The sequence below is a fragment of the Lampetra planeri genome, chromosome 27 (genome assembly GCF_965212315.1).
Source record: "Lampetra planeri chromosome 27, kcLamPlan1.2.h2, whole genome shotgun sequence".
Classification (NCBI taxonomy): domain Eukaryota; kingdom Metazoa; phylum Chordata; class Hyperoartia; order Petromyzontiformes; family Petromyzontidae; genus Lampetra; species Lampetra planeri.
This window is the reverse complement of record NC_136133.1, coordinates 3,517,626-3,638,990: the sequence shown is the minus strand read 5'-3', so window position 1 is coordinate 3,638,990 and position 121,365 is coordinate 3,517,626. Positions and strand designations below refer to the sequence as shown.

At 44.5% G+C, this 121,365-nt stretch overlaps 4 protein-coding genes across 9 annotated transcripts; 3 read left to right on the top strand and 1 right to left on the bottom strand.

The window, feature by feature from the left end:
- Positions 1-5,642: 5,642 nt before the first annotated feature.
- Positions 5,643-32,506, top strand: EIF4G2 (eukaryotic translation initiation factor 4 gamma 2). 2 transcript variants are annotated; one of them, XM_078607251.1, is made up of 22 exons: positions 5,678-5,968; positions 13,941-14,066; positions 15,205-15,303; positions 18,970-19,092; positions 19,577-19,679; positions 20,208-20,339; positions 20,629-20,695; positions 21,396-21,547; positions 22,518-22,628; positions 23,225-23,308; positions 23,782-23,880; positions 25,172-25,340; positions 26,176-26,339; positions 26,809-26,931; positions 27,187-27,315; positions 27,871-27,972; positions 28,752-28,970; positions 29,336-29,594; positions 30,091-30,295; positions 30,889-31,097; positions 31,504-31,625; positions 32,086-32,506. In XM_078607251.1, exons 3-22 carry the CDS (start codon positions 15,275-15,277, stop codon positions 32,152-32,154), a joined length of 2,670 nt encoding a protein of 889 aa, XP_078463377.1. In that variant the 5' UTR covers positions 5,678-5,968; positions 13,941-14,066; positions 15,205-15,274; the 3' UTR covers positions 32,155-32,506. The 2 variants fall into 2 exon arrangements, with proteins under 2 accessions (XP_078463378.1, XP_078463377.1); XM_078607252.1 differs by lacking the exon at positions 15,205-15,303 and having other exon boundaries at positions 5,643-5,968.
- A 2,535-nt stretch (positions 32,507-35,041) lies between these two features.
- Positions 35,042-40,650, bottom strand: LOC144728036 (uncharacterized). Its single transcript, XM_078607253.1, has 4 exons — positions 40,534-40,650; positions 40,158-40,223; positions 35,773-35,912; positions 35,042-35,365 (listed from the first exon to the last, which is right to left on the bottom strand). Exons 2-4 carry the CDS (start codon positions 40,201-40,203, stop codon positions 35,138-35,140), a joined length of 414 nt encoding a protein of 137 aa, XP_078463379.1. The 5' UTR covers positions 40,204-40,223; positions 40,534-40,650; the 3' UTR covers positions 35,042-35,137.
- A 3,215-nt stretch (positions 40,651-43,865) lies between these two features.
- LOC144728033 (nucleosome assembly protein 1-like 1-B) lies at positions 43,866-89,140 on the top strand. 5 transcript variants are annotated; one of them, XM_078607250.1, is made up of 16 exons: positions 43,922-43,943; positions 48,533-48,587; positions 50,103-50,176; positions 51,105-51,184; positions 53,474-53,579; positions 56,732-56,873; positions 58,054-58,140; positions 62,103-62,231; positions 63,476-63,547; positions 70,866-71,005; positions 78,849-78,994; positions 80,655-80,674; positions 86,132-86,251; positions 86,435-86,464; positions 87,892-87,948; positions 88,908-89,140. In XM_078607250.1, exons 4-15 carry the CDS (start codon positions 51,109-51,111, stop codon positions 87,943-87,945), a joined length of 1,122 nt encoding a protein of 373 aa, XP_078463376.1. In that variant the 5' UTR covers positions 43,922-43,943; positions 48,533-48,587; positions 50,103-50,176; positions 51,105-51,108; the 3' UTR covers positions 87,946-87,948; positions 88,908-89,140. The 5 variants fall into 5 exon arrangements, with proteins under 5 accessions (XP_078463374.1, XP_078463373.1, XP_078463376.1 ...); XM_078607246.1 differs by lacking the exon at positions 50,103-50,176 and adding an exon at positions 48,285-48,365 and having other exon boundaries at positions 43,926-43,943; XM_078607248.1 differs by lacking the exon at positions 50,103-50,176 and having other exon boundaries at positions 43,866-43,943.
- Positions 89,141-102,188: 13,048 nt separating this feature from the next.
- On the top strand, positions 102,189-110,799 carry LOC144728032 (pleckstrin homology-like domain family A member 2). Its single transcript, XM_078607245.1, has 4 exons — positions 102,189-103,604; positions 106,339-106,607; positions 108,182-108,392; positions 110,774-110,799. The coding sequence occupies exons 1-3, from the start codon at positions 103,435-103,437 to the stop codon at positions 108,376-108,378; spliced, it is 636 nt and encodes a 211-aa protein (XP_078463371.1). The 5' UTR covers positions 102,189-103,434; the 3' UTR covers positions 108,379-108,392; positions 110,774-110,799.
- Positions 110,800-121,365: the final 10,566 nt, after the last annotated feature.

Below are 121,365 nucleotides of genomic sequence, written 5' to 3'. Positions count from 1 at the left end.
AACAGGGCAAACGCTGAGGTCATCGCAAACAACACGCACTCGCATTGAACTGGCTTAACCGTCAAAACTTGCTTTTTGGTTCTTTCGGTAAAGTCACGTAGGTATAAAATAAAATGTATTAATCTTCTTGGTTCTTTCGGTAAAGTCACGTAGAAGGGAAATAATACAATGATAAAATGAAACATAATAAAATACAATTCTCACGACGTTTCGGCCACAACGCAAGCAGCCGTCATCAGGTGAAGAACAGGGCTGTTGGAAAGACAGCGTCTGAATCCTGTATTTCCGACAGACCTGTTCTTCACCTGAGGACGGCTGCTTGCGTTGTGGCCGAAACGTCGTGAGAATTGTATATTATTATGTTTATTTTTATTACTTTATTATTTCCCTTCTACGTGACTTTACCGAAAGAACCAAGAAGATGAATCCCTGCAGTCACGAAAGCTTTAAATCAAAATAAATTAAATCACGACGTTTCGATTGCAACACAAGCAATCGTCATCAGGTGGGAAAACCACAGCAAGAACATGTTTTGCTGAAGTGACTTTACCGAAAGAACCAAAGAGTATGGACCACCGCATGTCACGAAAACTTCACGTCAACACTTGGCGCCACGTGTTTGCTTGGGAAGCCCCAAAAGCCACTCACGGGTATATGTGGAAAAGCATATTTGTTTTCTGGGGAGGGTTGGAAACCAACTCTTTGTTCTTGTAATTTTCTGATATTAATAGTACTTTAATTTTGTTTTAACGGTAAATACTATCAGTGATACAAGAACTAGTTGAGTAATCAAATGAATTGGGAAAAAATATGTTTAGGACCCGCCCTCCCATAATTGAATTCGAGGAACGGTTCGCAAACAACTAATGTAATGGAAAGTCTGCATATTGCTTACAGCTTTAATTATGGTGATTATTAATGCACAAATGTTGTTATGAAAATTAAACATACTTAAATTAGCAACGATAATCAGCTTAATAACAATAATTAGCTAAATAATGGTAATGGTTATCGTATATTCTATCAGCCATGTTAAATACACCGCTGGTTGAAGGCCTCCACTAGACGCAAAACAAAATTACATTTTCACGCGTTAAAACTGCTGAACAAGCCAATTAACTTTTTCAGCTTGGAAAAATGCTCGCTTTGGAAAATAATCAGTGGCCCAAAAGTCAGGACACATCGGGTGATATTTACTTTAACGAATCACGTAGGTGTATTAAGTTTATTTTAACAATTTTTCAGAATTGCTCGCATTAACATGAATGCATTGTGCATGCATTTTCTTTTGAAATTAATTTAAAACTTTAAAGAAATTACATTTGTAATCTTTGAACATTCATACATTGATGGATGAAGGCCTCTCACCCAGCGCACGTTCTTGGTCGAATTTTGCAGACGACGGATTTGGGGTGATCCCACAGGAAGAAGAAGAATAATATATAATTAAATATAATATATCGACCAGGCTATGCGTTAATTGTGTGTTGACCGACTCTCTGTGTCGTATTACATAACATTTCGATATTTTGCTAGGTTATTTAATTTAGTGTGTTCTTTCTCCCTCTCTCCTAATGTTCAAGCCTGCGTACTTTACTACGCGTCTCTTCGTACTCATTGACATGTAAAGTTTTTCTCTAACCCCTCCCTCTCTCTGCCTCCGCCCCCCTCTGTCTATTTAAGGCCACCCCACAGAGACGATCCCCCCTCTCTGTACCTGTGTTGCTCTCTCTATGTATCTTGGTGATATCTGTCTGCTTATATGTCTGTCTATAGTTTTCTGGTTAGATTTTATGTTGCTATTTCATTATACCTGATGATGATTGCTTGTGTTGCAATCGAAACGTCGTATGCTATTATTTAATTTATTATTTTATATTTATACGTGACTTTACCGAAAGAACCATAGAATTGAATAATACGGTAAACCAACATTTAATTCCAGTGTTACAATAAATTAAATAACCATACGTGTCCTGAATTTTGGGCCGCCCTGTATTTTGGTAATGTTGTTGGCAGGGATACACAAGCACCACGGAGGCGGCAAGGGTTGGGTCATTGGCCGAAACGTCACCGATCATATACTGTTTTATTTTTAAAGCCACACTTATTGACGGATGTGTTATTTTAAGAATCATAGATTCTCGTGATGGAATGCAGCACGTGTGTGATCTCAATTATCCAAGTCTTTATCCAAAAAAGAAAGTTGTAGCAGCAATTCTTGTCTTATCTCACTCTATAATTAGAGAGCGCCTTAACCCAAAGGCGCTTAATATAATATAGAAACGGTGACAAAATAGAATGATTTAGACAGCAGGGGCGTGCTATACAAAGATTGAGGAATGAGTAAATGCGATAGAGGGGTACTTAGAGGTAGGGGAGTGACGGGAAGGAGTGAAGGGGCGAGGCAATGGAGAAGAGGTTGAGGCTTTAAGAGAGGAACGGAATGCGGTGCTTTCGCTAAGTTATCCCCACCTGAAGAAGGACGCTTGTGTTGCGCCCGAAACGTCGTGATTTAATTTATTTAAATTTTTTTACCTACGTGACTTTACCGAAAAGAACAAAGATTATAAAATGTACTTATCTCAAGTATAATAAATCACGACTTGTGGCCGAAACGTCGTGAGAATTATTTTATTATGTTTTATTTTTATTATTTTATTACTTCCCTTCTACGTGACTTTACCGAAAGAACCAAGAAGATAAATCACGACGTTTCGATCGCAACACAAGCGGTCGTCCTCAGGCGGAATAAATGTAATCCAGCAGTGGAACTCGTGATTTATTTTATTTTATACCTACGTGACTTTACCGAAAGAACCAAAGAGTATGGATTCTTGCGGTTACGAAAGCTTCAAATCAAGATTGCAGTTATATAAGTTTACATTATTATAATTATTAGTGCTTTGACGGAGTTTTTTGTTTCTCCCTAAAACGTCACCAATTGTACATCTTGCCATTTTTATGTGTATCATTGAGGAATGTAGCGATTTATTTAAATATTTTACTACAGTAAATGTTCGGCCTTTGAAGCATTTTACAGTGTTACTTTATAGCAATATTTCGCCTTTGTATTGATACAATTTACACCAAATCTGCTTTCGACTTCCGTGTCATGAGACCACGAATCCATTCAGATTCAGAATCCTTATTAATATTTGGAAAAATCCGATGAGCTATCAAGCTTTTATAACAGATGTCCAGTGGAGGAGTGTGTCTCGCGTGTCAGCTAACGGCGCGCTGAATATATATTTTTTAACAAAACTTCTCCCCCCCCCCATGCATATTTTTTAACACCACAACATTCAGATTGAGCACCATCTCCTGGCTTGCCAAGGTATGGCAAGTCCAGCAAAGTCACGTAGTTGACTTTACCGAAAGAAATCTTAATTTGGAGCTTTCGTGACTGTAGGAATTACTCTTTGGTTCTTTCGGTAAAGTCACGTATAAAGATAAAATAATAAATAAAATATTAGGATACGATGTTTCGATTGCAACACAAGCAATCATCATCAGGTATAAATGAAATAGAAACACAAATCTAGTATACTTAGAAATGGAATGTAATACAACAGAGAGTCGGATAACATAACAGCCAACACCCTACCTGGTTGATTACATTCTTCCTGAGAATGCTAAATTTGAGAGAGAGATAAAGCACAGAACCAGAAACATATAGACAGACATATAAGCAGACAGATATCACAGAGATACATAGAGAGAGAACAAACATAGGCACACCGAAAGAACCAAGAATATGAATCCCTGCAGTCACGAAAGCTTTAAATCGAAATTCAAGTCCAGCAAAGTGGAATTATTTTCATCTGAACGGGGATTCGAGTGTCGTTTATAACCCAACCCTCTCGTTCGGCCTGGAGTACCCAAATCTTCTCTCATCTACACAGTGCAGTAGAGCCGTGATGAAACGAGAATATGATGGAACCTTCCCGGCAATAACACAGGGAGGTTGTTAAGATGCTCAAACGACAGAGACACCCATTGGAGGCTTTCATTTCTGCGTTAACCTCACAGAATCGTGGTAAAAATGCAAGAAAACGTCGATAATAGCGCATGCATTGCATACCTTGTCAACCCATAAAGGTTTACCCGTATTCTTGTACATGGGAATTCAGTGGTTCAGGTCCCTACGGCATTGAAACTGCGATTTGTTTGTGTTTCTTCCTTGTGATGGGACTTTGTTGGGTAAACGTTGAGATTTATGAGGGCACGGGGTGACCATTAAGGTCTGAAGTGGTCTATAATAAGGGAACTGATAAGGAGTTGACAGGTATGGGGCCGTCCATAAATGACGTCACGCGATTTTGGGCGATTTTTGCCCCCCCCCCCTCTTCGTCACACGGCGTCACAAAAAGTCAGACCCCCCCTCTCAAATATGACGTCACAAAGCTCTGCCCCCCCCCACACAAAAATAAAACATGCTTCAAATGGCTTTAATCTATTGTCATTGTAGTGCGTATTTAATGTGGCGCTGCACTCTGATGTTGTAGGAGAAAACATTTATTAAAAGTCAATTTAATTAAGTAGAACGTGTTGTCTATATTTATTTAAAGTTGCGCATTTTGATGTGACGTCACATTTCTCACCCCCCCCCCCCCCTTGTCACACACCGTCACAAATGTCTGACCGCCCCCCCCCCTAGGTGCGTGACGTCATTTATGGACGGCCCCTATGGCATTGTCTTTGAAACCGATTGGCCTACACCAGAGAGACAGCCGCCTGTGTATGGCCTCGTCTCACCACCGGTGCCAGTCGACCGGAGAACAACGCCAAAAGGCGAACAGCACAAAGGTGGCGGTGATGCGAAACATCAAAGCGGTTCAATCTTAATTTTAGAACTTTCGTGACTGCAGGAATTATTATTTGGTTCTTTCGGTTAAGTCACGTCTAAAGATAAAATAATAAATTAAATTAAATAATAGAATACGACGTTTCGATTGCAACACAAGCAATCATCTCTGCCTGTCTATAGTGTCGCTATTTCATTATACCTGATGATGATTGCTTGTGTTGCAATCGAAACGTCGTATTCTATTATTTAATTTAATTTATTATTTTATCTTTAGACGTGACTTAACCGAAAGAACCAAATAATAAACATCAAAGCGTGAGCAAGGCCATCGATGGAGTCAGCACTCTGGCGCCGATCGATGGGCGTGACGTCACGCGTTAACGACACAGCGGTGACATCCAGTGACGTCATCGCGCCGCTCGATGCAAGGCGGGTCGTGACGTCATCCTATCGTCTCCGACGTCAACGCGCCAGTGGGGACGTCATCGCGCCTTTCTCGACGTTGTTGCGCCCGTCCCTACGTTAACGCGCCGGTGGTGACGTCAACGCGTCGATCTTGACGTCATCGCGTTAGTTGAAACGTTAACGCATCGGTCCTGATGTCATCGCACCGGTCGTGATGTCATCGCGTCGGCCTCGACCTTCGCCCCGGTCCCGACGTCATCGCGCCGATCACGGACGTCGCGGCGCAAGTGCAGACGTCATCGCGTCGATGCGATCGTCATCGCGCAGGTCCCAACGTCATCGCGTCGGTGCCGACGTCATCGCGCAGGTCCCGACGTCATCGCGTCGGTACCGACGTCATCGCGCAGGTCCTCGACGTCATCGCGTCGGTTCTGAAATGTGACGTGCCGGCCGTCGTTCAGCATTCGTAGCGAGCGAGCCGTGGTGGTGGTTTGGCGGCGGCGTTGGTGGTGCTACGCTTGCTGTGGCTTCTCTGCGCGAGGAAGTTTCGACTCCGGAGAACGCGAATCCAACACGAACTCAACAACAGTTGGGGGAGGGGGGGGGTAGAAGTGGGGGATTTTTTTCCCCCGCCCCTGTTTGTAGTTAAATCGCCAAAACCACAAAACGTTTTAATTTGTCGTCTTCGTGTTTAATAAACGTCGGGTCCGCGGATCCCGCGAGTCTCGCGAAGCTGACGGGGCTGTGAGGAAGGTGAGAGACACCCAACCCACCCACACATCTCCACCCCGACGAGCGACGCACAAAAGACGAAGCCGCAATGGCGACGTTCTCCCCGCCGCCGCTACCACCACCGCCACTTCGTTTCGTTTCTCGGCTTAAGCAGCAACAACAAAAATAAATATGAGAGAATTTCTCTGAGGCGTTGTGTTGTGAGGGAGCGTTTGCTGTCGCGGAGGGAGGGAGGAGGAGGAGAGAGACGGCCGCTCGACGTCGCCTCCTTTGTCTCCGCCGCGTCTTTGTGCGCTGCAGGCAACATGGCGGCGCGGCTTCTCTGTTGCCTTCGCCACGACGTCGCCTTTGTGCGAATTGTACCCTCGTATCGGCCCCATTTGAGCTGTTCTCCTCGGCGTTTGTCGTTTTTTTTCAACGTCTGTTTATTTGTTCAGAGGCCCCGCCGCCACGTTGTGGTTGGCGGGAAAATTGGATTCGCGTGCGCCGGCCGGAGGCCCAGCGCAGGCTCACGGTTGGGGATTTTAGGAAATTGGCTTAGACCCACGCCGGACATAAATAACCTAAATTATTAAATACCTCGTTTTGCAATTTACAGCGTGACTCAATACTACATTTAAAAGGGGGAAATATACCCAACCGTAATCGTATTTCTTTACTAACCTCCGCTGGCCATTGTGGTAAAGTAAGGTCACTTTTAAGACCCTTTGAAGGAAGTCGCATGGCTTTAAATGTTCCTTATTATCCAGCCGTGCGTTTACAAAATACGTTCATCAAAATCCATATCAATTGTATTGTTTGTCGAGCACAATCGGACACGGTTTTTTAATGTTACACCACTTTTATTGTACTATGCACGTTTAAAAAAAACTGATTTAACTTCTATCGAACGACCACAAATAAGCAACCATTTTTTTCGCCTTTTACAACCCCACCCACACTTTAGAACATTCTCGACGCTTTCACAAAATGTGGTTAAATGTAAAAAGCGCAGCTCTGAAAATGCACGCTCGCCTTTATTGCTGGCGGAAGGGCCTTGAGGAAACGCGTGGTGTTACGGTCCGATTGCAATGGTGTGTAGCTTGAAAGCACGCTGCTGTGGGCAGGATCCATCGAACAAATTCGTCGTTTTAAATACGATTCGTGGCACAGGTCCCTCCAGTAGTAACACGGTCGTGCTTTGTCGCGATACAAGTCGGATAGGACAAAGGGAATAGTCCCGAAACGCTGCGTTTTCGACACCATGTTTTAATAACACAATCGGATGAACGCGCTTCGCATGCCGCTCACCCCTCTAGAAACATAAATACAAAAAATGTGGGCACATTGGCCCATCTGACAAATGTGCACCACTAGCCAATTCGGTACAGTCTTAACAAATATCGCCTCGTTTAGGCCAAACCACCCTTTCGGGGAGATTAGCCTTCGGATAATTTATTTAAATTGTGATCGATTCAAATTGGCGGAAACGTTTTCGTAACTTTTTACGTCGTATAATTTTTTGACGCGAGTTTTAGCGAATTAAACAAAGCGGTAACACGTATAAAATCGTAGTTCTTATACAAGGCCCGTATTGCGCCTCTGACCGCGTGACCAAATGTATCATTTTTTTTTGTCCGCGTGCATAATTTGTAAGGGAACGGAAACGTGGTTTTACTTAAATATTTGTCACTTTATCGGAAACGGCTGTCACACCACTGTGAATGAATGGCGAACAACACGACTTGCAATCCCCCAAATCGATAGTCCGACGCGATCTCCCGCCGCGGCAGTTATGAACGAGAGTGCCAATGGGGGGATGCGTAAAGCAGTCGTCGTTCTTAACCTGGGGGTGCGAGACGGGGCCAGATGTTTTTTAGAAGATACATAATCGAAGCACAAATTAAGCACGGCAAGACTGCTTAAATGTTTTTTTTATTCACATTCAATTTTTATTCGCTTCAAATGAGCCTCTAGTTTGCCGAAATCATTTGCAAGCCGCAAAACCTTTGGGGATAATTGATGCCTAAGATATCCTCCATTGCACCTCCGATTAGCACGTTTGGCTACGTACGGCGAGAAAAAAGTTCAACATTTTTAAATTGGTTTTCACTGCCGCAATTTTTTTTGCGTGTTTATTATAGACGAGGCACGGGCACAAAATAACCCTAACCCCCCCTCCTAACGTGACGATACGCATCTGCCCTGTGGTCTGCCCTGCGATAATCCCTTTGTCAATTCGCTTGACGTCACCGACAAACGCGAGCCGGGAAATCGCTGGCGCAGTTTCCTGTTTGTTAAATGTTTGCATATTAATATAAATTATTAATTTGCCTTTTCACCTAATTACATTAAATATCTAGTTTGCTATGGCCGTTCTCCACACGTCTTTATTGGATTATAAAACATGAACTGCTGAAGGCACACACGAAACATTCCCCCCCCCCCCCCCAAGTGGTTATTAAAAATTTCTCTCGTCTCGCGTTTGCATTGTTTTTCTACGTACGGGCCACGTCATCACCTCGTTTGTGCTGTGGGTTTTGAAACGGTGCTCTACTCTGCTCCCTCTGCTGCACATCTAATTTGTGCCCCATCCTTTGCACTGGCCGTCTTTTTGTTTCCCTCGTCCTAATGAGGGTGGGGGGAGTTTACATAATTTTTATAAAAAATATTTGTTATATGGGACCATTTTAAACATCTTGACACGTGTATTAGTTAATAAATTCACACTATTTCAGTACCAAGCTCGGTACAATAGTGCAACCAGGCCACTTCCCCCCCCCGCCCTGTGCCTATGAATTTGCATGTCGGGGTGGGAGGGGAACATTGGGGCAGGCAGCAACAGTGGCCAAAGAAACCCCACCCAGTCATTCCCTCCCATCAGACAAATATTCCAGTATAGCCTTAACAGACTTAGGGCAAGTTCTTCTAGAAAGCACCTATCAAAGCTGGCACGGCACACACGTGGTTGGGTGGCCAACACCTCGCGTGGCCGTCTGTCTCCCTAATGTCGATGTTTACATATCCCCTATAGGCGGAGTCAAATCTTAGGGGAGGCCCATGACCTGTTCAGATGATTGTCACTGGTGCTGGCCGTGAGTGGGAATCGAACCCGGCTTGTTGGGTTCGTAGCGCAGCGCGCTAACCGCTACACTTACGCTCCCCACTCCCATCGTCCCACACAGTGACGCAAACCCATTCTTTGTCTTCTCGCATCCTGCCACAGTAACACAAAGCCACACTTGGGCCCACGACATTGTTCAGCTTTGATAGTGGCAGTTGTAAATGGTTTCCCATGTTTATGCTTGGTCGGTTGGTATGGAAGTCCATGTGCTACATTATCTGGTCGGCGTTTCAAATATTTTGGACCACTAGATCTTTGAAATTTACATGGAAAGTCTTTTTAATACACCAAGTTGTGTCGCTTAACTGCCTCGCCTGGTATACAGGAGGTCGTGGGTTCGATCCCAACCTTGACGCCTGTATATTTGGAGTTTGCATGTCTCCGTGGTCGTGTGGATTTTTCTCCCGAATTCTCCAGTTTTTCCTCTACATTTAGAAACACGTTTTAGACTATTTGGCTGCTATAAATTTCCACATGATAAGCCACTAAGTTGCACTATCACTTTTGGCAGCCCAGGTCGCTTACGAAAAAAAGCTGTATAGCCCATTGGCCCTTACCTAATGAAATAACAAAACGGTTTCATTTAAAAACAGCTTTGCTCGGGCATGATTTGTAATAGTCATGGAAAACCAGCACATAAGGCCACATTCCTTTTGCGCCCAAAGCAGTGGTTAAGGTCTCTGGTGAGCAGCCAGGCTTGGAGGCCCCACTAATCGTGGCAACACGATATTTTATCGTGTTTTTGGTAAATAGAGATGGTGGTTGAGTCGGTAGCGAGTGTTGCTGTTTTTTTAATGCCTTGTGGGCTTAGTCATGCCATGCTGCACTCTGTTGGAAGCACCTGTGAGACGAGCACCTTTTAATTGTAATCCGCCTTAACATTTACAAAATAGTTACCTTTTTGGCGTGGCATGTATATTGTTTTCATGACGTGCTATTTTTGTTAGCTCACGGTAATGATTTTTTATGAGTGCCAAAGCATCACTTGTGAATGTTAGGTTTGTTTTAACACGACAGCGTTCACAGTTCAGACTAATATTAAAATGGTGGCTCAAGATGTTTTGTCATGAATCTATTTACTTGATGCTAATATTTTATATATAGCAATGGTTAAAAAAAAATCCAGCATAGCCAATGATCATGTGATAGTCGTGCTTTATAAGCTTTAAAAATAATGCTCATCGATTGGTGGCTACCTGATCACTGAAGGGGGACATATTGTTATGAAAGGCATCCTTCTACCAAGATCACGCGTGTGAACGCCGTGTGCGACCTGATCACAGCGAGAGGACTGAGGACGACTTCAGGTCGGTGATTTCCGGCTCAAATGAGCATTTTGAGGTGGTGCAGTGTCAACACCCAGCCAGATTTTAACTCTCAACCTTCCAATTTGAAACGCTTACTCTACCCCTGATCCACTTGGCCAGTTTAGGAGGAGGGGGTGTCCAGCATTCAAATGTTTGATCTTTGACTTGGTGGATTAAAGCGAAAGTGGTTCAGCAAATGATAACTAGTTATTATTAATTGACTGACATAAATACCTTCTGACAGTTGGAGGGGAGGCATGACTCAGCTGTGCCTGTGGATCCCCATTACTTTAATCGGTGGTGGTGCTGCCAAAATTTTAAAAAGATTCAGCCGAGGGAAGGGATTAAAGTGTTTATTTAATGTAATTTAGGTGACTTTGTCCTGTAAACTGGCACCATTACAATAATCCGATTTCATTCACCTTTGGAGAATGCATTTGATCACTAAACCATTACCGAAGAGTCTCTTAACCTCTACAGCAAGCAACTCTGACAAGATGGAGTGCCCAAATCGACTCTGCCAATCGAATCTGTACCCGGCGCGTTTTTTGCTGCGCAAGTGAACAGGAAAAACAACATGTCCGTCTCTCGAGCATTGCCCTGCGTGCTAATAAAGAGACTAGGACGGCAAGGGGAGGGGGGAGATCCGAAAAGATTTCGGCCTTTGCCGTCTGCCCTGCCTAATGGGGGGGGGGTGCGTTTGAGAATTCCCCTGGCGCATTGGTTTGCGTGGGTGTGTGGCGTAGCCGCACTTGTAATGCTGTAATAGCTGCGCCTTGAAAAATTGCCCCCAGGGCCAGGCTAAAATCTCTGAAGGAGGACACTATATTCTTAGGTTTTTTCCGGTAAAGTCACGTAGGTAGAAAATTAAAATTAATAAAATCAAAATAGATATAAAACAAAAATCACGACATTTCGGAGGCAACACAAGCTTCCGTCGGAAGACGGAAGCTTGTGTTGCCTCCGAAACGTGATTTTTTATTTTCGACGGAAGCTTGTGTTGCCTCCGAAACGTCGTGATTTTTATTTAACTTTTATTAATTTTAATTTTTTACTTACGTGACTTTACCGAAAAAACCTAAGAATATGAATCCTTGCAGTCACGAAAGCTTTAAATCTAGAAAGGAGGACACTGTTCCGGAAGCAAAAATTGGCAGCGCTTTGCGTCTTGCCATATTTTGACAGTCGTAAGATGGTACTTTGCCACTGACAAAAGGCGATGCGAAAAGCTTAATGGACCTTGAAACGTTGGAGGTGGTGAACCGGGGGGGGGAGGATTATAGTAATGTTGGCCTGGCACTGCTAAGAATCGTGGGTTTTAAATCCGGAGCAATTTTCAGTTGGAGAATTTGGTTGACTGCTCAATAGCCAATTACTCGTAACAAGCACTCAAAAAATGTGCTTTAATCACCGTGTTTATCAGTACTCATTAACGTGTATCAACCAGTGAAACCACCACCATCTGTCTTAAGATTCACCGAGTTCATGGCCCCCTAGGTATTGCATGCATTAAGATGTTCTACAGTATTGATTGAGGCTGCTCTTTCTCGAGTTGTGGTAGACAGTGTAGTTTCTCAGCACATAAAGCGCTATTGATAAAGAATTCAATACCGTGTACGGTTTTCTACATTTACGACCTGTAAGAGCACGTCTCCCTAATCTGGATAAAATCTATTCTAGTCGGGACTAATTCCATCAGCCTTGCTTTTTTGTTTCCCCTTGGCGATTTGAGCTATATAAACACTACGTTGGACAAAAATATTTATAAATAAACAAAACAATGCGTGTACGTTATATGCACTTATTTTTTGGCAAGCATACTGGTTATAGTTTTGTGTGGCTATTGCCACTACTACACCCATTGATTTATCTCATGCAGAAGGTGGTACTCCTTTTCTATACTTTTTCAGGGAAGGCTCTTGTGTTGTGACTGTTAAAGTAAAGAATAGATGGAAAATAAATCTTCTTGAAAAATAATATGACCAGGCTATCTCGAGTTATCTGATACGAGCTTTCAGACTTCCTTTACGGCACCGGTTATTTTCAAGTTCCGTAAGAGCGGGAATTTGAAACTCTTAATGGCAGCTCTCGCACTCCTGTAATCAGGTTGAACTCTTCGTTTCAAGACCGTAAGAGTTCGATTAGGCCAAATAAAGGGGGGGAATATTTTATACCGAGACCATCGACCCCCCCTTGAGAACGTGGTTTCATTTAAAACGATTGCCCCTTGTAGCTTTCAAATCCGCCAACCCAGGAGGTACTTCCTGCTCCTCTACCGAGTTAGCTCTTGAGTCATCCAGTCATTTTGTAATTTGACTTAACTGTTTATTCCTTATTCATACTGCGTTCAACTATCACCATACTGTGGTTCAAAACGTTGTCTGCGTCTTCATTTCTGCTCCGCTTTTGAATCCCCCCCCCCCCCCTCTTCATTTCTACTAACTTTGAAATCAAGAAACATTTTCACTTTTATTACAACTTTAATGCCGTTTCATGCTGGCTACTCGGCATCGTGATACAGAAAATAAATGCATATCTCTAATCTGAATCATTATGATCAGTGACGACAACTGTTAGGTGTTAAGATAGGTCTGACAAAGGTGTTGATAAAATCTACGAAACAATGAAAATAATATCCTTAATGCATTTGACTGGTAAAATTAAAAGATGAGAATATTGTGTGAAACGTATTTTATATTCGTCTTGTACTGCTGGCAAGATGGATCTTCTCGGAAATGCATTCCATTCAGCCTCTGTGATTAAAGCCCTAATTACTCCGCCTGAGCTGGGAGATTTTCCACCCGCGATTATGGCTCCACCGATTATAGCTCCCGATGCACGCAATGTTACCCTAAGGCAGCGGTGCAAAGCCACCAACTGGCAAATAGCGACCGTGCCGTTTTATACTCTTTTATGGACAGAGCTTTTGTCACTGGTCCTGTCCACACTCCCTTTGCTGAAATTGCTCGTACTAAATGCGATGCGGACAAAAGGATTAATGGAGGCGATTGTCATGACATTGCCGGAGAGCAGCATGGCCTTTATGGTTATTCAGAGCTAGAATTGAATACCCCGGTTTGCCACATCCATACAGGTCCACTCAATGTAATATAAGCCCTGAGGTACATGGATGTAAGAGGGAATGGCTTCTGGTTTGCCTCGTACTGCCACCTTCCCCTTATCCTCTAGCCTAAAAAAGGTTGTTATTCTCAAAGACATCTGGCTAGTGTGGAGGAGTAGGCCGAACACCTTCTAGAGTGACTTTAAAGCTCCTTCAATTGGGAGGAGGACCTGCCAGTAGTACGTAAGCAAGTAACTGCAGGGCTGCACTGTTACCATTATTATTATCAGCTAATGTATAATTCCGGTGATCAAGGCCGAAAATGAAAAGGCAACATCGTTTTTGCCTTTAAATGGTGCCTTTTGAGTGCTGTGTCGCCGAGTGCAAGTCTTTGCATAACTCGCGGCCTCTTTGGCATGCTTGATTGGCGATGTTGAGATGAATACACAAACTGTGGTATGTGGTTTAAATATATATTTTAAAATTTATCTCCCTGCTTTCTACCCCACCCTTCTTTTGCAGACCGTGTTCCTCCCCCCCGCCACCCACTCTTTGGAGAAGTTTATTAACATTTTTTTCTTTTTAATATTTGTCGCAAGCCGCCAAAGTGGAGAGTGCCATAAGAGAAGGGGGTTCTTCTCGTTTCAGGTGAGTGTCTTTCCATTTCCTGCCTGGAATGAACTTTAAATGAATACGTTTGACAAAACAATAAGCAGCTCCTGCAGTCAGTCGTGTGAGTAGTCGCCTAGGTTGTGTGTCCTGGGCTAACAGCAAATTTAAGTTTTGTTTGTAATTAAGCGCACACTAAAGATATACGTTCAGTGCATTGTAATGACGCAACATTAACGTCACGTGGAAGCCCCACTGCAATACGTTTCAAAGCAATGGAAATTCGGTTATCCTGTTAAAATGCCACGAGAACATGCTTGGGCCTTACTTTGAGGTCTTAATGTTTTTATAATGAGTTTGAAAGCCTTGTTAAACATCTCGTAACATCCTAGGCATAAATTCTGAAAATTAAGCTCTTTATCGATATCTTTAAACTTGGTGAAAGTTAAATGACTGGCCTTTTTTTATTCCTTTATTAGGCGACTGATGCTTTTAGAATTGGTCATTTTTACATGAGGCTGACGAGAAATGTAATTATTCATTTGCTCCACAATTTAACAAATGGTTGCGATTTGTGGTCATGATTTGACTCGTGAATCAATTTTTTTTTTCCCTTTTGCATTTAGAATCTATGGTCTATTAAATTGACAGTAGTACATAGATTTGTATATAATTGTTATTGCATGCATGGTTGGACAAGCACTGTTACAATGCAATTATTAAGCAATTTTGATTTTTTTTTCCTGTGTACATTGTATTGTTTGTGTTTTTTTTGTCTATAACCAATTATCACCACGTAATCGTACCACCACACCAGTACTTAGTTTAAACTACCCCTGAGGTATGAAGTCATGCCGAGTCTACCCTGGCCAGGATTTTAACTCATGACCTTGCGGGCTGACCAGAGCCATTTTAATAATAACAATAATTTAACACGCACTATTATTTTGCGCCATTCTTATAGCGAAAAGCTATCGTGAAGGCACTCTGGGTTGACGATGAATAGAATCTGGCAGTACGGGGGAAATGTTGCTCTCTGATTTTATTGGGTTAAGCAATTATTCGAAACTTGAACCATGACACCGGTACATCGTGTAGCCAACTTCTTTAGAGCGAACGTCACGGGAACTTTTTAACATCCACTGTGAAGCAGACGGCATGTATTTTTGGTTAATAGACCCGCAGTATTAACCGGGGCGGCCGCTGGGCTCGAACCGCGAACCTCTGCAACAAGCGGCAAACGAGCGATGGCACCACCGTTTCCTGTAGCTGCACGGTAATTTAAAAGGCGTTGGCCGACCTTATCTGCTGCAAACTGTGATGTCATTTGTATAAGAATACCCTTTTGTGCCTGTATCCATCGCCCAATTTCAAGTTATTTCCCAATTGCAAGATGATTTGTCCTATTACAAATGACATGTCCTTTTAAAAAGGCTATGGATCTTCATTCCATCAATTAATACAACTTGAGGTAGTTGAACGCCAATTGAGACAAAACAGTCTTGCTCAGAAGAGGCAGGTGGGGTAGGAAAATACAATCTGGCAAAAATGTATTTAGTGATAGTCTAGTACACAAAACTTAACACTCGACATTCCAAACAATAGTTAGATACTGTATGAAATAACTAAATAATATATAATGATCCAACACAACCACTGCAAAATTAAACGGCGAAGCATTTAAAGAATATTCACGAATAGGATGTAACGATTAAAAAGTTAAGCCATGCTCATGCATTGTAAAAATATTGGAGGAATACCATGTACTTGTAATAGACTCACTCGACCTGCTTAAACAATGAGTGTTTATACCATTGCATCGCATACGTTGACCGTTTTAAAGCCTTGGGTAGCTGTTACTTGCATGCATTGTTAATTGACGGTGTGAGATTTAGTGCACTCATAATGGCAGGGCGATCGAAATGAAAGGAAATTTAAGTTTACGAGTTCGTGCTGTCAATATGCTTGAGTAACTGCTGCTATATAGGGTGTCAGGACGACACCGCTGTGTTTAGTGTTGCTGTGGTGACGTTCACTACGTACACGGCTTGGAAATTTGTGTCCAGTGGCTGCACAATGGGAGCCAGCTGGCTCTATAGCAGCATGGCGGTGTCTCCCTCGGGCTCAGTCAGGGCTGTGTTCCTCGTGGGATCAGTAAGTGGGTTCTGTGTATCCTCCTGCTTGAGTCGATTAGATGGGTTTTACTGGGTTTTGTGAAATGCTGGAGAGTCACCATTGAGGAGAGATCACTGAGAGAGTTATCCGAGTAGCACTTAAATTTATGTTTTCTAAGACAAACGCTTGGTATAAAAGTAGTCTACATTTGAGCTGGGAGGGGGGGAAACCCCATATCTGGGTCAAGTAGAGACATTCTTCCCCTGTGGGGTCTGTCGAGACTCCTGGGTTTAGTACAAACTCTTCTCCTTGAGGAGGTATTCTCTCCTCGTGAACCCAGAAAAACTCCTCCCATCTGGGTTCAGGAGACACCTTTAGGTTTATTTCAGAGACATTTTTTTCAAACTAAAATGCTGTCTAGGTTACGTCTGAGGCGCTCTCCTCTGGGCTCAATAGGAGACGCTACTTTCGGCTTTCAGAGAAACGGTTAAAAACCTAAACTTTAAAAACACTGGCAGCATTGCCGCAGTCCGACCGCAGCTCTATGAAAACTTTGGGCCGTCCAATTTGGTGGGGGCAGGTGACCACGCGTGGGGGCCGTGCGTGTGCAGTGCTTCAGCGGGTGGGGGAGGAGGTAGGGGTGCGTCCACCCAATGTCTCGCAACTGCCGGCAATAGATGAGCACTTTAGCTCTAAACACCACCACCTACTTCATCTTTAGAAGATGCAATACAACCTCAAAATATTCGTACTCATTTGTAGGTGAAGGGTGGTGGGGGTAGCCCTTTGCAAGTAGCAGGCAGAGTAACCGCTAGTGGTAGATTTCTTTTCGTTTGCTTGACTCGGTGAGTTTCTTCTGTTCGCCACTGGATTGTTTGAGTGTGCTTTGTAGTATATTAATTAAACGTATTCAATAGTCTTGGGTCCTGCATTTAGATATTTGGCTAATTTTTTGCAATGAGTTTTGTGCGTGGGTTCAAACCAGAGTACCCAGAGAATCCACCACGCATACAAAGGGGGTTTACATGCGAGGGTTTTTTTAGGTTATATCGCGTAAATATAAATGTGTCATTCAACCCGACACGGCCAATTAGTAAGGTTTGTCACGAAAACAAAACCGCACACCGGTGTGTTTTGAAGAGGAAACCCACATTTACAAAGGGGTTTATACACTGCATAGGTGGATTCACCAACCAAATTTGCTGTCCTGCCATCTCCTGGCCAACTTCACTGCGCCGTTGGTTTTGATGTTTAATAATTCACTTAATCTGGCTTAGTATTATTGTGTACACGAGTGTTTTTGTAAAGAGCCACCTCGCAGCTATTGACATAATTTATTGAAATAATACACTAGGAAACAACGCAGAAAAAAAAAGTTATTGGATTGAGAACAAGTTCATAATTTTCTCTTTGGTGCACTCTAGCCATAATTATACGTTTTGGAGAGGGGGAAAAAAAAAACTAAAATGCATTGTGTAATATTCAATGTTTTAATTAGTATAAAGTAGCAGCCGCTATTGGCTGCGATGATGTGAAGCCACTCTATAAAACATACATCAAAAGGCGTATTCTTACGCAGGTGATTCGGTGCATTTGTCATAAATTTAGGAATCTACATTGATGGGTTGATTAAACCCTGATTTGGCAACTGTATTAAGTTTATTGGCAGGCCTTATGAATATTAATAACATGAAAAATGCCTCTGCTCTGGAAAATAGTTCAGAAGCCAAATTAGCATTGGGTCGGTGATCGGCAGGGCATGGTATACGAGCGTGTTGATCGGTATGATACAGTTTATAGTTTACACCACATTTTCATTTCTTGGAACTGACTTATTGCCACATTCTGATGCATTTGGGAAAATTAGCTCTTTGGCACCTTGGGTCTACTCCATACATGAGCGTGGTTGCCAACCCCCCCTCCCCCCACCGGTGCGCACCACAAAAACTGAACCGGTTGGCGCCAATAGGCTGACATTTCTGACGATGCCCATGATGGAATTGTGAAGTCAGTTTTTTCAAAATCGTTCGTTTGGGATGTGTTCATGTGAACTGTATGTATTGTGAATGTCTTTCACACCATATGTAGCCCGCTGCAAATCAGAGGTGCAGTCTCAGCTTGACGATTCATATATTTTTTAAAGTTTCAGTTTTTGCCATACAACCTCTTCTGGCTAATAGTATAACGCTTACATGTTGTACCTAACACTGCTTATTTGCTCGGTGAGTAGTACATAACGGGAAACTGCCAGTCACACCATTATGTAAACCCATACCGCATGAGTCTGTCCTCTGACATCCTGCCAGCAAGCTTTCACTACTCCACAGGGCCTCCTGAGTAAACCCTGCCTAGCACATGGAGCTGTTGGGTGTAAGTAAGTGTAATTGTTTCCGAGGTACTACCTCTTGCTGTGTATAAACATCACCACTGGAGAGACGAAGGCAGCCATGTGTGGTGCTGGCCACACCATCTCGGTTTGCCATTTCGGCCTTAATAAGTGCTCCCTAACGCAACACTGTCCAGCAGTCTGTGTAGGCACCGGGGAGGGGGAGAGCATCTTGCCCTAGCTATTTGTGTTTATTTACACATGCCATTTTAGAACAGGCACGCTTATTGTGGCCGTTGATTTTTCGCCACTCGTGCTCGCTCTTAAAGTTCACCTTATCCCCCGGCACAATGTGGCTCAAATTCCACGGCGATGTCACCAACGCAGAGCGGTGGCTCTTGAGTGCGAAGATTTTTTTTTCCAAGAGCCCCCCCAGCACCTTACCCCCCCCCCTCCGCGCCACTGTTAACACGACCGCACCTGTTTTTTTGTATTTTGCAGCGAGTTCCTGGGGAGCCCAGGGACCAGCATCCAGCGATGGGTCCCTTCCAGAAGCACTAAACGAGAAGTCAACACCTCTGCAACCCCCGACAGAAATGAGGCCATTTTCCGCAAAGTCCGAGGGTAAATATTGGCGGTTGCCCAACTTGAAAATCTGTGACGAGTTGCATAAATCACCATGAGTGAAAATCTCCAATTTAATTAGCAGATTTTACTGGGATCTGTTGGAATGTTTGCATTAAAGTTGTATGCAACTGTGACCCCTGGAGCCTGATGCAATGCAGAGAGCAACTCAAGCTTTAAGAAGGATATATTAATGGGGTTTAATGTAACTGTTGTGAAATCACAAGAGGGCATAATTTTTCTGGTATACTTAAGTATGTTTTGTTCCTTAACTCAAGTTGATGGTCTGGAGTCTTTTGTATATGTTGATTTTAAATGTACATGATGATCACATTTATTTTGAACAAAAATACAACGTGCGTTTTTTTATATGCATACTCCGGTGATAATTGTGTCCACGTGGTTATTTTACACTCCTTAATAGACCTGCTTATCTTTTGATGTTCTGTTTTGTGACTTTGGTTTTCTCGTTTGCCATCCACAGAATTTTGAACAAGCTAACTCCAGAAAAGTTTGACAAGCTATGTCTTGAGCTCCTCAATGTGGGCATAGACTCCAAGCTAATTCTCAAAGGTATCATCCTCCTGGTGAGTAGATTTTTTTTTCTCATTTTACATGTGTGCTGAGCACAGACCCAGAATGCCAAACGGCTAACATAATAGCCCTGTTTGTATAATATATTTTTATTGAGGCAATGTGCCGGCCTGATGCATCACGTTGTGGCACACAAAATAATAGCCCTGTTAAAGAGATGATGGGAAGACATTACAAAGTGGAGCAGTGCGAGGGAATAAGCAGAAAGAAAAGTGAGGCGATTGCATGATGTTTGAACACGGTAATGATGAGATTTTATGGGTGGAGAAATTGACGAGTGATGTTCACAGGGACTAGCCATGGTCGTAGCTGTAGTCCAGTGATAATGAGGTGTGACGGGCGTGTGGTGAGCGCGTGGTTAGAGTGAAATCGGTGAGTGCTGGATTATCGATCAAGCCCACTGCTTTAATGGTGAATTCTATCAAGTGCGGTGGGCAAACGCTTAAATGGCAAAAGAGACTGAGGAATGTTTCTCGGGTAACGGTTCAGTGTGTGGTCCATCCCTGGCTTTGCGTGTGCAGATCTTTGAGAAGGCGCTTGAGGAGCCCAAGTACAGCTCGCTGTACTCCCAGCTATGTCAGAGACTTGCCGAGGACGCCCCCAACTTTGACGGCCCTCCTCTGGAGGGGCCCGGACGGCATAAACACAATTCAGTACGTCGCCCCACAACCTCTGTTCAATACACGCCACTGTGGAATATTTGAAATATGCTGATATTGCATGATAATGATGGGGGGGGGGGGGGTGTACATGATGTTCATGGGGGCTGTATGAAATACGTGAAACTGATGGGTATGTATCAATAACGAATTATTCTGATGTACCAAATAGATGCAAGCAACTGGGTTTACTAAATCTATGCTTATTGATGGGCTATACTAAACGCACTCTACTGATTGAGTTGGAGTGCTGATACCTGCTTTACTGTGTTTTTCTTTGCAGTCTTTCCGCCGACTACTAATAGCTAAACTTCAGGATGAGTTCGAAAACCGCACCAAGAAACTCGAAGGCGAGTACTGCTGCTCCCTTTTTGGCCGGTTCCTTAGGGCATGCCATGAAAACATGCATCATGTGTGTTCTCATTATAGTCCAGCTTTTTTAATGAAGGTGTGCCCCTCTTTGACAAGTGGTGTGCTGTGTGCAGAGATGGGTGCCTTGCAAGTGCATGTTGTATGTATAGAAAGTCTGATTTTCAGATTTCGTTTCAGTGGTTTATGTAGTAATGGACTTCTTACTAGCCTCTATGCATGTGGTGTGTGTAGTGATGTACTTATTGATAGCCTATGAGTAACAGAATTGATAAAAAAAAAACCCATAGGCTTGACAGCCTTCTGCAAGTGGATCATTTCGGAAGCATTTGTTTGTACACGCAAACTCTGGACTAGTTTTCACATAGTATATCATCACCGGAACACAGCTTTAATTGATGCTTGAGATATTATACTCCCAGTAGGCCAAAGGGTTAAAATAACAGATATATTGTCTGCTTATAAATATTGTGTGTGTACGTGTGAGTGGTGCATGTAGTAATAGAGTTCTCGCTTGCTTAGTGTGTGCCTAAGGTTCTTTACGAGCCTATGTATGAGTGAGTCAGTATTTGTAGGATTCAGCTTCTTGCTCTCCTATGTAGTGGGTGTGTTACATAGAGATGGAACCTGTGGCCAGTACTCAATATGGCTGTAACTCCCCCCCCCTCCTCACTGCTGCAGGCTTTGACAATCGTGACTCGCCACTGTCCCCGGAGGAAGATGAGCAGCGAACCATTGCTAAGCTCAAGATGCTGGGCAACATCAAATTCATCGGGGAACTTGGAAAGCTGGACCTCCTTCACGAGTCCATTCTGCACCGCTGCATTAAGACCGTGAGTGCCACTACCTGGGCAGAGGATTATATGGGTGTCGTCCGATGCCCTTCGAATCGCGTGCGGCTTTTGCACTGGCACAACTGAGCAATGCCGGGACTTTGCCGAGCCAGCCCTGTATGGCTCAAGGGTTGTCTTTCCTCTGCAAAAATCTTAGCTGTGTTGCTGATGTCACGGGTAATGAACAAGTCTTTAGACGCGTGTAGGAGAGTCCACAACCGTCATCTGTACCGTGAGGGTTCTCCCCCCCCCCCCCCACTCTTGGCTCTGCTTGGATTTGCCAGTGGAAAAAGGGGCAAATAGGGACCACCATAGTCCTCAAACTAAACTACGACGGTTTTCTCACAGGTGGTTTTCTAAAACTATATTACGTAGTGCAGCTGCTAGGCTGAAAGTGTCGCACCTGTTTTACTATCTCAAGTTTAAACAAATGAACCTTATGGCGGGACGCCGGGTTCCCGAATTAGCGGAAGTCAAAATCGTAATCAATTTATTTTTGGCGACTCCGTCCTACCGTGCACAGGTGGGTCCCGGCGCGGATCATTCTGTTATGTCGTCCAAGCGCAGCGAGGATGAATGCCGTAGTCAAGAGGAATATATTGCCATATCGTTCGCCTTCAGCAGACATAAAATTTTTGCAACGCAGTTTATGCGAGAGCCGGGGTCCCACCATAAGGTTCAAACATACAAATGGTGCATAGTCATACGATTAACAAAATGGAGGCTTTGTTCATAGATTGGCATCCATCTTGTTTCATTTTTTTACACTTTAATATTTCTGCACTTTCACATCATTGTTTTTTCTCCATTCCATCACAAGTCTTTCTTGCATAAAGATGAGTCGTGATTCATTCGAATTTGGTTGCAAACAATGATTTAGTGGATTTACCAAATCGTAACATGGAGCTTGGAACGTTCTCGCATGTCTGTATTCAAACCTGCCCATGAATGGTCCCTTGGTGTTGTGCAGTTGCTGGAAAAGAAAAAAAGAGTGGCCCTCAAGGACATGGCGGAGGACCTGGAGTGCCTCTGTCAGATAATGCGGACGGTGGGACCCCGCCTGGACCATGACAAGGCCAGGGTGAGTGTTTGCTGCCTTCTTCTACAGCCTTGATTTAAGCCTTTGTTGGCTGAGGTGTCATGGGAGAGTGGCACTGTTATCCTTGCTTGGGATACTGAGCTAAAACATCTGAGCCTCCTGAGTTTGAGCCCTGGGACTGGGTATTTTTGAAGCCTGTGTGTTTCACTGGGATGCTGAACCAGAACATCTGAAAATCTTTTGTTTAAGTACTGGTTGTCTAGAAGTATAATGGTCATGTCAAGTTAATGAGCAAAAACGGGCAAAAGACAGAAGGCAAAAATAAATCAATGAGCCATAAAACAACGATTGAAGGTCGTCACAAGCAGGGATAAGCAACCTGTGCACATGAAAGGGGCATGACAGCTGCCAGTAAATCCCAGCATCAACAGGAAAAAAGTGCAAGCCCGTACCACCAAGAGACATTGGATTATACTTTTATTCTTGCTGAAGATACACAAATAATTGGTGTAAAAATAGTTTAACGGTATGTGAGCTGCTGTGAATTCAGTGTAGGGGAAATCTATCTCAAAAACTTTATGGCAAAATGTTATTGCAGTCATTTAACCCCCGTGTGTGTGTTACCGTCCCTCCTACAGTCCTTGATGGATCAGTACTTTTTACGCATGCAGTCCTTAATGGCCAATAAGGATCTGCCTGCACGGATTCGATTCCTGCTACAGGTGAGACATCTTACGTTTACTGAGGGCAGTTATACTAAATTATATTATCCACCAAGATGCATCATCTAGTCTGTTGTTTAAATATTTGTGTTTCAGCCAAGTAAATATTTAAACGGATATTACTTTTTATGAGACTGCAAAACTGTCTTTCATAAAATATGCAGTGTTGCCTGCTTAGGACTACTGAGGCAGTGCTGGTGAGGTTTGTTCAAATCCATGCAGTCCACATGGTTGCACCTGAAACTCAAGTTTTCACATGTACATGATTACTGTATTCTCCAGATTATAAGATGCACTTTTTTTCCCCAATTGTCCACTGTTTTTTGTATGACTTTAACACCCTTGTTTTGTTGGAACGTCAAATTTTTTGAGAATTTTAATTTATTTTTGGAGAGTTTTTTATAACCTTGTGGTTTGGCTGCTCTGTTAGGTGCTTGTATTGAAAAGTATCTCGGTGGTTTCTGATGTGGCAGGACACGGTGGAGTTGCGACTCAACAAGTGGGTGCCCAGGAAGGCGTTTTCGGACAACGGACCAAAACCCATCTCACAGATCAGACAAGACGCCATCAAGGTACATGCCGTTGTCCGCTGCTGCTGCTGCTAATAAAGATTTGAGTCTGATTTTTATCATTGACTGCACAAATAACGGTATAAATAGTAAAAATCAAATCTCAATTTGTCATTCAGTCTGTGTTAATTTATTTTAGGTAAAGGCCCTTTGAGCTAAGCCGCTTTTTTTCAATGGCGAGTCTGCCAAAGCGGCAGGCACGTTATATGGGGAAGTAGGGTTTACATGGGTTGCATGGAAGAAAAGCAGAGAAGTAAAAAAAACCATGAATAAATTAAAATATCAACGACTATCTAATAAAAATCAAGTGAGTGATTGACATTCCAACGTAGGGCAATATCCAAGGGGTGTACTTCTACCCAAGTGTGCCCAAGTCCATTGAAATGGTTTTCGGAAGTAGTTGCACGACATCAACTTCCAGAGCCGTTCCTTAGCACAGGGGGTGGTGCACTGCTTGTCGCAGGAGTTCCTGGTGGATATTGTGTCCGTCGTACCATTGTAAAAAGAAAATGTATTTGTGGTGAGCGCGGGCTGGGCTGTGAACCCGGGTTTGATTCCATTCTACGATGAACATAACTTATATTATAACTGGTCCTGCAACCCCCCCCCACCTGCCCTTACACTGAGCAACATACTGTAGAGTATAAATGATCCTTATGGCGTTACCCCGGGGTAACAAATAATAAAAAATGGCCGAGGCAATTGAATGTTTTATTTTTGGGACACTATTTTTTCCAGGGGTGTACTTAACTCTGCGACTGGGGTACGTTCCAATCAATCCGAAATCAGTACGACTCCGTGATGTCAAAACGCAGCGAGGACGATTGTGCTGAAACCCTGAACGCTCGTATGTACCATTGTGCATCGTGTACAGCTCATCGAGATGAGTCGATTGCCGCATCGCCGACCATTGTGAGAGCCGGGGTACTATGGTACCCCGGGGTACCGCCATAAGGTTCAAATATCAAAAACCTCAACACATTTATCAATAGCACTGTGGCCTTAAAAGGAAACCTTCATAAAAGGTGATGTTTTGGAATCGGCTTTTCATAGAACTTCAGTGAAAACATTGCCCAAAATATTGCCTTGTGTTTTTAATCGCCAAATTGTATTTTTTATTGGTCATACATGGTCTGTATAGCATTGGTTAATTGAGAGTGGCTGGACTTTTGATGTCTGTCCTGGTTCCTGATGGTGCAGTTGGGGTAGAAAAGTGCAATAAAGAGGTGTTGGTGGTGTTTGCGCTGGAGCTTACGTTTCGTGGCTCTTCACGTGCGTGTGCATTTGCTCGCAGGACCTGGGAGTTTTCATTCCGTCCCAGCTACATGGGATTGGCCGTTCCGAGTTCTTCCAGGACGATCCATTTGCACCATGGGGGGCGGCGGCCATGGGCCGGAAGGGGCTTGAGAGGGACCCCCGGGACCCACTCGGTGGGCTGTCCGAGATGTTTGGACAGATGCCTGGTGAGAGGCGTGACGGTCTGATGTGCAACATGGCACGCATACACTCGCAGTGTAGCTCATTGAGAAATCCGAATATTTATACTGGAGGAATCCGATGCGCTATAAAGTTATTTTTCACGTATGTTCAGTAGGGGCGAGTAAGAACGTAACGACAACAAAAAACAAAAACACAGGAGTGCAAATGATAGAAAAGGTAAACAAATCATGAAACTAGGTTTTCCCCTTTTTTCTGGCAACAAAACAGGTGTTAAGATGTTAAAACACCAAACTGAAACCTTTTACAAGGAATAATGTCTGCATTAACCACAATGCTTGTGGTCAGAATGCAAACAAAAAACGTACTCTGATAATGTATGCATTGTCTTTGAAACTGACTGGTCCACACCAGAGACAGCTTTCTTTTGTGCCATGTCTCAAAACGGTGTTAGACCAGAGGATGCCAAAAGATGTAAACAAATCACCTTAAAGACATACAACATTTACCAAATTATTTATCTTACCAGGTAAAACCCACCGAGGTATTAACTTACATTTCAGAAACAACCTTGGCCACAAATTATAGCTCCGTGGCTTATGACGTGGAAATTTATAGTAGCAAACTATTCTAAATATCAGCACTTCCATAAACACCCTTCTGAAACTTGTACACAACAAAAGAAGTTGGGCATTGGTTCTGTTGCCACACCACACTCTTGTGTGCCATGCCGGCCTTCCTAGTTTCTCACTTAACAGGAATTGCTGCCCCATCAACATCGCTTTGTACACGTGTTTATGTATGAGGTATCTTTTTGTTTTGTTTATGTGTGCTGACGAGATGTGCATTTGTGTTCCCCAGGCCGTGAGCTGGGCACGGGTCCCGGTGTGATCCAAAGCCGCTTCTCGCCCCCGTCTGCTCGCCACCGGCCAGGCCCAATGTACAACGGTTTCACGGGTCCCGGAGGAGTGCTGCCCGCGTACGGGCTGGACCCGGGCAAGCTTGCATACTCACGGGCACACCAGGTGAGCTTGCTAGCAGCATAAACACATGCGCCTGACAACATGTTCTCTCCATTGTCTATCTCTTATCTGTAGAATACTGCTGTGAGGAAAATTGCAAACGTTCAGCAGTGAAATTTCTCTGATCCGTCACATTCAAGTTAATGGAGTTGGACAAACATCCCGAATATAGGACCACAAATCTTGGGCAATTGTTGGAACCAGTTCTGCCTGCCTTCCTGCTTGTGGTTTCCCACACCTACTTGTGAAAACTGGGCATTATACAAATGTAGAGTTACGTGATGTAACTTGAATGACTCCTTAAAAAATGTAACATCCACAAATCCTCATTAAATTAGATGGCCAAGTGTTCTAATTTCATTAATATTTGCTTCTTAAAAAACATTTTTTTACATTTAATATTTTGCAACCAAACCATAAAGCACAATACTGATCGCGTGTCTGATAACGCCTCTTACTGTGCATTTCACAGGGTGCTCTGCAGCAGCAGCAGGGCTTCCTGGCAGGTCCAATGGGAGCTGGCTTTTTCGGGCCCCCTGGAGGAGTGGGGCCTGGAGGGCAAGGATTCAAGAAGGGCCCTGTCAATGCAGATGAGGTGGGTTGGTCCCTCTGACAAGTGCTTGCAATCACTCTCAATTTTTAGACTTGGCAGTTGCTTGTAAAATTACTTTACTCCCCCAGACTTCTCACCTGTAGAAATGCGCAATTTGCAATATAAATATTGTCCCGCTGAAGTGTTGTGATTCTAGATTTTAAGCTTTCGTGTTGTGGCTTGAGCGCCAACGTGAGGAAGCGTTGGTTCTAGCGGAGTGAGTTGTTGAGTGTCTTGGTGATTGCTTGGCTCTCGCAGATCAGCCTAAGACCGGCGCAGTCCTTCTCACTGCTACGCGGCCAGGGATCCAAGCTGCAAGCGCAGATTCCAACCATGATGCCACCCAGCACACAGCCACCGCGCACACTTACTCCCCCGCTTGGCCCGGTATGTGTGCACTCATGCGCACACACACACATGCACCCTCGCCTTGCACAGAGACAAAAGATTCCCTCCCTCCCACTGGTGTAGCCATACGGGCTGCTTGGGCAAGTTCTGCTCACGGCACCTGTTTTAAGGCTGGCATGATACGCAAGAGTATGTGGCCAGCACCATACGCAACCACCATTGTCTCCTAGTGTTGATGGTTTGTACCAGATAATCTTTAGAGACTGGGTAGACCTTTTGGGGGAGGCCCAGGACCGTTCTAGCCGTGGTCGGGAATCGCGTTAATCGCCGGGCTTCTCTGCACAAACCGAAAGACACACTCGTGGGTTTTGAACTCCAAAGCTTCATGTGTACCTGGCCCCACTTTCTTTACTACTAGCATCTGTGGTTACCTCAGCCCCATTGTGTTTGGGGGGTTTCACAAATCTGCATGATCTACAAACTCTTGCCTTGATATAGAAGTGCCGGTTTACAGGTGGCGTGTAACCATGCCCCCCCCCCCCCAGCAATAAGATGGATAGTGTGTCAATGTAATATGTTTGTGCTTGTGTGCAGCCACCTACCCTCGGCCTCAAATCTGCCCCTCCCCCCATCCAAGAGAAACCTGCCAAAAAAGAGAAGAAAGTACCAACGAAGGAGGAGCTGCTGAAACAAACGGTAAGTGCGCTGGTTTTTCTCAAACGCTTTGAATTCCCGCGCATCTAGTGGTTGGTATTCTCCCGCTGGAATTCTGCGTCTTCTGGAATCTGTGGGTAGGGATATTAAGTGGTCGAGTGCAAGGCTTGGTTCTCGCGAAGTCGGTGTGTTTTAGTCTGCAGTAGTTTCAGCGTCGGTGCGATGTTGCTTGTGTGCTCCGAAAGTCACTTGCACGTAATATTTTAATTGGGCATGTACGACTTGGTATTTTGCAAGTGACGTTATGGGATCTTGAACATCCGCTGTGAAGCAATCTGCGGCGAGTAGCATTCATGGTTAATACACCTGCAATATTAACTGGGACCACAGTGGGCATGAATCTCCCCAACAAATGCCACCGCTCTGCTGTATCACACCATTCAGAGTAATTATGGAAACGTCACGATAAAATAAGCTGCCTATGCCTTGGGTCTTTCGGTAAAGTCACGTAGATAGGTTCAAAGAAAAAAAAAACTTGACGTTTCGATCACAACACAAGCAATCGTCATCAGGAGAAAAAAAGAGCAGGAAAGCTGCTGAGGCAGGCTGTTTTTAAAGGTTTGAAATGGGTGTAGCCCCAAGGGTCATAGTTTTTAGTTATTTTCTTTGAACCTATCTACGTGACATTACCGAAAGACCCAAGAATATGAATTTCTGCAGTCACGAAAGCTTTAAGTCAAAATAAGCTGCCGTTCGAACACGTAACCGATTTCTGTGACCTTGTCATGGATTTTGCTTTGTCTGTGCTGGGGCTGTGGTAGGAGACGATCGTGCTGGAGGTGCTGGGCACGGGCAGCCTGGAGACGGGGGCCACGGCAATGCAGGAGCTGCGGGCACCACGCCCGATGCTGCCCGACCTGGTGTCGCACGTGATGGCACTGACGCTGGAGCGCTCGGATGAAGACCGTGAGAAGGCGGCCGCCCTGCTCTCCGCCATGAAGCAGCAACACGACCTCGTCACACCCGACATCTTTGTCAAGGTGAGGCCACGGCGGTCAGGGCAATGTTGGCAGCAGTGAGGGGGGGGGGGCACCTTTGTGGTGGCGGTTTTATTTTAAGGAGTTAGCTTTTTCGACAGGCTACAACATAATCATTCAAACGCTACAGTAATTTTGCTGGAGCAGTCACACCTGATGACGGATGCCTGTGTTGCTTCCGAAACGTCGTGATTTAATTTATTTTAATTTTATTTAGTATTCACCTACGTGACTTGACCGAAAAAAACAAAGTATGGATCCTTGCAGTCACGAAAACTTCAAATCTATAAATAATCATTCAAGTAAATTAGATGGATGCAGAGTAGATTTGACGAAATATTTATTGCTTTGTTTTATTGCCCTTGCAGGCCTGGTGCATTCTCCTGGAACGCTGCGCTGAGCTGGAGACGGACGTGCCACTGGTGAAGTCATCAGCGGCGGGGCTAGTGGCACGTGCTGTGGCGGGCGGGCTGGTGGGCCTGGCGGAGTTGGCGCAACCCCTGGAGAATGGGGCGCACTTCCCGCTCTTCCTGCTGTGCCTGCAGCAGCTGTCGCGGCTAGTTTCGCGTGATGAGCTCGCAGAGCTCTTCCAGAGCAGCCGCATCAACATGCAAAAGATGCTGCCCGGTGCGTGGGGTGGTGGGAGGGGATCCGGTGCAGTGGTAGTGGGGGGGATCAATGGGACAAGGCATTGGGGTATTGCCGAGGGCAGGGCAGTGAGTGGATGGGGTCAGGAGTGTGTTTTACGTTGTGGGGAATGTCGTGACTTCAGAGATCATCCCATTTTATGTACAGCTCTTTTGTCAAAAGACCTTTGGTTTATCCAGCCAAGTGGCTCTGTAAGATTCGGGGGTTTCCAAATTAAAATTGTTTGCGAGTTAAATTCTTGGTTGGGAGGTAGACTGCACATCCTGCCTCAGGAGGTTGATAAAATGGGTACCACTCCATTGGTGTATTCAACAGTGGTTGTCTGGTTGACCTAAAGATTAACGTGAAATTTCCACCACTGTCTCGGGGCTGTAAGTAAACGGGCGATTAGAACCGTCTCAATGCTTCCTCGCGTGGGCGGGAAATTTACTAACCCTTTTTGGGGGCGCTGTGTCCCATCGTGCCGGCTCTGCAGAATGTGACCAAAGCAAGGAGCGCATGTTGGAGATCCTGGAAGGCAAGGGCCTCTCTTACTTGTTCCCCCTGCTGCACCTGGAGAAGGAGCTCAGCAAACAGATCGAGCAAGACCCATCCCCCCAGGCGATCTACAAGTGGATCAAGGAGAACGTCCCCGCGCGCTTACACACCGACTCCAGCTTTGTTAACATCCTCACCGTCAGGTAGAGGACCTCGCCCTCCACATTTAGAAACACGCACTTAAGAGTGTTTATTTGGCTACTATAAATTTTCATGTGATAATCCACGTTGTTGAGCTATCATTTGTGGCTGGGTCGCTTCTGAAAAGGAGCTATATTCCTCAGTGGGCCTTCCCTGGTAAAATAAAGTTTGCTTTTGGTGTCCACGGCTGATATTTCCCCGAGATAGTCCCTTGAAATGGAACTCGCTTGTATCGAATGATACATCTTAAATACGTGCATGTCGGTGTAGTTTTCAGTATGGAAACGATTGCTTCGTTGCATGTCTGGTTATTACAAGCTCGCAAGTTTGTATGACAAAGATGGGAGCAGTGATAAGTTGTTAGTGTGCTACTTTAAGAACCCAGTCACCTGAGTTTGATACCCACTCACGGCTAACATGGAGCGAATATCTGAACCGGTCATGGGGAGGCCTAGGTTTTATCGGACTTAATTAATACCTGCCGTTGTGTGTAAACATCAGCACTGGGGAGACGATGGCAACTGGGCATGGTGCTGGCTCGCATCACATTCTCCAACATTCTGTTAAAGCTATACGGGGGGGTCTGTGTGCGCAGCTTCCTGCAGTACGTTACACGGGCAACGACACTGGCGCCAGGCTTGGACCCAAGTGTGGCGCCAGTGCGGGACGTGATGGAAGCAGAGAAACAGCTGCTGGCCTCCTTCAAGCCCGTACTTCAGAAGTTCCTGCACAGCCAGACGAGCCTGCAGGTGGCGGCGCTGTATGCCCTGCAGGTGCACTGCCACACGCAAAGCTTCCCCAAAGGTAAGCTCCATATACAAGCCCAGTAACGCCAACCACCAACACACTACCTCTTACATAGCCCCATTAGAATGTACCATGATGAGACGTTCGCAAGCACCAGTACCACAAACGGCACAACCGATAAGACTAATCACAATGACCCTCACAACACTAGTTACCACACCCCCGTACTATCCCAAACAAACACCTTGTCTTTTCGCAAGCAGCAGTACCACACACTACTGATGGCAAAGTCCCCAGTTAACCTTAAATGCCTGTGACCCATTGACCCGTCAGGCTTACATGCTAAACTGAACCTCGCCACCCTCGAGTGGTGTTCGCTTCATGGCGCTTGTCCTAACAAGTCGGTCTGTAATGGAGGCTTACGGTGATGGTGGGAAAATTGTTGTGTGTGTGTATGCTGCAGGCATGCTTCTGCGCTTCTTCATGAACTTGTATGACCTGGAGATCATTGAGGAGGAAGCCTTCATGGCCTGGAAGGAAGATGTCACGGAGGAGTTCCCGGGCAAGGGCAAGGCTCTCTTCCAGGTACGATAACGCCATTAGTTCTCTAGAAGACCTGTGTCAAGGTGGCCAAGTAGAATAGAGGTCCGAGTGCTGAGCTGGCATTGCTGAGAAACTGGGGTTTGAATCCAGGCAGTTACATGTGATTCAAACCCGGGTTCTCAATTGTAACAAGTTGATGGTCTCAGCCTGGTCATAAATGACAACACAAAAAAAATCTGCGTTAAATTTGGTTGCGTGCACAATTTTGCTCAATTCCAGCTCTGAATTCCAAATATTTGTTGTACTGTAATGTGACACTACTCAAGTGTTGAAGTGGCTTGAAAATGCAAAAAAACACTTTGTGTGATCTAGAGGTCACTTTATGGTACCTGTGGTATCTGCTTCCCTCAGTTATTCAACGGATTTATTTGCCTTATTACACATGTTGTGGTGAAAGAATGTGTTTTGCAGCCGGCGTAACATCCCATGCGCGTGCGTGCAGGTCAACCAGTGGCTGACTTGGCTGGAGACGGCTGAAGAAGACGAGTCTGAAGATGATGATGCAGATTAAAAAGGAAAATGAAAGAAAGAAATTAGAAATTTTTAAAATATAAAAATAAGAAAAAAGACTTAGAAATAAACTTAAAAGACTAGTGAATAATCAAAGGGTAACTGTATTTGATATGTTTGATCAGGCATTGCATCGCACACGCACACACGACACACAAGGATGAGTGTGCCAGGGAAGGTTGTTTTTTTGCTGCATCAAAATTTAATTACCAATAACTTGAAAAAGCTGCAGCATAAAAAATATATGGAATGAAATTTTAGATGTGTTGGTGTTCGGAACAAATGATACTAGCAGGAATGGCAATGAACTGTAAAAATGGCCACATGAGAAATAAACATAAGCTTGAACCATGCCTAAGGGTCTGTTGTTCTTTTGTATGTTCATGGGTGTTATTGACAATTTCCCAATTGTACTCCAAGAGCGTTTGCATTTGTTTAGTATTTACTTAAACACGAGTGTCCATTGCATTCCGGTGCAATGGTTAGCACACTGGACTTAATACAGAGGTTACTGATTCGATTCCATCTCCCTGCATGGCGAGTGAAAAGGTAGGATGTTTTCTTAAGCCCCCCTTCTCCCCCACCACTGCCTACCCAGTGGTATAAGTTGTGTAAACAACCAGGCTTGACATGTGTGTGATGGGGTAAAGTGTTGGTACTCTACCCTTTTCAAAACATCTCGAGCTTTGTACCATTACATTAAAACAATTCACAATCATGGATGGTTCCAGTGATCCTGATCGCATATTAAATTGGGCAGGACGATTTCTAAAACGTCCCGCTTTTTTATTTGCAACAAGAAGCCACGTGAATACAAAAGGAGAGGCTGTGTGCTCCCATTTGTCAATTAAAACGTTTTGCATCTGTTAATTTTTAAATCCTTTATATTAAGTTCGCTTGCTTGCTTAGGACCGTGCAAATCTTTCGGTCGTTTTTTAACCCACTTCCCGTGATCCAAGCGAGCTGACATTTTGCACACAGACTCGTTGTGCGTGACAATTAATGTTTGTGAAAAGTTTTTTCCAAAATTTTACACTTTTAGGACAAAAATATATTTACTTACCAATTGCTTAATGGTGCAATGCAATCATCTGACCCATAGGTGGCAGCCATCTCAAGCCAGAGAACGAGAGGACTCTAGCCGCCACGCATATAAAGGATTTATAGTGAAAAACTTTGTTTTTACGGGTTATACTTTTTCAAATATACACCACCCTGCAGCCAACCACTTTTGAAACAAACTTGGGCAGTTTCTCTCATTTCATATCTTGATACTGGCAAAAGGGTCCTCGAGTTTTACTTTGGGTAAAACAAATGAGGCATGACTGCTTGTTACGCTTTTACAGATTTTGCCACTAGGTGGCAGCAGACGTACGTGTCCTTAAAAACCATGAAACTTAGGTGAAATATTGCAACCGGTTACAGGAGGACATTCCCTGGTCCCGAGAATAATACCGGCCGTTCAAGTGGTGTTGTCCATTCTTAGCCATTTTAACGGTATGACTTGCTTTGTAAAGCCTGGCTTTTTTTAGTGTCGTTGAGAAGTTGAAGCCATTGACAGCTGTTTTTGTATATTTACAATGCGTTCCTCAGACCTTGTTTTATTCTTCCCCTGCACCTCCGATTAGCACGGATGGCTACGTACGGTGTGAAAAATTAAATATACATAAATGTTCAATTCACATTAAAAGCAAGGCTGTGAATAAAACGTTGGAAAATAATGTTTTACTAAATTATATTTTTATTCCAAAAGTCATGGTATCACTAATGGAATTAAGATAAAAAATGTAATAACAATCGAACCAGTTAAGAGTAAATAACTAAGCCTTTTTGGCACTCAAAAGTTTGTAAGAAGGCCTCGCCACACTGTCGATCATGGGGCTTAACCACGTTGGTCGGTGTGGGTTGCTGAAGGTTGGTAAAATAATCATTTTTTTTTCATGGCGTCAGGGTCCAAATTTGCCACGTTTTAAAGATTGCCTGCGAATTAATCAAATGAACTATAAATATCAATCATTGCCGCCTCCTGGCAGAATAATGTACCAGGTCACTCTTGTAAATAAGACCATCTTAGTCTTTTGAGCTCTCGCTTGATTAAACAATATAAACTTTAAAGTTAGCAATACTCCGTGGAACGAGATCTTAAGCAAAGCACTACGTTGGCAGTTAAGTAGGGTGTCTGGCATGTCGTGTTTCTGTATACCAGGATGTGGCAGTTTAAACTAGTACAAGGTTTAAATGGGATTGAAATTGTCTACATTTATGTAACAATAATTCGCGTCGATTCTGACGAATATAACGAAATAAATTAGCAGATACGCCTCTAAGGACAGGAAGGAGGCATATTTGGGTTTTATTTTACGTTGATAACTGCGAATTTCTATATAAATGGAAACTTCAGCAAGAGTGCAGGTGAATAAAATAGACTTAAAGAATTAACCAATTTGTCCTTACACGAATCTGAGCTGCCTTGGTGTAATGGTTAGCGCATTGGACTTGCAATCCAGAGCTTGCTATTTCATATCCATCTCTCGGCACGATATTTGAAATGGCTCTGTCCACACAGCAGTATAAATGGGTCCACGGTCAATCGGCAGGTTGTGGGGTGATGTGTGGGTACGCCTCCCTCTTCTCAAAATATCGGGTCGGCATGGAAGAGTAGACCAAATACTCCCTCTTGTGGAAGCAAGCCCCTTCCAGCAGCAGCGGTGTGAGTTTGCCGGATTCCACCTTTTACCTTGCGTGTTTAAGAATGGCCCAGCAGATGCACCACAGTGCAGTTTTAACGGTGCCGAGATTCAGACACCTAGGAATGGCAAGGAAGCTGATTTTACAATTTAGAAAATACTCCACACAAGAGCCCAACGAGACGAGGGGTATATGGTAAAACAAGCTGTGTAGGCTGTGCATATAATTATTGCAGGGCATTTCTCAAATATGACTACCTTTGTCATCCTCACGACCACAGCTGTGCGACAGAGGCGTCACTCCTCCAGCCTGAGGTACACGCGCGTCTCCTCCAGTGCCACCGTGAAGCAGAAGTGCAGCAAACGGCCGGAACCCAGGCACCGCTCCACACTCACACACGTGGCGCATAGCGAATCGTAGTGCTGCAGCAGCAGTCGCTTGGCCCGCCCAGACCCTGGGCAGCCCAGCTGCAAGCGCAGTCCCTCGCCTGCCACGGGGGCCACAGCCGTGAGCATGGGCACTATCTGGGGAGGCCAAGCGAGCGGTTGGACATTAAGGAATTATGGTGTACATTTATTTGGCACTTAAATTCCCCAGGATCTCGAAGCCCCTTGCATCACTTCTCACCTCAATCTTTCTAGTTATTTGAGCACCGCAGGCAAGCTGCCATTACACCCTAGCCCCATCCCCCTTCCCTGCTAGGGCGTCGGCCTCGTCCTAGAAAAACATTGAGCCACCACTGCTTGCTTCCTTTTGAACAATTTATGTGAACATTTTACCAGCCCTCCCTCCCCACCCGTATATGGCACTGCTCATGACACCCACAGTGGCTGTGCACCTTTGTTTGAGGATATGTGAGCAACACGTGGAATACAGGCTTCTTTGTTTAAGCTGTGGGAGAGTTTATAGTTGAGGGCTCGTCGGATGGTACCTTGTCGCCTTGCTTGTCGATGGAGATTTCGAAGACACTGAAGGTAGCCTGGAGCATCCTCTGCAGTTCCATCTCACTCTTGCACTCGTGCGTGTGCGACATCACGAACTTGAAGTCACATGGCTCCGACGACTCCACTCCTGTTTGTTGCCATTCACGCACAAATCAGAGTTTGGTGGTTAAATCATCTTTACCTTCTTGGGATGCGCATCGGGAGATATCACGTGTGAATTCAAGTAAGATAATGTAAAGGATGTGCAAATCCCAAAAAGATATTTAAAATTGTCTTAAAAAATCCCAAAATTATAAATATGAAATGGTTAAATCAAAATCCCATACATATTACCTGTGGTATATTGGCTTAAACGAATAGACACCTGACTATAACCAAAATTCTGGTACAATTTGGATTTTGTATCACATCAACATGCAAAGCCTCGTTAGTCGAAAGCAAGGCTGTACTCTTGTTTCCAGCGTGAACGCACATTTCTTCTCTGACGGGTTTCTCATCACAGAAAGTGTTAAGAATTGGGTTAAAGCCATCTCTACGCACTGGACAGCCGTCCCACACCAGTGCATATTAATAGGGAGGTGAAGAATAAAAAAAAATTGAGCCATCCTGTATTTGGTCCTGAAGATGAGGTAACATTTAACATTTCTGTGACCATTGCAAATTTAGGACGGAACTCTGGTTCTTCTGCATACGGCTGTACATAACTGAAGATCATCGATACAAAAATCCATTGGCCAAAATGATTGCATTAGTTATGTATACAATGCCATACTTTAACAAAACCACTCGAAGGTTACCATCTCCTTCACTGGTGTTGCCTCCAAATTTGAGGTTATCAATTATATCTGCATCAGTCCATTCCTGCCCACCCCTCTGCTCATTCACAAACCCACAGTGGCCATCGTGGTGGAGTAAATCCAAAATGACCGTCATGGCATGGAGAGGCCTAGTAACCAGCAGTGAAATGATAAAGGGCTGACATAGCATTGTTTAAATATATAATTTGTAGGGCAATTGCAACCACTTCATAGCATTTAGTCAGTCATTAAACAAGGGTAGGGAATTTGTAGCTGTATGGTCACATTTAAAACAATTTTACGACACTAGTCTATAGTTTTAACCCACTAGGAACACAGAACTGTTGAAGCTGCCCCCTGTTCAAGTCTAAACATAGTACTCCCCTGTTCGTCCCCCACCCACCTCCCTTATGGTTGAATATTCTATCTACCCTGACACTTGATTCTGTTTGTATTGAATAGCTGCCCCCTTCCTGCCAGCTACATTCCCCCTTTCACGTAATTATCCTTTTGTGTATCGTAACCACACTGGGTATAATTTCCTATGCTCTAAATCTTGGCCTTACAACCCTGCTATTTATTGCCTTCACAACAATCACCTTCCTTCATCTCTCCCGATTGTTCAGGATCTCGCTGCAATTGTTTGAAAATAATTTAAAGGTCCACATTGTGCGGAATTTCAAGCATTTTAGAAGACGTGGATAAACATTATTTTTTATATTAGCCAAGTGTGCCAGGAATGAGACCCATAGCACAGATCATACAAATGACTAAATCAGAAATAAGCCAAATTTCGTAAGATACAGGGAGGCTTTCCTAGTTAAAGAAACGACATAATACTGTATTTCACAATTTGGGCATCCTAGATTTGAAGTTTTCGTGACTGCAAGGATCCATACTCTTTGGTTCTTTCGGCAAAGTCACGTAGATGAAAAAAATAACATGAAAATAAATAAATTTAATCACGACGTTTCGGAGGCAACACAAGCTTCCATCATCAGGTGGAACAGCCACAGTAAAATTACTGCAAAATTACAGCAAAATTACTGCTGTGGCTGTTCCACCTGATGACGGAAGCTTGTGTTGCCTCCGAAACGTCGTGATTTAATTTGTTATTTTCATTTTATTATTATTTTTTCATCTACGTGACTTTACCGAAAGAACCAAAGAGTAATTTGGGCATCATATCGTTATTGGCAAATTAATGTAAACTAGGCCAACCGAGGCTGGTGCTGTGATTTAAAAAGTAACGTGTGTAACTAATCAAACTGTCAAGAATGACATTTACAATTCTTACCTCATGTATTTTTTTAGGTGATAATTTAGCATTAATATACTGTACTTAAAAATAGCACCATGCTATTGATAACTCGTCTTTCATTGTGGCTTAGTCACGCTAATTGCAGCATATCGGGCCGTCAACCCAGGCATAAGAAAATAATGTAGCTTCATACAATAAAACATGACATCTTACTCGAGCATGCAATAATGTTGCTAAGCATTAAAAAAAAAACCTGGAAAGTAATTGGGCATATCTGTTTGCGGTGTGCGTGGGCTGAAATTACAATCAGTTAGGAGTGGCTGGGTGGCACGTGCTCATAGAATACCGAGTCAGCTCATCCTGTGTTTCTCAGTTCAGGCGGTGACTTTCAATACAGCTTGGAGTTAGACAGTGTCTAAGTGCAACTCCACCGTCAACGATTGCATGTAAGTATGGTATGAAATATTAAACTGAACTGTAATTTGACACGTATCAATTTGGGAAATGGAAAAAAAATGTGCTCATCGCCACAGTGAAACACCAATCAATGGATCAATAACATGAACAAATGAATTATACAAATGTTTTCAGGTAAGATACACTGAGCTATATAGCTCTTTTTCAGAAGCGACCTGGCCACAAATTATATCTCAACGATGTGGCTTATCATGTGGACATTTGTAGCAGTAGCCAAATATTCTAAACGCACGTTGATTCTAAAAGTGGAGGGAAAAATCAGAAAACCCGGAAAAAAATCCACGCGACCACGGGGAGAGAGAGAGACACGCAAACTCCAAATATACAGCAGCAGGCGTCAGGGGTCAGTATCGAACCCACACTCTCCTGCACACCAGGCGAGGTAGTTAACATCTCCTAGCCACCGTGATGATGAAATACACGCAAATTCCAAATATACAGCAGCAGCAGACATCAGGGGTTCGACATCGAACCCACGATCTCCTGCACACCAGGCGAGGTAGTTAACATCTCCTAGCCACCGTGATGATGATGAGAGACACGCAAATTCCAAATCTACAACAGGTGTCAGGGTCAGGATCGAACCCACGCTCTCTTGCACACCAGGCGAGGTAGTTACCATCTCCTAGCCACCGTGATGAGGATGAGAGAGAGCCACACAAACTCCAAATATACAGCAGCAGGCATCAGGGTTCGACATCGAACCCACGCTCTCCTGCACACCAGGCGAGGTAGTTAACATCTCCTAGCCACCGTGATGATGATGAGAGACACGCAAATTCCAAATCTACAGCAGCAGCAGACATCAGGGGTTCGACATCGAACCCACGATCTCCTGCACACCAGGCGAGGTAGTTAACATCTAGCCACCGTGATGATGATGATGAGAGACACGCAAATTACAAATCTACAGCAACAGCAGACATCAGGGGTTCGACATCGAACCCACGATCTCCTGCACACCAGGCGAGGTAGTTAACATCTCCTAGCCACCGTGGCATGCCTGCACTTTGGAGATCCCAGTTAAATCTCAGTCCATGATCGTTATCCGCTGCACGATGTGTCTGTCGTCTGTTGTGTTTGACTTCTTGCCATCTTTTGTGTTTGCAAGGCGATTTGGACGAAACCACGGCGGTGACTTGCCAAAATTTGGCAACAGCGTGCATCTACGCGCTAAGCGAATTCATAACTTCGACCCCTAAAATTCGGCGTAAGTAGCGAAATAGTTCAATGGAACTTTATGAAAAGAAATGAGTAATATTTAAACATAGGTTTTTTTTTAACACACTTTAATTAAATGTACCGTACTGGTAATGAAATAACTCCACGACCCCAGGAAGTGGCCCCGAAACTTGCCATAAAGTCGGGGGCCTTGGTCAATTACAGCCAACAATTAGACCCAAGGAGAAACATAACATATAGAAACGATTGTTTAAAATATATTTTGTTCATTTTTAATAGTAGAATATGGTGTTGTCACCAGTATACCAAGTTTGCAGTCGATACCATATTGGGAAGTGGGTAAAATTTGAGTTACAAGATTTGAGGATACAACAGAGTGAGTGAGTTAATAAAAAGCGTGTAAAATAATGTTTTAAATATATTGTTTATTTTTAATGATAGAATATGTTATTGTCATCAGTATGACATACGTATACCAAGTTTGCAGTCGATACCACATTGAGAAGTGGGTTAAAATTGAGTTACAAGATTTTAGGATACAACAACAGACAGAGTGAGTTAAATAAAAGCGTGTAATAATAATAATAAAAACATTTGAAGGAAGTTTAAGAATATAAAAAAGTTATAATTAACACAAAATGTCCATATACAGTACCTCCTCCGCTACTGAAATCCAGCTTCCTTCGCACTCCTTTAAACATTTTCTCTTTTCTTCAAACGTCTGAAAAAAGTCACATTTTTAAGAGATGTAAATGTCAAGATTCGTCCGTGGTTTCATTTATGTGGAACAGTTGGCGATGCCTTCATAAAACGAAGCCAACTTGTTAAATGGCAAATTTAAACACCCCCCGTGTCTTCATATTAATTATAATTGAAAGGACTTACTTTGCAAACTAAAAACCGTACAATAAGTCCACATAATTTAACACGAGTACACTTATAACCGCCGATAATTACTCAATAACTTAAACAATGACGTTATAACTTCAACGATGAAACAATAAACTTATAAATCGGTTTAATTCACGCACCAGCGATGCAGCGCCACAAAACAACAGTAGCAAGTCTGTGCCTGAGGTGATTTTTCCGTATTTTGTTTCTCTCATTAAAATTTTTTTTTATTTAGAAGTGTCAACGCTGTATGTTTGTATTTTACTACTAAAATTAGTTTAATCGGAAAACGACGAATGCCATGGGTAGTTTTAACGCGCTACAAAGTTGACTTCGACGCCATTCCAACCGTCGGGCGGCGCTCGCGCGCTCTCAACTTTCCCGCCAAATTCGCCCCGCCCCCCCCCCCCCCATTGGCCCCTCCCCCCTGTCCCTCCCCCCCCATCCCCTCCCCTCCCCAATTTATCAATGAATCGAACAAAGTTTTATTGTAATTCTAGATTTGAAGCTTTCGTGACTGCAAGGATTCATACTCTTATGTTATTTCGATAAAGTCACGTAGGTAAAAATAATAAAAGAATAGTTATTTTTATTTTATTTTATTAAAATTATTATTTTACCTACGTGACTTTACCGAAAGAACTTAAGAGTATAAAGTTTAATTTGTCTTATGCACAGTATATACAGCGAAGTTGTACACAGTACAATGCATATATAATACGAGTATTTTTGGGTTAGATCGCGTAAAATATTTGTTGGACAGTGTAAGTCCATGCGGCACTGTTGCTATTTAATTGAGTGGTACATTCCCAACAGCCCAAGAACCACGATGAGCAATGTGGATCAAAGCAGACGGCGGTACCGAGATTTTTTATTGTTGCAGATTCTAGATTTGAAGCTTTCGTGACTGCAAGGATTCATACTCTTAGGTTTTTTCGATAAAGTCACGTAGGTAAAAATAATAAAATAATAGTTTTTTTTATTTTATTTCTTTTATTATTTCTATTTTTTTACCTACGTGACTTTACCAAAATAACCTAATAGTATTGTTGCAGATGTTCATTTGGCATAATTGGACCGACTTAAGTCAGAATATGTAATAATAGGTTTTTTTACCCTTTTTTCTGGCAACAAAACTGACACCTTTTTTCAAGGAATCATGGATCAGAATCTGTATTTATACTGCAGGAGGAATCCGATGAGCTATGAAGCAATTCTTCACTGATGTCCAGCAGGGTGCCGATAAGAACGTCACACAAACAAACAGTACAAAAACATGATAGGAGTGCAAGTACAAGGGGCCGTCCATAAATGACGTCACGCGATTTTGGACGATTTTTTGACCCCCCCCCCCCTAGTCACACGGCGTCACAAAATGTCAGACCCCCCCCCCCCCCTCAAATATGACGTCACAAAGCTCTAAATAAAACATGCTTCAAATCGCTTTAAACTATTGTCATTGTAGTAAGTATTTAATGTACCGCTGCACTCTGATGTTGTAGGAGAAAAAAATTATTAAAAAGTATATTTAATTAAGTAGAACGTGTTGTCTATATTTATTTAAAGTTGCGCATTTTGATGTGACGTCACATTTCTCAAACCCCCCACCCCTCGTCACACATCGTCACAAATGTCTGCCCCCCCCCCCAGGTACGTGACGTCAATTATGGACGGCCCCCAAGGAATTAAAACAAATCACCCAAACACACATATATATACAATAATGATGATTCTAAATATTAATGGAGAACAATGTAGAGACCTACATTGGAACAAGACTTACAATCTGCCAATTGTCTGCCTCTCAACACCCTGGCTTGCCCGTGCTGTCACCGCATCTCTTCTCCTACCTATCTGGTGCAACCCTCCGGGAAAGCCCTGCGAATGGGGCTGGGTGGGGAGGGTGGGGAGGGGCTGGGTGGTGCTGGGTGGAGAGGGGAGGGTGGGGAGGGGAGGTTGGGGTGTGGGGCTGGGTGGGGAGGGGCTGGGTGGAGGGTGGGGCTGGGTGGGGAGGGGGCCGAGGGGCTGGTCACCCCGTGGTGCCCTTATAAAACTCAACGTTTAACCTACTCACGCCGGCTTGTGCCCGCCCTCACAGTCGGGCACATTTGCGGAATACACCACGCCGCCGTTGACCCTGGCCATTGACCGAGCAACCCAACGTTCCTACCAGCTCCCTCCGCAGGAATGTGTTTAACACAAGCCACACAATTTAATGGGTGAGGTAGAGTCGCAGCCCTGCAACTGCTCGCTCAAGCCCCTGCTGGCAGGAAGGGCCCCCCAATAGAGGGAGGTCTGGGGGAGCGTATTTTGGTCTACTCTTCCACGGTGGCCAGACGTGTGGGAAAAAGAGGTGGGATTACCCAAACTTCACCCATCCTGTCAATAAACTGTGTTACTGTGGTGTGTGGTGTACTCATTTATTCTGCTGGGTGGACAGAGGTGGGAGACGTTTAATCAATTTGCCTCATTGGGTAAATTAACTAATATTCCATCAGATCTGTCAACTCCTTATCAGTGCCTAGCTTATTATAGACCAATTCAGACCTTATTGGTCACCCCGTGCCATCATAAATCTCAACGTTCACCCTAAACGTCTCATGACAAGTGTGAGAAACACAAAACATATACAAACCATTTGTTTTACTAAATTTCCCTGTACAAGAATACGGGTAAACCGTATAGGTTAATAGCTGTGTTATTGTACAGGACTGCACCGTACACTTACATGCATGTGCAGTATACCCGTGCATTGATGGTTTTGTGTAATCGGTGAATGTGATTTTGCATTGATTTGTACATCATGCAGCACCTGTAAAGTTAACACCAAACTAAATTTGAAGCTTTCGTGACTGCAAGGATTAATACTCTTAGTTTTTTTCGGTTCAAGTTCAAGTTAATTTATTAGGTATAGCCCTGTGAACCATTCGGCTCTTGAATCGGGTGCAACCGCAACAAACAAAAAACAAAAACAAAAAACATCTTAAAGTGACTATGTGACTAAGTGCAAACAGAAAATCCAAGAAAAGACAGCAAAATATTGCAAGTCACGTAGGGGAAAAATAAGTAAATAATTAAATATTAGGAACAATCGTATTATTTTATTTCTATTATTTATATTATCTTATTATTTACTTATTTTTCACCTACGTGACTTTACCGAAAAAACCTAAGAGTTCAACACCAAACGTCGCGTGTTGTAAAAAAAAAATCACTTTTAATTAGTCGCGAATTCGACGCTTGTACGCGCGAGTCTATGTACGAGTCCGGCTGCACAACCCCTGCTGACACCCCGTGGTCTGGCGAGGTGTTCAACTTGAAGGGGAATTATTAAATGTAAAAAAAAAGTTAATTAAAACAACGAAAAAAATATTCCCACTCAAGTCCCTTTAAACGCGGCGCTTGAGAAATTGAGGTTGAACGGAGTCTCACGCGGGGCCAATTACCGTGCGCGTCTAAACCCCGCCCCCTCCGCCTACGTCACGCGACCTCTGGGCCAATGGGAGGTGGCGTTGCTGCTTTGCCGCCATTTCTTGTCGCCCGCGGCCTGGTAAGGAGTAGGTGGAGGCGGCGTCGCGTTAATTTGTTGAGTGCCTCCCCACACCACCCCACACCACCCCCTTCTAAATTAACGCGAGTTTGTTTTGAATTCATCGTAAGCGTCGCAAAGTTGACTAACGTGCCTGCAGCAACCTGTGCCGGTTGTGTGACTTGTTACGACGCCCCCACGCCAACCTACCACCACCACCCCCCCTCACGCCGCCGCGAGGTTTGAGAATTTGTGGAGTTGGTCGGGTTCAGTGTCAAAAGTTTGACATTTATATGTTGCTAAACGTAAAGTGTATTTATTTGAATTAGTTAAAAACGAAATAGTGTCACGTGCCAGGAGTGCGGATGGATTTTGGGGGGGTGTGGTGGCTACTGCGTTGGGGATTAGGCCTTCATCCAACAGTGTGTAGAAGATGTGTAACTTTTTACTGTGCACCTAGCCTGGCACAAGCGGTGTGGTGGTTGTTTGAATGTGTACCGTGTGTGTGTGTGAGATGGGGAGTGACGAGGTCAGTTACTTCACTTGACGTGAGGTCGATCGTGGAATCGCAGCTTAGTGAATAAATGGTGACATCGTGTTGAGGCCTACAAGCAGTGGATAGAGCATTCCGATGGGTTAACTTTGAAAGAGTACATTTATTATAATTGGGACCTAGAGACTTTTTTTCCCCAGCAGAATTTGTTCAAGCAGGCAAACTGACAGGTTTCGATTAGTCTCAGAGACTCGGGCTGTTACATTCTGTTAGGTTACAGTTCTAAATGCACGCGATTGACCAACGGAGTTATGGTCGAGTGAACGTTGTACATGTCCGTTTGTCCAAATGTGTCAATTATACACAAGGCATATGTATATATAAAAAAATGTGTATTGTATTATATATACCCGTCATCGCTACACCGACATCAAAATACAGAAGCCTCCGCATTAGGAAACACTCATTACGGCTACAAACAAAATTAAAGATATCCGGTCCACAGACTTCCATTTGCTCCAACAACAGCCGCCATTCGCCACTAAATGACGGGGAGCGGTGGCAGAGTGGTTAGCGCACTACTATGAACCAGACCACAACCGAGTTCGATTCCCACTCACAGCCAACATTGGTGGCGAATATCTCAACCGGTGCTGGGCCCTCCCAAGGCCTGTAATGGGTTCTTGGTGTGTTGTGTAGAGGCCAGCACTGAGAAGACATGCGGTGTTGGTGATGACTAATACCTCGTGTGCCGTTCCGGCCTTAATAGCTGCTCCAGATCAGCACTTGCCCCAAGTCTGTTAAGGCTATAGAAGGATCGTACTGTACAGTACATCTGTACGTGTGTGGGGGGGGTCTCAAAGTGTACCTAGCCTGGAACAAGCGTCAGTGGGTGATTTCACCGTCATTTAGTGGCGAATCGCGGCTGATGTCTGCGTTGGAGAAAATGGCATTCTGCGTGGGTAGATTAGAGAACTTTAATTGTATTTGTGGCTGTGTATACGGTGACTTTCCTGATGCCGAGGAGGCTGCCGTGTTCTTTGGGTCGAGTGATGTAAGTCTAGTTAGCCAGGTTCGGAGTTGGGGCTGATTTTGCTAGTCGTAGTCCTCACCAAAGTGGTGCAACAAGGTTAAACGTGGCTGTCTTTCAGGGTAATGTCCAATTTATGACACAATTCTTACAGCGATTCGCCAACATCAGTCGGGTGGACTGTGTCTCTTCATAGGAATGTGGAATTTCCGCACAGTGCACCGTTCGTTTGAGCATGAGGTCACATTGAATTAACTTTATTTACATTAAATCATTGCAGGTCGTCTACTTGTATAAAACGTGCTTTGTACAATTGCGTGTAAATTCCATGCAATAGTGTATGTGTATGTATGTGCTGTATGTGTATTGTGCATATGTTTATTGATGTGCACTATACATGTATGTCTAATTAAATTCAGTACTACTTATGTAATATTTAATAGGTTGATTTGATGGTGTCATTAAAATCTTGTGTTGATTAGAACAGTAATGTTATAGGTGTATTTGAATGACATCCATCTTGTTCATTTGCTGCCTGTATATTACATGTTAAACTAATAATTAATTGATTTGTTATATTGATTAATTATCGATCCGTTATGTTTGATGTATTGATTGGCTATTTGTGAAATCGTATCATAATACACATTCTTTTGTAAAAAATAAAACGCGGGCACATTTTTCCCAGTGACTTCAGACCTTTCGCACATGCACCCACTGCAACTTTTGAGAGCTCGTGTGACATAACTGACCGTTGGCAGTTTTTAACTGGAACCCACTGTGCATGCGAACAGCTTACATGAGCGATTTCAACATCTGCATAGTATTACAGCAACTATGAATAACTGCATTTTAACTGTTTTCTGGATCACCAACAGGGTATATAATGCCGTTGTGAAATATATAAGTGACTTGCATTTTTCAAAGTACGTATCATTTTTAACGAATTTTGCTACCAACCAGAATGGAAACATGGTACGGTTAAAAAGATGAAGGGTGCCAAACATCTGATAATATAATTTTTGTATGGTTTTAGTTCTTCCCGTTTTTCTCTGGATAATCTGGTTTCCTTCCCCATGAATACAATACTCGTAAGAGGAACTTCCATTCATATCCGAGGCAGAAGCCTCCATTAAATCCTTATTACTGTTTGAAAGACGTGCACTCCAATTGCGTAACCTTTTCTGCAATGTATAGACTCAAAGTCAAGTCAAATGGAGTTCTTGCTCAAATTGGCAGAGGCAGTGCTCATCTGTATTTTATTATGGTTCGCAGTTCTGAGCTATTGGTGGAAAGTCTACATTGCTAATGGTGGGGTTGAATCGCCATCAGACAACCACTGTTGATTTCTCCACACAGTATTACTGTATCAATCCTGGAAAGATGATGGTTTCAGCTCCTAAACTCCCAACCTCCCTGTATGGGTGGCACACATCTGCCAACAGTCATTTTGGAGGTGCCTAGATCGGTCCTTTAGGTTGTGCGTCCATCAGCAGGCGCAGCAAGGTGCCTGTACGAGTCAATAAAAAGCAAGTAGTTTACAGATATAAATAATCCACTGCTAAATTAAAGTCTTCCCAAGCTGTCACCATCTCTCATGGTCCTGTCATGTAGCCATCCACTCAGGTTCTGTATGGATGGCTATATGGCAGGACCAGGATTTCGCCACTACATTTGTGCGGCAGATATCCTTTCAGACGCGTTCTCTCTCTTGGCTGCTTCTTGGTTGTTCTTATCAACCACCAGACATTATAGTTCCTCATTATTCGAAGGTTTTCTCCAGCCACCTAACTGTACTCCCCACGTGCAAAGATGAACAAAAAAAGTGAATTGACCTTACATCCCAAGTATAACCCTCCTAAGAAAGTCTTGAGACTCCATAAAGCTGTTCTGGGTAAACCTTCGTAGTATTCACAATGCAAGTACATTAGCTCGTGTTGCAGCAGTTATGCGAATTGCCTTTGTTGATGAGAACACATTTGAATATAGGCTATTGAAAGTAGACACCGATTTTTATTATTATTATGGTACAGCATGACTGCAGTGGATTGACAAATCGCTGTGCATTACATATCGATGTGGAAACTTTTAACGCCAATGCATTTATTCTTTTAAAATATGTATATTCATTACTTAGAGGTAAGAATTGTACATTGCCCAAAGGTTATGTTGATGTAACCTTTTTTTCCCATATCTTACAGAGCCTCATGGTGTATGCACAAATTGTGGTTTATTTTCTGTCGGCCCCACAATAGATTTGTATCTAAGCAGCGTATGTTAATGTATCACAGTTCTGTTCCTGGTGACGTGTGTATTAATGTAGATGTTCCATCCGCCATCAGTTTTTCAGATGTTTTAATTTCATATGCAACATCTTTAACTGCATTCCAAAGGGGAGCCTTCCTTCATGTCTCTATGACTCCTTGTTTAGACAAAAGGTGCATGCAAGCAAGGTGTTCTGTTTAAAGCCCTACAGCAAGTAGGTTACATATGTAGCAGTGCCAAATTTGAGTGCTTTTTGTATGGATTCTGGTTTAAAATGCTAAACTTGTAACCATCTCAAGAAGGAATCTCCTGAAATACTTTTGAGATTCAGCGTGCCCTTCCTGGGTAAATAAAGGACTTTTATTAAATATGGGATCTGATCGTACTTCCAATCATGTGGTATTGTGTGCGGTATGAAAATATCCGTTCAGCTGCTCCAAGCTGATAAGGTTCAATATTTGAAGTTTGTTACTGTTTGTTTTCTGTTACATCTCTTAAATTTCACGCAATCCAAATTGTTCTACGAAGAAGGACCATTGCCCAATACATTGCCTTTTTTATTTTTCCTTTTTAGGCAGTGGAGAAATGGGCCAAGCCGTCCTGATTGGTTGCTTTCTATTGTTACAAGTGGCCCTGGTTGCAATCCAAGCCTTTGGTTTGTCCTCTTTGCATCATGTCCATGTTAATGGCCACAACTCCAGTTACACGAGTAAACACCTTTATCTGCAAGCGAAGGGGCACACAGTGCTACTGTTGCCAGGGTTACTGCTGACAGCTTCGACTGAGGTCACTTTAACGGCTTTATTTTATCTTTGCCCACAGGTTTTGTGAAAGAGAACCACACGGCGCGTACACCTGTAATGGCCAATCAAGACAGGTGCGGTCCATTGCAACGCATGCCACCGATGACTTTGGACATTACCACACTGTGCGACTACTCGGCACGAATGAAGGGCAATGTCCACTGTTCCAAGGGAATACGTGTAATTTTGCCTTCGATAAGATCACGCTGAATTTGCCCGATGTCGTCAGAATCTCGGATGCTCAGCAGGGCTAAGCCTGGTTAGTACTTGGATGGGGGGGAAAGCTGCCTGGAAATATCAGGTGTAATACAAGGAAAAATATGTCACCATTGCCTTATTGACTGCTTAAGGTGATAAAATTAATGGTGTCTATGGGCAGAATTATGTCCGTGCATTTAGTTATGGTTTCTCATGATTTGTTTAAAATATAAATTAAAGACTTACCAGAAAATAATTTCCTTTTCTATTTAATAATTATTTTTAACATGCTCTGGTTTTGTAAACGGTAGGTGGATAATTTCATTTCCTAGTGATCTTGTGAATTGCTATTCTTTGAGAGCGTGGTATGATGCAAGAGTAAGTTTCTGTCTTGTTAGTACTGTTTAATTTGTATGATGTGTTTTGTCTTGTTTATGTTGCATGCCTTGTATCTCCTGTTTCGTTTTGCCTCATTCGTTCCGTTTCCCTGAAGCTGCATTAGCACATGATTTGCATGAATCGTAAACTAATGATTTTTTAGAGGCTTGATTTGATGCATGTATTGGGAGCATTAATTGATTCACCATTGCGTCTAGTACACAGCTACCTTAAAATCTCCCCGTCTGAAGTTCATGAAAGGCAATTAACGCAATCCACACTTAATTTCTTATTCCTATTTTAAAAGGCACTAATTATTGTGTGTTACGAGCGGCAGGCACGCGGTTGTTTGTAATGACACCAGTGTTCTGCAATTTCCACACTGTACACGACGCTCTTTGATGCAAATGTGTGGGGCTCGAGTATTTGACAATGCAAACGTCGGCCGATTTGTAACGATGCTCACGCACTGAATGTCCGGCGGGAGAACAGAGAGCCATTGATTGTGTGGAAGTGGTCCTAAGCACATTCAGTCCAGCATTTTCCAGCATACGCGCTTGGAGTTTAACGTTACAGTTGCATGCGTACCCATTCCAAACCCCTGAATATGCTTACTGCCTGTATAAGTCTCGGTGCACGTGGTCGTGATTCAGTGACTTTGAGGCAGGGGCAATTGGTTGTTCAAGGATGTTGGTAAAAACGGAGGGCGTATTTATCTGGTGGCGAGCTGCTACCAAAGTGTTAAATACGTTGGGTCTCCATGCAACTGTGCAGCGATGGAGCTGTACATATTTAAAAGTGCTTGTTGTTTAGAGAGCACACTCCAAAATATGTTTATTAATTTACCTTTAACAGATTTCTGTCTCTGGATTGCTTTGCTTGCAGTTTGATATTCTCTTGATGGCTTGCTTCGTGATTCTTGTAAAGGATATTTCTAAGTTTCACGTTATGGTGGACATGTTCGAAAAGCAGTTTTATAATGATTAAAATTTATAATGCGCATTCCATCCCAGGATCATCCCAATGCGCAATGCATGAAAAGCAGGAAACAAAAACAGAACCAGGACAACTGACCAAACTAAAGAGGGTAGGCCAGTTTAATGAAATGGCTTTCAAAGCACACTTAAATTTATCTACCTACTCTGATTGGCTATTTTCAAGTGGCAAGGCTTTTCATAGCAAATGGGTGCCACGCAAACAAAAGAGAGCAATCTAGACCTGGGCGTGCTGAACAGTTGGAGATCAGAATATCTTAAGGACCTTGATGAAATATATAAATACATTTTATGGTTTTTTTTTCACAACAAAGGTGAACTGTCAGTCTCCCTTCTGGTCACCTGTTGATTTATCACAAGTAAATGTTTAATGAATGTCTTTATATGTTTCACGGTGTGTTTGCTGTGCATCAGTCAATACCCTGGACATCCTTGCAAACCAAATGGGTCCATCTTGAAGGATTTTCGTCATGAAATATTTAATAATAACAAATTGTGCCCATATGAGCATTGGGTGGCATTGTCCCCATAGCATTGAACTCCTCTTCACCAGCCGTCTGTGCTGTTGACTTCCTGAGTCTTCCGTCTTCGGTTAGGCTAAATGTCACATTTTATTTACATTCGCATGCATCCAAAGTATTGGTTCTTTGACAATTCCATGTGTGTGGCGAGAACTTAAGAATGTGTTTTTAAAATCAAAAGCTGTCCCGTTACTTTATAATTTATTTATTTTTACTTCTACTTGCCTCTCTTATACTATTTGTTGCGCACGGTTGCGCTTTGTTTTGCGCAGGGTTGCACTTTATTTTGCTCGGTCGGTGTCAGCTGTCGAACTCGTCACAGGGTTTATTTTCTCATTCCTATTACATGCCCCTCTGTACCGTTCTTGTCCCGTTGTAAATAGTGCATCGGTGCACATTTATTGAGGGCGATATTGGAACGTAAAATACTTATTGATTTATTGATTTTAACCACTCGTCACCTTTTGTTCATCCCACCGACCCCCCCCCGTCCCAATAGATCAATGGAGTCGACCGAATCGACGGAAGAGGTGGATGAAGTTTACGTGGACTTCGTTCACGGTGACGCAAACGCCACAGGTTGGTGTGCGGTGGCTGCCTGCGGTAGTGCTGTGGTTACACGTGTGTAATAAAGGACTCGATCCTGGGTCTGTCTCCGTTGTCCTTTATTCGGGTTCTTACACTTGTCCCACACGGCCCTCGCTCAGAGCTCTCCCCTTGGCAGCTCCATAGCTGCCCTCGCTCCCGTAGCCTCCACTCCACTGCAGCTCTGCTGCAGATCCCCTGTGCAGTCCTCCGGCTGCCCTCACTGCAGCTCCACCGCTGCCCTCACTGCAGCTCCACCGCTGCCCGTCGTTCCTCCGCGCTTGGTCACCGCTGGCCGACGGTGCCAAGTCTTACTCTGCGTGTGTGTGGCGATCTCGCCACTCCCCGACCTCCGCCCTGCGTGGCCTCACTCTAACTCTATCTCCCACACTCCCCTGTCTCTTCCGGTATCACTCCCTTAAGACCTCACCCCTCTCTCACACGTGACCTAACTCCTCCCCCCCATGACGTCATATCCGCGAAGCCGTTTACGCCCGCATTACACGTGCATTGGGCAATGCGTTAATGCTTTGTCAGAGTTATGAAGGGCAGAGGTTGCAATCCATTGCTGTGACTTGAGTCATGGCCTGTAATTGGATTGGTATCAACATTTGTTGTTATTTTCAAGACAGTTGCTCGGCATAGGCCCAAAACATCACATGGCCAGCAACAAACGGCACGATCAAAGTTACACGAATAAAGAGTTTTTGAATTGAGCAAACATTTAAAATGAGCAATTTATGGCCGGTTTCGCTTTACCGGTTGTCCGGAATTCCCTACGTCAAAATTCTGTTGGGGAGGAAATAAAACCACAGACTGGCCAATAACATTTATGGTTTGATTGCGCGAATATTCAATATTACTTTTAATTTAACATGTACCGTATAATTCACTCCGTAGTGCGGTGCAGGCCATTTACTCGCGAGTTTGTGTTTAATCACGATACCTCATCATGGCAACATATTTTTACCAGCTTCAAGTTTTCCTCAACTTGTTGTCCAAAAATGTCACGTGCTGGGAGAAATCAGGCCAACTCGGGCCAATGCAAATCAACTCAAGTTGGCGGTCCCATGGCAATCAAGTTTTCTATCGGTCAATCTTAATTTTATATCGTGACTTTTTTTAAAGGGATCGCTTCAACGCACATTCACTAAAATGTAATAATAAATATATGAAACGATTGGAAATTGTTTCCATGACAAGGAGAAACACTTTAAAAAGGTAGTAAGAAGTGGAAATACATGGGGAATAAAACAAAATAAAAAGCAATACAATTATTTAATACAATTGCATTGTAAACCCTATATCATAGAAACATTTTAATTATTGCTTTGAAAACAGCAACAGAGGCAGCTCATTCCATGGTTTATGTATTATATTGAACTTCTTTCGCACCGAATGTAGCCAAGCATGTTTATCGGAACTGCGGGGGAAGAACATCAAACTGAATTCCATGTGGGCAAATGCTGTACTACCTGCATTCTCTCTCTGCACCATCGGGATACTGAGCAAGGCTGCAATCATGTGACTCTAGTGGCCAACGAGGGGCGTATGGTGTAACCAGTTTTTTTAGGTTAGGGGGGACCACGGTCATGCAGAGCTGTATAGGTGAGAAGCAGGACCTTAAAATCAATCCTGAACTGAACAGGAAGCCAGTGCAAGTCAGCCAATGCAGCCTGGGTTGCACACTCATTTGTGGTTTTGGTTATAACTGGCAGCAGAATGTTGTACAAATTGTATTCGAGAAAGGGCACGACTAGAAAATGCAGAAGAAAGGTTGATTGCAATGATCTATCATAGATATTGTGAAGGAGTGCATTAGTCTCGCAGTAGCAGACAGAAACACATATATAAAAATTCAGCAATATTTTGTAGAAGGGAAATAATAAAAGAATAAAAATATACTAACAATTATCACAACGTTTCGACTGCAACGCAAGCAATCATTAGGTGTGAAATCCACAGCAAGAAAATTTTCTAGAGAAAATAAAAGATCCACACCTGATGATGATTGCTTGTGTTGCAGTCAAAACGTTGTGAGAATTTTTATTGTTTTATATTTTTATTATTTTATTATTTCCCTTCTACGTGACTTTACCGAAAGAACCAAGAATATGAATCCCTGCAGTCACGAAAGCTTTAAATCAAAAATATTTTGTAGATTTAAAAAAGATACCTCAGTGACATGCCTGACAGGTTGCTCAAAGGAAACATCTTGATTGAGAGTAATACCCAAGTGTGTATATTCACTTATTTACGTATTGAATGTTTTGTGTGTTGCAGATGCGATCGCGCTATCCGCGAAGATGATGCAGGATCCTCAGGCTCTCGTGGCCATGCAGGAACGAGGGGACACACGTACCACGTCGCCCTCTGTCTACATGGAGAGGTACACGGAGGGGATTGTCTCACCCGGTTGGTCGCCTCCTCTCCCAAGTGTATACATACATTTCTAGACAGTTTTCGGCACTGCACGGGAGACATTCATTATTCTTTGCTACTGTGATAGTACGTTCTACGTTATGCCCCTTCGATAGAGCCGCATGTGGTGGAGTAAAGAGCTGCATGTGGCTCGGGAGATGCCATGTGGCCACCGCTGGTCTCCATGGAGAGGTACACGGCCGGGATTTGTTCAGCTGGGAGGTCTGCGCACCTCCTTTGCTTGCCCTTGAGGCCTTGAACTCCCTCCCTGCCCCATAGCCACTACTGCCTATGCATGAAATAAAGTCATAAGTCAAAGTGATTTCTCACTCAAACCATCGTTTGAGGCATTGCTAAACTCTTTCCAGCCCTGAGCTAGTTGTGGAAAATACACTTTCCTCGAACGGGAGTGAGGCTAGGCGTATGACAACCGCTGGTGACTTACCCACAAAGCGGTCCTCATTTTATCGACCGCCAAAGAAATGATGGGGTTGAGTCACCCCCCCAACCAGGAATATGAACTCGAAACCTTCCCATTGGGAGCTGCTTGCTGTACTGCTGAGCCCACCTGTTTTAAAATGGACCCCAATAATTGACAGCGCTTGTAATAACACATGATCCATTGGGGTGTAAAGTATCATCAATTTTTTTACCTCCGCCCATGCCTGCTCTCAAGCCTCCAGCCCAAACATCGAATTCCATGACATGTTGGTGCAAGTTTTAGCACGGCTACATACAGCAATGCCCGGCAGCCTGTTCTATGCACAGCCAAGCAACTCTTTCATGTATGTGGAGGTTGAGTACAACATTGGTGTTTGTGTTCGTGTGTACTCTGGTGTGACCTGCAACTCTCGGCTTTTGAAATGATCAATTAATCGATTGATTATTGCATTGATTAATTAAATAAAAAGATAGCGTGTCATTTGTAAAAGTGAATCATTTCCAATCTCCAAGGCTTAAAACCAACACTGAAGTATAACAACCTAGATTTGAAGTTTTCGTGACGGCAGGGATCCGCACTCACGCTTTCCTTTGTGGCACTTGACACGGTGTGCCGGCTTCTTGAATTGCCCCCAGCAGTATAAATGGGTACACCGCTGTCGATTTACAGGTCACGTGTAGTGAGGTAAAGTGTGGGTACTCCTACCTTTTCTGAGATGTCTGGCGAGCATGTAAGGGTAGTCGAAAATACCGTCGAGAGCTGTCTTAGAGCTACCAGTAGTGGAGGCCCATCCGCCAGTAGTGGCACGAGCAAGTAATTGCAGGGCTGGACCTTGACCTTTCACCTATGAGGGCATACGTAGGTGTCTTATTTAGACACGGTGTCTTAGTTGTTGATGAGTTCTTATTTCAGGGAATGACTTAGGAAGGCGACACTAGCTCTGCTGGTGTTATGGATTGTTGACTTGTCATTTCCATGTATGTGGTGGACACGCTGGTTTAAACTACTCACAAAACGTGTTCATCAACAAATTGACAAAACATCCCAAAGCTGGACCAACCTGAAAATATCTTGAAAATGTGCGTGGATTTCCTGGGTGATTAATTAACAATTTTTTTTTTACAAACTTAACGCATTTGTCAATAACACTACCTGAAAAGGAATATATAATGGCCCTTAATAGCTATGCCAATACAGTATCACAGTAAAGCGTTACCTAGTGGATAAGACAGACAGAGTAATTTGTGTGGAGATAGTGCTTGGCAAATGATGCCCCCATCATCATGTTGATGGAGAAGGGGTTACCCAGCAGTGCCATCTATATTCGCCGTGATTGTGGATTCAAGTTAATTGTTTAACCAGGTGGAGGGACAGCTTTAAGTTGTCGACGTTAGTGAGTGGGCTGGCAAGAGTTCCTGCCAGAGACGAGCAAGTTTTGCAGGCACGTGCAGCGTCAACATTTTTAGGTTGCCTTTAAAGTAATCTGTCCTTTTAATTAGAAATAGTTTTGACATCGCAGAACTCAGCAACGCTACCCCTCACAGGTGTTGGCTTGCTGCCGCTGGATGGGCGGCAGACAAAGTTACAAACTTGCCTTGGTATGGATGCCTCGTTCCAGTTGCAGTGTTGTATTTGTATTGTTATCCGAAGCCCTTCTTGGGTTCACCAACTTTTCACACAATTCTTCTTTGTAACACAAGAGATCTTAGAAGTATCAGTTCAGTATTGATTGCTTTTTAACTGGGCTTGGAACCAGGATCTTAGGCGTGCCACCCCGGTGTACTGGCACGAGCGTCAACCCGCTGGGACACCCAGGCCCAGTGCTTCAACTCGATGTTTAATGCCCGTTTTTCACTTGCACACACGTGTTGCGCCGGCATGGAGCCTGCTTGGGTCCAGTACACCGGTGGTTTTCCGCTTGCATCTTCCGGAGTCGAGCAGGAACAGAGCTGCCCTATGCTGGCTTCATTTGACATCTGAATCTGGCTTGGGTCCAAGCCATGCTAGGGATGAGGCTAATGATCCATGCGATGTATGTGATGTCAGTCGGAACACGACTCAAACCCGTTCACAAATCTCAGTGTGGTCTACCAATCAAACTTAATTTGGAGCTTTCGTGACTGCAGGAATTACTCTTTGGTTCTTTCGGTAAAGTTATTTAATTGATTATTTTCTTTTTATACGTGACTTTACCAAAAGAACCAAAGAGTGGTCTACCAATCCTTGCCTTAAAAGCAATGGACAACAGTGCATGCATGCGCCACCACTCAAATTAATCGTTGGTACATTTGCTATTAGCATCATTCTTGTAGCAAGAAGGCTATCATCAAGGCGCTGTGTTTCACAGACAATTTGCAATAGTTTCGCAGTAGGGGGCAATGCTGCTATGTGTAATCTCAATTGAGTATTTTTTTCCGGGTAAAATTTCATAACAGTTATATCGTGGAGTAATTAAAGTCCACTTTGAAGCAGATTGGATGCAATTTATGGCTAATACACACCGCAATAACCAGGGTGACCTGCTGGATTCGAACTGGGAACCCTCCCAAACATCAGCGAATGTGTTCCCCGCTGTATCATGTGCGGATGGATGGGCGGGCGAGCCTTGGGGTGGACGAGCGAGCGATCGGGCAAGCTGACGTCGGAGAGGGGTGGCGTTCTTCCCGTGCGCGTCCCAGTTTGCCCAAGGTTGTGAAGAGGCGCGTGAACGCGCTGAGGAACCTGCAGGTGAAGTGCGCGCACATCGAGGCCAAGTTCTACGAGGAGGTGCACGAATTGGAGAGGAAGTATGCCGCCCTCTACCAGCCGCACTTCAACAGGGTGAGGGACGCGTGCGCGTGGCTGCCCCACGCACATTCGCTCACTCGCCTGCTCGTATAAGAACTCGTACACACATTACCAATGCTTGCGCTGGGGGTGAAAAGATGAGTTAACCCCTGAGCAGGATTTGAACTTGTGATATTGTTATGTAAAAAGTCATGAGAGTCGGTCATGGTTAAAGCTGCAGAAATAGATATTGTAATTGCAGTGAATGTTAGGTGGAATGCATATAATTGAATTATGTCTCAAGCACAAGACCATGAGTAAATTACCCAGAAGGCTTTAGTTCTTGTCAGATCTTGCTTTCTAAGCAGGATAGTGCTTGAATGGGCATCCACCATCCATGCCGGGTTGTCATTCACAGCTTGAGGTGCTGTACTACGTGGTGATGACCAGAGGGGCGTGCAGCAAAATATATTGTTGTACTGTGCTCCTATGCTCCCAAGTCTATGCTTTCAATTTTCACCAGCCTGCACTGAACAGCTTGATGAAGTCTGTTCAAACAACCCCTGCCCACCCCCCCTTATAAAAAAATGAAACTTTCGACGTTGACATTTGGGTTGTCTGATGAGTGCTGAGCGCTTTGTCAATATTGGCAGGGCAGCTATCGGCAACCAGTAGATCAACTGAGGCGTAATGGGTTGTTGTTGGCGGTGTTATACAAGCATGTGAAATGGCCGCTCCATTCGCCCCACATAAATTGTCCTAATATTGCTAAAAATAAATTAATTGTACAAGCGTGTAACACGATAATTGTTATGGTTTCAGCCCACCAGTAAATTGAACAAATTCCAAAACCAAAGTTAGCAATTGGACATGGCAGTTCACTGAAAACTGCATCAAGCATCTTCTTGACCTCATGGGTTTCTGTACTGACACCTACCCTGAATTGTAACAGTGTCGACTTGTTGGAGGGGTGAATTGTTGCATCCCTAATCTTGATGTTAAGTGTACTGTACTTATACGCTTAAAATTTCTACATTTATTTTAGTGCCTTGCTCACCACTCCTTTTGCTTGTTGTATTTGTTGTTGTAACTTGGTGACCTCGCCCCCGGCTGGGCATCTCTGAAAAAGAGCTTCACAACTCATCGGATTCCTCCGGGATAAATGAATATTCTGATAAAGTATCACACCAGACCATTCTTCACGCGAGTGTTGATGTTTTATATTTACCTACAGAGGCGAGAGATCGTGAGCGGTGAGATTGAGCCCACAGACCAGGAGTGCGAGTGGGTGGAGGAGAAAGATGAAGATGCAGAACTTGCTGTGAGTATCTTTAGGGTCGAAGGATGGTGCAGCGGGTAACTCTTCGCCTCACAACAATGTGGGCCTAGTTTCAATTCCCATCTCGGGATACCTCCTGTTCTGCATGGATTTCGTCCAGGTTCATCTTCTTGGTTCTTTCGGTAAAGTCACGTAGAAGGGGTGTAATAAAATAATAAAAATAAAAGACAATAAAATAATTCTCACGACGTTTCGGCCACAACGCAAGCAGCTCTGTCGCCTCGACGGACCTGGTTTTCACCTGAGGACGGCTGCTTGCGTTGTGGCCGAAACGTCGTGAGAATTATTTTATTGTGTTTTATTTTTATTATTTTATTACTTCCCTTCTACGTGACTTTACCGAAAGAACCAAGAAGATGAATCCCTGCAGTCACGAAAGCTTTAAATCGAAATTCGTCCAGGTTGTTTGGCTTCCTCTCATGGTTAAAAGAAAACACATTGTAACTGCTATTGACAAAACAACTGGGATCACACACAGCAACATCACCCCCTGCTTAGATCACACATCGTAACTAAAACTAAACTAAAAACTATTTTTAATTTTACCAGGTAAGGCCCACTGAGCTATGTAGCTCTTTTTCAGAAGCGACCTGGCCATAAATGATAGCTCAACGAAGTGGCTTATCGTGTGGAAATTTATAGCAGCCAAATAATCTAAATACATGTCTCTAAATCTGGAGGGAAAAACTGCTGCACCCGGAGAAAAAGCCACGCAACCACGGGGAGAACATACAAACTCCAAATATACAGGCGTCAGGGTCGGGATCGAATCCACGACCTGCATACCGGGTGAGGTAGTTAACATCTCGCCACCGCAGCGCCCCCAATAACAACGATACTAACAGTTATCATCAAGCTATCGCTACCACCATTATTAGCTGGACAGATAAGATAAACATTGATAAGCAGGTAAGGAGCTCATTAACATCAGACGTCTCTAAGGGATATCTGAGTTTCAATAAGTACAGCAAAACAGCAAATCAAACAATACAATAAAGCAACACAACTTAATACATTTACAACAAAATTAAGAACACATTCACATTTTATGAATATCGAGCCTGCAGGTGCTCGGTAGATTATTACAGAGCATAATCGTGAGTTGGCAGTGCCTTCAGTAGGGCTTCAACAAGGTATTAACAATGGCTAATGATATATTAGGCAATATACATGTATTAATTCTGGCATCAATTTCATCACCATGTCTCCTGTGCTTGTTTAAAACACAGCCACCTTAATAAATTCTTGTCATTTATTTAAATAATTGTAACCAGAAGTCACACATTGACATTTTTAAAAGTTACGTTGACTTATTAGTTTTAACCCTTGCCGGGTAGGGAACTGGCTGAACTTTTCGGTAACAATTTCAGCCAAACTGCCCCAAGGCAATGCTCGACACAAATACAACTTCAATTGCAAGCTACGTCAGCACTGCATTAATTCCCCCCCCTCCCCGCCGGACCCTCCCAACGCGAAGTTACTATGACATTTCATGATCACTAGGTGGCAGCACCGGTCCCTTTAATGCAGAAACAGACTAGATAAGCCGACATTGTGTCCTTCATACATCTGTCTCTCCACGTAAAAAAAGTATGTTATTTTGTCACTTATATGCCTCAGCTGATGAGACACTGCATGCCGAAAGCAGTCCAGAATTTGCTTGCACTTGAATCAATTACGTGGCCTCACCCAAACATTAAACTATGACTCTTAAACACACCATGACGTGATTTACAAGAGAAGGACATAGTGTGCTGCGTTCATGGGCCCTATCCCAAATCACAGTAGAATATGTTAGGTTCTTACCTGCTGAAATCAACTACATGAATTCATTTAATCGCCATTCCCTACAAAATTGTGACATGCATTGTTTCATTTACATCCCTTTGTTAATGAGCTGCTGGTTGAAGGCCTCTCTCATGCTGTTTGTCTTGGGCTAGTTGTTTCACCATCCTTTACAACTCTAGCCAGTTCATGTTGGCGAGGCAACATTGCCAGGGCTGGTTCAGCTATCACTCGTCACTGACGTTAGCCGTGGCTGGGTGTCAGAGCTCAAAAAGCCAAAGTGCACTGTGAACACGGCACACATGAGTTTGATTCCCTGCCACAGCTAATGTCATTGACGAGCGATATCTGAACCACCTCCATGTAATTCGGAATGTTGGTGACTTCGTGGCGTAGGGGCGGCTAATTCTCTGTTACAGCACTGAGCCTGCAATGCTGGTATTCTGGGTTCTATTCTGAGCAGCCACTTAGCAATAAATGGGGTTCTCAGATGTAGTGAGTGATGGTCTCAGCCCAGTTTTCAATTACTGCACAAAAACCCGGAATTTGAAGTGTATTTTTCATGGTATTTGGCTTCTTGCATCTGAGTACTGAATATGTCTGGTGAATTAACACGTAACGGACACTTTTTTGTGGGACATATAAAATGTGCGCCCCCGGTGTGCCGACAGTGGCCTATTGAAGTGACTTGAGGAAGTAGTTATCTTATATTACCTTCTACAGCTCAATACAATGCCGATAGCACAGCGGGATGTCAAATGGGACATCAAACAATTAACCTTATCATGGTTCTCAACAGTGACAATCGTGTAAATGCACCCGATCGCAATCTACCTATTTCTGTGTTATACAGCAGTGGTAAAAAAAAAAAGTCTACACCTTATTTATTATTCATTATCACAGCATCACCGCCTCCGGAAAATATTCTTTCCGAGTCTGAAAGCTTGCCCATGCTTACGTGCGGTTTGCCCAGGCAGCTGCCCAAAGCGTGGTTTCATTTGAGGTAACGCTGCATGGCCATCTGTGTGCAACACAAACACACATTCTCGTGTCAAAAAGACCGGCAGACGCTCTTTAGCGTTACAACACTACCTTTGTTTAAATAAACACGATAGGTTTTTTCCGTTCCGGTGGTTCTGTTGTTGATAGTTATCGCTGACAGGTGATTGCAATGTGGCGGGGAGCCGTGTGTTGTTTTTTCCAGTGTTGCCTGCATTGGGCGGGACCAAATGTTACCTAAGCAGCAGCTCCAAGGTTAGAGCCGTTGGAGTGCTCGGCCCCTAATTGAAAGGTCATGTGAGGTCAAATAGCAGTCAAGGTCAAATCACACTGATGTCCCTGTGGGGGTGGACAATACTCGTCCTGCCATTATTTCCATTAGGGATGCGAACGACAACTGGTCAACCAGTAACCAGGTTTCATCGTGGATTATTACTGGTTCTGAAAGTCAGAAACTGGTGTCACCAATTTAAGTTTAATTCTAGTAATGAATGCACTGATTGGTACGTGCTGATGTGCAAGCATGCATGGTGGCCTAAACCATCGTGGCCTAAGCCCCCCACCGTGCTTTACCTTTTTCTCCTTGTTTCTCAGTCGAGGTAAAGATGCAAACCCCTGCAGTTAGTTTATTGGTTGCTCACGTCACTACTGGCGTTTCCACGGGAGGGAGCTGCAGAGGATATTTGGTCTAATTTTCCATGCTGACCAGACGTTATGGAAAGAGATCGGCATGCCCACATTTCACCCCACCATACCATGATCTGCTCACCATTACACTGCGGCAACTGCCTTTGTTTCCCAGTTAATAGTACATTTTTTTGTTAGAGCTGAAGCCAGAGTACCCAAATTAATCCATGCATACGATGGAGTTAAAACTGGAAGCTCCACCTTTGATAGCTTTAGGAATTCATTTCTGTACCACTTATCTGACTATCTTGAACACCTGGTGTTCCCATCCAGCTATGAACTGGGCTTGACCCTCCGATTAACGCGATTTGCTACATGCGGTGCGAAAGAAGTTCAACATGCATCTTGACGAGATTAGGTGCATCCAGATGATTGGGTGACATGCTTGGGAGACCTCGGGTCTGCTTGGCTCACAGGGCTGACGTGTGCCTTGTGTTCCACGTGCTTGTTTTTGCGTGCGTATGGGGCGACAGGACGACGTGAAGGAGAAGGTGAAACTGAGCGAGGAGCAGAATGACGCCGAGAGTGCCAACCCCAACGGTATTCCCGAGTTCTGGCTCACCGTCTTCAGGAACGTCGATCTGCTCAGTGACATGGTGCAGGTATGTGCCGCACAAGGTGAAGGGGTCAGCGTCTCGCGGTGGCGAGAGATGTAAACTACATCGCCTGGTGTACAGGAGGTCGTGGGTTCGTTCGCGGCCCTGTTGCATATTTGGAGTTTGCATGTTTCTCCCCATGGTAGCATGGATTTTTTATCCTTGTCCTATTTTTCCCTCCACATTTTAAATCAACATACGTTTAGAGTATTTGGCTCATACATTTCCAAGTTAAAATCCTCTTCGTTGGCCTATCATTTGTGGCCAGGTTGCATCTGAAAAAGAGCTGTATAGCTCAGTGGCCCTTACCTGGTCAAATAAAAATAGTTTTTGGTTTAAGTTCCAAATGATATTTGAGAATTTGTAGCGCGAACAGTTTTCATTCCCTCTCTGAGAGAGAGATTCAGAGGCGTGGAAAGCCACCGACAAGGAGGAAGGCAGCCAGAACCGGTGCCAACAATCGCCCGAGATGTGTGGTCCTATTTTGGGATGTTTAGCCAACTCGGTGAGTTTTTACACATGAGGCAGGTAACTGGAGCACCTGGATAAAACTCATGCTTGCGGGGGGGGGGGTACAGAGTGTATACATGTTGAAATTAACCCACTTGCTGCCGTACTCGCCGTACCATGGCAAGCCAGGAGATGAGAACCTTGATGCCCACGGGTAGGGAAGGAGTTTGACGAGTTTGTATGATCCATTTTAGTTTGTTTCCCTTTCCCACACCTTTGATTAGCAATGTTGGATACGTAGTACGGTGCGAAAGAAGTTCTACGTACATACATACAACCCTTGCCTCCTCAGTGTTGGATTACAGGCATGTGGCATAGTCACCAGTGTGCGCTGCCACTTTCCAGCAGTTGTTGACTTTGCCACATGCTTCACATAAAGCACAACGTTCTGTGTTTAATACTTTTTGGCTTTGTATGCTTCTGCGTTACGACACAGCTGCAGTTATTGAGGCACTGCATGGAATATTTGCCCATGTTTTTGATCATTAATGCAGCAGAGGCATTCACAGACGTCTACACCCGAGCAGATGAGCCGTGCAGCTTGATCGCATGTGTTCACCTTTGTTCTGCACAGAGACAGCTGTCATCAGGGGGGTCCCCTCTGCTAAAACAGAAAAAAAACTAGGTGGACGTTTGAATGATTCTAAGATTAGATGTATGATATAAGGTGCTTTAAATGCTGGTATATTTGAGGTGCCGAATAAATGCAAATCCTTCTTCCTAATTCGCTTGCTTTTCAGGAACACGACGAGCCTATTTTGAGGCATCTGCATGACATCAAAGTGAAGTTCTCAGAGCAAGGGATACCGATGGTAAGAAAACAAAATGCGCGGTGCTCGGACGCTGCATAGCATGCTTGGCAGTCTCCCTTATAGCTACCAGTAACCACGTATGGAATGTAACTAAGACATTCGGTGTGGTCAGGTGGCTAATTGTTTTATTTCTATTAATTCCACCACTGGCTCAGGGCTGGTAAGCAGGAAGATTGAGGACCGCCTCAAAGCTATGCACTTTTAAATCTAGATGCGGAACTAATTTCTTCAGAACTGCTTATTGTGTATCGTTGTCCTTCCCCGCACCTCCAATTTGCACAGTTGACTACGTACAGTGAGAAAGAAGTTCAACATACACACGTACAATTGAGCAGGAAAGCACTTAACTTTTGTTACTTTGTTAAGCACATATGCAGCGTTGGTTGTTGCATGTATTTCGTGCAGCAACGTTTCGCGTTCTTCATAACTGAATTGAAATTGATGACATCCGAAAAGGAAATCAATTGGCTCTCCGTCAACGGTTGATGCACGTTGCGTGCGCTCGGGAGTTTTGCCTCTGCGCGGCCGCTCTCGCTGCCGTGCCGTGTGCGTGCGCAGCCTTAATCGCCGCGTGTCATTGTCACGTCTGCGCGGCGGATAAGGCGGCTTTATTTGGCGAATGCTTGTCTTTGGCGTGTGTGGAATTTGCGTTGCGGCCGCTCAACGTCGGTCCAATCTCGCCTTCCCCGGCCCGCGGGCGTTCGCTTGCTCATTCCGCGCGTTCCTCCCTGCCCAGAGACGCGTTGGCTCCTCCGTTTGTCGTCCCGTCGCCCCCCCCCCCTGCATCGTCTAACCCAAACCCCCTACCCCATCACATGCACCTCCGTTTTCGTGGCATTTTATTGCCTATAATTTTTTTATGCTTTTGTTTCTTATTTTAACTTTTATCTCGACAACATAAAAACACACAGAACCTGGGCACACATGTTCCAAGCATCTGTAGGAACATGATTATTATCATTGTCCTCAGCTGTGATCTACTCATGACTGAAAGAGAAGTAAGAGGAAGAGAAAAGGATGAAAGAGATTGATAGAAAGGAAAAATAATCGGGAAAGAACGAGGGGCAAAAAGAACATGAAAGTTAAATCCTGAATGAATCAACAAACGATGACAATCTCGCTTTGTAATTTATTTTAGAGTTGGGCCTCATAATGATCTGGCCAAATGTCAAAGCCCTCCACCTCCCGAGGTGGCCAAACAAATAAAATTGTTACGGGTACAAGATGTACATGTCGTTTGTATTCCCTGGGTTTCGGGCACTGGCTGAGCTCTTGGCTCTGATTTAGAACGTTGGAAGTTCAAATCCTGTTGGGGTTTCATTCAGTCAACCAACTATGACATTGTTAGAAAGAGTACCTCTGCGTGGAGACAGTAGTTCTATGCATTAACCCGGCCTTGTCAAAGGAATGTGGAATTTACAAAATTGACTCAGAGCCATCAATGCGGGTGAGCACACCCTTAACCTTTTTGGAGGCACTTGGCTTGGCAACATAAGCAAAACTCAATGTCCAAGCCTGCTTTACTCTTCTAGTATAACTTACAGTATAGAGCGGAAGTAAAGTTGAGGGCTGGAGTGGTGGCGCAGTGGTTGGCGCGCTGCGAATATGAACCTGCCAACCTTATTTTAATTCCTGGTCATGGCGACGGATATCTGAATTGGTCCCTCACCAACCGGCACTATTGACAAAGTCTGGTTAAGTATGATGAAACAAACCACCACAACCACCATGGCACGGGCAAGCCTCGATCCAGAAATCAATTGACAAAGGCTACAGTTATTATTATTTGGAAAGAAAAGCCGATCATTAAATGGTATCCATGTACATCGACGACAAATATGTATTGATGACGTTAAAGTGTGCAGATGGTGGAATGGTTGAAGTACTAGCTGCAGCAATTCCGCATCAAAAAGGTCGACTTAATTTTATGTTTACGCAAGCCCTCACAATTTGAAGACCGCGCGTGAAGCTCGCATGCACGCACGCGACGCCACATTTGACTGCAAATTAGAGGTTGCATTCAGGTGCCTGCATGAGCAAAAATCTGACAATCCTTCCCACAAGCACGCGATGCTATCTGCCCACAAAACTCGGGCATAAACCCCAGCTCTTAAGTCGGGGCGCATACCTTTGGTTTAGATGGTATGTGGCCTTTAAGTCGGTACATCCCTTTTTATCAGTCCGAGCCCATTGGGGCATATCTGCTGTGGACAGATAGTATTATTATTGATTTTGGGTTAGGCCAAAATATACATACATAAAAGACTTCATTTCGAACAGCTTTTTGTTTTAATTTGTCCTTCCACCGCACCTCCGATTACCACGGTTGGCTACGTACGGTGCAAAAGAAGTGCAACATACATGCAGGCCATGTACTGCTGTGTCTTTTAAAAAGTGTACAAATATTTATAACAGATCTTCGAAATACCAACACACTAGATTAACGTTTGACAAAAAAAACTCCATTAAGATATTTTATTTTTTAAACACTGCACTTGAGCAGTATGCCTAGAGGTTCTTGTTAGCTTGTGTTTAGATTTCACACTGGAGACTACACCATTCCTGAATGCATGCACTCAGTTTCATAACATTCCCAATTGGTGTCGTGAGACACCTTGTAAAACAACTAATGTTGGGTATTTTGAAAGACAAAGTATTTTTATTATATCGACATAAACAGTCAATACTCTACGCATTTTGGCAACTGCAACAATATATATAAACCATGCAATTGGAACCAGATAATAAAACCTCAATTACTCATTGCCAAATCTGGGTAGACGGTGGCAACATCTGAATCGTAAAAATGTGGAGGCTCATGTAACACATTCCTGCGGAGGGAACTGGTAAAGAACGTTGGGTTGCTCGGTCAATGGCCAGGGTCAACGGCGGCGTGGTGTATTCCGCAAATATGCCCGACTGAGTTTTATAAGGGCACCACGGGGTGACCAGCCCCTCCCCACCCAGCCCCTCCCCACCCCACCCAGCTTCTCCTCACCCTCCCCACCCAACCCCTTCCCACCCAGCCCCTCCATCCCCACCCAGCCCCTCCCTGCACGACGCCAGACGGACACAATAATCCCCTGTGGGCTGGTGTAACCAGGAGGTTCCTACCAGTATGAACCACTGATTAGGACGCCGCAGATGTGGTAGCCTTCATGGGCAGCTGAATGCAGAAAAACATGAATCACTTCACTCTATTGTCCTTCTGTAACTTTCTAATGGAACACAACATTTAAATAGTGAGCTTGTTAATGATAATTTATTTTTTATCGAGGCAAGTTTCTCATTGAGTCTGAAGACACTTTCTCAAGATAGTCCTGTACAGTAAACCCTTGTTCATTCGGCACATGGGGCTCTGGCCTTGCTGAATTATCCAATATTTCGAATTGTATACAATGGTACTCCCCAGTGCTTCCTGCCCCAATAATATTTTTTTCCGAATTTGTTTTCCAAACTCTTCACACCATTCGTATTGTGACACACACCCTGCATCAATTCTATCCAAAACTTTGGATTTGTCTCGGACTAAGGGATTTATGCTTCAGTCCCTTTCTATTACTTCTTGATGTAGGTGTATATTTCTGAGAGGGTTGCCTTGCACAGAGTGCATAAACAAGATGAAGTCCAAAGAAACAGGTCTGCACTAACGCTCACCATCCGCGCCACTACTAGACTGAGTGGTTGTTTTCGTTGGCGGCGCGTGGCGGTGCTCCACGTGTATGCTGAAATTGGACCATTCGGTACGGCAATTCGGCTCGTTGGGAATGACTAGTACTGTATATATGCCGAAAGCGCAGCCGTGCCGAATTGTCCCAAATTAAGAATGATCAAATCCTGAATTAAACAAGGGTTTACAGTATTGGGATTTTTTTCCTTCCAATTTCATTCATACAAGGAGGGCAACACTGGAAGCGCCATGCAGATACATTTAGGGATGAATTGCTGTACTGCCATTTCTTGACCGTCTCACAGCCTCAGTCTACAACACCTGGTTATTCCCAGGCAGTTACCATCCAAGAATTAACCAGGCATAACTCTGCTTAGCTTGTGAGACCTAGCTTTAATGAGTTAATTCATGGTTTTTGGGCCTTGCTCAAAAGCCTGCACTTATGGGTCAGCAACCAATTTTTTTTTGCTGCTACATCCACGTACAAATCTGTTTGAACCCCCACCAACATCTGCCTCCAAGATAGCAGATGTGCGTCACTGCACCCAACTCATAAGTTTGATATCTTGTTAAGATGTACATATCTTGGTGGGGTAAACTCATTTCATTAACTCTAATCGCGATAAAATTATATAACTCGTGGTGTGTCAACACGAGTAATCCTATGGATGCACTGGTCCCCCACCATAGCAATATGGAATTTCCACTTCTGAACCATCAAGTATTGACGTGCACACAGAAGTGAAATGCCATATTTGCACAGCCGCAAGCCTGTTCAGTTTTTGAGAGCACTTTTTTACCGTTAAAGCAGACCTGGAAATTAATTGCTCGTCAATATTAATTGTCGACAGCGTCGGAGTGATGTGACTGAGATTTGCCAGTCGCTCGAGGTTACCGTGGACATTTGTCGGTTTACACGCCGTGGCAGCCTGCGTCACTTGCAATGCCTCCCTGGGGCTGTGTCACAAATCACGTGGTCGCTAGCCATGTAACAATTCATCCCCGCACTACTATTCGTTGATCTATTTTATTTTACCAGGTAAGGCCCACTGAGTTGTTATAGCTCTTTTCGGAAGCGACCTAGCCACAAATGATAGCTCAACGAAGTGGCTTATCATGTGGAACTTTATAGCAGCCAAATACTCTAAACGCACGTTTCTAAATGTGGAGGGACATATCGGAGGATCTGGGAAGAATATGCAAACTCCAAATATACAACAGGCTTCAGGGTCGGGATCAAACCCACAAACTCCTGTATACCAGGCGAGGGAGTTAACATCTCCCCACCTCAGCGCCTATTTTTTGTTATGATTCGGAGTCATCGCTATTCAGTTTTAAACTCGATTAATTTATTTTTCCTTCTGTGCTACCTGTCCTGTCCGTCTTTACTGTCTTGTTTGTGTTGTCCTTTGTTTATTATCCGTCTCATTAGTGCAGTCTGTGTCATCTGTACTGGGGGGCAGTAGATTGAGATGAGTGCGTGGAGGGGAATGGAGTGACATGAAAGTGGAGAGGTAGGAGAGTGCGTAGAGTCGAATGAGATGAGCGTGTGGAGGTAGGTCGGGGAGAAATTCCATGTGGGAGTGCGATCTTGAAATTGATCCGGGATCGCATTGGGAGCCCATGGAGAGATGGGAGTATTGTGCCGATACTGTCGTTTAATCGATTCAGCCATCCCCCCCAAAAATACTACAGCACTCTCTTCATAGGGCACCGCGTTGGCAAGATGTTAACTCCCTCCACTGGTATGAAGGAGGTTGTGGGTTCTATTTCTACCCCGACGCCTGTATTTTTGGAGTTTTCATATTCATCCCCGTAGCCGCGTGGATTTTTTTTACAGGTCCTCAGGTTTTTCCCTCCACATTTAGAATCAACATGCGTTTTTGAGTATTTGGCTGCTATAAATTTCTGCTTAAGCCACTTTGTTGAGCTATCATTTGTGGCCAGGTCACTTCTGAAAAAGAGCCATATACCTCAGTGGGCCTTACCTGGTAAAATAAAAAAAATAGTTTAGTAAATAGTAGTCGCAGTGCGATTCACGTCACGGTGTGCCCGATTGGTCAAGGGACGTGCATGTGATGTGCAATGGCGATGCATTCGATTGGGCGGCCACGCATCTGCCCCGGGTGGTGCGCGCGGTCTAGCGTCGCGTGACGGGCGGCGGGGTCCCCGTGGCACTGATCGCGTGCGTAATGTGGAGTTCCGCGGCTGATGGATGGCTCTGGGTGTGTGTCGGATTTACAACCGGGGCGCAACCAACATCCACTGGAGTGAAACTCGATCCTGCGTCAAAATGAACATAAAAAACTGCCAACGGCACAAAAACCAGTTTCTGTGAAATGTTAAGACAAATAATAATAATGGACACGTAACCCCACCCAGTGCAGTGAGATCCCTTGATGTCAGGAGAGATTGCACGTGAGTGGGTTTCATGGATTTTGAAATCCTGTGTGTTTTGAGACCGAGTTATTGAACCATAGAGAGTTTACAATTGTTACAGGTAATTATTTGGCCAGTGTTTTATTCAGTTTTATACAGAACCAGAATCTGAATATGTATTCATACCAGAGGTGTGGACTCGAGTCATGTGACTTGGACTCGAGTCAGACTCGAGTCATGAATTTGATGACTTGCGACTCGACTTGGACTTGCATAACAATGACTTTGTCCCACCTATGAGATGTGGACTCGAGTCATGTGACTTGGACTCGAGTCATGAATTTGATGACTTGCGACTCGACTTGGACTTGCATAACAATGACTTTGTCCCACCTCTGATTCATACTGAAGTAATCCGATGAGCTACGAAGCTATTTTTCATAGATGTCCAGTCGGGGCTAGTAATACTGTTACAACAATACAAAAAACATGGTAGTTGTGCAAGTACAAGAAAGTTAAACAAAGAATACGTAAACAAATCATCCAAAAACATACAAATAAAACTAAACCATCCCCATCCTACCAGGGAAAGCCCACTGAGGATATTAACTTATTTTTCAGAAGCTACCTGTCCACGAGGAACGCTACAACGCATGTTACAATAGCTTTTAGAGTTTTTAGAATTATATTATGAATGTTTGTAACGCCCCCACCCCACAATTTGTGCTTGTGTTTATGTGATAGTGGTAGCAGGGTGTGGTGCTGACCAAGCCGAGCCTTATTCATGTGGCTGCTTGTCGGAACAGGCGAGTGCCAGCGGCATTTGCCCCCTTCACTCCATGAGTCTTTGTGGCAGCTTTTTGTGTTTCCATCCCTTGTTTTGGACCTGACCATCATCTGTGTTTCATTCCTGCCTATGATGTGTTTCACGAATAGCAATCGGCGCCTCGGTTGAAAAAATGCATACCCATGACATCTGGTGCAGTGGTTAGTGCACTATGCTACAGACCTGGCAAACTGAGTTTAATTCCCAGCCACCGCTAAGATTCGCGGACAAATATCTGAACCGGTCATTTGGGCCTCACCTAGATCTAGATCAACTCCGCCTTAAGTGAGCAGGAGCCATGCGTGGTGCTGGTCACACCTTCCCCTAGTACGCTATGGTGGCCTCGATAGGAGCTTGCTAACATCACTTGCCCTGACATCCTGTTAAAGGCTGTGCGTGTTGTCTTTGTGTGCGTGCGTGCCCATGTGTTTGACCACGAACAGAGCTTCACGCTGGACTTTTGCTTCAGCCCCAATGAGTACTTCACGAACGCTGTGCTCACAAAAACATACGTCATGAAGTCTGAGCCCGACGCCAGCGACCCCTTCTCCTTCGAAGGGCCCGAGATCGTCTCTTGCACAGGGTGAGTTGCGGGAGTTCAGTCCAAGTCTTTGAGTATATTCTACCCTTACCTTTCCGTACAATCAACCCTTACGTGTCAGTACATGCACCCTTACCTGCCTGTAAATACACCATTACCTGTCTGTCTATACACCATTATCTCTATGTACACGCACCCTCTCCTCTCTTTTAATGCACCCTTACCTGTCATTTTAGAGTGATGCATGTGCACATGTTGTAAATGCGTACGTGCGATTGGGGGAGTTTAATGTTAACCAGGAACCGTTTTCAAGATTGATCACTGGTTTTGAAGGTTAGGAAGCAGACGGGTTATCATTTTTCCCCAGTGTATTTTTTTAGTAATGAATGCCGTCGTTTGGCGTGTCCTCGAACGTACAAATGGGATGGCAATCTAAGTTACGGTGTGGTACTTGTTTGAAAGTCGAGCATGCTAACCATTCCACTGCAGCAGCAGCACCCTTTTGTTTTTTTAATCTAAAGCGGTTTATGACAAGACACGTCTGGCAAACTTGGTCACCAGTGTTTTCCATGCAGTTACTGGTAATACCAATTTTTTTTATCTTAACAACCTTACTACACATATACACTGGCATAATAAGTAATTTTTATGTAAGGGCGGCCTGGTGACGCAGTAGTAACACTTGTATCTCACAGCAAGGAAAACCTCGGGGCTCTTTTTTCTGTGGCCTTTGTATGGTTCCTGCAAGATATGCAGTGTGTGTGTCTGTGTGAGTGTGTGGAGTTTGTATATTCTCTTCTGCATGGGTTTTCTCCAGATTCTCCGATTTCCTCCCCTTGCTAACCCCGCCACCCCACAGGCAATGTAATGGGTACTGGGCAAACATCCCAATGCTGAAAAATGGATTAAACATAGCTGCAGTGCCCACAAATGCAAAAACTTGGCAAGACCCTCCTGAAAAAGTCTTCAGACTCAGTGAGACTTTTCTGGGTAAAGTAGTGTAGTAACAAATAATACAACTATTTAGTGATGTAATTATAATGATCCAACTACCACTGCCACTACGGTCATTATTATACCGTGGGTTGGCGCTTGCCAAACTATGCAGTAAATTGCAGCTCCTTTAATTGCTGCTACCTCTACTGAGGCTTGTGCCAGTGTGCAAGGTTGATGACCCAGCAGTTAATACGCGAGCGGTGATGATGACACTAAGGTAGCGAGAGGTGGAGGTGTGCGCATGTGTGGTATTTGGTTAAAAGAATTGAAAGAGGAATTGAATGGAACCCTGAGTAAAGCTGATCACTGTATTATCGTCAGTCGTGACAAACGGGGGGAGCTCCGTGAAGCCTGGAGTGCAGTTGTGGTGTTCCTTTTTTTGACACAATCTCAAAGCAAAGGCCCAAAACATCAAGCGGCCAGGAACAGACAGCACGATCAAAGTTGTAATGGATAAGAGTTAAGACGTTTGTTGAATTGAGTTACAGGAGTTTGAGAGAGAAAAAAGCCTCCCAACGCTTTCACGAACGAGCTCTGGCGCAGCTCTCCGCACCTCCTATTAGCACGCTTGGCTACGTACGCTGCGAAAGAAGTTCAACATGAATTCGTGCAGCTCAACGGCGCAGCCCTTTGTGATGCGTGTCCTGTCATTAGGGCAATTTTCTCTCTTGTTGTGAAGTGTTAATTCTTCACCGCAGTGTGCATCCGACCAGCACCGGCGCGTTCTCGGGCCCGCCGCCGCCGCCGAACATAAACTGGCTTTGACGTCACAACCCCTCCCCCCACCCCCCAACCCTGAACGTCGCCACCGCTCAGGCGATCCCTGCACGCAACCGCAGTTGTTTTGAAGGAGTGGAGCGTTTCCGATCGCACGCGACGCCAAATCCTCGCCCGGGGGTGGGGGGGGGGTGCCATGTCGTTCAGTCCCATTGTCCGCACACGAAGTCCAAGCCCTGCTCCCCCCCCACTACCCTCTCCGCGGTGTGGTTACGTAACCTGCAGCCAGACGAGCGCGAGCGTGCACTGGTCCAGGTTGGCCGCCGCTGTTGTGTGCTGGAGACACGAGACGGGCGTTCCGGTCGACAGCGTTGAGACTAAGTGAATTGCCGCCTTTGGTGTGAGTGATGTTATTACAGATATCACATGTAATTGCAGTCCCCCTTCCTTCCCCTTTTCTTCACCGATGAGTTGAAGATTGTTGTCTCCATAGAGCAAGCCCATTCCCGCTCTTTCACAATGTCTAATTAAAATCATAACCGCTGTTCCTTTTCCATTTATTTATTTCTACTATTGTATTCTGAGGATTACAAGACGCACCAATTTCTCTGCTGTATTTTAGAAGCAAAATTTTGGGGGGGGGTGTATTTTTAAATCCTTTAGTTGTGTGTGTGTGCGTAACAGGATGTGTATTACTTTATTGACACTAGGCACAAGTTTGAGGGCTGAGTCTTATTCAGAAGATACGGCAACTTGCTCTACCGCTGAGCCACTTTGCGGCCGGTATAAAAACGAAATAAGCCAAAAAAAACACATTTTTGTCTTACGAAGGAGAGACTTCTTTTTTGTCTCGGACCTTTTTTCGAGCAAATTTTTTCTTTTTATGATCTCCGCAAAAGAGAAATTCCTAAGTTTTAAGCGGGGTCATTAAGTAAACTGCGTTGACGTACATCTTTAAAAAAAAAAATGCCCAGGGCATTGGAGTCTTATTACAGGCAGTCGCACGGTAGTTTTGTCTGCAAATGTCAACCCCTGGTGTATTTTTATAATTGACAGAAATGGGTGTAATGGCAGTCTTTCTCAAAAGCAAAATAAAAAAAATATATTTTTCAGCTTTTTCAAGTTCTTTTTGGCCCTTAATTACATCCAATAGGTGCTGCAGTGGCGAGGTGTTATTTCTTCTTCCTCGCCTGGTTTGCAGGACGTCGTGGATCCGATCCCGACCGTGACGCCTGGATATTTGGAGTTAGCTTGTTCTCATGTGGTGCCCGGTCACCTTTAAAAGAACGAAAAGCTCCGTGGGCTTTTAACTCGTAAAATACACTAGTTTATTTTTTAGTTTATAAATATGTTCTATCTGAGCCCTTTAAAAGACAAACATCCTTTTGGAACGCGATAAAACGCAAGTTACTACTTTTTGATGACTCCATTAATGAACATTTTACGGTGCACTTGGGGTACTTTTAATTTTGAAAAATATTTTATTGCCGCATGGTGGGTCCGCGAAAACAGTGTGAGGGGTTGACTGGTTCACGGGGTCCCTCTGAGGTTGGAAACCACTGGTTTAATGAATAGCAACTCAAAGATTGATATCCAAGTTTGAAAGCCACACGACAGCCATAGGTGAGCCTGAATGAATCGCTGCTGTGTGTGTTCGTTGAATTGACGAAGTTGGCGGCGGTTTACGATGTGGTTTTCACATTGGTCCGGGTCAGTCAACGCCGTTGCATTTCAGCCCTTCTTTGTGTTGCGGCCACCAAAGAAGGTGGTGACCGCATCTCGCTTGGGCCCGTGCAGGTTTGGATTGAGTGTGCTCCATTGTTTTAGGGGGTGGTTGGCACCAGATGGTTTTTGTGAACTTCGCCTTACATCGTATAAAAGCTATCGCGTGTAGCGTGATCTGAACCCCCCCACACCTCCCCCAACCAGGTCAAGGGTACCATGCGGTTTGTCCACAGCACTATACCACATGACTGCCTCCCCAATTGGACTACTTTGACAGTGGTGTACTTACTCGCTACCATTATGAAGAATGCTGCCATGTAACCTAAACCCATAATGCATGCTGGCGGTTTATACAAATGAAACATATGTTGTGATTTTAAAATACCCCAACTTTGGGGAAGGGCTTTTCTTTCATGAATTAAACAAGAGCAATATGAATGATCCAATCCATATATTAGATGTTATCTTACGCTTGCAATACTTAAGCTTAAAGGTGTGGGCATGCCAAAAATGTCCTGATAATAATAAAAAAATAACTTTGTGGGGGTGGCAATGGATTTTTTATTATTATTCAAGAATTGTTTTCCTATAATTATCTGGGTGGTACTGTGGTTAGACCACTTGTCTTTCAGTTTAAAAGTCGAGTTAAAATCTTGGTCAGAAGTTAATTGCTGCACTGCCAATGCAATGGGTTTCTCCTTGCATGCGATATGAGCAATGATTGTCCTGTAATAGTCACTGGTCCCTTCCCCATAAGAATGTGGATTTTCTACTCTTTTAAAGGCAAAACATCCTGACTCCTCCCTTTTCCTTACGTCTAGCTACCATAGCCGAACACATTAGCCTACCAAGTGTTTTCCTCTCGTACACCGCTAGTTAATGAAAGTCGTCTGTGTAGGTTTTTGCAGTTTTGCTGTACAGCTTGGCTACATGTTTTCAATTTATACCTGTTTTATTTGGCATGATGTTTTGCTCCATGTGCGTGGGAGCTTCTTCAGGAACTTAATAGATGGAATTTAAATTATTTTTGAGAAGAAGCTCGCCAGAACGTGGGGCGGCACGTTGCGCGTTGTGCCAAAGAACTTGCGGTAGGACCTGGAAACGTTTCGGATGACGGTCATGTGGCATTTCTGGTGCCAAAGCTTTGATGACATTATTAGCAAGAGTTGGCCAAAAAGTAATCCCACCTGGGTTGACTTTTACCAACTGAATCTGCAATTTTTTTTGTGCGGGAGACTTCATCGCGGTGAAAACACATTTTGCAACCCCGACGTTTTAACGCAAGCGTGACATCGACACAATTTTTGGAGGGGACACACGCTTTTAAGCCTCTCGGCCGAAAGCACATAGGAAAGAAAAGACCAAAAAAAAGCAAGCATGCGAGCGAGCCAGCGAAGAATTGAAATAAATAAGGGGAATCGGAATTGTTGTGCCCAGTTAAATTCGGCCCACGGTGAGCGCATTGTGTTGCACGCTAGGGTCCTGGTGGGTGTGTGCCGCATCTATTGTTCCCGGGTGCTAACAATAGTTTTGGTCGCCGTGTGCATTGCACTGCGATTTAAGCGACGTTGAATGGATCGCGTGCGCCAGAGCGAAAACTTTAGGGAGGGGGTGGGCAGGGGTTGGGGGGTGCTTTTGCGTGAGCATTAAATTACCTCGGGGGTAGTTGTACAATTTCAGACGTAGATTTCATACACGTGTACTCACGAAACAGGTTAAGCACACTTGTTGCATGCATTTTAAATCGGTCGTGCTTCTAAATGTAATTTTTGTCCTTCCCCCGCGCCTCCGATTAGCACGGTTGGCTATGTACGGTGCGAAATACATTCTACATACATTCTTCAACCGTGGTTACTTATTACAGAAGCCGGAGCGAAACGCTTGAGCTGACCGAGCTCTCAGAAAATTCGGGATGGTGGAAATGGGCTCCTTCCGTTCGTACGTTCTGAAGTCCGTCTTCTTGAGTGGCAGTCAAACGGGACGGTGCAGAAACAGTCGGGGAAGTTTTTGTGACAGGACGATTCATATTCGGCATTCACTTCTTTTTTGAGCGCAGGTGGTGTGAGGAACGCTCAAGGGCTGAGAGCATTGGGAAGCCAGCTGTCAGCGGACGATCAGTAGACACATCCTAGAAGTGGAGATTTGTGTTTTGGCAGCAGACTGTCGGCACAGATCGATTGCTTCTGCAGGAATCCAGTAGTGCAAATAGAGATGTGCATGAGCAGCCTTTGCAGGCTTAAACTTGTATCATTATTATTAATCATCAGCCTTTCATAAAGGTTTGTAATGGGTCTATTTGTTAAAACAAGGTGCATGCCACAAAACAAATAGCGTGTGCTATGGATTATAATATAAATCAGAGGTTTAGGGGGTGGGGGGGGAATTGGTGTGTCTTATAATCTGGAAGTCGTTTGCGTGTGGTCAAATGTGTATAACTTTATTGATGCTGGACACACGTTTGTGGTGTAATCTTACTCTTCGGAATGTCTTATAACCCAGATAACATGTTTGCTCTTGTAAATGCGTATCTATCTGCATTGTGGGTTTTCCGTTAGGAGTTTAAATCTTCATGAGGCATGTTATCACTCTTATGAAGTCACTTTTACATTGCTCCTCTAGGTTTTAATATGTAATTATACCAATGGCACTATACAAAAATGATGGGTCATCTGATGGTGATTTAAAAGTATTTTTTTCTCTTGCGAAACTGCCAACTTTGGCTTGACAGCTCAGGAAGCATATAATTTGTGCATTTCCACAAGGTAATCGATGTTTGGTGGGGTTTTTTTGGCCTGCATCTACTATTGAGGCCTGTGACCGAATTGCCTGTGAATGCGCTCCTGAGGTCTCGGTAGCAAAGCAGGGTTGAGCCTTGTGGATATGGCTTGGATGGCGACCTATCATGCACGGCTCGTTGTTATAGTTCCTATGATCACTGTTTCATTGCTTTCATGGCTTTATTTTGGTGATTTCGAAAAGTGTATTGGTTTAGCCATGTTTATTTGTTGTAGTACAGAGATGGCCTTAATCTAAGTTGTCTTGTGGTTGTTGTTGGTTGTTTGAGGGTTGGACATGTTGTTATTAATTATTGTTATGCAGTAGAGGCTCACCGAATCTCAAGGCTCATTTTCAGGAGGGTCCGGCCAAGTTTTCACAGTCGGGGATGACGCTGCTGCGTGTGATCCCAATTGAGCAATTTGCAGGAACAGTTTCAGCAATGGGATGTTGGGCCAATACCAGCTGCAACGTGTGTGCACGCGTGGGTGTGTTTTTTTTAGCATGCACCATCCAGAGGTCAGCTATGCGCTTATAGTACACGAGGTGAAAGTAGTGGTGGGGTAGTCGGATGATGGCGCAGAGGGATAGATCTAAGCAGTCGTGGCATATAATCATCCGCATTGCTCCGCTGAATAGCAACGCGCACCACCCTCGGCTGCCTGGGTCTCCGAGCCCTCCAGAGATGTCCCCGCGTTGCTTACCTCAATTGGAATCCGGTGATAACAAGAGGTGATAAGAGCTTTGCAAAACAAATGGTCCTTATCTGCAAAGCGTGGCTGTAAAGTGACATAGATAGATGTGTGGGTGGTATTTTTTTAGCGAAGGTGTCAACGTACGCTTAGACTGCATTAGGATACGGCTGCCTATCCGTGTCTAGACACGCCTTTTCACCAGATGCCCAAAGAGTGAAGCGTTGGCTACACGATCCATCAAAATTTTCATCGTTAGCCAAGATCTATCCACTGCTGGATGAAGGGCCATCCAGTGACCACTCATTGAGCAAAGGACATGCGAGTCCAAATTACGTACGGGCTGCTTGTATTTAAAATGAAATCCCAAGCAAAGGTGGATTACAATTCTTGCATTTTGGTGTGTGTGTGTTAATGCATGTGATTGGCACACTGTTTCAAATCCCTGAAGCTGTTGATGACACCAGAGGCAAGTGGTTTCTTCACCTGTTTTGGGTTATTCCCGAAGTCAACTCGGGCTTAAATGCTGGGGAGGAAGGGCATGGTGTTAGTCGCACCATTGTGACTTTGTTTTTACATAAATCGGAGATGTAGGGGTTTGCATATTATTTTTCAAACCAGGCAGCTGCATGAGATTCTTCGCCTGCACATCATCGGCAATTGTGATCTGAAACTGGTTGGGACCGCCCGTAGGTCGACTCGGCCAAAAACATTGCAGTACTAGGTCCACCAATGATCGATGCAACTGCTGTATATGATTACGGCGCTGCATTTCGTTATACAAATGCATCGATCGTCTGTGAAAATATGCCGTCACCGTCCAGTGCATGTGCCATTCATACTTCCTTTTGGTGAGGTTCGACATGCTGCCATCTGCGCATGGTATTTGATAATGGTGTCAAATAACAACTGTTGCGCACTTGAGCCCCGCAGACCGCTCGCGCTCACGTTGTGCCACCTTTGCGCGGGTCTGTCGCCAGGTCCCAGATCGACTGGAAGAAGGGCAAGGACGTGACGGTGAAGGTGATCAAGAAGAAGCAGAAGCACAAGGGCCGTGGCACGGTGCGCACGCTCACCAAGACTGTGCCCAACGACTCCTTCTTCAACTTCTTTAACCCCCCGCAAGGTATGGGCACACAAAGACAAAGATCCCCTGTATAGCCTTAACAGACTGTAGGGGCAAGTGTTGTTAGCGAGCACCTATGAAGGCCGGAACGGTAAACGAACGAGGGGGTAGGTGGCCAGCACCACGCCCGACCGCCTTTGTCTCCCCAGTGGCGATGTTTACACACCACACCTAGGGGAGGCCCAGGACCGTTTCAGATAATCGTCACTGGTGTTAGCCGTGAGTGGGAATCGAACCCTGGTCGCCAGGTTCATAGCGCAGCGTGCTAACCGCTACACTACCGCTCCCCATTGGCAATTGGGCACACATACACAGCCACACACACACCGCCACGCACACGGGCAAATAAAATGAGCTTTATAGCTTGTTATCAGAAATGACCTGGCCACAAAAATGATAGTTCAACGAAGTGGCTTATCACGTGGAAATTTTTAGCAGCCAAATACTCTAAACGCACGTTTCTAAATGTGGAGGGAAAAACCGGAGGACCCGGAGGAAAATCCATGCGACCATGGGGAACACATGTAAACTTTAATTATACAGGTGTCAGTCGGGATCAAACCCACGACCTCCTGTATACCAGGCGAGGTAGTTAACATCTCGCCACCATGGCACATACACACATGGGAACATCCACACGAGCCCAAACACGCACACAGACATGTACAGAAACCAAGATTGCCCCCCCCCTTTCCCCCCCCATATAGCCTTAACAGATTGTTGAGGCAAGTGCTGTTAGCGAGTGGCATCTATGAAGCCCAGCACGGCACACGAGAGGGGGTGGGGTGGCCAGCACCAAGCCCAGGCACCTTTGTCTCCCCATTGGCAATGTTTACATACAACACCGGGTACTTATTTGAGGCTGAGTTGATCTCAGGCATATACACACATATACACAACAACAACAACCACCATTCGCCACTAAGTGGCGGTGACGTCACCACGACGCTTGTGCCACACAGTCACGTACACACACACAGGCACGTACACACACAGGTACGTACCCACACACAGGCACGTACACACACACACAGGCACGTACACGCCCGTACACACGTGGGCGAACGTGGGCAGGTGGGTGGATCTGATACAAAAGTACACAGCTACCGGCGCCCAGACTTGAATTGACGGAGTGCTGCAGACCAGAGGCGGCCAAACATTTAGTCGAATCCAGAGAGTTGTCCCCGCTTCCGCTAAGTGTTTTTAGCCAAGACAGTGCCCTATTCTCCCACCCTGAATTGAGAGACAATATTTCACGTGTGACACATTACTATCATTCACCCAGAACACACACTCTCTGGATTGGTGCGTGGATGAATGGCCTCTGTTCCACACAGTAGGGGGCAGCACATTCCCACCACTTTGCGTGAGGTTAATGTCCATTGCAAGATGGTCACACTGATATTTTTAAGTCTGATTTTATCCAAATTAAGTGTGGAAATACATATAATGTAATGTTTATTTTTGCAGTCATTGGTGGCCAGGCTGAGACCATCAGCTCACTGCACTTGAGAGCTAGTTTTATTACAGGCTGTGGTCTTTATATTTTCAGTGGGCTATTTGCTAAGAATCCTAAAAGCCCCATTGTAATGGTGGCGGTGGTAGTAATCGTATTATGCATATTAACTTCTATTGTTGTTTTTTTTGTTTCTCATTACAGTGGCTGAAGGAGAAGAGCTGGTAAGTTAATTTTTTTCTATTTTTTGGTTTTCCATTGTGGGGGTTATATTTCGTTTTTAGAAGTCAAGGCGATAATTTTTCATTAAATTTGAACATTTTATACACTGCATTTACTTGCCAATTCCCTATGGAGACACACGCGTGCCAGTATTTTTTTCACTATTACAAAATAACAGAGCATTTTTTGCACGTGGTGAATACGAGATGGTGGTCTTTAATAAATAACATGACAAAACGGTCCTTGAAAGAGGCCCGCTGCATTCGGCTCCAAAGCCGCGGGTTGCCAACCCCTGCAACTAGAACAGCCACTCGTTGCCATCGGCAGCAGCCACGATCAATCGACTTGTAGCAAAAGGTGTCAAGCTGCCACCATCTCTCTCGGTCCTGCGGTGTAATGATCAACTTGGCACCTGCAACACAAACACTGGTGTCTTCTGACGTTCATTTGGGCGCGTTCCATTCAATCCTAATTTTGGAGCTTTCGTGACTGCAGGAATTATTCATTGGTTCTTTCGGTAAAGTCACGTATAAAGATAAAATAATAAATAAAATTAGGAGAGAGACACACTAAAATTAAATAACCTAGTAACATATCGAAATGTAATGTAATGCAACACAGAGAGTCGGTCAACACACAATTAACGCCACTCCATTGCTATTCTTGAGCATTGTCAATTGTCACTGCTGCTACGTCGACTGGTATACAGGAGGTTGTGGGTTCGAACCCGACCCTGACGCCTGTTGTATATTTGGAGTTTGCATGTCTCTCCCCGTGGTCGTGTGGATTATTCTTCAGGTCCTCTGGTTTTCCCCTCCGCATTTAGAATAAACATGCGTTTTAGAGCTTTTGGCTGCTATAATTTCTCGACAAGCCACTTTGTTGAGCTATCGTTTGTGGCCAGGTGGCTTCTGAAATAGAGCTATATAGGTTAGTGGGCATTACCTGGTAAAATAAAAGATAGTTTATAGTATACCTACTGTTATTAATAGTTTTCATGCCGTCTTTAACACGCGGATGTTCTGTAATCCACGCATTCCTTTTTCTGTGTCTCAGTGTAATTCCGATCATGCATTTCTCCACGCTTCTATGCACGCTTTTCTGTTTTTTTCTGTCTCTTTCCGTTAATGACCATCTCTCCGAGCCATGTTTCATTCATCATTTCCAAATATGGTTACTAGTTAGACAGAATAATTAAAAACATTTACAAAAATAGAACTGCATTGCTGCACGAGGGTACAATCGCGTATGAATCGTAACATTGGGCGCAAAAAAACCTACACAGTAGGTTTTCTGTAAAATGTTTCCGTTGACGACGTGACGTTCCGTTGAAGCCAAGAAGTTGTAAAGTGGTGACCTTGCAGTATAACGCGTGCCCTCCCAGTGAACCGCCATCCGCTCGACGCGAAAGAACTTCGCACCGTGCGGAGATTAACTGCGTTCGGTTGTGCAATAAATGTTACCACCCTATCAGAGAAAAGCTACCAATCTGAATGGCAGAGCTGTACTTGGATTATTTGAAGTAGAGGTTGGTAGAAATATGCGAATGCCCTGATGTTGCTTAAGGTTGTAAAAATTAGACATTGAGTTTTGCGATGATTAACAGCTAATTATGACTGCACACACGCTGCTGTTGCTGTGCGTTCGGTTAATATATTTTTGAGACATCGTTTTGTCAGCAGTGTAAAAGGGGTGGCTAACCTCGCGGAAGACTTCCGCAATTTCTTTAGTTGGGCATTAACCTCTAGAATAGCTGTTTTAGTGTCACTAAAAAGTTATGAAACCGCAAACTTCCTGTGTAACGATATCTGGTAAAGTTTTTTTTAGGTTAGATGATGGATATTCTGTGTGTTTAAGCTAAGGATCACATATCTGGTATTCACCGTGTATTTAAAGATTTTGTGGGGCAAGAAAACATTTTGCAGCATTGACAGTCAATGAGAGAGGGACCAATCCGTGAACACGTTGTTGCTCTGCGCAATGTTTAACTGCCGTAGCATTCTCTTAGGTTATTTTTGTTGTCCTTCCCCCGCACCTCCAATTTCTTCCCCTGCACCTCCGATTCCCTTCCCCCGCACCTCCAATTAACGCGATTGGCTACGTACGGTGCGACAAAAAGTTTAAACGTACATACTTGCGCTGCAATGAATACCTGGATGACTGTACCTCCATCGACTCGCAAATCATAACGTTGCGAGTTAAAATCCTGGTTCTGGGTTTATCCCAGCCCATTGTTCCTGTGTTGCCGATAAACAAGTGCCGCTCAATGGGGAAGTCACCAGTGGTTCTCCTCTGGTTAGACTCATCCCCATGAAAGGAATGTGGAATTTACACCACCGGCTCTGGGCTGTAAACAGCAGAGCACCGCCTCTGTTTCATTTGAGCAGGAAATCACTTTGTCTTTTAATGCCCTCCAGAAACTCGTGCCCTTGTGGTTGTGATTTTACATAAACGCTACTGGACATCTGTGAAAAAGAGCTTCATAGCCCATCGGATTCATCCAGTATAAATAAAGATTCTGATTCTGGAAAATGAATGTAAAAAACCTGCTCCTGTCTTTTTCAGATTTATGGTTGGTAACAATCGGTGGAATTGTAAATATGACAAGTTTACGGGCCGCAGAGCAGATAATAATTCGAGTCGTCGAGCTTGCTGTTGGGTGGATTTTGACCAGACACGTCTTCGCTTGATGGAATGCCAGTAGATGCTCGCTTCGGAAACGCTCTTAAAGGAACGTTCAACAGGGAGATTAGCGGCGCTGCAAGGTCATTTATCGGTGCAAGAATTTGCGACTGGGCGTGGTGGTGGTGTGCACACGTAATCCCACGCTTGGGAGATGAGGGTCGGTGGATCCCTGCGTTTAAAAACTATTTAAGGATGTGGGGGTTGGTGATACATTGGCGAGACCACTGCCCTATGCACCCGGCAACGTGAGGTTGATTCCTGGCCATGGCAAACATCTCTGACGTGCGATATCAGGAGGAGGGTTCTGCCTTCTCACCCCCCAACATTTTCCAGTGTGGTGAAGTACGGTAAAAACAACTCTCATGAGCGACATGACTTGGGAAGGCCTTCATTGATTGAGAATGGCTGGAATTTTTATTATGACTATACCCGGCTCATTAATTCAATCCTCCAAATAAATTTTTGGACGAGCAGTTTTAGCGAATGACTGTCTAAAACTAAACTAAACTTTTTATTTTACCAGGTTAGGCCCACTGAGCTTTATAGATATTTTTTAGAAGTGACCTGGGCACAAATGCTAGAACGACGAAGTCGCTTATATGGAAATTTATAGCAGCCAAATGTTGATTCTAAATGTGGAGGGAAAAACTGGAGGACTCGGACAAAAGTCCACGTGGCCACGGGGAGAGAGACACGCAAAATATACTGGCATCAGAGTCGGGATCACACCCACTACCTCCTGTATACCAGGCGAGGTAGTTTACATTTCGCCATGGTGGCGAGATGTACATTATGCCTCAAGGCCACGCTGGCCTTTCAACAGGGGAAACTTGAAGCAGTCGTGTTAAAATAATAATAAAAAACATGTTTCAAAGAGGAAATGGCTGTTATCTTTACCACGTCGTTAAGGCAGTGTTGAGGACAAAGGTAAAGGTATTTACGATTGACGGTGATGTATAACTTTGCAAACTTGAACCACATTCAAGTTTTCTCGTGTGAGACTGCTAAATTATTTTATGGATTTCAAAGGTCTGTCATTGAAGCCTGCAGCATTTGGACCTCTGTCCCAAATAGTTGCACATGTTAGATGGTTAAGTGATGTGAAATTGGATGGCAATGTTAAGACGCATTTGGTTCCCCAGAAGAATTGCATTCCTAACTATCTGCTCAGATTGTCGAATGTACACGTGTGTGTGTGTTTGCACGTATTTTCTCATCTAAAACGTGAGGCATTAATTAGTTGTGAGGTGTCTGTGCTATGATGTCTACACCTTGCCAAGTTCTTCTGAAATGAGTAACAAGATACAATATTGTACCCATCATTGTCATGTGGCGACAAAGCTGTGCGTGCGTGTGGTGTTGGCCACACCGCACCCTCCTCATGTGCCGTGCTAGCTCACGAACAGCGTTTATGCACCCATGGATCTCGGAAGGCGAAAAAACGCAGGATATTTTCTCGACTCATTGACAAAGCAGCAGCGACACCGACACAGAAACGGAGCTCACTTAAAACACAACCGGTGTGATTGGTCATTTGGCTGGGTGTTACATCACGTTACGTAAAGTAATGCAATGTAATTCTGTACGATATAGAGTGGTGGTTCTCACCCCTTGGGGCACAAACCACAGCGGGGGGGTTGGGGGGGTGATGCAGGCTGTGGCATGGATACCGTGCAGGAGAAATTTCAGTTGTACACGGAAAATGTTCACGCTACGTCACAGTGACAATACACAAAGCACTCCGATTAAAAATATGAACATATGCCTGAATTACTCTGTTTTCTACAAGTGTGGGCATGTGATCCCTCTGCACATTGTGTCAAGTAACCAGTGCTGTTGAGCAGGGGACTGTCAAACCAACAAGGTTTAGGATTGCTTATATATCATGTTCTACTGAGTAACTTTTACACACTTCTTTTTAAATCCTTTATATTAGGTTCGCTTGCTTGCTTGCGCGCTTACGACCGTGCAAATCTATCGGTCGTTTTTTTTATCCACTTTCCGTGATCCAATCGAGCTGACATTTTGCACACAGACTTGTTGTGCGTGACAATTTATTTTCGTGAAAAAAAAATTCCTAAATTTTCCACTTTTTAGGAAAAAATTAATTTCATATTTAATTTAAAATATCAATGTGATAAAAATGAAACTCTTACTCAAGAAAAACAGAAATGAATAATAAAATCAAACCGATGCCACGCATATAAAGGATTTATAGTGAAAAACTTAGTTTTTACTGGTTCATTTTTAATCCTTTTGTGATGAACGATGAATAACTTCACTTGTCAACTTATGCATCATGGCCATCCCTCAATCGTTTGGTCTCACGACCTTTGGGGTCCCGTCTGTTCCTGCTATTGCTGCCTCAATTCAGGCACGTGTCTCGGACATGGCCTCGTGGTAGCACGCTTTTTGCAGGGGTTGACGGTTCGAAATCTAGTAGCCGCTCCAGTTAATACTGCGGGTGCATCGGGCATACAAATGCTCACCGTCAGCTTCACAGCAGACGTTAAAAATCCCCGATTAGGTTGCTGTGTGCTGGTATCGGGGTTCGTATATATAAAAAAAAAACATTACCCCGCACATTACACAAATAGAATTGTGCATAGCAAGCATTGCCCCCTCCAGGCAGACTGATGTGCCTGGTTACTTTGCAAATGAGACTATATCCGGGTCTATCTTATGTTCTCACCTGGATAAACAAAATAAACTTGAAAGGTGAACTCTTATGTCTCGCCGAGCCATTTTTTCCCTCTGTTTCCCGCGCCGCTCAGGACGAGGACTCGGAGGTGATTCTGACGGCCGATTTCGAGATCGGACATTTTTTCCGAGAACGCGTGGTGCCGAGGGCAGTGCTCTATTTCACGGGAGAGGCCATCGAGGATGAGGAGGAGGTGAGCGAGCGCCTTGGCTCCGAATATATCTTTCGTCGTCATCATCATCATGATTGTCACGATCATCATGTTTGCGATATGTTTTTTGTTTACGCACGACATCCATCTGAAATTGTAATTTAAGGCGGCGAGTGGCAGTATTCGACCATCGTTTGACTCGTTGCTGTACGTTATTATTTGCAGTATGAAGAGGAGGAGGAAGAAGATGACGAGGTAAGATAACTGCCCTTACACGTGGAGACCGACAGAGCTATGCAGAGATGTCTTGACTCTCACTGTGTGCAGACTGGTGTTTGCTTCATAGTCAACGTTTTTGGGTTGGATCGCGTTATTTATAAATGTGTCGTAACCCTCCACCACCCGACACGGCCAATCAGCAAAAAAAGTGTCACGTTGACAAAAGACATAGTTCACTGCCAGAATTCACCATTCTGGCGAATTGCCCAATGATGCTGGATGCAATTACCAGTGAAACGTCGTACTCAAAAATTGTAAATGTTGTGGTTTCACGCTTCAACACACCGGTGGTCTAAAGCAGTGAACTATTTTGTCTTTTGTCAATGTGACACTTTTTTTGCTGATTGGCCGTGTCGGGTGGTGGAGGGTTACGACACATTTATAAATAACGTGATCTAAATCCAAAACGTTTATCATGAATAATATTGGTCGCGAAAGCCTACGTGTTAAACTGGTGTTTGCTTGCTCAAAGAGGCATTGAGCCGGCGCTCATCTCTTGTTTACAGCCCTGTGCCAGTGGTGGAGCTTCTGAATTCTTATGGCAGGGTTAAGTCGATCCATGTATCAACTATTGTTGACTTCCCCATGAAGTGCTACTTGTGTTATCGACCTTTGAGGTATAGATAATGTGCTTGACGAACCCCTGACCAGTATTTTTACTATTTTCTTAGAACAATGAAGAGAGTACTGTTATTTTTTAACAGTACTCTCTTCATTGTTCAGCCAGCATTGGTATAAACATGGGCATTTTCGTTCTTTTGTCTATCATGTGTATCAGACCTCCCCTCCCCCTCTCTGTCCATTGTGTTGGCGTGTGCAGTAGTTTGTCGCTTGTGCACAATCGCTTCCACGCCGTCGCCCACCCTTTTGGCCCCGCCCCCCCTCCCTCCCGATACGTTCCATTCATTGGCTACCATATTCTGATGAGCTCCCCCCTCCCTCTCCTCCCCCCTCAACTCGCTTTTAAGGGATTACATCTTGAATCATTGCCTCACTTGATGCAGCTAATCTGGCTGTGACGGTCCCACCTGATGACGGAGACTTGTGTTGCCTCCGAAACGTCGTGATTTTTGTTTTTATTTTGTTTTATTTTCATTAATTTTGGTGTTTTACCTACGTGACTTTACCGAGAAAAAACCTAAGAATATGATTCCTTGCAGTCACGAAAGCTTCAAATCTAGAAGTATGTTTACTCTTTATCAAGCTACACGACAGATATATATTTTTTTACAACACAAATTATATTGGTGTATCCCTGTGCGAGAAAATGTTAAATTAGCCATTGCCAATCTGTGTACGGGAAGCCCAAGGTATGGCCAAGTTTGCTTCGCTTTGCAATTGTCGGTTTTCCCTGACGTGAATGTGCGAGAACCCCCCCTTGACAGAGTTGTGCTCTGTTTCAGGATGGCCAGGAGGAAGAGGGGGATGAAGACGATGACGAGGATGAGAAGAAATGAAACGTGAGACGCTTTGGCGCGCGCGCGTGTGTGTGTCAGCGATTCGGCACGCCCACGCCGAGCTGTGAATCTGGCTGCCCCCGTGATAATGGTGATGGCGTTACGTTTGGCAGGCTAATGAGTGGCACTATATATAGCCCGCTTGCCCTGCGCTGCGATACATTAGACGTGGTTGAGCGTGACATGAGCTCGATTATTTTGGGAGCGAGCTGTGGCGGAGCTAATTGCTACACTCGTGTGCTGATGACTCCCTTTGTTTATTGCTGTCGCTGTAATGCTCGTTTTTAGGATTTTAAATGGGTAAAGGTGCAGCCCTGCTTTTCTTAGCTTACGCAACTGTTGGTGGAGGGCCCTGCAATCAAGGGGGATGCCACGGTGGCTAGGAGATGTTTAAGTACCTCGCCTGGTATACAGGAGGTCGTGGGTTCGATCCCTTCCCTGACGCCTGTTTCATATTTGGAGTCTGCGTGTCTCCCTGTCGTCAAGTGTATTTTTCTCCGGGTGCTCCGGTTTTACCCTCCACATTTCAAATCAGCAAGCGTTTGTCTTGTATAGATTGTTTTACTGCGATACATTTGCACGTGATAAGCTACTTAGTTGAGCTATCATTTGTGGTCAGGTCGCATCTGAAAAAGAGCTATAAGGCTCAGTGAGCCTTAACTAGTAAATATGTTTTAAATCGTTTTTTATAGTTAAGACCTCTTCCACGCTAGCGTGGCATATTGTGCGATGCCAGGGCATACCCACGCTATACACGCCACCACTCGCATAATTTTTGCAAATGCTGCATCCCCTGCTTTTGTTCACCCAGAAAACAAAGTTACAAGGCTTGCGATGCACCCTTTTGGATTGTGCGATGTATTCGAAAATACCGAACGATATTTATTTGCGCCAATATGCGAGCGATAGCGTTGTAAATGTTAACACGGTTTGTGTGGTGGTGTGCGTTTTTATTGTTTCAGCTCAATATTTACCGGGGGCAGGGTGGGGGAAGATACAAGCATAAACTAAAAAATTGTGATCGTGCGACAAAGAAAAATGTTAAAAAAAGAAGAAAAAAATATAAAAATTTAAAACAACTCAAGAAACATGAAATTGTTGTCTCCATTGGTGGAGGTCCAAAGAAGATTGTTAGGTTTTAATTTAACGTTCGCTTAACAAGCTTTGTAACAATAAAAACATTTACAGGTCACGACATTTCGAATGGCACATTTTTTTGTGTTTTGTTTCGTATTCCGTCTTCACCGTTCCACGCGAATTTGCGCCATTCATGGCGAGAGTTTTATGGTCATGCGAACAAGGGATGGGTTTAAAGTTCACTTTAGTTTTCAATCGGTCGATTCGTCACAGCTGCTGCATTTCCAACCCGTTTTGAGAATACAGTAACATCACATGCCTAATATAGGAATTGTTTATTTTTATTTGAGTTGTGCTTTGTTTCTGGGTTTTTTTTCCTGCATTTAATGTTTGGCACTCCACATCCATCACATGAGCATAATCTGGCATGAATCCTCCATACGTTTTTGAATCTCAAACATTTTGACATGAACCTTACCACTGAGTCGCTTGGCAGTCATTGATGTAGCAGAGAGACAGAATCAGAATATACTGGAGGAATCTAACTAGCTACAAAGCTCTCTCTCAATGATGTCTGGTAGGGTTCGGTCAGAACGTTACAACAACAAACAATACAAAAACACGATAAGAGTGCACAATATAGGAAAGGTGAGCAAATCACAAAAAAATATATAGCAAACACATTCCTGTGGAGGGAGCTGGTAGGAACGTTGGGTTGCTCGGTCAATGGCCAGGGTCAACGGCGGCGTGGTGTATTCCGCAAATATGCCCGACTGTGAGGGCGGGCACAAGCCGGCGTGAGTTGGTTAAACGTTGAGTTTTATAAGGGCACCACGGGGTGACCAGCCCCTCCCCACCCAGCCCCACCCCTCCCACCCCCCACCCAGCCCCTTCCCACCCTCTCCACCCAGCCCCACCCTCCCCACCCAGCCCCTCCCCACCTTCCCCTCTCCACCCAGCCCCACCCCTCCCATTTTTGGATGCACGACGGACGGACACAATAATCCCCTGTGGGCTGGTGGAACTAGGAGGTTCCTACCAGTATAAAACTAAACTATATTGTTTCTTACCTGATAAAACTCACTGAGCTATTAACTTCTTTTTCCAAAGCGAATTGGCCACAAATGATAGCTCAATGAAGTGGGCTTATCACGTGGAAATTTATAGCAGCAAAATAATCTACACGGAACCCAGCAAAGAGAAATGACAAATTTGTTTCTCTGCACTGCGGCATGCAGAGTTATCTGAAAGGCTCCCATCGTTTTCCTTGATTTAGTGACCTCAGCGCCTGAGGTAGGCAAAGTTCATCTTTAGCTCTCGGGCACAGTTTAGTTGACTCCGGCGGTTAGAGCGAGCGGCTCGCAGTCAAGACTGTGGTGAGTTCACATCCTGGTTGGAGGTTAACTCGGCCCAGTCATCCTTCTGGGGTGGATAAAAATGAGTGCCACTGTGGGGAAATCGGCAGCGGGCTGACCTGTGGACAGAATAGTCCTTACCGTAAGAATTTGAAATTTACATCACTGGCTCCAGAGCTGTTACATGGAGGTGGGCATCGCCCTCTGCGCATTTGAGCAGGAAATCACTGACGTGTTTGTGTTTGACAATTTGGAGGTTCATATTCTTTGGGTCTTTCGGTAAAGTCACGTAGATAGGTTCAAAGAAAATGACCTATCTACCTGTCTTAGTGACTTTACCGCAAGACCCAAAGAATATGAATTCCCTCAGTCACGAAAGCTTTAAGTCCAGATTTAATTCAGAGGTTGTTTCACTCTGGGTGTCGGTTATTCCAGCAGCTAGTGGCGGCGAGCACATCACCAGACTATCGCCTGTGGTTACACTTTACCATGCGGTTGCACTCCGAGCCTTTCCAGGACGTGTTTATCAGGGGCTTCACCCTCCAGATTCATCTGCCTCGGCACTGGGCACGACATGGACGATTGCAACAACCACTGTGGACATGTGCAAAGCAGACACGTGGGCGAGATTCCATCAAAACCTTTGAGGGGGCACTAGGTTTTGGTGCCCTCACGTTGGCTGAAGCAGCCTTTTGGGGAAGGCTGTCTTGTCGGCTGTGTTCTAAGTTGTCTCATGAGCCGTCACTCCACCCACCCATCTGCAAGCAAGCTGTGATAGGAATGCTCATTCTACTTATTTACACAGCAAAGCCAGGCTGAGTGAGAATACTCTTTCTGGAGGGTCCCGCTAAATTGGGATGTATTGTCCGACACCAATTTCAATCTTGATTTGAAGCTTTCGTGACTGTAGGAATCCATACTCTTTGGTTCTTTCGGTAAAGTCACGGTATATGATAAAATAAATCACGACCTGATCACCTGATGATGGACGCTTGTGTTGCGCCCGAAACGTCGTGATTTATTTGATACTTATGTGACTACTGAAAGAACCAAAGAGTACCAATTTCCATCTTTATTTCTATAGCTGTGGGAAGAAACCGCAAACAACTGGAGGAAACCCATGCAGGTCAAGGGGGAGAACATACGCACATTCACACAGAATCGCGCCCAAGTCAAGAATCGAACCCAGGTCAAGAATCAAGCCCAGGGCGATCGTGCTGTGAAGCACACGTGTTACCCACTGTGCCACCCTCCCAACCACATTTTATGGATGCCAGATATTTATGCATGAAAAAAAAATTGGTCTAACTTCGTCGATGTTTCTTCTAATTAATGTCGGCACTCTCGGTGAACACTCCAATCCTGCCCGTGATAGCCTACGAGAGGTATCATCATCATCCCTATAGGCCATGATTAATCTACTTCCCAAGTTGTCGCCATCTCACACTCTTAAGAGGTTGTCGGTACTTAAATCAGGCTTGTGACCTTTCGTCACACCAGATTCGATCGCTGCCATTTGGCGTTTGTGATACGTGTCAATTATTGGGTTAAAATTCCTTCACAAGCTTCTGCTTTTTTGAAGAATGGACACGTGCAAGATTTACCTATTTGTTGCGTTTTGTTTTAATGGCATGTCATTAATTTAACGCGTTTTAAGTTGCGCGTTAAATGTTACCGTGTCGATTCGTGACGGAATATCAATGTGGAGCTGCAAGATTCTCCGATGAGCACCGTCAGAAACCGTTCCCATGTGGCGACAGCTTTCAAGGCGCCATCCAGACCCCATCTTCTGTTCACGACGTTATTGCCATTACTTTACCGTTACATTTACAAGGCTTTCGTTACAGGAAGAGTGGCGCTTCCTCCCTCTCTGTGGCATGGATAGCTGCCTCTTTTGGAGCGCCTATGAAATATTATTTCATTCTCTAGACCGAAGCTGCAAGTGTCGGGGAGAATCTTTTTGTCTGATAGATGTATGGAGGTTCCGACATTGATTGGGAAAAAACATTAATTTGAGGTTCAGAGAAATTGTTAACTACCTTTATTGCTTTACTTTACAAGTTACCATCACGAGGCTACCTATCCAAACTTGTTCATTAGACTCATTAATTGTCGAGAATTTTTTTTTTATGAAATTGTAATTAAAAGGCAACTCAAAGGTGTAATGTTTTGAAGTTAACTTTCTAATTTCATTCAGACATTTGATTTGATATATTACTTTTCCAGTGGTCCATGTTTTATTTTATTAATGTGGGCTTAAACAAAATTAAAATGTGTTGGCAACGTATATGACCAGGTGATTGCTGTGCATTTTTTTGTAGATAAAAAAAACGGATTTAAAAGTGTGTCTTGAATTAAACGTCAAGGCTTGTGCCTGTGAGGCCCTTGTGAACAATCACATTGCATAATTCTCCTTTGATCTGACCCATCGCCTAATTTATCTTTCCTTTCTGCCTGCCCACCCATGCTTGGTTCCTTAGACCAGTCTTTCTCGCAATACATTTCCTTTAACCACGGTTAATCTAATCTCTTAAATGAAGTAACCATCAAAATAAATGAGCAGACAATACACCTTCCCAGTATCTGTCCCTCCACGTAAAAATATAAAGGGGATTTGCTTTTTCACTCTTGTCAGCCCATATGGTGTCTGGGAGTGCATAATATTAGCATTAGTTCCAGCAAGAGCAAGCTCTCCCAGTATGTTGTCGATATTCGGTGTCTCATCGACATCCCTTCAATTAAGGCTGTTGCACTGCTAGCTGTTTATCGGCAAATATTTTCAAGTGGAAGGTCACTTGCGGGTGGAGGTGTGTTGTTGGATTATTTTGCTTAGAACCTCCACATCGACGCTGTGTTATTATTTTCCCTCGACCTCTTTTCACGACGTCATTTTTTGCAAACCACTTTAACTCGTCTTCTTGGTTCTTTCGGTAAAGTCACGTAGAAGGGAAATAATAAAATAATTGAAATAAAACATAATAAAATACAATTCTCACGACGTTTCGGCCACAACGCAAGCAGCCGTCCTCAGGTGAAGAACAGGTCTGTCGGAAAGACAGCGTCTGAATGAGCACCACCAAGCTTGGCAGCGTATATTTAAGCTGGGTTAGGGGAGGAAGGGCGCCTTGACAATTATTATTATTTCCCTTCTACGTGACTTTACCGAAAGAACCAAGAAGATGAATCCCTGCAGTCACGAAAGCTTTAAATCCACTTACTCAATTGCTTTGCCGCTGGCTACCCTTTCACTCTTGTTAACGCCGCCCTCCCCGTGCCAACTATCTCATTAATTGTTCGCACCTCCGATTAGCACTGTTGGCTACGTACGGTGCGAAAGAAGTTGAACATGCGCACATTAATGATGGCTTCTTGGTTACGCCACCTATTACCCTCGGATCTGTGGACAGTTCAGTCCGTTCTCTGTTACCCCCATGAGTTTCCATACTCTCTGGTTCTTTCGGTAAAGTCACGAAGATAGAAAAAAATAATCAAAGAAAACACGACGTTTCGGTCGCAACACAAGCGGCCGGAACGTGTTTTCTTTTATTGTTTTTTCTATCTACGTGACTTTCCCGAAAGAACCATAGAGTATGGATTCCTGCAGTCACGAAAGCTTAAATCATTTTTCATCTTTATCCCTCTGTTTAAACACTTGCTCAAAACCTACCTCTTCACTTGCACTTGTCTGCCTCCCGTCTCCAATTTCCCCCGTGCATGCATGCATGCAGTCATTCCTTGCGTTGTCAACCATTGCTCATCTCTTGCATAACTCCCGATGCATCCGTTCGCTTCGTCTCGTTTCACAACGCACATCTCCCCACCTTTGTACGAAGTCTCGAGGCGTTAAGTGCATTTGGATGATCTTCTTGGTTCTTTCGGTAAAGTCACGTAGAAGGGAAATAATAAAATAAAAAATGTAATAACTAATAAAATAAAATTCTCACGACGTTTCGGCCACAACGCAAGCAGCCGTCCTCAGGTGAAGAACAGGGCTGTCGGAAAGACAGCATCCGAATGAACACCACCAAGCTTGGCAGTGTATATTTAAGCTGGGTTAGAGGAGCTGAGCGCCTTGACAAAGGAATTTACATGACTTTACCGAAATAACCAAGCAGATGAATCCCTGCAGTCATGAAAGCTTTAAATCGAAATGCATTTGGATGGTTTATAAAGTCAACTTGCGATGTCAGTCGTTTGCTCATTCGTGCTCCAAGGGTTCGTTTTGTCATAATGATGATTTTCCTGGCCAAATGGAACTTCATCCCTTGAAGCGTTGCTCGTTAGAATCCCCCTCCCCCCTTCTTCCCCCAATTCCTGCCAAAAAACATCCACATAAAACAATGCATATGTAACTGACTTTTTTATGTTGCAAAAAAGTACAAATCCCCACCAAACACCTTCAGTGCGCTTCAGACCTTGACTCCTCAGGAAACCAGAGCCGGTGGTGTAAATTCCACATTCCTATGGCGAGATCTCGCCTCGTACACTCCGTGGCTGGTGCAGCTTCACGAGGTGTCGCTCGTTCTATTGGCTCCCAAGTCGCCGATAGGCCGAGTCCTACGTGAAAGGTGATTCCACGAAAGCGGTCGTACCTTTGAGATGCTGAACACGTGCTGTGGGGGTGATGGTGAGTTCGATTAGTGAGATGGCGCTTTTCTTGGGCGCAGCGTCAACTACTGTAAGACTAATTCAGATGGCTAATAGTTTGCCGTTGGTGATGAGGGAGAAATAATAATATACAGAGACTCCTCTACTTATGAACATTCGTCTTACGAACTTTCAAGGATACGAACAAACCTGTTCGTATGTCCAGTTGCCTGTTAGGACCGAGAGTCTAAGTTCAACCACCGCGCAATTTTGGGCGGCGGTGGCATCTACATCTACAAGGTTTGAAGCCATTCCCCGTGTTTCGTGTACACGCCGTACAAGTTTGAAATCGACAGGAGTAAAGTTGGACTTGCAATTAGATGGACTTACGAACAGAGCTCTGGAACCTAACTCATTCGCAAGTAGAGGAGTCCCTGTACCAGTGTTTGACTTATTCTGACAGAACGGACTTTTTCATCCGCGCTGGGATGGTGAATGATGCTTCGTTCGTGAGTCAAAACCACCGCTGAATGAGGGCCTCACCACACCATTCAGGTCGTGGGCTTTATTTGACTATACTTCACCACGTTGGTCAGCGTGGGGTAAAGAAGGCAAGGGGCACAGAAGTGCATTTAGAAAAATCCACATTTTCTTAAACTAGAGATGATTGCCTTAAAATGTACACCCCAAATGCATTCTTAAAATACGTTTAATTTTAAAAAAACTTTTCTTGAGGCCTAATTTGTGGAACTGCTCTCAAAGGACTTTTGAACCGTCGACTCGATTTAATCTTTCTACGCTGTAATGCATAACATTATTTATCTGCCGGTGTTAAAGTTTGACTTTATAGCCTATTCTCTATATCCAGGCTTTACATTGGTCTGGTAATAAAATTATTGTATTGTCACGCGGTTTTATTTAGATTTCTGCACTATGCATAATTTGCACGCCAGACAATTTGGTTAAAAAAAACAATGCCCTTGCCAAATCTGTCCCCAATTACTTCGTCAGCTGAATGATTTAATAGCTTCTAAGGAAGTACACTTGGTTCCTACGCTCGAAAGTGCTATGCAGTTAATTAGCAATTGGGCTCACGCCTAACGCGCCTTAGCTGAATGGTCAATTCACCGCATCTCGTAACGTCCACGAATGCGTCTTTATCGCCATTGCCATGCCACGTGTCACATCTAACGCCGTTGATTGTGTGCTTTATTCATGAGATATTTGCTCAGGAAGTCAATGCAACTCATGTACCGACTGAATGGAACTGCTCTGCACATGGATGTGCATTTATTTGGGTCGCCAAATCGTCAGAATTGTGGTCCAGGTGACGGCTACACCGGGTCCATCAAACCAATTCGTTGCTACATTTGGTCGTTTTGCCATCCTCGGCACACGGCTATCACGAAGGCAGCATGTTACACGTGCAGCTATGGTTTGCAGTAGTTGCGAAGTAGGAGTAGGTTTTGCGGTGTATTGTACCCAATGAAGTAATTTGTTAATAATTTGGACCGTGACACGCACACATTCCCTACTCTTTCAATTGACGTCACGGAATCTTTAACATCGACTGTGAAGCAGGTGGCGCATTATCGTGATGATACAGTATTAAACGGGGTGATCTCTGGGCTCCAACTGCGAATCGCTGCAACACGCGTCAAAATGCTGCTTTTGGGCCATGTCACCATCTCCAGAGTAGATTATTATATTCCTTTAATAGAGCCTGGTAATTGTACAGGGATTCGTCAACGTGTGCTGTCACCTGCTCCTGCAAGATTCCGATTTGTCGCACTTTGTTTTATTCAATTACTATAGACTCGATGCAACATTTAATAATAATAGTAATTACAAAAGATGAGTGTAAACATATTGGCCGTGATGTATTCATGAAGAGTTGAAGCCTTGTGTATGAATCTCGAAGGCAAGTTTCTGTCCGAAGTGGTCTTCATCAAACAGATTGTCACTTGGAGTACAGGGTCGGCTTTTCGACGGGTGTCTTGTTTAACAAATATACATTATGTAATATCAATGAGAATGATTGCTCCTGTAAAAACTGTGGCCACTTCCAAAGTGGGCCCTCATTAAAAAAAAGAAGAGTGGCTCTTAAGCTGCAGCAACCAAAACTCACCTCTGCATTCCCTCTGTTCTTTCGTGTGGTGGGAGTTTTACCAGCGACGTTTATGCAACGTGTCAATGTCAACGAGTTCTAGATTTGAAGCTTTCGTGACTGCAAGGATTCATACTCTTAGGTTTGTCGGTAAAGTCACGTAGGTAAAAAATAAATAAATAGTAAAAATTATAGAAATAAAATAATCACGACGTTTCGGAGGCAACACAAGTCTCCGTCATCAGGTGGGACCGTCACAGCGAGATTTACTGTAACCAGTGGTTACAGTAAATGTAGCTGTGACGTCGTGATTTATTATTTTATTTCTATAATTATTAATATTTTTTTTACCTACGTGACTTTACCGAAAAACCTAAGAGTATAATGTCAACGAGGTTGACGCGGGCGAACCAGTGGTGGTGACGCCTTCATGAGTAGCCTGGTGAAGGTTCTGAAATGATCGAATTTGGACGTTGGTCGACCGTGGTTTGATATTACTGACTATACACCGTGGGCTGTAGTTAATCTAGACTGAGAACTCATTTCTTGAGAAGTGCTTTGTGTGTTTAGTTTGTTGTCCTTTCCACCCGCGCGCACCTCCAATTAGCACGGTTGGTTACATCCAGTGCGAAAGAAGTTCAACATACATGCAGTTTGCTCTTGGCAGTAAGAGATAGTGGCATCCGCCTTGCGATGTTCTGATGCATGCAATTCGGTATACAGATTCGTCTGCATTTGCACAAGGTAACGACGAGATTCTGACCAGGGCTCTACCTAACGGGAACACTTGTCCAATTCTTGAGTTATTAGTAACTAAATCTTGGCCTGTGTTGTTTGGGAAACTTGCCAATGCAATAACGCTCTGTCAGGTACCCCTTCCAACCTCACATTTGGAGTTGGTGACCACAGAAGCAAACCAATTTGCCCATCAAACACACCGTCTAGAGGGCTGCTTTGGCTTCCTAACCGCTTCTCTTAAGAATACGTCAGGAAATTAGTAATTGATTTTATTCGTTCAATATTGTTTTGCCGTGATCTGTTGTGTGTTTGTTTTAAGCGTCCTTGGGGCGAGAGTTGTGGCGCAGTGGTTAGAGCACTCTGCTGTGAACCAGAGGTCGCAACCGGGTACCCGATACCCGTACCCTACCCGATACCCGGCTACCCGTACCCGGCCGGGTACGGGCACGGGTAGCCGTTTGCGACCCTGGTGCGGCCGGGTACGGGTAAGAATCAAAACCCGTTTGCGACCTCTGCTGTGAACCCAACGACTTTGAGTCAGATTCCCAGTCGCGACGAGTGGTCGCGAGTAATGTTTGCAACGGTCCTGGGCTCCCATTTCACTGTTGCGCACTGCCCAGCGTGGTGAAGTATGGTCAAACAAACCTCCATGGTCAATATGCTGTGGGGAGGCCTTCAGCAGTGGATTACAAAAATACTTAATAAGCTCCACAGTATAATGATAGTCTCATCCATGTGTTTGTGGGAACACAAAAAAAACGTTTTACTACTTTTAGCAAATTTATATTTCTGCCAAATGTTGGCGCGGTCTCTCGTGCCACACCGCTGCTAAGAGGAGGCCTTTCGCGTCTCAGATTCGTTGCAGAAGACCGCGGTTTCATCAGTCGGCACGCCAACTCGTCAGGGTATAGACGCACAAGGTTTTGCCATTCCACGAGGTGAGAAATTGGCGATTTGCTCATTTTATATTTTACTTCGCATACCGGTTTGAACAATGTTTTCCGCTGTATTGCAAAAAACTTGTAAATAAAATAATACAAACTTTCAACTCCCCGCCCCCCCCAACTCATTACCCAACTTTGCTAAGACACTGTCTTGTTCACGATTTTCGAAGGCTGTCATCAATATTGCGCATGCCAGTTTTAAAGAGGATTTATTTTGGGGGATTCACCGCCAAATCATATTTACAGTGATCATCGCACTGCGCTACAGGCCTGGCGACCCGAGTTCAATACCCGGCCAGGGTTAACATCGGTGTTGAGTGATATTTAAATCGGTTCTGCACCCTTCCCCCGCCCCAGCTTCAACTCGCACTGACCAGCGTGGTGAAAGTATGTTTTTTTTAAAACACCCTCAAGGTGGATTAAGAACGGCTGAACTTTACGTTTGGGGCCGTCCATAAATGACGTCACGCACCTGGGGGGGGGGGGTCAGACATTTGTGACGATGTAACGAGGGGGGGGGGGGGGGTGAGAAATGTGACGTCACATCAAAATGCGCAACTTTAAATAAACATAGACAACACGTTCTACTTAATTAAATATACTTTTTTAATAAATGTTTTCGCCTACAACATCAGAGTGCAGCGCCACATTAAATACGCACTACAATGACAATAGTTTAAAGCGATTTGAAGCATGTTTTATTTTCAAAATGGAAATATGGTTTTGGGGGGGGGGCAGGCAGAGCTTTGTGACGTCATATTTGAGGGGGGTCTGACTTTTTTGTGACGCCGTGTGACGAGGAGAAACATATGCGGCCGGTGATGTGAGCAAATTGCTTGACTAGCGGACTGGGTAGCGAATAATTTCGGCCAGTGTTCTTCACTAATTTTCAGAGCGGTGCCACTTTTGCCGAGAAGACATCAGATCAGTGTGAGGGCCGCCACACCGCCTGCAAGGGACGTTTTCACATTTGTGCATTGTCGGGGGGCCACAGTAAAGGCCACCCAGGGGCCCCCAGCGACCCCCGGGCCTTGCAATGAAGAACAACGATTTACGCAATCGGATGCAAGCAAGAGGGCCTTCCAGCCAGAATCAAACCTTGTTTTTACCGCAACGCCGACACAATGCGTGTCACTCACAATGTTGTGGGATGTTTCAAATCCGTACGGATTGTCTGACGCAGTGGGTTTGTTCCGTAATGACCCGGCAAGCAAATTACTCGGAGCCCAGAGTCAACAAAACTTTGCTCTGCCTGCTTGCGAGCCCCTGGGGCTCAACGCGTTATTGCACAGGTGTACCACGAAGGGGTCGGCAAAAGAATGCAGTAACTGCGATAATTATGATCCCTGGGTTTAAGTGTGAGCCCAGCATTGCATGCTGAAGTGACATCAAGAGGCGTTTTCTCTTGTTTTGAATGTAGATTGTTAAAATGAATGGCTTTTGTCAAATTCTGATTACGTATATATTTTTAAACCTCAGACTAGAAGACCTCGCATGGTGTTCAACAATTGATTTTAGGATGTTCCTGGATGGATGTTTGGTCAGTCTCGAAATATATATTATATGGAGAGGAAAATTAAATCTCCGGTGAAGACCCATTTGTACAAAGGGGACAGACCGTGTGAAAGTAACTTTTAAAAAAATCTTAATGGAGGTATTTTGAGTTAGTCGCGTAAATTTAAATGTGTCGTTCAACCCGCATCCACCCGACACAGCCAATTAGTAAGGGTTTGTCACGTAAACAGAACATGCCAATTCGTTACTAGCACAGCACACCGGTGTGTTGGAGAGAGTAAACCCACAACATTTAAATTTCGCCAGTAATTAAAACAAACAGCATCATCAGGCGACAGCCAGAGCTGTGGGGGAAATCCTCCCGTTTCGGTCTTAAATAGAAATGTGATGTCGATAAATGTGATGTCGATCTAACCTACAAACTTCTTATGGATAATATTGGTCGCGAAATCCTACGTCTTAAGCTATTAAAATCCTCCTCACTTTCCACGGGGCTTCTTGTCGTCCTACAGATGGACCCTCTGACACAGTGGCCCTTGTAAACCTAAAAGTGATTCATAATTGATTGTCGGCTCATATCTCATTGAGGGACTGCTGTGAGCTGTCTTGGTGTGGTCTGGCACTGTTTTGTTGTTTTTTGCTGCCTTGCCCCAACCTTGATAAATCCGACTTATATAAGTAAAAGATGACGTCACCCTGCTGCTGCTCTGTTTAAGACCGGGAGCAAGAGCAGAGCCTCACCATTCTTGCCCGATGAAGCTGATTGTAATTACCAGCGAAACGTCGTACTACTCAAATTTAAAAATTATGTTGATTCTCTCTTCAACACACCGGTGTGCTAAAGAAGTGAATTATTTTGTCCTTTGAAAAACGCGCCGATAGCAACAGCGGTAGCAGAGTTCTGGAATAAGATCGAGAGAAAGACTTGGAGCCCTCGCACGTACGAGGCTAATGTATGCGTTTGCAATGGGTCAACGCATCCATCTCGGACCGCATTTAAATCCACAATGGCCTCGTCTCAGCTGCACGTGTCAGACGCGAGAATTTGAACGTTGCTTGCAGCTGAGATTGCCGTGTTTTTTTATCTCCCCTACTGAGACCAAAAGAGAAAATAGGTGAGAGTCATAAAAACACACGCAGCAGAGAGAGGAACACTTCATAATCAACGTTTTTGGGTTTAGATCGCGTTATTTATAAATGTGTCGTAACCCTCCACCACCCGACACGGCCATTCTGGCGAATTGCCCGATGATGCTGGATGCAATTACCAGCGAAACGTCGTACTCAAATTGTAAATGTTGTGGTTTCACTCTTCAACACACCGGTGGGCTAAAGCAGTGAACTAATTGTCTTTTGTCAACGTGACACTTTTTTACTGATTGGCCGTGTCGGGTGGTGGAGGGTTACGACACATTTATAATTAACGCGATCTGACCCAAAAACCTATATTATGAATAATATTGGTCGCGAAAGCGTTACACTTATATAAGTAACTAATGTATTCGCTATTTATTGATTTACATTTAGTTAATTGCTTACCTTTTCATCTACTTTGCACCCCCCTATCGTTTTACATTTTTTTTTGGCATCATCGTTTTTTTTTTGCCGCTGTAACTCGCTGACTCCACCCCGCCCGCCCCCGCGCGGGGCCCCACAATGCTTGACACCTGTGTCAAAGAGCTTCATAGCTCATCGGATTCCTCGACAGATTCCTGAATCTTCGTCCGGGCGTGGCGTGGGTGGGTGGGGGGGCGGGGGCGTGTGGTGGTGGTGGGTGGAGGGGGAGGGGCTGTAATTGCTTCGACGTCACGCGCGACCTTTCCCATATAAGGAGCTCACGCCCTTATAAGGAGCGAATCACCATATAAGGCGCTGCAGGCCGCGGTCTTTAATCGGTTGCGCGTGCGGTGGGCGGCGTTTGTTGCTGCTGCTCGCGTCCACGACGGACGCACGGATTTCACCTCACGGCGTTCACCTCACGGAGTTTACCCCACGGCCGTCTCCTTTCCTCTCCGTCTGTCGCTTCTCTATCGCTTCTCTCTGCGTCTCTGTCGCTCGCTGGCTCGCTCCGTCATTGGGTTTACGCAGCGCGACCGACTTTGTACGGTGGAGCACAAAAAAAACGAAACCGACGCGAACAAATTAATGAAAAGCTTGCGACAACCACCACGACGAAGAATAAGTAGAATTAGAAGCGTGTTCTAGTTTAGTCGACGGGGGTTATCGTCTCGGGTGGGTGTTGTGAGGCGATTGGTTGGGGCCGTTGTCGTTTTTTTTTGTTTTCCCGCCATTTGCGTTTCTTAGGGTTTTGAAGCAGCTGATTGCTGCTATGTGTTGTGGTACAAATTGTTAAAATTGTAATTTATTAAGACGTATAATGCTTGGGTGAATGTAACGGAGTGTCATGCGGCGTTTGAATTGGAATGTGTGAATAGTTAATGATGCTGAGCAGATGAGGAAACGTTGCTTTGGCTTAGTGTTGAATATGCCGAATGAGGCAACACATTTATTTGCGATTCTGATGTTAATTAAACATAAATAAGAATGATCACACTGTATTAAAATACGCTTAATGCAATGTGAAAGCGCAAGAGACATTTGACAGCCGATAAAATAACGTCAATAATTTTTGTACTGTACAGTATATATACACAAAAAATTTACAAAATTATAAAAAATACATCGCACTGTAGTGCTAGTGTTGTACGACAATTATATAGCTTTTTATATATTGACAATTATATAGATTTATATATTGACAATTGATCCTCCAATCAGAGGAGACGTTCGCGTCAGTAGTGAAGAATTAGTCTGCTACAGATCGATTTAGCTTCGTAGGCACTGAGTAGCCCTATCCAGCAGCAGTGAAGACATCAACATCATCAACATCAGCAGTGGCATTGAGTAGCTCTATCCAGCAGTGTGAAGATATCAACATCAGCAGCGGACATTGAATAGCCCTATCCAGCAGTGTAAAGACATCAACAACAACATCAGCATTGAGTAGCCCTATCCAGCGGCAGCATTGTGAAGACTTCATCAACATCAACAACATCAGCAGGGACATTGAGTATCCCTATCCAGCAGCAGCAGTGTAAAGACATCAACATCATCATCATCAGCAGTAGGAAGGAATACGAAGGGGGGTGGTGGGGTGGTGAGAAAGATGAGGCCACACTGCGAGGTCGTGCAGGAGGAGGCCCTCAAGGAAGGCGAGATTGAGAAACGTAGCGACGGCTTTCTGCAGCAGTGGAAGAAGAAACGCTGCGTCCTCACCAGCGATGGTCTCATGCTCTTCCCGTGTGACTCCGGCTCCGCATCGTCCGGGTCCATCATGTGAGTGGGTGTCTCTCTCTCTCTGTGTGTGTGGGTTTCGTTGCTTGATTCAGGCCCCGCGTTTTGTTGTTTTCGTTAGGCCCCCCGTGGTTCGTGTGAACTACCTCCTCGCCTGGTGTGTGTGGGTTCGATGTCGAAACCCTGGTGTCTGCTGCGGTATATTTGGAGTTTGCGTGTCTCTCTCTCATCATCATCATCACGGTGGCTAGGAGATGTTAACTACCTCGCCTGGTGTGCAGGAGATTGTGGGTTCGATGTCGAACCCTGACGCCTGCTGCTGTATATTTGGAGTTTGCGTGTCTCTCTCGCAATCATCACGGTGGCTAGGAGATGTTAACTACCTCGCCTGGTGTGCAGGAGATCGTGGGTTCGATCCTGACCCTGACACCTGCGGTATATTTGGAATTTGCGTGTCTCTCATCATCATCACGGTGGCTAGGAGATGTTAACTACCTCGCCTGGTGTGCAGGAGATCGTGGGTTCGATCCTGACCCTGACACCTGCGGTATATTTGGAATTTGCGTGTCTCTCATCATCATCACGGTGGCTAGGAGATGTTAACTACCTCGCCTGGTGTGCAGGAGATCGTGGGTTCGATCCTGACCCTGACACCTGCGGTATATTTGGAATTTGCGTGTCTCATCATCATCACGGTGGCTAGGAGATGTTAACTACCTCGCCTGGTCTGCAGGAGATTGTGGGTTCGATGTCGAACCCCTGACGCCTGCTGCTGTATATTTGGAGTTTGCGTGTCTGTCTCTCTCACAATCATCACGGTGGCTAGGAGATGTTAACTACCTCGCCTGGTGTGCAGGAGATCGTGGGTTCGATGTCGAACCCTGACGCCTGCTGCTGTATATTTGGAGTTTGCGTGTCTCTCTCGCGTGGTCGCGCGGATTTTTCTCCGGGTCCTCCGGTGTCCCCCCCCCTCCTCTCTCTACATTAAAATCAACATCACGCGTTTAGAATATTTGGCAACTGCTATAATGATAAGCCTCTTTCGCTGAGCTATCATTTGTCATGTCCAGGTCGCTTCTGAAACAAAGAGCTACATAGCTCGGTGGGCCCTTATTTGTTAAAATAAAATAATAATTGGTTATTTAATAGCCCGTGTTATTTATTAATCCCCCTTATTAGCCGTAGTTTATGGCCTAGACCCAGTGTTCTTCATTAATTTTCAGAGGGTGGTGGAGTGGGGGGGGACATCAGGGCGTGAGGGCCGCCACACATTTGAAACCCATTGGGATTTGACAGCACGACGATGATGATGGGGGGGGTGGGGGTGTTTTAAAATCTAGTGAATTGTCGGGGGGGGGGGCCCACACTAAAGACCACCACGGGCCTTCCAATGAAGACCATCGGGCTTAGAAAGCAGACGGTTCACGATTCGAGTCGACCCTGCCGCCATGATTATCACTGCGGTTGTGGCAAGCCGTGCTTCTTGACGGGTTAAAACGCGCCGCTTGCCATGCACACGCGGTGGAGTTTAAACGATCCTCCGATGTCGTTTTTTGCAAGACGAGGCAGTCAAATTGTTTCGGCAGTGTCGCGGGCCCAACATTTTTTAATTATACCCGCAAAGTTTTACTTAATTGGGATTATACATAGCGGTCATCGCCACCCAAATAAGCCAATTAAAACTAACCCATGACCCTATTTAGCCTCGCGTGGACAAGGGGGGTTAACCTTGAATCTTGAAAGCCAGTTCTGTATCTCCTTTCCGCGGGGCCGTTCTCTCTAACACGGGGTTGATGCACTGCTCTGGAAGAGTTCCGAGTACGTGGATAAGTAGAAATAGACGCGAAATTATATGCGGACGAGAGGCGTCGAGTGGCAAATTGAACATTCTATCCACGTTGATCCCAGAGGTGAAGGTGAATTCATCTCGTTCGCGCATGAGTCGCACGGCATTGGGTCTCCCTCACATGCAAGTTCAAGTTTATTTGTTTAACCAGCTGAGAAATGAAAGGCCCAGGGGTAGTCTCGTTTTTCCAGAGTGACTTGGGTAATCTCTAAGAAATATGTTTGGATAATCGTCGGTGACTTGGCGAATACAATTTGTTACACTTGAGAACATATTTTAACTAAGGGTGGCGTAACCCGAATTTAAATCCAGGATCTCAGTGGTGCTTTCTGAGTGCTTTTATTGAGCCTGACCTGGCCATGGTCAAAAGTAGTAAATGTCCTCTTGTGTGCATTTCATCCTTTGACTGCCCCTGCTGTTACGTCTTGAGTAAGACTACATACTTTTCTTCAGTCAATATGCTGCCTTTAACTAGCATATGTTATCAAATACCTGTGTTCTGGAATCCATAAATTAAGTCAAACCTTCAATAGTCACCTTCCTTGAAGAAAATTCTATACCCCTTTCCCATTGACACATCCAAGTTGGATTGGTGTGGGCCCCTCACTTTACCGATTATTTCCACGGACTGGTTTCTGAGCCGAGCCAGAACCAAAGTATGAAACTCTTGAGCTCACAAGGCATCTGAATTTGACTTTGGGCCAAGCAGGGTCGAGGGTGAATGGTAAGGACATTTCATCACACGAAAAATATATTAATGTAATGTCAGCAACACAGCTTCGGGTTCTGCAGTGAACACAACAACTCCTGAGTGTTTGGCTGGCTCGGCATGACCCAAACGCGGCTCGGTTGTGGCAGTTGAAAATAGATTATAAGCCCCACTGGGGCTCTCATCTACCATAAATAATTGACCTCTCATGTTTTGCACAGCTCCGTGTCGCACGGGGATGGCGTGGGCCATGGCAACAGGAGGAAGGCCCCCAAATCCCTGCGCTTCGACGCAGTGAAGACACTGGACTGCGTCGACCGCAAAGGCCGCTTCGTCTACTTCACCATCGTGACGGCATCCAACCGCGAGATCGACTTCAGGTGCCTGGAGGACACGACATGGAGCGCCGAGATCACGCTGGCCCTCGTCGGATTCAAGAACCGCCAAGCGCTACGCGATCGCGACCAGAAGAAGATGCTGGCGGCGCGAGGTGATGGCAGTGGTGGTGACGGATGCGGGGAGGATGTGAGAATGGTGATGGTGAACGTAGAGAGGATGTGGAACTTAAACACTTTCACGTGGTGGATTGTGATGTTAAATGGGATGGTGGAGGTGGTGTTGATCGTAATGATAACGATGGCTATTATGGATGTGGGTGTGAGTGTTGAGATAAGGGGTATGTGGTGAATGGTGGTGATAGTGGACATTGAGGAATAGAGTGTGTTGGTGGATGTGCAAAGTGAAGTGGGGGAGATGTGGTGTTGGTGGGAGACATGGAGGTGATGTAGAACATGTTGGTGGTATTGATAATCATGGTGGATTTGTCATGAGTGTCGAATGTGCTTGTGGATGTGGGGAAGATGTAGAATGTGGTTTTGGATGTGGTGGAGATGTGAAACGTAGATGTGGAGATTGTGATAGAGGAAACGGTGTTGGATATGCAGAGTGCTGTAGAATGTGGTCATTGTGAACTTGGGGGAGAAATTTGAACTTGGTGATGGACATGGAGATGAATGCATGGGGCCAGGTGTAGCCACTGTCTGGCACATGATTATGGTAGTGGACATGGAGATGGTAGATGTGGACTAGATAGAGGACACGGTGATTGTGGTGGACAGGAATGAGACGTAGGATGTGGTGAAGGTGATTATGGTGATCATGGAGGTTGATCAGACATGGTCATGGTTAAATCTTGACTTAAAGCTTTCGTGACTGCAGGAATTCATATTCTTTGGGTCTTTCAGTAAAGTCACGTAGATAGGTTAGATCGCAACACAAGCGGTTGTCATCTATCTACGTGACTTTACCGAAAGACCCAACGAATATGGTCATGGTTGTGATGGTGTTGATGTAATTGTAGATAACAATGGAAGGAGATGGATGATATGAAGTATTTGGCCCGCATTGTCACGATGTGAATTTGGTTTTCATATTGAGCCAGCAATATGGGAACAGTTTTAAATGCATTAAACGTTTGCAGTTTAAGCTTGCACAATGGCAATTTATTCCATGCAGGAATTCAGAAAATGTATATATATGACAGGTTTGGTATTAATATAAAAAATATGAAAATAATATCAGATAAATAATCACAATTCACACAAAAATAACTCCATCAAAAAATAACCAATTAAAATATATAAATTCACACCTAATAATGAAAAAAACTTAACCAATAATTAATCATTCGCACAACAAGAACTATATTGTGATACGGGAAGAAAATCATGTTGACCTGCTTGGCCTTCATTCTTGAGCGTCTCTCTTTGAAATTAGCTCTCCAGAATTGGAAAACACCCTCTCACTTGGCAGTGTTGTCGCTGGCATACACAGGTATTTCCACGCCAGCTTCATCAGATGGTTTCAAAGCTGAACAGGACACCTTTCTTAAAAAAAAATTGTGTAATTTCGTATCAAAAATAGTTCTAGAAATCGATTCCTCTGAGAATGACTCCCCATCCCTGCGTGCAGGTGGTAGTCAGTGGTGGACTTCAATATTTTCAGGGCATGAAGGTTTTACCAGAATTTAAAATTATGAAGAACGTTTCTGTTGTGGTCGTGCAGTGGCTGTCGAACGTGGGGACGATGGAGGCCGAATTAATGGACGCGGAAGAGATGGTGGAGGTGGTGGAGATCGTGGAGGTGGTTTTGGAGGTCGTGGTGGTGTTGGAGGAGGTGTCTGGGCTGAAGGCGCGGCAGTGGCCGGCCCAGTGGGAGGGCTTTACCACACTCCGCAGCAGCAGCGACATCGCTCCGGTTAAATCAAGAAAACCTGGTATGTCGGAGAGGCATTTGGTTATGCCTCGCTTCTTCAGATTGTGAAACTTTATTGATTCGAAATTTCGATTTAAAGCTTTCGTGACTGCAGGGATTCATCTTCTTGGTTCTTTCGGTAAAGTCACGTAGAGGGGAAATAATAAAATAATAAAATTTAAACATAAAATTCTCACGATGTTTCAGCCACAACGCAAGCAGCCGTCCTCAGGTGAAGAACAGGTCTGTCGGAAAGACAGCGTCTGAATGAACACCACCAAGCTTGGCAGCATATATTTAAGCTGGGTTAGGGGAGGAAGGGCTCCTTGACAAAGGAATTTGCATATCAACAGAGGAATTTAGCATATTTATGGTAAATGCAGATATGGGATTAGTCACTACTTGTGGAATGCGTAGGAGGTGGGGGGGTCTCCCATATCTGCATTTGCCATAAATATGCAAAATTCCTCTGTTGATATGCAAATTAATTTGTCAAGGCGCCCTTCCTCTAACCCAGCTTAAATATACGCTGCCAAGCTTGGTGGTGTTCATTCAGACGCCGAAACGTCGTGAGAATTGTATTTTATTATGTTTTATTATTATTTTATTATTTCCCTTCTACGTGACTTTACCTAAAGAACCAAGAAGATTTATTGAATTGCTTTGGCGATGAATTGATTTGTACTTGCTATAGGCTAAAGCATATTTGTTGTTTTTCTTCCAGGGTATGATATCCTATATTCAATTGTTATAGTCCAAAGCAGATATGTTCAAGCATTCGCTTTGCACTACTTTCGCGTAAATGTAACGTTGACACAATTTACATACAAGTACGAAAAACTAATTCGCTGGCGTCCAATATCATGCGTGTATCTCATGCATCGTCGGCATACGAAATTATATATTTTTTATATCGTCACGAGCCGTGGAGAAAAACAGCGCGCACATGCCCTCTGTTGACGTCTATGAGCATAGCATTTTAACTTTAAAAAATCAATGTCACGTCGTCGTACGTAAAGAGGCATCAAGGCCCTCAGGGGATGGGGGGCCGCCCAAAGCCAATCATACGAGGTCACCAAGAGGCCTTTCGAGGTCAAATAGGTTTTATTGTCATTTGACCTTTACAAGGCTGTTGGGTGACGCTAAAGGTGACTGGTTGCCACGATCCCCTGTTGGCCTTTTGCATCCGCTCTAATATATTGACTTGTCATCAGGCCCTGCCTCTGGCCTCTGGCAGTGTCATGATGTCTACCAACAGTTTTTTTGGCACTTGTAATTAATGCTGTTATAAATGCCACATGTGTAACTTCTTCTCACCAGTGTCATGCATCATGCTATTTTGGATAGCTAGCTAGATTTCCATACGTTGTTCTGGTTGTGTATTACTCATGTTAATAAAATGTCCCTGCTGTTCTACAAACCTGCTGTAAACAATCCCTTCCCCACATAACGTGCTTGACATTTTGAAAAAAAGCCTCTTAGCTCAATGGACCTTACCCAAATTAAACTGGCTATCCACGAGGTATAGCCAATCAATGACAGTAGTACATATATTGATTTGCTAGTCTATTGGACTCAACATCTCAGAGGGTTTGGAATCAATTTTTGGTTGAGTTGGTGAAAACTTTAGCAAATTTCTTTATTCACACTTGATTAAATTAAGCCAAAGTATCTTCCTGTTAATTAGCATGTATCTTGTGCTCATCTGCATATACCTTCCTGAGCCATTTCTTTACGTTTAATTATTTTAATTGTCAGGTGCCATTCCATATGTATGATGACTGCGGGTTGACTTGCCATAAAGTTTTGCTCATTTTATCAACCCAGAAAGGATTGCGCCGAGTCAACCCCTGACTGAGATTTTAATGAATCGATTGATTACTGAGCAAGGGGGCCCTCTGTGACCGATTAGTCAAAGGCACATTGTCTCGCTGCTGAACTAATCATGGGACATTGCTCATCTCGTTTAGGAGGCCTTAGCCAGTGGTGTAAATACCTATTGTTAGGGCCAGTCTATTTGACAGACACTTTTGAAGGCTCATTGCCCAGATGTGAACCAAGCCGGGTGGTTCGGCCCTAGAGCGAGTGGCCCGCAGTCTGAAAGTTGCATGTTCAAATCCCGTTTGGGGGGGTTGACTTGGCGCATCCTTACAGGGGCTCGATAGAAATGAGTGCCATTTTGTCAGGGAAGTCAACAGTGGTTGTCCTTTCAAGAGACACACCCTTGTGCTAGGAATGTGGAATTTCCACCACTGGCTCGGAGCTTTGAACAGTCGATGACCACTGCCGCAACACCCGTTTAAGGAAGAATCACTTTTGCTTTGCATTTACTCGTTTGTAAGGCAGGTGCGTATTTCGCATGTCCACGGCCCCAGTAACCGCTCTGTGTGTTTATGCCTGCAGGATTGCGAGAGTGATTAAATGCCGCTTTTGTTGACCGAGCTGGATTACCAGACGCTGCCAAGGCCTCGTCGTGAGAGGGCAGCAGTGCTGCTTCCTTTCCTCGCTGCGTTCCTGAACACTTCATCTGAACGTCCGATCCACACCGCCAGACCATCATAATAAGTACAGTGAACTCCTTAAAGACTTGCTGCAACGATGGCAAGGATATGTTTTGCGCGCATCGGTGGCGCTTGGGTGCTGTAACGCGCAAAATCGACAAACATCTCTGCACGACGCTCATTCGCGACAGCAAGAATATTATCGCGAGCGGAGAGCAACGCTTGAATAATGAAAAACGACGGATGCCTCCCATGTTTTGGCTTGCGCTGCCGAGTCTTGGATTTACGCCTGAGGCCTGCATACAACATGGACGGAAGGGCATCTGGCTGGACTGTTTGCCGGCCGATCGCCAAACTGTGATGATGAATTCACGGCGTTTTAACGAAGCACATGACTTGTGCAGATGGGGATGAGGATGTAACGAGTGAACACTTGTGCATTACAAGGGACTTTTAGTCACAGTGTCGAATTATAAATGTACACTTTATCGTTAAGCATAGATTGACAACAATTAAAGGAGCTCGTGAAAGCTTCCTTGGCTAATTACTGGTATTTTCACAGACTAGTATGGCAATGTCTTAGTGGCTGCTTTTCACAAATTTTAAATCAACAACTACATTGTAGTTTTTTTTCAGCCCAGAAATATGTAGATAAGTTTTGCGTTGTTTTCCACGTTCATCGTTGAACGTTATCTAATAACTAATCTATTTTAATTCCCATTTTTTAAAATGCTTTAGAATTTGGTGGCATTTAAAGTTGAACGATTGATGGAGTAAATTAAGTTTCAGCAACTGACAACAACAAAAAATCCCGTGACCTTTCAACAGCAAAGTTAAATTCACATCGATGTGCGCGAAAGGTCACGGTAAAATCATAGCCAAGTATTTAATAACTTGAAAGAAGGTCGGTGTGTTTTCATATTTATTTTAGCAGCGATTTAGAATGTTATCAACGTTATGCCTGCAGTTGCGAAGATATCGTAATGTGTAGTGTTCCAGTTGTGTGTGGTCTGACTGCATTGCACCTCTATGGATGAGTAATCTGTTACCAAGTTGGTGGATTACGTGAACGTTACCAATCTTTAGCTTATTTTCACTTTCTGTATAAACTTATAGTCCATCTTGTTTTTAAGATTATTTTACAATTGTGACTTAACATCGCATCACCATATGCTCTTGTTATAGAATTAATTATCTGCCACTGGATAAGTATGCATGCTCATTTCTTCCATCGCTCTTAGAACGTCTTCACAATTGTTGATTTTTTTTACTTCCATTTTACTGACTCGGTCTTAAGCTAATACAGTAGCAAATACACTTAAATAACTGTTTTATAAGTACAATAAAGTAGACATTGTATCTCCACAGTTGGGCTTCAATGACCGAAACGCACTGGTCTAGAGGCCTTGTCTGTGCTCGGCCAGCACTACCATCAGTGGCGTGAATTAGAATAATGTTTTAGTGTACTGTATATATTTATAGTGAAAATAGTGGGCTTATGTGCATTATGTGTGACTCAACACTGTTCAAGACACAAGTCCAGTAGCTGTCAGTCAGTGAGCCCAACGGTTGGCATCGACCAAGACGGTGGTTTTTAGAATTCAATGTTACCAGAGGGCAAGAGAGAGGGCTCCTTGTGTTGTCGTGTGCCGTGACAATTTGTGCTCGACGTGAGTTGTATTGGTAGGAGAACGGTGGGGGGGGGGGGGGGTCATGGGGATTTCTGGATAAGAATTTCAAGTAACCTATCCACGATACATTTTGGTGCCACGTTTCATTTGCAACTTTATAGATCCTAAAATCCTTCACTGCGAGACGTGAGGACTGCAAGCTTCCTGGAGCAAATATGTGAGAACAAACGTGCTTTTCGAGGCAGATTTTGATTGTGTTCGCTGGTCATCTGTCCAAACTAACCAAGGCGCTCTCCTCCTCTAAACCAGCTTAAATATACGCTGCCAAGCTCGGTGGTGTTCATTCAGACGCTGTCTTTCCGACAACCCTGTTCTTCACCTGAGGACGGTTGCTTGCGTTGTGGCCGAAACGTCGTGAGAATTGTATTGTGTTTTATTTTTATTATTTTATTATTTCCCTTCTACGTGACTTTACCGAAAGAACCAAGAAGAAGAATAATACCACTAGACCAGGGCAATACACCTGCGCCATGTATTTTTCAAGTTCATTCAGTTTGCTTCATTTTTACCTGGTGAAAACCCATTCCAGACGATGTTCCTAAATCGTGACTGGCTGTCTGTAGATATTTGGTGGGGAAAATTTGTCACTTTTCCAGCGTTTCCGAACAATTTGGGTGCGCGTATGCAAAATATATATCGCCAAATCAACTTACGACTGCATGTCAATCGGGCCTAATTAAGGGCCTTAAAACCATACATGTTTAATGTTGGACAACATGTTTTGTCAGCTCTTGCCATATGGCCAAAAGCTGGTCTCCCAAATTGTAGCTTTCAATTGAAAGTGGCACTGTTCCATTGCTTTATCATAAACATTCCAACCGCATGTCTTCTAAAATGTTTCAGAAAACGAATGCAGTATCAGCCAGTTTTAGACATTTAGGGATTGATGTAATTGTTTGAAGGAAAAGCAGTCTTCGTTAATGTCTAGTGGAAACATCGCCAAATTTCCAGTATTTTCTGCAAATTGCACCATTTTCCACTGAAAATTGGTGGGAAATTTCCTTTGAGAGGATATTAATCGGACCCTGTAGCATGTTTAGGTAATCATGCTTCTCTGAAACGTTCAGCCTGCAATCAATTTGAAAGAGAGCTCTAGATATACTTGGTTGCAGAAACTGCATTGTGACCAACTCTCTGTGATTAACCCCTCAGCATTGTTTTTATGGTGAAATTATTGCGTGCTAAGAATGTACACTCAGAAATCAGTCTAACAGTGGCTCACGATCAAACCATTTTGCTCACTAAAATAAAGGTGCATGCTCAGTGCATAGCATTGAAGGATTTTTTTTTTTACCATTAAGTGAAACCAAGTAAGTTTTATTACTGTTACTACCATCACAATCGTATGTTCTGCACAATGTGACAGCCAGTTAGTGTTCGCTTTATAGAGGTCAGAGTGCATTTTGTGTGAAAATATCTTTTTTTTAACACTCATTGTGTCTAACATGAAATTGTCAGAACAAAACACTGGGGCACCCTGCGATTTTGCCACAAATTGCAACGGCCATTCTTTCCGAGGAAAGGGTGCGGTTTCCAGGTTGAACTACACAAACATGACAGCCACCACATTCAAGTCGCCTTGGATTGCATTTCACATTCAGGTTTTACAAAAATTTTAAAATCTCTATCAAAGGGCACTGTTCCGCTTGTCCGTGTGTTTTTTTTTATCAACATGCCATCTTTTTCTAGTGTTGTGAGCTGATAATTGTAGACGTGACCGATATCTAGGACACTGTGGTGTGTGGACTCAATCTTTGTGTTAGATAGACCAGGGGTATATCCGTTGTTGGTTGACATTCCAGTGTTCGTTCCTCGTGGCTGTGAACTGGGAAGAGCTCGAACCGATTCGGTTACCTCGGCAGGGTTTTTTTGGTCTGTGATCACGTTGTTTAAAGACCTCTCGAATTGTTCATTTCAAAAGCCACATGTTAGGTGCGACAAAGACACCGAACGAGTTGTGAAACCTGCATTGTTCTTGCGGTGGCTTCGCTTGCATTCAAAGGCCGAGGTGGACTTGTGGTTCATGGGGCAGTAATGTCTTACGCTTTAACATCGAGCGTGCACTTCTCAGCTCCTTGGGTAAAATAACTTCCAGCTTTCTTGATTCGCAAGTTTAAAGAAGTCGTCAAGTCGCCAATGGTACAACGAGAAAATTACACGAATACATCCATTTTGTTGTGTGCATTATCTTGCTTTAGCCTAATAGCAGGTGGGTTATGTTATTGGGGAGAGACCAATCCGTCCATTTGTGTACACAATCAAAGTGACGTCTCGCATACTCGCCAACCCTACCGATTTAAGTGACGCGCTGCTTATTGTTATACCCTTTTACCACATACCTCTTTTCAAAGCCAATCACGGCTTCATGAAAGAAAAAAAAAACTTTTGCTTTTTAAAATTGGTACGCGGTTAAGAAGGTTTAAAACGCTGTAGCCTGCCTCTCTGACATTGCAAGAGTTGACCAGTATGCATCTTGTCGCGAGACGCTTGGAAGTGTCTGGTAGCACTGTATCACCGGTCTTGACCTACTAACGTGTGATGCTCTGCTCTCTACTCGGCCTCCCATGATAGACTAATAACTGTTTCCCATTAGAATTAATCGCAATTGTGGTACGATTGTGGAAGTCCTGAAATACACGAGGATTTGCCGATGACGAATTCCAGATACTACCTGAAATGCTGCTTCTCGCTCAATGGCAAGTCACAGTTGCGGGCAAATGGAATCTGTTGGTGGACGGTCAACTTCACGGCAAAATTAAGTGCCCAGTTGTATGGGGGTGGGGGCGGGCGCAAGTGTTGCTCTCTCGCACGTGTTTGGGTTTTGTCCGGCTGCTCCGGTTTTCTCTCACAAGTTAACGCCAATTCACTGATATCATCTTCATTTGTGAATGACCGGGAAAAGCTTTGGGTGGAGGGATTTGGCGCCGGCTTAGCACTTGTCTTGTACCTGGATCTTGTGGGTCGCTCTTTCTCTTGTTGAGAGCGAGCTGATGCTGTGTGACGGCACGTTACAAAGTTTAACGCGACCAATATTCACAACGAAGGGAGGTTTTTTTTTCTTTTCTTTCTATGGGGGGTTAGATTGCATAACAATTAATGTCGTTAACCCACCATCACCCGACTCCTCCAATTAGTGAGGTTTGTCACGTAAACTGAACGTGCCAATTAGTTACTACTTCAGCACACTCGGTGTGTTGGAGAGTAAAACCCGCAACATTTACAATTCGAGTAGGACGTTTTGCTGGCGATTACAACTAGCTTCAGGCAATTTACCAGGACTGTGTGAAGAAGCCTTTCTGTTTCGGTCTTAAATAGAGTAAAGTTGATGTCATCACTGTGAGTCTATCGGGAACAAAAAAACCCCCTTTATTATGGGCGAGTTATAAGATTAAATTATTCCCAGTTTTTGGAAACCGCAACAAGCCTTGTGCGAAATTTGAATTGCCTGCCATCTCGTGGATACAACTGGTAACGTTAAGGATACGAATGCGCATTATGCCGGTCGTGCTGAATTGTATTGCCCTATCTGGCTGTGATGCTTCGAATGCAGCCTCTGTTGACGTTCACTTTTACAATGGCGTGATTAGCAGTACCTTGTGAATTCACGATGACAGTGCTAGCCGTCAGAGTTTGTGATGAGTACATTTAGCAGTGCGTTTTGCTGCGCGAGTCGTGTAAAGTGTGTGTGTGTGTACATAGTGTGGTGTAAAATGTTCGTGTTGAATAAACGTATTTAAATGCACTGTGACCATTTCTGTGGCTTGTGTTGGTATGGCGCGATTGTTTTAATCACTTAATTTTACAATCACGAGGTGCGCCTGCTATAAATGCATATTTGTCATCGGAGACAAACATGAAGACACAGACGGACACGAAAACACGCAAATAGGTAGACAAAAACCAGAAACACCACATGGAGACAGACAAATACACTTAAAGAGATTGATACAAACACGGAAACACTTCAGTGACAGACACGCATGAAGGCACAGAGACACCGATACACAGCCGAGAATACACTCGGAGAGAAAAGGAAACAAACACAACGATGGTCTCGCCTCTAACATCTAAAGTACACTAGTTAAGACTGTGCATTGTGACCATCTACACCTGTGTGTGTGTCTGTCTCCTCCTGTGGAGTAGGCTCGTGAAGGATGCTACTGGGTAGTTGGAAACGACAGCACGGAGGGCAGAGGAGTGACGCTCCCAACAATGAGCGGAGTTTTGGGTGGCTTAGGCACAGCGAGTTGGCACAGTAGGGGGCACAGGTGGTGCATCGGCCAGTCATCTCAGTCGACCCATGGCACCTGGGTCTGTCCCGTCACCTCCTGCCCGCGGGCTTTCGACACTTCACGTGTCTGCCTTTGTATGTCTCGTACCCACGTTTTAAAAAATCCCACAATTTTGTACTCGAGTCGGCAAGGGTACACGGCTAAACCCTTAAGAAAAGAGACTTTTGTTGAACCTTGCGTTTATTTTCCATTGCTACAATGTTGCAAGACATTCCACGGCGTGCAAAAAGAGTACGCGGTCGCATTAACACAACAAACTCACAACGGTTGGAATAGCGCTTAAACGAAACTACAGCGGATTACGCGCTCAAAGCCACAACTTACACGAGTGGCAAACACACTTAGTTCAACATCGCCTGTGTAAGAGAAGTGAGGTATTTAACAAGTATAACCCGTAAAAACAAAGTTTTTCACTATAAATCCTTTATATGCGTGGCGGCTAGAGTCTTCTCGTCCTCTGGCTTGAGATGGCTGCCACCTATGGGTCAGATGATTGCATTGCACCATTAAGCAATTGGTAATTAAATATAATATTTTTGTCCTAAAAGTGTAAAATTTTGGGGGAAAAAATTCACGAACATTAATTGTCACGCACAACGAGTCTGTGTGGAAAATGTCAGCTCGATTGGATCACGGGAAGTGGGTTAAAAAATGACCGAAAGATTTGCACGGTCGTAAGCAAGCAAGCGAACTTAATATAAAGGATTTAAAAAAAAAACACCGTGCACAAAACCGCCGAGCATTACTTGTGAACAACCACTGCCAACTTTGCACCTTTAACGGAGGAACAGCAGCACGAGCAGATTAATTTAGCCTCAACTGAAGCCGTAGAAAATTGACAAATTGTGACGTTATCAGACACATTTATTTAGCGATGTAATTTAAAATAAAAAAACATATTCAACTCAAAGACGAATTCATAAAATAGAAATTCCTCCGCTGATTTCTTCCAACAACGTTTTTGTTTCTCCAGCTTTAGCTGCTGTGTGGCAAAGTCATGAACGATGCTGTCATCGTAATTCAAAGGCGATGGCAAATGTTCCGATGTTATCGTCGCTCAGCTGTTACTGTCCACGTGGCATGGAGGGCCTCGAGTAGAGCCGACAAAATATCACGGCCTAAGGCCCTGCTCATATTAGCCCATGGGTCAATGTGGCCCTGGTCACGTGCATGGCTTTCACATTTGGATAGCGATTGTTACGTCACTGTTCACTGAGCCAGCGATCTCTCCACCACCAGTAGGGGGGGGGGCACTCCCCCGGAAAGCCGGTCAGAGAGGGGGCGCAGTCTTTGGCGTGGTTAACGTGCAGGAGAAATTTCAGATGTGTGCGGAGAACGTCAGCGCCACATTGCGGTGACAAAACAGGCACATTCTGATGTTTTTTCCCCAGAAGATGCTTGGCATAGAGTTCCATGCTAAAACGTCGTATCTGCTTTGCTGACAATGTGGTTGCGACAATTGTTCTTCAACTTTGCTGGTGAGCTAAAACAACAACAACGACAACAACAAAAATCTTCCATTGCGTCTCACGATGTTCGTCACGGCTGCGCGGTGTTGGGCCGCACGAGACCACCGCAGTGGCCATTCTCGAACGAGTCGAGAAAAGCGAGGGCCCTGTCTCTGGCCTTGCGCGCCAGGTCGGCACTGCGGGCCCTCCTTGTCTCCATGACACCGGGGCTCGAGGGCAGCAGGGCCTTCAGCAGGCGGCGCCTCTGCGCCGTCGAGAGGGCCGCTCCGGGTGTGCCCGCCACGGCCCTGGGGTCTCCGGTGGTGGCCCCGAAACCCGCGCAGGCCGACCTCACCCCGGACCTCCTGGTGGCGAGCGGACTCCTCGATGCCGTCATCGTTGCTCCACCGAATCCTCCGCCGCCGCCGGAACCTCCTCCTTGGCCCGTACCGCCCATACCACCGCAGACAGATTTGTGGCCGTCGGCGGATTTGCAGACTTCCGCGCGGCCGGCCGACATCGACACGGACTGCCCGGGCGGCAGCGTTTCGGTAGCGGCGGGGAGGGCCACGCCGCCGTGGCCGCGGCCGCCGCCACCGCCGGTCGTCGTCATCGTCGGCCGTCGCGGAACGACGCGGAGACTCTCGCGAGCGGCGTCGGTCTCGGGCTCCAGGAGGACTCGACGCTCGGCCAGCCGCCCCGTCGACAAGCGCACGGCGGACAGCTCGCGCCGCAGCTGCCGCCGGGCCCTGTCGGCCGATTGGGCCGTCCTCGCCCTGAGGAGCTCCACGGCCTCGAGCCGCTCGGCCAGCTTGCGCGACTCGACCACGTTGGCGTGGAGGCAGCGCTGGAGCCGCGCGCTCGACAGCACGTGCCGCATCGTCGACGCTTTGCTCGGCGGGCGGGCTTGCAGCATTCTTCAACGACAACGAATATAAATGTCGATTTAAAGCTTTCGTGACTGCAGGGATTCATCTTCTTGGTTCTTTCGGTAAAGTCACGTAGAAGGAAAGTAATAAAATAAAAATATAATATAACATTAGAATATTATTTTATTATATATTTTTTATTATACATATATTTTTTTATTACGTTTTATTTTAATTATTTTATTACTTCCCTTCTACGTGACTTTACCGAAAGAACCAAGAAGACAACGAATATACTCTTTGGTTCATTCGGTGAAGTCACGTAGTTTGAAATGAAATTAAACAGATCGCGACGTTTCGATCGCAACACAAGTTCAAGTTCATTTATTAGGTATAGGCCTGTGAGCCATTCGGCTCTTGAAGCGGGTGCAACCGCAACAAACAAAATATGAACAAGAAAACATCTTAAAGTGAATATGTGACTAAGTGCAAGAATAGACAGCAAAATATTGCAGAAAAAGCACCGTACACCAACACTGCGTGCAAAAATCCCAGTGATTTGTTTTATTTTATTTCTACCTACGTGACTTTACCGAAAGCATTAAGAGCATGGATTCCTGCAGTCACGAAAGCTTCAATCAAGATTGACAACAAACATACATACGCAGTATCAAAAGATCTCTATGTCGTATTTCTTAATATCGCGTGCCCGCATATTGCGACGTCTCTGTCTCGCTCGTACCTATATCGCGCGTCTGTTCTCCTTCAGAGCGATGCCGAATTCTTGCCACGTTACGCTGCCTGCCTTGCGGTGGGACGGTGGCGCAGAGGGTGAGAGCGCTGAGCTGGAAACCGCTGAGAGCCTGGGTTCGAATCCAGGTCCTACGGGCGGGAGAGTGAGTTGATAGCCTCAACCCAGCTGCCAACGACTGCACGCAACAACAAACAAAACCCCATCACGTTACGTTTGGTTCTGCACTTAATTTGGCAAAATTCAGTTTGCGTGTCACGCCGTGAACCTCGCTCTCATATGCAGAGTGAGTGAGTGGGTGCGTGCTGCCCTCTGCTGTGTGTGGACCGGAGTATCACAGACGATGGGACGTCAGGGGTAGTACATTACAGGAGTAGTTCAAGTTTCATGTATTAGGTATAGCCCTGTGAGCCACATGCGGCTCTTAAGTCGGGTGCAACCGCAACAAACAAAATATGAACACAGAACATCCCAAAGCGACGACGCGCAACAGAAACATCCTGGAATAAACCAGCAAATATTCCACACGGAAAAAACCCCGTATTAAAACTCTGTTCTGTGATGTCTGCTTCCGTGGCACGTTCTCTCACATGAATGGTGTCATTGCTCTGCGAGAGATGCGAATGCGTTTTTTGTCTCGTGCTGTGATGCCGATGATAATGACAGAAATAATGAAGATAAGATATGATGATGAGTCGATATGATGATGAGGAGCTGTGGTGTGAGTCCGTGTGCATCGCAGGTTCGTGAGGGTGTTGGCGGTTTGGGGAGGTTTTCATCCAGCAGTGGATTGACCATGACTCATGAGCTATATGTTTTATATTACACTTTTATTCCAGGCGGGTCCTGCCAAGATTTCGTAGTAAGTGGCGATGATGATTGCTGTATGTATTCCAATTGAGCAATTATAATTTTTTGCATTATTATATTCTCTTCTTGGTTCTTTCGGTAAAGTCACGTAGAATGGAAATAATAAAATAATAAAAATAAAACATACTAAAATAATTCTCACGACGTTTCGGCCACAACGCAAGCAGCCGTCCTCAGGTGGAGAACAGGTCTGTCGAGAAGACATACAAAATAAAACATAATAAAATAATTCTCACGACGTTTCGGCCACAACGCAAGCAGCCGTCCTCAGGTGGAGAACAGGTCTGTCGAGAAGACATACAGACCTGTTCTCCACCTGAGGACGGCTGCTTGCGCTGTGGCCGAAAACGTCGTGAGAATTATTTTATTATGTTTAATGTTTATTATTTTATTATTTCCATTCTACGTGACTTTACCGAAAGAACCAAGAAGATGAATCCCTGCAGTCACGAAAGCTTTAAATCGAAATATTATATTCTCGTTATCATCATCGTCATCATGGCGATAAAGAAGTAGAGCTCACACCAACTCGTTACAATCACACAACTACAAGCCCTTTCTCTATCGCCCTGC

Coding starts and splice junctions, on each gene's coding strand:
- EIF4G2 (XM_078607251.1), top strand. CDS start 15,275: ATGGCACCACCGTTTCCTGTAGCTGCACG. Junction 26,932..27,186: donor GCCCTGTCAATGCAGATGAG/GTGGGTTGGTCC, acceptor TGGCTCTCGCAG/ATCAGCCTAAGACCGGCGCA. Junction 27,973..28,751: donor AGGAGCTGCTGAAACAAACG/GTAAGTGCGCTG, acceptor GGGCTGTGGTAG/GAGACGATCGTGCTGGAGGT.
- LOC144728036 (XM_078607253.1), bottom strand. CDS start 40,203: ATGTTTAAAGGAGTGCGAAGGAAGCTGGATTTCAGTAGCGGAGGAG. Junction 35,913..40,157: donor GGATTTCAGTAGCGGAGGAG/GTACTGTATATG, acceptor GGCAACAAACAG/GAGTGGAGTCGTCGGAGCCA. Junction 35,366..35,772: donor TCGACAAGCAAGGCGACAAG/GTACCATCCGAC, acceptor TGGCCTCCCCAG/ATAGTGCCCATGCTCACGGC.
- LOC144728033 (XM_078607246.1), top strand. CDS start 48,296: ATGGGCCAAGCCGTCCTGATTGGTTGCTTTCTATTGTTACAAGTGGCC. Junction 58,141..62,102: donor ATGAAGATGCAGAACTTGCT/GTGAGTATCTTT, acceptor ATGGGGCGACAG/GACGACGTGAAGGAGAAGGT. Junction 62,232..63,475: donor TGCTCAGTGACATGGTGCAG/GTATGTGCCGCA, acceptor CTTGCTTTTCAG/GAACACGACGAGCCTATTTT.
- LOC144728032 (XM_078607245.1), top strand. CDS start 103,435: ATGAGGCCACACTGCGAGGTCGTGCAGGAGGAGGCCCTCAAGGAAGGC. Junction 103,605..106,338: donor GCATCGTCCGGGTCCATCAT/GTGAGTGGGTGT, acceptor TGTTTTGCACAG/CTCCGTGTCGCACGGGGATG. Junction 106,608..108,181: donor GAAGATGCTGGCGGCGCGAG/GTGATGGCAGTG, acceptor GTGGTCGTGCAG/TGGCTGTCGAACGTGGGGAC.